Source organism: Echeneis naucrates, chromosome 15 (assembly GCF_900963305.1).
Source record: "Echeneis naucrates chromosome 15, fEcheNa1.1, whole genome shotgun sequence".
In the NCBI taxonomy this organism is placed as follows: Eukaryota; Metazoa; Chordata; class Actinopteri; order Carangiformes; family Echeneidae; genus Echeneis; species Echeneis naucrates.
In genome coordinates this window covers 15,558,759-15,702,937 of record NC_042525.1, presented here as the reverse complement: position 1 = coordinate 15,702,937, position 144,179 = coordinate 15,558,759, and the positions used below count along the sequence as shown (strand labels likewise).

Here is a 144,179-nt window from a genome sequence, read left to right as displayed (position 1 = left end):
GTTGATTTTGAGCAGCTTTCCAGAGCAAGATGAAACGTGCTCAGCCTGGAAAGGACCGTGTCAATCTTTATGTTCAAGTGGAAATATAACAACTATATGTTCCTTTTAACTTTTAACTTCCGAGCCAACATGATTCGTCAGCAACACACACATTTCAAATGACAGATAGGGGGAAAGCAGTTTTTAACAAGCCTTTAGTTGTAGAGGGGAATAAGTGCAAGCAGTCTTCCATCAGCTGCACACATTCCCCTGATGAGGCGATAGCGGCTAAGACGTTTATGCAAAGTTGCCACCTCACGCTTTCAACTTTCCCCAGTCTCATGGACGACAACTTTGATGCCATATTAGACGTGAGGCAACAAACTTGATACGGGTATTTACCAACAAAGCCTTATTCTCAACTTGTGGCTGGTGTCGTGTAAGAGGATTAGTTTTCCTTTTATTTCTGTTGCTGTCAGGGTTTAGGGGAAACACCAACTTTTGAATTTAATTGTTTTTCTGTTGTCTTAAAGCCTTCATGTCATTTGCCCCCGAACATCAAAGATATTGGGAAAGGGTGACTCTCTTGACATTGGTTGACTTTTCTTGCTGTTGCTGAAGTAATACAGAGATATTTTATTTACTTTATCTTAAATATTAAATGCATATTATTCATTACTGAAGGCCTTTTTATTTATTATTTTCAAAGTCAGAGGTATCCAATTAATTTGTAAACTCTGTAGTTTCTGCTTTTTCCCAAATATTTTTAAATTCAAGGTAGGAAAAAAAAACTTAATGATATCAGTGAAATGCTTCATTTTTCAAATGAAGCCAGTTTCAACAGGTTCATCATTGTCTCAGCTCCTTTTAGAAAGTTTTGGGTCTTCAGATCCTGTTTGGCAAGAGCATTTAAAATCTCTTGGACAACTATGAACAAAACGGAGGGGAGAGAAGGGCCGAGGTCGATGAAGAGAAGAGAGAAGAGGAACAAGAGGGAGAAGGAAGCGAAGAGGGTTAGGGTGGGTTGGGCTGGAAGAGGAAGGGAAGGGGAGGGGTTGTGGCAGATTTTTTACCCAAAGGCAAAAGTAGGCAGAGGAACCCTTAGGTTCAGCAGGGAACAGTCGTGCCCGCCCCAGTTCCAGGAAGGCCCTCTCCGCTGTGATCCATTATTCAGCAATGAGCACAATTAGCCTCTGTCAAGCTATTTTTACACGCTCCGATAAGATAGATTCAATGTTCAATGTACAAAAGAATGTGCAACACCCCCCACCCCCCCACCCATGCTCCCGCTCCACCTCCTGCACATCACCACTTATTTATTTATTTGGCACGTTAATGCGTTGGAATGGTATCGATGTAGCTTTTATCCCTTCACTTATTCATCAGGGCTTTGAGAGAGTTTGTTTAGGAATGTTTAGTGAGGCAACGTTGTCAAAGTTGGAGAAATTAGATACGTTAAGTTGACTCATCTATCTCGATGTTATGATGTGTGTATGTATATATATATATACATATATATGTTTCTGTGTTTGAATGCACATGGATTGCATTTGAAAATGAATTGATCTCAAGGACTTTAATGAGCACTTAGCATCGAAGGCAGAAGGTTAATACTTGGCCACACTAAGTGCAGGTTCCCACTTACAGCAGAGGTTGACCTCAGTTTGGGTTTGTTTGACAAGTCGTTTGGAGGCACTTGTGACTGAGACTGGAGTGTTTTGAAAATCATTTACCAACAAAGCAGCGGTATCTTCAAATTTTTCAGCAGTTACCCATAATTCCTCAGCGTTTTGGGAGATAGACCCTTTAGTTGTTGTTGTTTTGTGTTGTTTTGTGCAAGGAATTTGACGAAAAGACTGATACCACTTTCCTATCTCTGTTAAAGATGGAGTCAATGGAAACAGCTAGCTGGGGCTTGTCCAGCAGTTCTAAACTCCGCCTATCAGCTCATGAACGTGCTATATATTCCTGTTTTCCGCACAAAAACTGAACCCCAAAAACATCAATTTGTCATTTTTATCTCCTCCTGTCCAACTCCCTACTGGAAAGCAAATAAGCGTTTTTCCAAAAATGAAATATGCTCACTCGCTTAGCTATTCCTTGAAAGTGTGCCCAGCAACAATGTGTTAAATGTTTTCAGGAAATAGAGCATTTCTTCAGATGAAGTGATTCATAGTTTGTGGAGATAAATTATGCTTATGAGAGAGATTAAGTAGTTAGTATAGACTGCTGCACAGTATTATTATTCATGAGGTTGTATTGTTGTAGAGAATAAATGAATAATAAGGTTAGGCTGAGGAGCAGAAAGTGCCTCTCTCTCCGTTTTTCAGAGCTTTATGTGCATATTCCCCGACCTATATGTGCAACATAATTCAGTCTCAATTGGCTCACCTACCATTTTATAGGGAAAGGGAATTATTTTGGCTGCAATGCTCCTTTACTAAATTACACTGGCTCCTTGTCTTCTCTTTTCCTTTAATTTTCCACAATATGCTACATCACTTCTCTTGAAAACTTTGCATTTGGTCACGGCTTTGAGCCTTGGGGCAGTTTTTCTTTTCTTTCTTGAAGTAAAATGAGGATTTTCTTTGCTCTTGTCACACACTCACATTTTTATCGGGACATCATTTTATCTCAATAAACGTTAATTTGATGAGATAGCAGTTTGGAAGCTTCTCTATCTGTGATCTGCTTTGATATCTTGGGTGTCTTAGAATGGATCTCTTGCATATGTACAGTACATTTACCGAAAGCTGTTTCTAGTTGAGGGAATTGTTTTCAATTAAAAAGTACTCCTAAATATACAGGTAAAGAACTCAAACCAGGATCTTGAGTGAGGAAATCCAAACAGGCGTGAGCTAAATCACTCTGACTTTCTAGGGAAAAGAAGTTGAGTGGCTCCAATCATTGAATTATTAGCACTCAGAGTTTTCATGAGTGTTTTCATGTGCCCACATTTTGCCTTTGCCAATGCAAATGAACCTCACACATGCCTCACTGCATGTCAAATAGTGATTATTATTACTATGCATGTGGTATACATTCAGTCATGTAAGATTGATACCAATGACGTGACTTGTGAAGCCAGCGTCCTGTGCAGCATCACTTTCAAGATGAAAAGATTGCCTGGGCTGTGAATTATCTTTTAAGCTCACATGCCATCCTATTAGCATGAAACTAAATACCCAACATGATAGGCTCTCATTAACATGAGGTATCTCTTAACAAGGTTGTTAACAAATCCCAGACTCGTGCCTTGACCCCTTATTGCAGGTGCTGTCATGCACCATATCAGGTAGGTAATTAAGCTCCCTAAATGTGTGCGTGTGTGTGTGTGTGTGTGTGTGTGAGGGTTAGGTGTGTGGAGATGTTATAAGTGGGGTTCGTTATCCCACCCTCTCACTCATCCTCCCCTTTACCCAAACCCAGTTGATCTTTACAAGACCTCCCTCCCCTTTCATTCTTTGACTCCTCTCTCTTATCTCCAGGCGTGCTACCCCTGACCTCTTTCAGCACTCTTATTCCCCCCAGTGGTAGGGTGGGTGGGGTTAGGGGTGTGTATGGAGGAGGACGGGTGCATCCATTGGGGGCGGCTGATCAAAGCCCCAGGGATCCCCAGGGAGGACATTTTCAGAGGCAGCAGGGAATTTAAACAGTGGTCTGAGCCAGGAGACCAGAGCTGAGGTGAGAGGCAAGGGGGTTATTGTGGCTGTTTCTAACCCAAGAGAGGGGTAGCCTCATCTTTAATCCCCCTAATGAGGGAGGGGATCTCACCAAGGCTGCTTTCACCTGTAAAGGGTCCTAATGTGGTTTGCATGGTGATAACCCTTGAAAGCTATTGGTTCTTTAAAAAAAAAAGGGCATAAGAACTGTGAGATGTGAGAAATCTCTGAAGTGTATTGAGGACGACAGAAGCATCAGAAACAACAAAGTGGTCTCTTGAGGCTGGTAATATCCTGTGTGTGTGTGTGTGTGTGTGTGTGTGCGTGTGTGTGTGTGTGTGTGAGAGAGAGAGAGAGAGCGAGAGTGTGTGATGATGCATGGTGCCTGTCTTCTGAACTGAGCCTCCTTTTGAAAGTGTTTGTGCACAGTGCAGGCTGTAGTGTGGCTCTGTCTGTGCACCCGTACAGTATGTGTCTGTGTGTGGGGGTGTTTTCGGACTCTCGTGCATCGCTGTATGTGTGTGTGTGTGTGTGTTCTATCACGTCAGACACATGACAAGCGCAAACACTGATTCAGTCTGGCGGTGGTAGCATCTGAAAGCGCCAGGGAACCTAGCAGGAGCAAATGATATTCATTGGTCTTAAACGCTCGGGTTGGCCGGTCGGCCTTGTTGCAACCGCCGGTGTCATGTTACATTATGACCTGAAGATGATGAGGGACGACACTGCTCCAAAGAGAGGAGGAGAGCGTGAGGGAGCAGCAAGAGAAGCAGGCATGGAGGGATGACAAGTGGCGGCAGCTCAGCTGAAGTCATTTAAAACTGTAATCCACAGTTTGGTGCACTTTGAAGGGACTGACAGATTCCTAAAATGATGAGTTATGAGAAAACATAAAGAAGCCACTTCACATGCACTACCAGTCAAAAGTTCGGACACACTTTCCTATTCATTTGAATGGGAAAGTGTGTCCAAACTTTTGATCGGTCGTGTATGTGTTTACTACAATTTTCAGTCATTGAAAATACAACCCTTTGTTGTTTGTATTTGAGTAAATTTTCACAATAATGTGTTTTAATCGATAGCGATGAAACGATGCTATAATGGACAATTAAAGATGAATAAAGGGAGAATGTGGGGCGAAAGCTGTCAATAGGGGGTGCTGCAAAGCAGATCAGTGATCTGCCGCTTCAAGAAATTCCTGCAAGTATTTTACATAGTATTTAACATGTGGAAGCACTTTATGTTTAATCTATTTTTATTGTCTTTGTATCTGTTGTGTGCGGCTTTTTCCTCTGGTCTGTCCCTCCCTTTCTCCTGCTCCGTGTGTGCGTGTTTGTGCTGAGCTAAAACATGGGCTTGAGGTCAGTTTGAAGTGTCTGGTATCTCCTGCATCTCTGTCATTCCCTAACCTTGGCTTTTACACCAAAGGATGAAACAGATACATTTTTTTTTTTAAGATTGCCCATTTATTAGGCCTCTGACAGCAGGGTGTGCGCAGAGTCAACAAAGACACTGCCAACATCTGTTTAAAAGGGCTCAATCGTTGGAAGCCTGTGTTATTTCTGTGTTCTGAAAATGAGCATGTCTCTCCTGCAGCCACTTAGTTGTGATGCCACTGGGCACGATTTCAGTAGCTGCCTCAACGAGACTGAACCTCTAGACCCAGAGGCTGTTTGAGTTTTTATAACTTTAATGAGATTATTTAATAGCGGCACTGAAGTAAAAAAAAAAAAAAAAAATGTTCTTATAAAATCCCCAGTAGTTTTAGTTTCTATTTGAAAAAGCATAATTATTTACTGTACACTCATAAACACACATATTCCTTTAAATTTTGAGGGGAGGCATGTGGATCAGGGCACAAGGAAAGAAGGAAATCTCAAAAATGAGTGAGTGTCATTGTTCAAACAAACAGAGAAGAACTACGCATCTCGTTTGGAAAAACAAAACAAAAAAGCATCTGTGCCAAAGAAGAGAAATCTTTATAAAGACAAAACAATGGTGTCAAGCTGAAACAAAGGCAGTGTTTATTTGTCTGAATGGCAGAGGTTTGATTGTGTATGCATGGGAGGGGGAACAGCTGTGTGGCTTTATAAAGACAAGACACTGAGGTCCTCCATTGTCAGTTGATACCTTGGGCATGGATCAGTTTTGACAAAACGCCATTATTTGCTGTCACCTTGCTTGTGTGGACACATAATGAGGATGTTTTCGTAGGAAAACAGAGAAACAGACTGAGAGAGAGTCATCAAATTAAAGCAATGTCATTGTGGAGCCAGTGTTTGGAGTTGCTGTTGTAGGAAGGCAGAATGAATGGATTTGTCTCTATGGTTTGTGTGGTGATACAGTTTTTCTGTGGGTTGTTTGTGCCTCTGCCAATGTTGACAGGCTCACTTTCATTCCTGGCCTTGGCTCAACTTCATGCCAAAGCTTCTGCTGGAGTCTATTAAAGCACTGTACTTCAGGACCTATTGCCCATAACCATTAGCTCAACAGATTCTGACATCTCTGGACTTTTAAGAACCACGTGGGGTTTTTCAGGAGAATGGGGAATCTGTTATATAAATGTTTCAATTTCTCTATAGGAAAAAACAAATAAGACTGACTCCGGTCTTAAATTGTTTTGTGAGTGGATAATGGAGGAGATCATTCAGCTTTTATAGCTGCTCTGGACATATCTGCATGTTTGCAGCTTCCAATGCCAATACAAGAGTTTGGAAAAAAATTCAAAAACATCAGAGAAAGCCAATTTTGCCCTGTGAGCACACAACATTACTCCAGGAAGAAGAGCTGGTTTTACCAGGCAAATGGAGATCCTGATAAAACCTTGAAACCTTGGTATGAAAGTGAAACAAAGGCGACGAAAGAGATAGAAAATATAGTTTATGATCTTAGCTGTAGACAAAATTTTCCTTTTAACACAGTATTTACTTTTAAGTGATCTGATTTGTGATTGACTTGGAGAGGCAACAGTAGAGCTATACAGAACTGTAAGTGAGGAGGATATTGTGAGGGACTAAACATAAAGTTGTATTTAGTGGACGTCCCAATTCAATTTATTTTTCCACTTGATTTCATGTTATCAGCTTCTTAGCATTCACTTTTTTCCATAGTTCTAAAGTTCTCTGATGCTGTTTCCCCTCACTTCAATCTTTGGCAGATTTGACCTCTGTTATGACCTCCAAATCAGCCAGGTGGATGAGCTAGCTGTATAGCTAGCACCCCAGCATCCCTCTCACACAGTCTGTGCACGTCTCGATCTAGCCGTTAACCCGAGCATCTCCCCTGTGTTGCAGCTGCGCCAACATCTGTGCTCTGTGTCTTCTTCGTCCGCCCCATTCCCTCCAATAACCCGATCTCCCTCTGATGGGTATGAATAAAGGAGGGAACAATCTGGATACTCTGTTGCACAACATGCCGCTGGGACCGAACACATCAATAATAGATTCAGCAGAATTCACCTTCTCCTTAGTTTTCTTTTGCATCATATTTGTCACCAGGAACTATATATAGCAAGACCAATAGAGCCGTCCGTACTATTTGCTTCATTTGCGCTTTGCTTATATTTGAAATAGATTCTCATTGAACGGAGGCACCAAAGATATAAAATGTGTGTTAAATTGTGATTTGTTTCTAACCTTAATGTCACAAAGCTGCATTATTGATTTCAAGTTAATTTTTGGGAGAGAGAGTTGATACTAAAAGTGCTTCTGTAGCCTGCAGACGTTTTTGCAGACTTCTTTGCTGCTTGACAGGAAATGATTTCATGATGAAAGAGAATGAGCCTGTAGGGTCACCCAACATCTTCATTACAGAAATGAACCAGGGAGGAACAGGGAAGAATTAGGGCTGAGAATGAGCTCATAGAGTCTGAAGTGTGCTGTAGCACTGAAGATCATGTGGAGTGGTTTAAAGCACCTTTGAGAGTCTATAGCTGACTATTGTGACACATTTCTTCCTAAAGTGACAAAAAAAACATTATATTATCTGTTTGAGGCTAATATGTTGGTAATAAAATGCTCATCATTATGACAGATAATTTATTGTTGGGGTTAGTGTTTTTATTTATTTTACGCACTTTAAATTTTACTTGTGGACTCAGCAGTTTTCTTGTTATGGGATTAACAAATTCAAAATGATTGCCATTGAAAACACGTTTTTTTCTCTCTGCTTTAAGTCTTTACAGCGGCAGAGAACTATATTTACCGATTTGACGTGTGTGTAGGCATGGGAATTATGTAATAGCATAATACGGAATGAACTGCTGAGCTTTTATTGTGAAATGTGGGGAAAAAAACTGCAATTGCTGTTAAATCCTGTTTGGAAAAGTATTATTTGTTTGTTGGGAGCCAAGAAAAGCAGAGTGTTAGACAGCACGATACTGCTCTTGGTAAGGTTACAGCTGAAAAATCCCTTCCAGTTGCATCTTGGCACTGCACAAATTGGCATGTAGGCGGGACCATGTTAATATGGTGTGAGACTGCTAATGGTTTTATGATTGGATAATTAGAGGAAGGTGGGTAATTAGGAGAGTAGTCTGTGCTTGGCTTCACTGTTGGAGTGAGTAGGAACAGGAAGACTCCCTGCTGGCTGTGGAAGGGTGTTTATGTGTGTGAGCCGGTAAGTGTGTGTTTTTGGATGTCATTGCTACCAGCTAATAGTATAAATCCTCTCTGTGCCTGCTTCAGATTCCAGACTTTTAAAGAGGGTGGTAGTGAGATGAAGAAAACTAGGACCTGTGGCTCGTACTGGATGTCATGCAAAAAGCCTCAAAGGTGTAAAATACACCAGGAAACCGTAATGTTAATGCTGCATGAGCAAAGTTCCTGTGCTTCAGTTACCCTTTTTGCCTTCACACAAGGTCTTGTATTTTACGATTTTTATCTTTATTTGTAATATTGCTTTCATTTCTTGATTTTGTCATATAGCATTATTTTATCTATTTTGAAAGCCCGAAGGCTTCCCTCTGGTTGGTTTTGTTTGATACTTGATATTGAACATGGCCAGGTCAAGGGAATGGATAAAAATGCATGCAACTTTTGCATAGATTTTTTTTTTCCAAAATAATAAATCGAACAATCAAAGAACCACTTTGTCAGAATAAAATTACTCTTTCACTCATGAGAGGGATGCGAGGCATGAAAGCCTTCAAATTTTGGAGGAATTTAACATTTTCACTCTTCGTGGTTGCAGCCCGGTTCACTGGTCCACTCTGCTGCTTTAAGAGTGTGTTTTTAATCCTTGAGAAAATGACTGCGACGCTAACAACTTCTCACACCACCCATCCACCATCTCCAGACATCATTAAAGCTAGGCTATAGCCTCAGGCTGCACATGAACCCCTTCTTCAAACTGTGCACTTTATCCATAATTCAGCCATCTTCCCTGAATTATTGAAGCAAATAGTGGGGAAAATAATGGAGTTCACTGAATCTTACTTACACATAAAACTATTTTAATGTTGATTTGAATTTTTGAAGCTTTCTGGAAGGGGTGTAGGAGCGCGGCTTAAGTAGCACATGCGGCCTTCTTCCCCTGATCCTTCCTGATCAGGGGCAGAAGGAAGATGGCTTGGCTCTTAAACACATTAGAATGGCTGTGGGTGGTAAATAAATACGTTTTGAAATATACACACAGCTGCATACGCACAAGCATACACAATTTTACATATACACACGCACACAACTTTACATATAATGCACCAGTTTGAAAGCAAAATGAGGAATCAGTTTGTTCTCGTTGTAGCAGTTTGCTTTTAAAATCATACTTTTCTAACAACGTATATTTTGCGTTTGTTTTCATCTTAGAAAAGGGGATAAAAATATGATTGTTAATATAGGTTGTTCACGAAAAAGTTGCCTTCCCTTCCCCTCCGTGCTACACAAGCTGGCAGACAAAGTTTATATCTAAACATTTACCCCTTATGATGATATGTGGCCTGACACAGCAGAGCTTGTGCGCTCTCTTCCACATATTTAAAGTAGACAGGGGTAAATGCAGCCATGGCCCCGACTTGATACCCTATCAGAAAAGGGCTGAATTAACATTAGTTGCTTACTTACCATACCGTAAACCCCGGTGTTAAATCATTTACTCCCTTTGGAGTGGGTAGGGCCATGCAACTTTTATCGCGGGAAAAGAATCTGAATTTCCCTGGATAGGGGAAGGGTGGCTCATGCATAAATAAAGCATACAGTACATGTTAGCACTATAACCTTGCTCAGGGGTTTTGCTGGAAGCACACAGAGCATTACTGAGAGGTTTTATACAGTATCATTTGGAGGCTCTAAGTCCTTGCTTTATGACAAGGCCTTTGGCGGAGGGGGGCTGAGGTGAAGGAAAATGCATCTCCAACTCAGGGACTTGAGAGGACACAGGGAAATGTCCTTGGGTTATACACACCAACACACTTCTGCATATTCCCACTTGTGTTTACACTCACTCACTGTGTTGACTCTTTTTTTTTTTTCTTCTTTTTGCCTTTGAGAACACACATGTAATGTACACACACTGTAGCCCATCTGGTAGCATTTGATATCAGTACTTAACCCCTTTCACTTTAGCGCTGGTTAAACCTGAAGCCCTTTCTAAAAAATAATGCTTATGTTTCATGTTAATGAGCTCAATCAATGTAGCTATTTTGCAACCCTACTTTGTAAAAATATTTTCCTGAAAAAACTATTCTCCACATATATTTTGCAGGTAAACGTAATTCTGCCTTTGTTCATACTGGCTGGAAGAGAAACTTCTTCTCCAAATCTTTGACTAACCTTGAATTTTGCTAAGGTTTGAAGTTAACATTCATTGTCAGGCACCAAAATACATTGCGTGTATCTACCAATCATGGTAGGTTTTCCTTTTCTTTATAAAATGTTTCTAAAGGACTGTGAAGTTTGAAATGGTATAGGTTAGCTTTCTGGTTGTCTTCTCTGTACCTCTTTTTCCTTTTTTCCTTTGTTTCTTTTCAGTTTACCGTGTTAGTTGACCTGTAAAATCAGTGGAATTGTGTTTTATTATTTTCAAGCGGTATGTGTCTATGGGAACTAAGAAAACAGCATTTACTTTTCTTTTCAACTATATTTAGCAAAGCAGAGTAGTTTTACAGGATACAGGTATATTTTAAAGTGTGTAGATTTGGTCCTTGGTCCATCTTTGGATGAGTTCTGCCATAAACACTAGATGTTTTTTTCTGTAAGAGATACAGTACACACCAACATTTCATATGTGGCTTAATTTTCAATAGAGAAGCAGCACTTGTCCACAGACTGCATTGCATGCATTGACCATCCAGTTATTTCGAGTGCAAGCATCGTTACCACTCTTTGGTAGATATAGTCAGAAATGGACATGTGAACACGGCTAGCATAGTAAAAATCAAACAACTCAGGAGATGGATGATCAAAAATTTACTCCACACCAATTCAAATATAGTCCCAGTAGTTTTGCGTTGAGCAATCAATGAATCCAACCATTTCCTTTTTGTGATTTTTTTTTTTTTTTTTTTTTACTATCTAACCCACTCTCCCTTCTCCACCCATAAGGATGTATTGGAGGGGCGAGAGATGAGGGACAAGGTCACAAGAGGACTGCAGCGATGAATGTGGGAGGAGTGACGGATAGAATGACTGGGGTGTAAAGAGCAGTGTAGAGAAGGGAGCAAAAGATCACAGGAAGGTGGAGAGGAATGAGGCCCAGACGTGAGAACTAATTTGACACATTTGCCCAGAATTCCAGCACCGTCTGCCACTATCAACACATTTACCCTCTTTGTCTTGTTATCGAGGGAGATGAGGCCTCTGAGGTCTGCATAGGTCTGGCAGATCAAAGAAGGTGCTTTTCCAATAGTGGCAGTCATTCAGAGGCACAATCTTCGTGTCTTGCTATTGATATGAAGGAGAAAGAGAGATAAGGCTTAAGATAAGTGAGACCGACAGTCATTTTCCTGTACTGGGTAGGGGGTAAAATGTGAGTACATTGTATTTCACCATATTGGAAGCATATGAGGGTTCCGCCTGCCGTCTGTTTCAATCACATCGTGTCTTTATGTTTCTGATGTATTTTTTTTTTCTCCCCACTCTGAATGCCTGAATTTTACAGTGTTCAAATAACTTAAAAATGTAATTTTAAGGTTACATAATGGTTTTCCTTCATTCTTATCACCTCTACTGTCAGTTTAAGTAAAGTGCTGTAACAATGACGTCCATTTAGAGGTAGTCTTAGGAAAGGTACAGATAAACGTTCAACACACAGACTTGGGTTACGGTCCTCTCTGATAGGAATCCAAACATGGGCATGTTTTTGATTTTTTTTTTTCTTTTGCTATGAGTCAAACGTCTCCTTTTTCCACCCTCTTCTCCCTCACGTGGTCATGTTCCTGCCACATTTGTAGTATACTTCAAGCATGGTTTAAAGCCAAAGAGGACAAAAACCTCCAGAATACCTATGGACTTTAATTGCTTTCATGGGGCTGTGTGGCGAAGTAACCACTGCTAAGTCTGCTGTCCGTGTCTGTTTTCGGATTTTATTGTTGCCCTATTACAATAAAAGACTCACTGAAACTGAGGTTTTGGCCAAAAGCCCTCAGAGAGTGAAGAGCAACTGTGGCTGCAGATTTTTTCCCCAACATCCTTGAAATCAGAAGTATCTTAATGTAAATATTGTCTAGAAATAAAGCCTAAAAGCGAGTATATCATGCAACTTTAGTTGTCAAATCAAATCCTTTCAAGCCATTTTCAAAAAGGAGACTGCGTGTTGCTCTTGCATGGATGTTACACTATTAAACTATTAAGCAATTTACTTGGAGCGCAGGTCTACCCACTCCAGAAATATCTTAGCTGCAAGTGAATTCCATGACTGATTGCATCCAGACTAAAACTGGAGGGGCTTTGTTGCTCCAGCGACATGTTCTCACTAGCTGAGCCTCCTATTAGCAACCCTTGTCTTCCCTAATGAGATATTCACAGTGAAATGTTAATTACTAAACACAGGACCGAGTGGCTTCCAGTACTGACCCCATTTTGATTGATCTTGATAACAATTACTGTAGTTCCCTGTAAAACTGGGTTAGGAGAAAATGAGGTTGTACAAAGACAAGCAACTCAACTACTGAAACAAAGGAAATCCCATTGTACAAGTTGAAGAAATGTGTTGCTTATTCCAACTTAGTTAATATCCATAACTTAATCAAAACAATGTGGCAATCATAAACAGACACATAGCACTGTTTGGTCACGCTGCAGGTTAGGGGCACACTGTGTGGTGTTGGCGTAATTGCCTGAATAGTTGCACAAACATATTAGACTCCTAGTGTTTTTATGAAAGATGGGAATGGAGACTGCGTTTGCACTCTAAATCGACACGAATATCCGCAGCTATGTGTATCTGCATGAATCCAACACTGTGTGTTTTCTTAATGGCAGACGTCTCTGTTGTCTCAGCCATGAATAACAGTAATTGTTCAATGCACTCCCCGTCTATTCCCTTTGTGCCACTGCCAGCTGGCATCTGGTGCCCACTGACAGTAAGATTCACCCTGTGCACCCGCCCCAACACCCACCCACCCACCATGCACACTCACAAACAGTGACACACACCTATACTGTACTTGCAGGGTCAAGAACCTCCAGCAGTTTTCACCATTTCTCACTTACTTTACCGTCAAGTCATATTGTGCTTTTCTCAGATCCTCATGCTTATACAGAACTATAAGACATTTGGTCATGTATATGTAATATATAGTCTACACCTGTTTGTTATTATACAAGGATACCATAGATAAGTCTACTAAAGCTAGTACATATGTCTGAACACCTGTAAATAAGCATACACAGATATTCACTCACACATCACCTTGTGTAGCTGCAGACGACTGTTACTTACTCATGCATGGAGACACACACATCCACACAGTGGATGTGTGTCCTCTCAACCCCCAACCCCCCTGAATCCACCGTTTTCTAAATGTTCTCATCAGATTAGCCCCAGATTGCTACCTATTACAGCCCCGCTACTTATTTAGCAATTTAGCTAGTGGTAAAATTGCCCCAGCTTGATGGCTAATTTTCGGAGGTGACATTTTGCCACATTGGGCCGCAGTGCTGAGGGGCTGCTGTTAGGCAGACAGGGGGTCCAGTTGTAGAAGAGCCATTAGGGTTAAATGATCCTCTCTGACTTGATTTACGGACAGGAGTCTTCACATTGTGGGATGAGATGTCGGGAAGGTGAAAGAGCTGAATGGAGGCGCTGTCATTTCTGAGACTTAACCTGGATCTGAAGCTTCAGGCTAAATGTGACTCCCTTTTCTCGTGGTCCTATGGGTATGGTTAGGGCTGCAGAGCTAAACATTTTTCCCATTAGCTTTCTCAGTCCGAGTGGCAGTACAGGTAGCAGTAAATGCTACCGTATATTTTTAAAATTTCCAAGGCTAGTGTTTTTCTCTGCTTTTCAACTGATACCTGTCCTGTGGATGAAGCTGTAATCAGGACCAAAGTAGTGCAGATTGGCACAATAACAGATTCAAATTTAAATAAAAAAATGCTTTTGGACACCAAAATAAAACGAATGCAGTCCAATACAGCAGTCTTATAATAAACAACTAAAGTTGACTAATTGTTTGTGTTTTGGTAAGGTACTGATTTCACTGTATCGTCTCCATGATTTTGTAAACTGTGGTTTGTGGTGATGTTCAAGTCAATTGCATTACACTGACAGGTGTTTTTATTATTTTGTTCATCCAGTGAATATCAATGCAAGTGGGCTAAATGTGTCTGTATTGTTTTTATTGGTCAGCACTGCTAGTTCAAAAAATCTTTAGCTTTTCACCTTGAGTTCAGGAGGTAACACCTGTAATGCCAGCTTCAGTGGTTTGTTTGCATCTGCAGCCACCCATATTAAAAATATATTTATCCCTGATACTATGAGGTGTGTGGGCTAATGGCATCTGCTTGACCAAATGGGATATGCTATGCTGATGTGAAAGTGCATCAATAATCCCCGGTGAGTTATGAACTGACCATGATTACAGCCCCTGTGACTGCAGGAAATCCGTTAGAAGCTGTAAAATATAATACCCTGACATTATAAATATGCAGGCCATTAAAAACAGCCAGCTGACATTGCCAAAAATAACCCTGACACATTGCCCGTACAAAAATATGGATTATCGCTTCATGCAATACAATTCTCTTTATATCGCTCATGATCTGGAAAACTCCCTCTGCTCTCATTTATAATGAATGGAGAAACCTTATGTACAGTGTCTTATGCTTTCCTGATGATGTCCGTGGAGGGTGGTTTTATTGCTCTGCGTGTGTGTGTGTGTACGTGTGTTTGTCCCAGTTGATTTTGAGATCGCTTGTCAATGGAGATTATATTCATATTTATTTTGTAGATTAACCTGAACAAATGTTATTGTCACCTGGGCCAAGTATTGTCTCATTTTCTGTATCAGCACGACATGGGACATTATAAAATAGACATTTCAATCCTGTGTGAATTAGCAATTATTCTTATTTCTGATGTGAGGGTGAAAGAAAAAACCCTGTGCGAGTTACAATGACTTCACAGAAAATATCTTGTTCTCTTTTTCATCCCTGAAAATGCAGGCAGCAGTGGAACCTATAAAAGTATGTTTTAGCACAGATGTCAAATTCTGGACTGTCAAATCAGATTAAGACGAGAAACATTATTTTTCTAAAGCTTTTCTATCCTGACCCATACGGTGCAGGCAGATGTGCAATATAAAACACTGTCAAAGCAATCTCGCCGCAAAGTTATTCAATAGCTGCTTTGAAGCGTTTGGCTGAAATTAGATTATTTTCCTCAGTGGGTGGAGTTTCCCATCTGAAATTGTAAGCATTTGAATTTCTTTTTGTTGTTGTTGTTGTTGTTGTTGTTGTTGTTTGTTGTTTGAGTCCTCATAACTGAGCACCAAATCACACATTGATGTGCACCTGTAACCCCACCCACCACTGTCGTCATAGACTGGAGCCCACATCCACATCACAGTGAGCAGTCTGTTGGAAATTTAAACTTTTTCAGATTAGAAAAAGCAAGATTTTCAGCGACTGTTAAATTGACTTTAAACCTGTTATAAGCTATCTCACGCTGATTCTCATTCTTGACCTTTCACACACTAGCTTCCAAAACAATTTCACCAAAAAGGCATATTTAGTGTAAAAAAAAAAGAAAAAGAAAAAGAAATGTTATATTCCTTGCTCTTGCATGCATGAAAAATACAGATTTAATCAGGCTTTTTAAATGAGCTTCACAGAATGCAGAGATTGGAGGGTAATTCCTTAATTATCTGAGATCCTCACCTGCTACTTGTCCCTTTGCAAATCAGACTAAAGACAACTAAAGAGAGAAGAACAGAGTTAGTAGCATCCTTTTTGCACACTGATTAGCTGCATGGAGACATTAGTAGAAGCAAAATAGTGGCATTATTGCCCTAATGATCACCAATTTGAGGACCCCTGAGGACCCCAGCTGTGTCCAGGGCCAGACGTATTGGTCCGTGATGAGCTATACCAAGCCTGATTACCCATGCTCTCCGTCCACGGCCTGTAACAGCCATCCGCACACAAACACATATGCATAATGGAGAAATAATGGAATCTTCTAATAATTTGTTTGGGCCAGGGAGGAAAGCAGAGCGACGGAGAGTCGGAGGCTGGCTCTCTAAATGACATGCCCCTGTGGCCTAACACGATTAGAATTTAAACTATGAGAGCACCGAGCCCTTCTTTGGGGTTGAGATGAAAAATTGAGATAGCTGCCATGGCTTTTGCACTCTTCCCACCTTTCTGTGACATTCCCTCACTCTGACACTTGTCTGCCAATCAAAGTGATAGACAGCTAACATGGGCAGAACAAAGCCGAGGTCCGCTGAGCTAGTTTGTTTTAGTCAGTTTGTTGGTGAAGGAGGTTGAGTGACACCTCGACGCTCGGACACAAAGCTCTACTGAAGTGATGTCCTGGACTTTATTAAGGGTTGGAACTGCTGACAAATGTATTTACTGACAGAGAGCAACAAAATATCTATTTAATTGTGTTTTAATTTTAAAATGCCATATCTGCTCTATTCATTTTAATTCTTTTCCATCTCCTACTCTATCCTATTCTCACCAAATACATATTTAAATAATTGATTATGAGAATGTCAAAGTATTTCTGGATTTCTTTTCTTTTCTTTTTATTCTGTTCTATCCAATTCAATCAATTGAGTGAAATCTTTTCAACATATACATTTTGTGCCATAAAAGAATCATAATAATGATAAATAGCTCTGTAGTATTTGTCATTCCTTTATTTATATATATACATATATATATATTCAAGCAGGTAATATATATACATCTCTATCTTTTAACATCATTTTAACAGAGATATATCCGTCTCTCAGTGGTTAGATTCTCGCTCTCTCTCTCTCTTTCTGTCCCTATCTCTCTCGTGCCTTCTTTCTCGCATGTTAGAATATGAACCACAGAAACAGTGTTGGGTGCAGAAGCAGAAGCTCATGATTATTTGAATATTTTCTCCCTCATGAATAATAAAAAGATATTGCTTGCTGGATGGAGTACCGAGTTAGTGTGTGTGTGTGTGTGTGTGTGTGAGTGCATGAGAGTGAGGGAGCATGTTTGTTGGCATGTGACCACACTGAGTGTTTGTGTGTTGTGTGCGCACACCTGTGCTTAGACATGAACTTGCAGCCAGGAGTGTGCGTCTGTGTGCACTTATTGATCTTGTTGTCCTCTCAACGTAAAGTTTGTTTGTTTGTTTTTTTTTGTGCACACGCATAACTTTTATTGTGTATGTGTGAGTATGTGTTCTTGGGTTTCTTGGGTTTCAGGCTGCCAGTGAACATATGTTTGTCTCTGTGATCTCTTGGCCCACCAGACATGCAGGCTCACAGTGTGTGTCCCCTCAGACTCTGCCACTGCCAGGAGAGCAAACATGTTGATGTGGAGTCTGAGTGAAGATGAAGAGCCACATTCGAAGAGGAGCTGGAGACACAACTTAGAGGCTAGATGTTTGAGGTTTAAAGGCCCAGTATGCTTCCGCCCTACAACACCCTAACTACCCACAAATGGTGGGTCGCCTTGAAACTATGGTCCATGTAGTTGAGTGTGTATGATTCAGATCTGATCATGGGTCATGTTGGGTCTAATACATGAACTGCGACTGCAGCACAGACTGCGTTGAATCTGGTGGTTGGACGGAAAAGCTGGTCTACAACAATTTGAAGACCAGAAACTCGGTTGTCTTACACACGGCCTACTTTCTTACACATTCAGAGTTTTTCTGAAATTACTACAAAATGAAGTTGTATTTGAATTATTGTAGATGCTGTTTGTTTTGTCTCTATGTGTTGCTCCTGCAATAGTCTGACATCCTGTCCAGGGTCTACCCTGCTCTCTCCCCCATCAGCCTGCACAGATAAGTGATATAGATAATGGATGGATGGATGGAGTACTTACGTATGTATGTGTATCATGCTGTCTATAACAGCATGGCTGGCCTAAAGAGTGAAACCATTATGATTGTTGCAGCGTGGCGGATACAGATACTGAACCTCGTGGAACATTTTTTTGGAGCTAAAAAGCCAGGCTTGTTCATTGATTCAAAGTGTAGTCAGTCTATACCACGGGTGATCCTTTTCTGACAAAATAAGTGTGCAGATAGATGAAGTATATGTAAGCTGGTCTGCTGCCCAGACATTGTATATTGTATCTTTAATAGGAGAAATTTTGAAATGTCAAGATGATTGGTGATGTGTTTGAGCCACTAAAGTTTTTTGAATCATTGTTCCCACTGCAGCTACAAATTGATGATCATCATGAGTATTGGGAGTTTATATGCTGGCGAATTTGCTTTAACAGACTAACTCCTGTTTTTTCTGACCATCACACTGATCTTGATATTCTGTGGTTGTAGATATCCTTGTAGTTATTTTGATTTGTACAGCAAAACCTCAAGAAGGCTCACTACGGGGTAAGAAATCTGTCTCTGTGTATATTTTGCCACAAGGTGGGGCTAGGATAGTTGCATTTGTTCATGAATTACTAAAAATGAGAGCAAAAAAGAAACTCAGCACTGCTTGAAAGGGAAAATAAAGCCCCCGAGATGTCCTGAACTTTAGCTCAAATGATTATTTTCTTTTCTGTATGACTCACTTTTGTGAGCAGTTTATTTTTCACTTTTGAAGTGTTTAATCAGTGCGGTTATTGTGTTTGAGTTTACTGGTCTCATAGGAGCTCTGATGTGAGTCAGATAAAAGTTTTCTTCTCTCCAGAACTCCAAACTGAGGCTCTTGCCCACTTCAGAGATCTGCTTTGATAGAGACATCCAGCCCGCTTTCAGTAAAAGTCATCTCACATTTGTGCAAACTTGGCCCGAGTGCGGTCAGTGAGGAAGAGGGAGGGAAAATGTAGGGCTGGAGGAGGAAAGAAGTGAAGGGAAGAAAAGGAGCGAGGAATGGCCAGAACACAAGAAAAGGAAAGCGGTGTTTTGTATTCATCTGATTCTAATTTGGATGTAAATTGCAGTCTGATGTCACGGCAGAGCGGTATGTTGCTGGGTAATCACAGAGGAATCCAGGACAACGAAACCAGAAAAAAAAAAACAGAAAACAAAAAAAAAAAAAACAACTGCTGGACAGGTGCACAGCAAAGCCGCTCAGTAGAGCTGCCATTTCATCTGCTCTGTCAAGTCTCGCACGCGACAGAACGTGGACAGCAGTGCACACGGCGGCGTTCATTCATACACGTTGTCATACGGAACAAGCTTCAAGTTCAATCTGAAACTCAGACACTGAGGCCTGAGCAGCTGTTGCTGCCAACAATTAAGTCTTTTCTTTCTCCTTCCTGCACAAACTCACATGCAAACAAATCCCCACCCTCATTCTCCTTCCAGTCTTTAACTTGTTTCTCCGTCCCTCTCCTCTGTTTCTTTTTTCCAAATCCTGCTGCACTACCACCCCTCCACCCACGTCGGCCCACTTCTGGGCCGCGTGCCACTGCCCCAGCCATCACATCTGCTGATGATAAGTTTAATTTCACTCAATTGCTGTTCATTAACAAATAATGATCTGCAGCCCGTTTATTTGCAATACTAAGGCAAAAATTTGACATCTAATTGTTTACCTCTTGTAAATCAGCGTGATGTTGTGCTCCCGATGACACAAGTGCGCGTACACACACACACACACACACACACACTCCTTAGCCATGTCCCCATCTGATGATGTCAGAGGTGGATTGTGGGTTTTTGGTTTGAGGGGAGTGTATGGCTAAGTGACTGCGAGAGCCCCCAGTAATCCCTCTGTTCAGGATGGGGCCCGCTGGGGCCAAATGAAAGATGTAACAGGATCCCTCTGTAGGACTGCTTCCCCTGCAGGGTTAGAGATTAACACTAGTGTCATATTCAGTTCTGTCTGCCAGAGCTGGACCTCTCTGTCACACTCCCTAACAAGCCTGAACATTTCACAAGCTTCAGACTAAATATCAACGCAGTTTATTCCTGCATTTACTGAATGCCCTAATATTCTTCTGGTAAAGCCATTGATTAATACACTATGCTACTTTAAACAGTAAAACACACATTCTAAATATGTGTTTGCAATTCCGTCTTCTTCATATTTGGATTTGCTGCGAATACATCAAAATAAAAGTCAGCATCTGAACAAATGTACTGAACTATGCAATATATGAGGTGGGGCCTGTAACTCTATTTCATGCATTGATAAAAGCAAGCAGCCAAAACAGCAGTCGTCATAACTAAAGGCTTCCCTCCTGTGTCTTACTTATTTTTCCAGGTCTCCATTTTCTGCCAGAGAGCAAAGAGCCCACAGCATCATTTCCTTTTGGCTGATGACGTCTGTGGAAAACAGAACAACAGGAGAAGAGAAGGCGCTGGATGATGGCTGCCAATGCTGTGTCAAACCTGGGAGACGAAATGGTGACTTTCCCCCTGATGTCACATTACAAGGACGGTTTAGTGCGGTGCTCAGTGTGTCAGTCTGTCAGCCAGAGTTCACGTGAGGGCTTACAGTTCCATATTTTAGATGCCATTTATTTGAGTGAATAAAACACATGCACAGTAGCAGGCATGAAGAGGAATAAAAAAATAAGGAGGTACAAGGCTGCCAACATTTGCTGCCAGCAACTCTGGAACTGCTAAAACAGACAGCTTTGACCAGTTTCAGTGGCAGCACTGATAGCGAGAGGGAGAGCTGTGGCTTCTGAGTAGAAACCAAGTCTGCTGCAGTTTGGCAACCTCCTGGACCTCTACAGTGTGAGTGCGTGCTTACTTGCTTGCTTACTTCTGCCTGTATGTGTCTCTACGTGGTATCTCAGATACTGGAGAAGCTTCAGAGAAAAATAAAAATGTGTGTGTGTGTGTGTGTGTTAGCGCATGGCCACAGTAGTCTGGCAAACCAAGTTTGTGTTCGCGCACACATGGACATAGTGGTGGGAAAAACTCCACTTGCACGCGTGCATGAACGCACACACATGCGCACCCTGTCAGGAGTCAGCTGTCTTCCCCTGCTTCTCAGCTCATTAAACCAAATCCCAGGGACTGGACTGAAGAATTTAAATGAGAACGCCCCCAGCCCCCCCAGCCCCCACCCCTTCTCTTTGAAGTTTTGCCCCTTTCACTTTCACTGTGGCCATAGCGGCACTTTTAGCATCTAACAGGTACAACACACCCACTCTGTCATAGCTCCAAGTCCTTTCATTCGGCACTCCATGTGGCCACTGCTGCACCTTTGGGCGTCACACTGGCAGTTTCATACCCTGAAATTGTATATGTGTAAATCCGCCAAAAATCCTCCACCCAACACTCCCACCAGCCCACATTTATCGTGACTTTTAGCTCTTGGTCCCCACGGAAACTGGATAACAGCAGTGTTTAGAAGAGCTAGGAATTCATTTGGGATAACAGGACTTGCCTGATGGGCTGAGGGACAGTCCGGCAACAGTAACCAGACAGAGAGAGAGGGGAAAGGAAAAGCAGATTAGAGACTTTCAATGGAAGGACTCAAAGTAACTGTTTTGCAAAAGAGGCTGATCCTCTTATTTACCTCACTGCCACTCCTAGGTAAAAACACACAGCGGCATTGCTTGATGTTGTGTGTCCAGTGAATTTCACACTGCTCTGGTAACAAAACCTGCTCAAACTCCTTTAAATTCATGGAAGTCCACTGAAAATCCAGTTTCCTAAACTTTTCACAGAGACACAATTAGTTTTTTGTTTAACTTTACTCGCTGTCTAGCGTATGTTAAGGAAGGGATGAGGAATGAGACTTCCTGAAAGTTATTAATGTGCTTTCTGATAGTTTCAACAGCTGTAGAAGTCATTGAAGAAGACATGAGTGAGGAGTTGTCTTCTGCAGAAATGAAAAAAATCGTCTCTGCAATGTGATTTTTGGATTTAGCCATCATAGCTTGATGTCTGCTGTTTTTATTCATTTTGCCCTTTTTCTTGTTTGATTTACAGAAAATTATTGTGGACCCTCTGGATAAAGTTTAAGAGCAGTAAAAAACATGCAAAAGCAGCAGGAAATAAAAGGCCTGCATCTCTGTTTCATTTTTTCCTCTCACTGTCTGATGCCATGAACTGCACAAGACATCCCTTCCCCCTCCCTCATATGTGACCCCTGACACTAACCCCGATGCTTCCTTTTTTCACTTTTTGCCAATTTTTCTTTGGAAGAGACCGTCCCTGGCTGAGTTTCTATGGAACTATGCTACGATGCTACCCCCCCAACAACATCCAGGCATCAGCGGCCTTTGCTCTCTGTATCAGCTTTTTGTCAGGGATTTGCTTCCTCAATCCCACAAATCAACAGAGGATAGATGCCTATTGTGACTAATCAAAGCACTTCCTCCTGGGGTAATCCCTCAATTTGAACAGGAAGAAAAGCCCAGTGAAGGGGGAATGTTCTGGATCAATCCTATGAAGGGCCCATATTATACACTCTCATTTAGATTTCACCAAAGAGACACAGCCAGCCAGCGTTCCTAACCCCCACAACCCTCCCCTCCAACAACCTCCGACTGCACTCCTTTCTGTTTGTGTTTATCTTTATTTTACTCCCCCATTCTTTATTAATCTGTTTTTCCCTTTGGTGCTATTGTCAGGAAGTGTCCTCGTGTGCCGGCTGGTTCGCACGTGGCAGCTCTTTCAGTGCTGCTTGTTTATCCCGGGAAGCCTGAGGATGATTGACTTGTCGCTAGTGAAAGCTTGCGCGTACAGTCGATGTAGGATGACAGGAGCACCAACCTAGATGTTTCAGTCAGCCGGTACACAAAGGCCAAGCTTTCGTCGGGGAGGTGAAGACGCAAAATGCATTTATCAGGTTTGCTTCAGTGGGAACTCGCTGTGTGTCATTTTGGTCATTCATGCTCAGATAAGTAGGAGATGATGTTGGATTGCTTCCATTTTTGTTGCATGTTTACTGCCTTTCTCACCCTATGAAAGCTTAAAGATCTTTTACGGGATTTGTTCCATTTATCATAAACATAATATAAGGAAAATATCATGACCTGAAATCCTTCAATCAATAATTCAAAACCTCTAGATGACGCTTTTCTCATTAACACAGTACTTTGTGAGCAGCAGTCTCAAGATGAGTTAAATGTTGAGGGAATATAGAGGATTGCAGCTAACCAGATCTGTCAGTCAGGTCTGGTGCCAGAGTAGAAAGCTTGCTATAATAACTGCTGCATACACAAAAGTAGAAAATGAGGACATGTCTGAAAGAGAGATGTCTATAGTGTGGAATTAGAGATAAATTCAGTGGGTTAAAAATGGTTTACTGTCTTTAAAGGCTGACTTGACAAACGTAAATTTGTATGGCGTGTCATCAAATTATATCTGAAGGAAGCAGAGGGTGTAGTTGTGGTAATGGCCACACTCGAAGGCAGTGTGATTAAAAGGAGGGCCTGGACGGGATAATGGCAGATGGCTACAGGTATTTGCTATTTAAAGTACTGAAATCAGATGGATTAATGAGAAGTTCAAAGCGATACGGAGAGGCAAGTTGAAATGTGTTGATACGAAGGTCATTTCTGTGAACTTGTTGTTATGGACTGAACAGCCTCTTAAGAGATTAAAATGTCTTCCACTTTTCCTTTATTTGAGACATTGAAATGACATTTTTTAGACTAAATGTCCTTTGTAGGAACTGCTATTTTCATTCTCCAAGTAGGCACTGTGACCTTGTCCTGCTCTCAGGGTTTCTTAATAAGCTTTGTCTAGAAACCAACAGATGTTTCTGTTGTGTCTTTTAGATCTTTAAGTAGTTGGTTGTATTTAGTCTTAAAGACAGCAGCTGTTGGTTTCTGTGCTGCTCTTGGCCATGTCTGTCTGGATAAAGCATCCCTGCTCAGACTAACCAGGATAAATAAAGACACAAAAAGATTTTAAAAATATATATGTAATTATCAATCCACTTCCTCCTATATTCCTTTTCTTTTTACAACCAATATTACTCGTATGACACAAGACTCTCTTTTCCTATTTTGTGCCTTTTTAATGTGGAAGTCTTAAGAATCTCTTTTCTCTGAGGTTTCGCTGATGCCATGTAACCCAAACACGGAGTTTTATCCTCGGGAGTTGCATCGGTGGATGTCACTGAACAAAGCCGACAGAATATGACCTTTACCGGACTTCTGAGGTTACTGTTCTCAAGCGGAAGAAGTCAAAATAGATGAGTGGATTAAGTGAGAGCCAGCGTCCCCGGAGACTCATTAGAATAGGGGAGGAATAAGGAAAGAATGGACCGATCCCAGCTGGACCAACTTCCCTTCACATCTGACAACATCACCAGGAAAGACTTCACAGACGTCCATATGGTCAGGTACTCTGACCAAACAACAAGAGAGGCTTTTCTTGGTGCAGGGAAGTCACAAGTGTTAATTTGAACATGAAGGCATCGCTACGGCAGCCAGGAAAGCAGAAGAGTGAATTTGGCTCTTGATGTACTTAAGTTTCAAACTGTCACTTGGTGGATAAACAACTTCAATCAACACATGTAGTGTAGTGTCTGTCAGTGACATTAGTAGTAAATATGAAAAAATTGTTTTAATGATGAGTTTTTGTTTTCTTTGTTTGATTAATCGGGAAACCTACAATGGCATGATGACAAAAACCTTCCCAGAGATAATTTCTTTAAATAGCTTGCCTAATTAGACCAGCTATCTCAAAATGTAAAAAATATTTCATTCGAAGCAACTGATCCTCACATGTTGAAATGAAAGGTGCTTAACACCCTTTATTTATTGCTAAAAATTGGCCCTTTTGCTGATAATTTCTAATCTAGCTTCCCTAACCCAATGTGTCATGTTCACTGCACAAATTTATGTGACTCAGTAAATTTGTGCAAATTTTTAATGAACAAATGCAGTTTTAATGTGAATATGATCTATCACACATTCACATATAAACTAGACTGTGCAGCCACGGCCATGTGATATCCACTGGGCAGCTCTCTCTCTTTTGGGATGTTGCTCAAAGGAATCTGGGCAGTGAGTGATGGAGAAAATGAAAGAGTTTCTCCTTCATGTTAACCTCCTTATTTTATTCCACACAAAACAAAGATCTGCTGTAATAATACAATTTTCACAACCATTTTCTACTCTAGTAGAAGATGTAGCAGCCTTGAGCTTGAGTATATATATGTATGTATGTATATATGTATATATATATATATATATATATATATATATATATATATATATATATATATATGCCATTGTGTTTCTCTTTGATATAATACATATCACATTACACATAATGTTATTGCATAATAACTATGTAATGAAAGCCACTGTAATGAAATTTAATTTTAAACTAAACGGAATACATAGAAAACATTTTTTTCTACATCTTTAATGTAGTATTATCACATTTATTTTAGTAATTTAGGCTAATAGCATTTCATAGCATTAGTGATTAAAACTGTTCTACTCTGTTGAAAGTGACAACATCATAGAAGGTGGCATAAAGGAAAATTGCTGCAGCTGTAGTTCTGAGTCATCTATATTACTAGTTATCTTTTCTCTTTCTTTTTTTATGTACTTGCGGTGAAAAGACTTCTTTCAGACTCAGAGTAGGTCTGTATCTTTATCTGAGGCTCAGATTGTGATGATGCTATGGATGATGTGAGTAATTCTCATTACTGGGAAATGGCAAGCATTTATTACTTTAGAAAAAAATACGATGACCTGCGTTTGCATTGGAGCATGTACCTTGTGAAAGTGAACACATGGCTGCTTTATTTTACCACTTGCTGGCGTTTGCAGTGAATGCTGTAAAATTTTTGTCCAACTCCTTAGCTCCTCCAATCCTCCAGGTGTTTTTTTTTTTTTTTTTTTAACAACAACAGTATATAAGACTGGGCCCATGTCTGCTTTCCCTCTTTCTGCCTCTGTGCACGGTCCTCTATTTACATGAGTAGAGAGTAGTACTCTCTGTGGCCCACAAATGTTCCAGTCTCTTCCTCTGGCTTTGGTTTCTAACGTAGATCAAATGTTAGGCTTTAAAAAACTAAAGTTTGATGTGGATGAGCAACTGCCTATGAAGCACTTTAATCTTCAGTGCTGTAATGTATTTAATTTCACACCCTCTGATGCTGTTGCCCCTTTTTAGGATTACTCAAGGGATGAAGGGGTGGGGGTGGGGGCACAAGGGCAAGGAGAGTGGTGGGGCAGTATTTGAAGCTGCTCATAGAAGACAACAAGACCCAGGAAAGACAGAGGGCAGAAAGGCAATCAAGAGGTATACCAGGGAAGGAGGGTCATGGGCGTGAAGAACAGGCGAAGATGCAAGATGCAAGGCAGGAGAGAGAGGGGTGAGAGTCCAGAAGATAAAGAGTAAAATAAGCATTTCTAAAACTGGGGAGAAATCTCTCAGCAGAGACTCGCAGCGAAAATGAAGAATGCCACTTTACTATTTGGAATGCTTGTATTCAAATACGAGGTTGGAGCTTTTGAGCCTGAAAGCTGCAGCTATATCTGCATTGTCACCCCCCGCCCCACACACACACACTTGCTTGGATAAAGGGAAAAGACACCCTGGCAAATCCCATTGTAGGGCTTGGGAGCTTCATAAAAGTTACGGAGCGATGGATATAGTCTTGGCCCCCTTATGAGATGAGGATCTATCTGGCCCAGCTTCGGAAGCCCTAGACGCATACGCAGGGATATTGAAGGCAATAATTCCCCGGGACGGGAGCACACACAGGCTCCTTTATATCGCCCCCTAATATCCAATTTACGGGCTCAGGCCCTCCGCCAGAGCAGCCCCCAAGAACTTAGAATGCACAAACGCCAGCGTGAGATGGAATTAGGGCCAAGTTCTCTTTTCTTCTGTTTGCCAAAAGTTTGAGGCTTACAGAAATATGAAACTGCTTTTCTCTCTCCCCATTCCTCCATCCCTTCCTCCTTTTCCCTCCCTTCTCCTCTCCTCCTCTCTAACTCCTCTGTCCGTTAACCCAGTTCATCCATTAAATAGACAAGGAACTGAAAGCAATAAATAATTTGGGCCAGGGATGGAAAATGACTTGATGTTGCGCGGTTCTGGTTAATATATAGCCTTTTCCAACACAGTGAGTAAGAAATATTGTAAACAAGCATCGCTGATTAGGAATAATACGTTAAATATATTTGCTTCTCTTTGAAATCTGTTGGAGGCGGAGGCTGCTGGGGCCATGCCAAAGTCTGTAAATAAGAGGTTTGATAATTTAGAGAAAAAATTGTGGGGTGAGGGGAGTCTATCATGCTTAGATGAGCAGGGATTTATTTAGGTTTTGGGTGAAAAAGTAAAAGTTAGAAAGTGTATACATGCTTAAGAGGCATGATATTCCCTCTCTGCTGATCTCCTTATCCTCTCCTTAGCCTCTCTAAGCGGTATGTGGTACGCACATAAACATGCGCGCACACACGCACACACACGCACACACGCACACAGACTTTTCCTCCGCTATTGCTGGATGAATCTCCCGTGAACCTTGCCAACCTCCCTTGCCTGTGGATGTATTTACTCATAACAAGGGCTTAGGCCAATAAGAATATATGGTGATTTATACTGTGACCAGCAGGGGATTGTGTTGCCCTGATGCTCTAAGTATTTTACACTTTGCTAAACTCTGACACCTCCATGGATAAAATCCCCCATTTGTACCAGCCCCATCTCCTCACAACTCAGCACAAAGCAACAACAACAAAAAAGTTGGGATGGAACAGGGACAACAACTCGATGCAACAGGGAGATGAGGACTGTTCACAAACAGCTTAAACTGATTTGAGTCATACACACAGGAAACGTGTGCCTGTCCCATTATATCCCCAGGCATAAAACTTGACACAACTGTATGCTCCAAAACTATGTTTACCTTAAATCACAGAGGCGATTTGCCAGTATTATTGAGAAACAAAGTCAGTGTGAAGAGATGGTCTGGTTGAAGGAATGGATCTGAAAGAAAAATAAAAAAAATCCAGCAGGGCTTGATATTCTTTCTTCCGTATTTCAAAAAAGCAGGTGAGGTTGGTCTCCTTTATCCATGATCACAATAGTCCCTGAGCCTTCAATGAGTGGGCATTACTGTAGCATGATGATCACTGTCTAATCTCAACTTCATACATTTTATAGTCATTTTAACTGAAACCATGTTTCCTCACCCTAACTATGCTGTTTGTGTGCCTATAGATTGATCCAAACCGTAACCATGGCATTATGAGACTATTATGGCCATCAGATCATAAAAAGCTTGTGTGTCTCATTCTGGAGGACAACAATGATTCAGTCAGATGACTTGTTATGTAAATAGACTGACACACTGACATGTTTAGTCAATTTCTATGAATGTCAAGTCTAGTCAACTTTCTTTTTTGTTATTTCAAGTTGTCTTACTTATGTGCCAGCCGTGAGCAAGCACTTGGCAACAGTAACAAAGAATTGATGCAAAAAGCTCAAACAGAACCAGACTTGGAATGGGCAGCCATCTGCCTGGTTGGGTTGAAAGTGGTGTTAAAAAAAAAAAAAAAAAAAAAAAACAGCCAAAACAGAACATTGATTAATTGTGTATTCCACATGAAAGGAATTTTTGCTTGCTGTATCACGGGAGTCATTCATAAAACAAAAATGTCAAATATTTTTATGTGTAGCTTTTATTTTACTGAATATCTATGCTTTGTACTTTCAAAATGTTAGTTCAGGCTCTGTAAACTTCTTCACTGTTTTATGATATTTCAACAACCAAATGATCCATCAATTATTGGAAAAAGTAAGCGACCGTTTTGCTGATGATCCAATTAATCATTTGCCACCGTCCATGTATGTCCCAACACAACTTTGCTACTTAGATTACATCCTCTCAACAATGTTTTAACTGAGGGGGATTAGACACCCATCTAATACTTTGTAAGTTCCAAATTACATTTTTTTAATTGCTTGAAACTGTGTTGTATCCTCAGACAACCAACCGCTCAAGCTGGCAATTTGTCTCCATTGAATTCTGTCCCTGTCTTAATTTACCAGGTCATTCTGGCACAAGTCTCAAAATGGCAGAACATTCGAGAACCCAGTGCTGATATTATCCATCTACCTTCCCTGAAAAGGTCAAGCAGAGTGTGCCCAAGTCATAAAAATCCCCCATCTCATTATTTGAGCATTTCTCCGGCCGGTGGCAGGGGTGCAGTGCGGTGGAAATGGAATGATATATCGGAGCTGGTCAATAGTCGATCTATAATGACTGTGTTGTTGGGCCTTCACTTTAGAATAATTTATATCCGTACTGATCAATAACTAATCTCGGGCATAGTCAGCACTGAAATAAAGAAGAGAATGATGATGGCAGGGGGATAGGCTCTGCTGGAATGTGTGGGAAACAGATGCCCCCCCCCCCACCCATTGCCCATCTAACACACACACACATCGCTCCACCCTGGCATAAAGAAGTTCATCATAAAACCCTAAAAGTTTGGGCTGGATTGGACTTTTCACAGGTAAAAGGTTGATGGTTTGCGCAACATGACAATAGTTTGGGTTAATTCGTTGAATGCAAAAAGGTACTCATTATGTCTTTATGTGTTTTTTTTTTCCTGTGTGTACGTGCCCCTTTGTGTGCGCATGTACAAGTGCGTGGGTTTGTGCATCTCACGCCTTTTATGCGAGCATTCGTGTCTTTTATGTTTATGTGTATACCTGTGCGTGTCTGTGCGACAGTGTGTGAGTGTGAGTGTTGGCCTGTGGAGCTGAGGGGGCTGAACCCTCTGCCCTCAGATTAGCCCTTGGTTGATAGGATTAGGCTCTAATGACTGGGACTTGGAAGACAAAGAGAGTTTCTGCAAAGAGGCTTAGATATGGAAGAATTAGCAGCAACCTTCCATTGCTCTTTCTTTCTCTCTTTCTTGCCTTTCTCCTGCCTTGTTCACTCCTTCTTTCCCACTCTTTCTGCTTTGTGACCTTTCCTCTCATTGTCTCTTGCATATATATTGTCGCTGGATCTGTTGTAACACTCTAATGCTTTCTTTCAGCTGTCTCCCTTTGGACAAATTTGAGCGCTTTGTGCACCTGACATAATGTTCAAAATTCTGTGATGCAAAAATGCGGTAAAATTCATTTTTCTTCTTGCAAATTTTAGATGACTGTCCAAGTTTAATGCATGACACAAGAGGCGGTGCGTCCTCATGTGACATTTATTTCTGCAGCTGATTCTAAAAAATTCCTCTATCTCCAAAAAAGAAAAATATCCAACTTTTAATATATAAAAATAAATAAATAAATAACAGGAACAGATGACAGTGGTGAAAATTCTTGAGATGTCAGAATTCTTCAGATTCCACAAAAAGGGTCCAAATTTGAGCTCTCTGAGGAAGACTCAAGCATCTTGAAGCTCTTTGATGCAATTGAGCGCCATCAAATCACTGTCAATGCTGAACAACGCTGCATGCCAGTAGGTCTGGGTATAGCCAGCTTTATTAGCCTCCATGCTAAATGGTCTCATGCGCCGAGGCCCAGCTCAGGTTCTAATTGCCCTGGTCTCAGATGCTCTTCGAGAGGGTGTGCTAGACGAAACGCAACACAACAACAGCAAAAGAGAGGGATTTAGGAGATTTTCTGCCAGCTTACATAAGAAGAGAGGAGAGCGGCTCCTCTCGGTGGGACATGAGAGGCTACATGTGTGTTTATGTGTGCAAAGATAAAACCATTGGTGGATGAAACCATTAGAGGAGTATTGTTCAATAAGCCTTTGTATTTTAATTTGGAGCAGAGCATGTGTGTCTGAGTGTGCCTTTGGAGAGGCTGTGTGTGAGTTACTGTGCAGGGCCGTGTTAGTGATGCCTGCAAAGGGGAAAAATATCTCGGAGAGAAAGACGACGGAGCCCAGAAATAAAGGGGGGGTGGGGTGGATGTCAAGATTTGTATGTATGGTGGTGTGAGTCCGAGGACTGAGTGTTGGTTTACTGAGCCCCAGCTGGGCTCTAATCCGGCTGACTTTCATAAACCTGACTGGGCAGAGCAGGCAAAAGCACGGGCATTAGCACGAAGGAAGTACTGTGAGGTTGTCCACAAGCCAATCTCCTGTCAGTCTTAATCCAGTTATTGAACTGTTGATTTGGTTTATTTAGTTTCTTGCCAAAGTCATCACCTTAAGGTCATCATTTAGGAAAATAGAACACCCTGTCTGTTTAAGCCCTACAGTTTTATCAGCCAAAGATATAACTGACCTACTATCCTTTAAAAACAACTGCAGGATGTTTAATTTTATACTTGTAATTATGCTCTACTAGCCTTTTCTTATCTCATTTTACAGTAAAACTGCCCCAAATATTCCTGGAAAAGTAATAAAACACCCTCAATAAGTGACTAATTAGCAGACTAATTTGGCTTGATGTGTTAATACTTCACTTTGATTCTCAGTGAACAGTTCAAAGCCTGGATGTGGAGGTGGGATCTGTGAACCAGCCTCAGTGCACATGAGGCCGCCGTTTGCAGAAATCCTCAAAGCCAAATCAACTGCGTTTACAGTGTAATAACGGTGACATCATGCAGTTTGCCTAACTATCCCCTGAGTTATGTTGAGTCCAATTTGCCCTAAAATACTTACATACATACGCACAGGCACACGCAGTCACACACACACACACACACACACTCATATGAACATGCTCACTGCTCTCCTGTGTTGTACACTCGCAGCTTGTTGGCTTTTATCTTGTGCTGGGAAGTAGATGAGGACCATATGCAGCCCCGGTGCAATTATAGTGTGGTGAATTGGTAGAACAACAAGAGGGCGTTTTAACGGAGCAGTAAATGCAGGTAAGGGTCTTTATTAAGGCAGATCAGGTTGCACCGATGTCGTCAGCTGGAGACTGGCTTGGAGACGGTGTGTGTGTTTGCATGTGGCCATATTTGGTGTGCATTTCATGATAGATAATGTGGTCGTCGGAGTATCAGAAGAGACGTTTAAATGTGTTTCCTTGAGGAGCGTTTCAGGGACTGACACTGTGACGTTCTGTCACATGTGCATGTGTCACGCATGCACACAATTTACCTGTCTGAATGTCCGAGAGGAATTAGCATATGATCTGTAATGGCTTTGGACATCGGACCCCCACCAGACTCTTTTTTTTTTTTTTCACATGCCCAATAGGTGAGAGGTCAATCTCTAAAATGTTTACGTGCGGCTCTGTGATGTTGACTCCCTCGGGAGACCCAGATTAGCCCACACTGCTCCTAAATCACCAGCAGATTTATATTTCCACCGGTAAGAACGGTATGCTTTTATACACAGAAGACAAAAAATACTTGCAAATAATTTTGGAGCTTAGTCTAACAACATTTGTGTCACGAATGGTAGGAGAAGTATTTGTGGAAATTTTGTGCAGAATGGACCCTTTCAAGTGTCCTTTATTCTTAAATATATTACGCTGTTAGATTTAAACTGCTGTATGTGCTTTCAAGTAGTTTAATCTATGTAAATAAATCATGTTCATCTATACAATACTCTCTCTGCAGTTAAGGTCTTCAGTATCATAAAGCTGATGCACTCCATTGCAGTACCAAGTTATTTCCCCTCACTACAGAAAGTTGGAGTTTGCGAGGCTCTTTGCTGTGAAACTGTGACACTTCAGATGTAGATAATGATTGATTTTCGATTGTAATCTGGAGTTTGGGGGAAATAATGAGAACTAGGGATTTAATTCCTATTGCAGAAGGAAGCTATAGCGGTTTGGTGGTTAGGAGCAAATCAGGCACATTGTGATTACTGCAAACATGTTAGCTCAGTCTGATTTACTTAGATGGAAACTGTTCTGGGTTTTTTTTTTTTTCTGTATTTGTTAAATGCAGAAAAATGTAATCTGTTTTCCAGTTCAGTCGTGTTTACTTAAAACCAGCTGCTCTAAACTGAACTGATGTCAAATTGCTTGTTGAGATTAAAAACTTAATTTAGATTTAGATTATGGTATTTATATATTTTCTTCACCTTGAAGTCAAATAAGAAAAAGTGGAAGACCTTTTCACCTCAAGATCAATTTTTAGAAATTTTTTTTTGGTGTCAAAAAATTGCTTGTAAGTAGGTCTTTTTTTTGTAGACTTTTAAAACCAGGTTGATATTATGATTATAATTATAGACAGAGGAAAAAGAAATCCATCAACACTGACAACTGTGTTTGTTATTTATAATTTTAAATAAAAATGAAACACGAAGCATATTCTCTAAACATTACATTACATATGAACGATTTTAATTCCTAAGTCATGTAAACACCAGAAAAGTATAAACATTTTCACAAACAGATTTGAGTAATTTTAAAGATTTCATGTACAGAGTGTCTATAACTCAGAGAATCTTAATGGCGATATGATGACTTCTTCCCACAGTAAATTGCTCTCTGGACTAGAAATCCTAAAATTTACAGATTTTGTCTGCATTTCGAAAATTCAAGGATGAAATTTAAAAAAAGGGTGAGGAAGGAATAATTGTCTGAGGCAGGTGTGGTATAATGTGTGATAAACAAAGGAGGAACGAAAGCGCGACAGAACAAAGAGTATAAAGATAGAAGTGTCAAACATTAGCGAGTGCCAAATCATCTGTTGTTGTCTTTTGATGGTTATGACACTTGTGGTAATTAACAAAATCACACTGCCTTGATTCTTTGACAGTTTGTAGAAGAACTTTCCACAGAAAACAAGTTTGTGTTTAATTGTTTGAAAAGCCTCAGTAGGTTTTTTTTTTTTTTTCATACACACAGGCAGAATAATTGCTTCAATTTAATGCAGCAAAGCCACAGTTAGCGCACAGCAGAAGCAGTCGTCTGCACTTCACCATGTCTCTGACATTTGTTGTTATGACAGGAATTTATGCTTTGAAAGCTTCATTATTAGGGCCCTGCAGAGTCATAGTCCCTCGTATAGTAGACGAGGGATCATAGATGAGATGATGTGACCGCTGACCTCCTCGTGAACTTCGGGGAGAGACTTTGTTTGGGAGAGAGTGCTGTATGTTCACTAGCAACCGCTGCAGTCAATCAGTGTGTTTGGTAATCTGATTCACTGCTGCCAGGATGGACGACTGCCCCACCGCTGAACTGGAGTATCTGAAGTATCTGAGCTGATATGCCAAATATTTGCTCTCGATTTTCATCTCAACATTTTACCAGCTAATTAAAATTTATTTTGAAGTCCACTCTCCAATGATAAACAGATCTGGGGTATATTGTGAAGTTGTCCCACACTGACAGACAAATCTTGACCTCTGCCATGTTTAGATGAACTGCAGATCCAACTACTGATCATCATCTGAATAACCACACACACTTCACAACTTTTCATTGGTTGTCCACTTGTTTTAGAGAAGATTTTTACAAATCTGTTATCGACTTTCAAATCAGTAGCAGCCGCGTGCCTGAAACCATATCAGACATGATATCTCTTGACCTTTGGCACCCATGGGTCAAGATTAAGGCCAGTGAGGAGGCAGCTTTTAGGGTGCGTGGTCCAGAATCTGATGACATATTTATTTATTTATTTATTTTAGCTTTTTACACATATTTTTTTAAACCTTTTGACTGTTGTATGGAGTTAATGTCTATTCTCTTATGCTGCTGCGATTGTGTTTTTTTTTTCCTTTTGTCTAGTTTATTTGACATTGCACAAAGAATGTCAGATCACACATTTGCAAAAAACTTTAAGCCCAACGCTAACGCAATATTTAATTATGCACTACTTTTAAATAGCTGTTATTTAAGTTTTAGACCAGGTTTTCTCACTCTTAATTTGTGTGTGTGTGTGTGTGTTTAATGAAGTATATTATTGTTGAATTCCCTTCTCTATATTTGTGTTGTATCAACCAATCGAAAAATATATTTTTCACAATTATAGATGAAAACCCTTGTATTATAATATTTTTGAAGCCTATCAAAGTTAAAATTGAAAGTGTGTACACTGCACATGTATTGTCAAATAATTAATTAGCTATTCATTTTTCATAAAGTCATTCAGGGATGCAGCTAGAATGCCTGAGCTTTTATCATCTCGATTCCAGTATACAAGCACCGCACAGTGGTTTTGTGGTGTGTGCTTGTGTGTGTGCATGTTACGACTGAACTTTCAGGATGACTATGTGTTTACAGCAGGCTGAGAGATACAGATCAGCCACAAGCCAAACGCTGCTTGTTGTAAAGGTTTTTATATTCTACCAGTCGCACAGGCTAGAAGCCTCCTGTTATGTGGAGCAATGGTTTTATTCAGAAAATGAAAAAAAAAAAAAAAAAAAAAAAAGGGGGTCATGTGGCGCACTTGAGCTGTAAAGCCTGAGGGAAACATCAGTCTGTTTGCTTCATTGTACTTTTCTCCTGGAATTAAATATCTCTCATTTTAAAGACATGTACACAACATCACACAAACACAACACTTAGGAAGCTCTTCACATCCTTGCTTTACCACAAAGACGTATCTTCCCTTATCGAACAGTCCAACTCTGAGTAACAGAGTATATTCCTATTATGAACTAAGAACCTTTAAAAATGCAGAGAGGATACGTCAATGTAACCCCATCCATTGTTAAATTCAAATATTTTGGACTTGCCCTCATAGTTTTGTAACCTTCATTACAAAATCACCTGCATGAAGATGTCACAGCAGACGCTGACTTTTGACAAAGTAACGTGTTGCATGTGAAGGTGCAACAGCTACACTTTTGAATCACTAATCCATGGAGCTCCCCAAACATCTCCAACATGAAGTATTAGATATTGAATCAAAGCCCTCCCCATACTTATAGGTAGCTCCCATGTAGCTGATGTTGCTTGTTTCTCTGCTGGGGTTTGCTGGTTTATTACCACGAGGCTATGCTGTGCTCCCAGGCCACTGTCTGCTCCAGCCTAAACTCACACCCATCCAGGAGAAGATGAGTCTTCACACCTCTTCTGCAGTCTTCCCTCACTCCTCCCCTCCTATCACCCCATGTTTTTCCCCCTCCTGGTTTAATAGCCCCGCTCCCACACCCAGCTCTTTCCACTCCTCATCGTCATCCTTCATCTCCTTTCTTTGTCGCTTTTCTCCCCCCTCCCCTCCCTTCTGTCCCCCTCTCGCTCTCTCTTACTCTCTCTCCAAGGTGCTGATCAATTCACAGTATCTATGGGAGGTGTGATAACCCCCCCCCTTCATACCCATTCAACCACTGCCACCCTTACCCCTCCGCACTGAATGGTGCGAGTGCCCAACCTGTGACCCCCCTTACCCTTCCCTCACCCAAACCATTGACCCCTGGATTTTGTAGGATGAAGACAGTGATGATGATGGTGGTGCTGATGATGATGATAATGGTGACAATACTCCTTTCCTTCTGGTCTTCTTTCTCCCCCCCCCCTTCTCTCTCTCTCAACAAAATGACAAAGTGACACCATTAACACACCTGAAATAATAGCAGTGGTGACAAATGCTGTTGGAAGGGGAGGGCAAGAGACATTGTGAGAAAGTGAGCAGGAGAGAGAGCGGTTAGGATGTGTGTGTGACAGAGTGGTGAGCTCTCTATCTGTCTGTGGGGTTAATTCAGACTCAGCAGCCTTTCAGAGTAAAAGCGGAGCTGCTGACCTGTTGGCCAGTGGCACCACGTGAAAATTGACTGGCAGCGTTCGGCATATCTATTGCTGCAGCCCTGTGTGTGTGTGTGCGCGTGTGTGTGTACATGGTTATAGGTCTATATATACATGCATGCATGCATCTATTTTCACATAGTTCTCACATAAGACTGCAGCTGTTTGTCACATATGGATCTATAGGTGTGATGCAGTGGTGTCGGTGTGGCTGTCACATCCCAGCAGCTCTTAAGGTTCATTGGTTTGCAGTTCTTTATCATGAATCAAGTTCACCTTAGCACACCACCTACATATCAGCTGCTCAGAAAGAAAAAGAGAAAGTAGCAGCAGTGGTTTTTTATTTAGGCTGAATTGACCTTTGGTTGAGCTTTTCTGGTTCCAAAATGTGTCATAGTTTTATCCTAAATGTCTGGAAATTAGGTAATCTGTACAGAGCTGCAGTGGAAAAGTGCATGTCTCTCTTTTTTGTTTTTCTCGAAGAAGCTTCAAATTACACAAACACATAAATATCAAACACACTTGACATTTGCAATAAAAGGCAACACATCAAAAAACAACAGGCAGAACTGTGTATTTTATTAAAATATTTGATCATTTACATAAACAAAGAGTATCTTTTCTATGCAGTCTGCAGAGGAAAACAGAAGTAAATAAGTCGCCACATAGTAAATTTATCTTCCAGTGGTGTTTTTTTTTTTTTTTTTTTTTTAGTTTTTGTTTTAATTTTCTTGCAGAACTCATTCTCTGCATTTCTGCACATGTAATTTCCAGCAGCTCCAGTAGAAGGCGCACATGATTAAGCATTAATGTGTGTGAGAGAGGAGAGCAGCCCAGATTAGCACTTGGGCCATACTGCAGGATTCCGGAGGACTGAACAGTCCCAGAGAGTTACCTATGATTTAAAAAAAATCTTCAAAATTAATGTTGGCAAAAGTTAGAGAGAGATTGCTATTGCCATTATACCGCAGTTTTGATTTTGATAAAGGTAAAGACCATGATGTGTTTGGTGCAATGTAATTGCATATATTAGTGTCAGACTTTAAGATAAAATCACCAAACTTTTGGAAAAATCACACCGAAGCCTTCTGTTACGATAAATACGGACAAACTCAATATTTCAAAAAAAAAATATTTACTGCACCTTCATTGATTAGTAACCATTTGAAAACGATGATGGAGAATGGCGGGGAAGCGCACGTGTGCTTCTCTGGTGGGACACTGAATTTTAACTCACATTTTAGTCGTTACAATCACTTTTCAAATAAATCACCGGGGCGAGATAAATCAATTGCTTGCACAAAGCGGAGCGTCCTTTTTGTTTCTGACTGAATCACTCCAGACCAAAGCCCAAACGCATCCAAATGATTCCTGCTGGACAATCTGACAGACGATAATACACCAGGAGTTTCGTGTAATTAGATAAGCTGTGAAAACTTCGCAGCAGACCTATCTGTCTGCCTGCAGCAGCAGTGACACTAAGCAGAGGATCGGTGGCCTCCCCCCCCCCCTGCAGATCCCAACACGTCAGGGCGCAGAGCCGCGGGGCTGGAAAAAGTTTGACCTCAGTTTGACTCCTCAGGCTGCCAGATTGCTTCTTGCTTCTTCAAACAGCCGCGGACAGGCAGTGATACTTGGCGATCACACAGAGCCGGACACCGACTCACATCTGTGATCCGAGGCCGTTTATTCATTTTTTTTTTTCTTCGTCCATTCATTGTTTTACTCCAAACTGCTCATAATAAAAAACATCAATCAAATGTGCGTGATTTCCAGCAACATTTCTCAGATCTTAAAATAACTGGTGGTGGCTAAAAATGTGCAACATGGTGAGATAAACAGGCTGAATTTCTGCACAATCGGTGTGTTTTGATGAAAGTGTCCCAAAGGCTGAAAAGTGTCTTTGTCTCCGAACAGCGCGGGTCGAGGCGCACAGGCCATGTAAGAACACTTTCGTGGGTTTCTCCAGTCAAACATTCTATCATTTTACATTCAAACATTTTGAAAGTTGTACCTGCTGTTTTTATTTGAAACGACTCAAAACACTGCAGTCAATGCAAAGCGGATTAAACCGAAATGACAGTATTTATCCCCCCCCCCCCTCTCTCTCTCTCTTTCAGGGCTCCAAAATGCGCTGACCCTCACGAAGCAACTCCAGGAGAGAAAGTGAAGTGCCACTTTGCTTTTTTAGACGCTAATTGAAGGAGCCTAATTGCTTTATAACGCCATAGTGGTTATTTTACAGTGATGTGATAGCCTTTCATGTTAATTTAGCCTCACTCCTTCTCAACTACTCACTAAATTTTAGTGTACCTTGTGGTGTAGTGAGCTGTGTTCTCCTGTTTGCGTTACACTAAACACACAAATTTGTCTTGACAGTGAATTAAAACATCCGCTTCTCCTTAAATACTAGCCCTTCTGGAAACAAACAAACAAAAAAAATCTCAGTGGTGATAATAAGTAAGATTTTTAATAATTGAATATGCCGTAAAACGCAAAGTAATGTGAGAAGGAGAGCTTCTACTCACCGAAAAATCTGTGAATTAACAAACTCGATGAGCACATTCACACTGCATTATTATTATTTGATCCGGTATCTGTGCGTAAAAGTCCGTGCGTCCTGCGCGGCTCCCCAGCCCCTCTGCTGTCCGCCCCCGGAGCCTCGCCGGCTGGACTGCGGGAGGCTTTGATAGTCATTTCATGGCTATAAAATTGTCCCATCGGATCCCAGCGAAGGAAGTTTTCTTTTTTTTTTTTGGCCACAGGAATCACCGCGAATGTGTGAAGCCGCATTATCATGTTATGACACCGTTTCTGGCACCGGGGGCAGATGATCGATGACTGGACGAGCTGAACGGGAGAAAGGAGAGTGAGGGTGGGGGTGGGGGGGTGTGTGGCTGTGTGTGTGTGTGTGTGTGTGTGCGGGGGGGGGGGGCTTCAAACAGGCTGTCACCGACCAGCAACACCTCATGAGCATGATCAGGAGATAATGTGGCTCTTTTACACACTCCTCACTCATTCATGTGTGATGAGCTGAAAATTAAATAAATAAATAAGTGTAAAGCTTTCATCGACTAGAAAACAACTATAAAAATCTACCAGAATTTCTTGAAATACTTTATCTGTGCTTCTCCTCTTTGAAAAAAAAAGTCCATATAATCAATCATGTTTTTAAATGACTTCACATCCTTTGAAATATCACACAAATATCTTAAACGTATTCTGAGGTAGGCAAACCTACTTTTCCTAATTTAAACAGAACCCTGGCGCAGTAAATGAAACGAGATTCGCTTTCCTTTAAATTTCAGTGTGGAATCAAACATAACGAGATAACGTAAATTCAAACTATCTTAAATTTACATCCACGCATGATGCTGAGATACCAAGTGGTGTCATTACTTTTTTTTTTTTTTTTTGGAATTACTCGGTTATTCAAGTCTCTCTCCCATAAATTAAAGTTCATCAATATTTGCCGGAATATTTACAACCGCTGCTCTGCACACCAGTGAAAGCTCAAGAGAACTGTTCGTTAGAAAGAAGCAGTAACTGAATTAGTATCAATATCTGCTCAGAGAGAAGAAGGTTGACCACATGTAAAGCCGCGTCTGTTTGCTTTGGAGAAGTTCGGTCAAAGTGTGAGCGCATTTAGAAGTGAGTAATTAAGCTGGTGATCTGGAAATTAGTGTGTGTGTGTGTGTGTGTGTGTGTGTGTGCCTGTGTGTGTGAAAAAGACAGAGAGAGAGAGAGAGGGCGAGAGAGAGAGAAAGAGATATCTTGTACAAATATTGTGTCTTTTTGTGTGGATTTGCAATCTGCAAGCACCGACGGAAAACGCGAAGTGTGTGTTTTTCATTCGCAAATTATGTTTTGTTTTGCGCCTTTCTTGCAAATGTGGCCTATAACTGATCAATCAGCCCGCGGATCGATCAAGTGGAGAGCCAATAGGGGGCTCCCATCTCTGTGCCTCTCTGCCATTGGACAGCCCGGGCAGACTGGAGCGACCCATTCCGAGCTGCTGTGGGGGAGAAGAGGGACAGACGACATGTGAACTGTTGTTCAGACAGACAGGATGCTTTGAGAAGCTCCTGCAACATTGTAATCTTTAAAATCAATTCAGATCCTTTCTCCATGGAAAGAAGATTGCTAATTACAGCTTTTATACAAATAATAATACTGATAATAAATCATTGAATTAAAATCAAACCAGTGCTCCTTGATGTCTTTTAAAAAAAAGTTCATTTATTTATTGTTATACTCTTCTGGAGTGTTTGCAAACTGTTCACGCCGCCTGTTTCGTGTCTTCAGGCTTATTTATATCAGTGCAAACGTTGAAACAAATAGACTAAAGTTGATGGCTAGTGAGCTGCAAGAGGGCCAAAACCTGCAAGACCGGATTTGGCTGCAGTTTACAGTGCGGATTTCATACAGAGGGGATGCTGACAGCTCAGCAGAGCCATGGCAGACTATAAAACCAGTCAAATGACTTGCTCTCAGACCCGTGATCGGGCTTATTTTGATGATACAAGTGAAACGGCTGATCAGAAGTTAGTTCAAATCAGCCCATACTCAATTGAAACTTCAGGCGCCCGACTGCACACCTGACAATACCTCATGTCAAAGTCGAGAGCAAGGTTCTAAAAGCAGTAAAAAAAAAAAAAAAGTACAAATGGATAAATAAATAAATAAATACATGAATAAATAAAATGTTTACAAGCAGAGGAGTGGGTGCCGAGACGTCAGCCTCGACGTCCAAGCCCTCCAAAAAAAGCGAGCCCAGGCTGACGGGTAAACTCAGACTGCGAGGATGAGACCCGGAGCTGGAGTCATAAGTGGATATTGTGTGTTTATCCCCGTGTTGTTCCAGATCACAGTGGCGGCTGGCTGGGCTCAGTGAGTCCTCCCACCACCCCCCTCCTCTCCGCACGACTTGCTGCAGCCCGGTGCGTTGTGTAAGACGCGACCTGTTATGGCCACCACTACTTCCGGGTTTCAGCAGTCTGGTCGAGATCCTCCGCTCCTCCTCAGCTCAACACACACATCCATTGTACACAAACGGGCAGGCGGCTCACTCATACACGCGCGCTCACACACATGCGGACACACACACACACAGACACACACACACATGCACACACAGTCAGACACGGGCACTCACACACGCGCAGCATCGATCGTGGCTCCTTTAAGAAAGCCTAAGCCAGAATTATCACCCCACCTCCTCTTGATCTCTAGACGCTTTTGCATAAGAAAATCAAGCCGGGAGCCGAGAGTGATCAAAGAAAACGAGAGGAGAGCTGCTTCATTTTTTAACTGTGATTGTGACCATTAACATTTAGGTGGTGCCGATCCCGTGGAGACGCGCGTCTGACCATCATTCATCCGGTACTTTTGACAAGCCCTCGCGTTTTGACTGACAGGCGGAGTGGCAAAAAGCCATGAGAGTCGCCAGTTCTGTTTGAGGGGCTATTTTATTTTCACCCTGGTTTTGGAAAAGGAGTCTGGCGCCGCTGCCCCGAGGATAGCCGAGGACCTATTCACCGCGCCTGGGCTAAACTTGCGCAGAGAGCGGGGGCTGGCTTCACCGTACCGCTGGAAAAAAAAGGCATACGGGATTTTGGCTGAAACATCTTCCCATTTATTTGGATTTTCTTTTCTTCATTTCGTCTCCACCCTGGCCTCAGAGGGGATTTATCAAAACTGAAAGGACGACCAGGGAGTAAGGAGGGTTATGGCGCAACGGGTACGTAGGGCTATCCCCCCTAAAAAAGTTTCTCTAAGTCTACTGTGCTTGAATGCAATCCTGCACTGTAACGTGGCTTAATGACACACATACCCGCACGGACATACACTAGCGGCGAAAGTTTCTGCAGTGTCGATGACACATGGAGACACAATTTCACGTTTGTCGTCCTTTTTGGCACGGTATTACGCACGTCCGCACTCACAAACCGGCCCACCGAGGGACATTGGAAGCTTGATCATATCTCACATCGGCTATGTTTTTTAGATTAGTTATGACAGGCCAGTTACTGGAAGCGAAATGGGGGAGGGCAGAGAGGCAAAACAAATCCCTACATTTTCTCCTCCGACTGTTCCGTCAAGATTTCAGGTTGAGTTGGGCTTTTATGAGCTCAAAAAGAAAAAACAAGACGAAAGAAGAAGAAGAAGAAAAAATCACCCTCAGATCTTCTTCACGCTCCGGCTTCCCAAACTAAAGTGTGCCCCAAAAAAAAAAAAAAAACAAACCCAAAAAACAAAAAAACAGGCAATATTAGCATAATGCCAGCTGAGGCAGTTTGTTAGTAATGCGGTGATGACAAACGCTTTGATTCATACAGTCCGGGACCGAGCAGCGGCCGGGGCTTCACACGGACACTAAACAGTGTTCAGCCTGAGATGTTGTGGTCACTCTGGGCACATTTAGCTGCTTAGTCAGGCGCTGGAGCTGCACCACGCTGGGGTTTGCACCTCTCTGCCTTCGGGGTCGAAATGCTGATCTTTATGCGATAATGCTTTTTACTCTTTCCCTGGCACTTGTTTGTCACTTTTAGAGAGCTCTATCAATAATTCAACCCCCAACCCACCCCCCTCACCCCCCACCCCACCCTCCCCCTGAAAAATAAAAATCGGTTAGGGAAGCAGACCTCAATTAAAGATTTTATTTCAGCCTTTGCAGACCTGAATCAACAGCCCTGCGCGAAAAGAAGCCACCATTGTTTAATAACTATCAAACAACTGTGCAAAGACGGCGTTTAATTATTGAAGTCGAAACTGACACGTGAAAAAAGTTTGAATATTCTGTTCGCCGTTAAGACTGTCTGAAAAACACAATACGCGTCCACGCTTTTTGTTGCATGACACTTAGCACAGTGTGCTTGATAGGCAATAACATGCCCGACTATTATTACTATTATTAACACTGCAATTAACAAGTGTTTGGTAATTGTTGTTGTTGTTGTTGTAAACAGTGAACGCCAAGCTTATGTGGCCAAATTTCTTAGTGATGATAATAATGACAATAATAATTTTCACTACTGTGCCAATTTACTGTAGTTATAATATCCTTCCCTCTGGATATTTTTGAACGTATTGTATAATTCATCTTCACTTATTTTTTCCTGGCCACTGTGAAGAAGCTAAGAACAAAAGTAGTTTTCACTTCAGAATGAGTTGCTGTAGTTTTGCCTCAGTAACCAAATGTCCTGTCGAGCAAGTTACCTCTACTCCAGTCTGTAAAACTTGTTTTCTTGAAAACTATAAAAATAAATATATAAATAACTCGGGTGGGGGGGATTAGTTTCTCCCGTTTTACCTGTTTTACAAGTATCAGTAGCTTGAGAGAAAATAAAAAAGGCAGCTCAGTGCACTTGTGTCAGGAAAATGAAGAAAAATGTTGGAACATGTCGACTGCTTTTGGAAATTAATGAAACTGTCTCGCACAGCTGACACATTTCCACCTCATCCCTTTTAAAAAGAAAGAAAGTCTCACTTCTCCAACCTTGGGTGACTTTTCTAATGCTTTCCTGACTTTATTTTTATTTTATTTTATTTTATTTTATTTTTTTACTGCAAAGTTGCATCCAGAGTCTGGTGTCTTGTTGTGCATGTTGTGTTCACTGTGGACCCGCGTGTTTGTTGTGTGCAGTACGAAGACTTGCCCCACTACGCGATGGACGGGGTGGGCATCCCGACCACCATGTACGGAGACCCGCACGGCGCCCGGTCCATGCAGGCGGTGCACCTCAACCACGGGCCCCAGCTGCACTCTCACCAGTACCCGCACACCGCCCACACCAACACCATGCCTCCCAGCATGGGCTCCTCCGTTAACGACGCTCTCAAGAGAGATAAAGACGCTATATACGGGTAGGTGCAAGCCTCCGGTCCGCGGGGAAAGTCGCTCTCTGGCAGGCGGAGGTGTGTACGGGGCCCGGAGGGAGCAGTGGGCCAGTGGGCGCAAAGTTATTCCCGCAACAGTTACAAAAAAATCAAATCAGAACAAAACAAACAAATACAAAAATGAAAAAAAGTACAACCGCAAATGCACAGGGGCCGCTCCTCGCCGTAGGGGTGCTGATCGCGGCACAGCGCCGGCTCACTGCCCGGGACAAGCCGCGCGTCCCGCTCCAGTGCTGGAGCACAGACTGCTGCACGAGCCGCTGGGGAAGCGAGTGGCCACACGGGACTTTTTGTTGTTCTTTAATTTTTGCACAGTTTTGAATTTAATGCATTTAACCTCAGTTATGTTTGCCACGTGTTTCTGCTGAGTAAACTAGTGAGCAAACTCTGGGGGAAGGAAAAAAAGAAACTTGTTGAAGCTGTCTCTTGGATTTCTTACTACTTGGTGTTTTAGTGAAAAATTGAATTTCGCTCTTAATACTGGCGATAAGGAGTCCAAAGGAATTGTAACTCGTCTTTTCTAATTTCTTATTCTTTAAGAATTTAACTTGCTCAGTTTCTTTTCGACGTGTATTCCTTTATTATGACTAGAATAATTCCCTCCTCTCTTTTAACCAATTAAATTATTTGAGTTTACTGCGCCACTTCTCTGCAAATTAAAAATATATAACGTTTAGGGGAAATCTGACATGTGCATGTCATGTATTCATTTACCGGGTTCAATGCAGAAAAAAAAATCTCATCTCTGTTTTTGTGGTAGCTTAACATACAACTAAGAGTTTCATCATCTGACGCCATAATTACACAACTTCAGGGGGCATGTTGTCCTGAAAGCTTTACCAGATACCACCTATTTACTCTGATGACTTCAACGACAGAGAATAGGTCAAATGTGCGCACATCCAGCCACCTACAGCTTCATAGGATTTTACCAAACACAAACACACATGAACACACAAACACAAGAGACCTGCGCAAGAAATTGTTTGACTGACTCTAGAGCTTTTATGCCATTAGGCGCGCCTAGATTTAATCACAGAAGTCTGCCCGCTGTTTGCAGCCCTTCTCCGAGCCTCTGCATAATATAATAGCAGAGGCTGCAGCAGCAGTCCCCATGGGCGAGTTGCTGAGGAGTAGCATGGCTGGCTAAATCTAGCCTGGAGTAGTCTTGACCCCGGCGCTGTTCTCTCTGGTGACATTTGCTATTGTGTGTGTTCCCAGGCACCCCCTGTTCCCTTTGCTTGCACTGATTTTTGAGAAATGTGAATTAGCGACTTGCACCCCCAGAGAGCCCGGGGTGGCGGGAGGAGACGTCTGTTCATCGGAATCTTTCAATGAAGACATAGCAGTGTTTGCAAAACAGGTCAGGAGAGTTTGACTTTTTTTTTTTTCTTTTTTTTTTCTTGCATGCTCGGGCTGGCCGAGCTTCTACCTGCATGTCCTAATCTTGGAGCTCTAGCTTAAAGGCGTAAAGTTAAATCCTAAAATAGAGTGACGCTCACAAATTAAAAGCAAGAAGTTACTTGATATGTTTTAATTCATCTGGCCTGTTTTCTTGTACATAAAGTGAGAATTCATGCTGTTTTTCTGTGCTTGTATGTAATATTTAATCTAGTTTAATATTTGAAACTTTATTACAGTTTATATTCATGTGTTTTATGTAAAATGTGTTATTTATTTATGTTTTTATTTTCTTTTAGATTCGGGCAGAAAAACCTTTATTTTCATCAAATCCAGAATTGGATAATCTGGTAAGATGCATATTATCTGTTTTTTTTTTTTTACACGTCACAAATGTGGTTTTTATTCATATTTGATCAGAGTTTTGAATGCAGCAGCTGTTTCTTCTCCCTGAACTCTGAAAGCCACGTGTGGGGCTGGAAATTGAAAGCACGATTGGAGGTGTTGTTCCTCTTTTTGGGCTGTTTGATATCACCATGGCCCCCGGTCGTATCTGCAGATGAAGGGCCGCTGTTTGGCAGCTGTCACAAACCTTTGAACTCCGCCTGAAACGTTATTCTATTCCTGCTCTTCACTTTGTGCACTTTGCTGCCTTTGACTCTGATATGAGAATAACGTTTTCCTCACGACTAGTTGGTGGCTAATAGATCTCTGACTCTGAGGCTTATTGCAGCACCAGCCTATGCTGTGTGCCTGCTCTCAATATTGCAATAACGTCCAAGTTTTTAATATCAGTTCCACATAAAATCCATTCACATGAATATTTTCCTCATCTGCAGTTACTTGTATTGAGAGAAACGTGCCTGTTTAATATCAAGAGATGTGAGCAGCTCATTTTTTATTGTTATTTTAATTTTTCAGATGATTCAAGCCATTCAAGTTTTACGATTTCATCTTCTGGAGCTGGAGAAGGTAATATTCTCTCGCCATTTCTGTCCAGTGTGCCACTTCAGACCTATGGGCTGTATTTGCATAAATGTATTTTTGCGAGTCGGTTATAATTAGCGTCAAAATCAATCATGGGGCCATTTCTCTTCCGCGTTTAATCACGACGCAAGCTGTTACAACTGGAACGGATATCTCAGTGCCCAAATCTCCCCGAGTGTTTTAATGAAGTTTAATGCTGGCAGAAATTGCATGCAAGGTGAAACATATAGGCGAACTTTTGTGGGTTAAAAAAAACAAAACAAAACAAAACAAAAAACAAACAACCAAAAAAAAAAAAAACAACAACAACATCAACAACTATTCTCTGCGAAGAGCACGAGACTCCCGGCAGCCATCTGTGGAAAGGGGTGGTGGGTGTGAAAGTCTTGATTTGCCTCCGTATCAGATGGACTGCGGTTGTTTCTTCAGACGACTTTCACCTGAACTTTAACGTCGCCGAAGCTGTTAAAAGTTTCTGCTTGGAGAACTCATGCCTGCTGCTGCTGCTGCTCTCAGATCGGTAACTGAGGCCAGAGCCGGAATAAAAGCTGTGGGCGCGCTGTCTGTGCAGCTCAGAAGAAAAGTTTGAAGGAGGATTTCTCTGGACGTGCACCTGACGTTTCAGCCCCCCCCCCCTCAGCAGCAGGACGCGCCGCATTCGCAGTGATAATATAATAACCAAAGCAAACGAAACAGTTTGTCTTAAATTTCAGTCAAGCGGGTCACCGTCCTCTAATGGCCACTACCCAGGGCACCGATGATGAATTTAACACGGGTGTTGAGCGCCTTGTAGCCCCTGAGCCCTCTTGTCACTGTCAATTTTAGACGATATCTCTATTTTGAGAGGAGTGAAAAATAAAAGGATAAATAAGGATACCTAGTATCCCGAACCGGGCGGTGCGCGCTGGCACGGCACGGTATGGAATCTGAACATACCTTAGTCCTCTGCAGGAGTCCGCAGTTTCTGCACAAAGGTACAAGGTTAAACATTTTTGAAAAGCAAATGAAATAAGTGACATTGAAATGTCTGGCTGTAATTAATAGCCACTTTCTCTTTTTAAATTAATCCAACATGTTAGAAGCATATCATCAGCTTTTCGCCCCAAAGGTGCCTCAAAACTCTTCAGGGCTCTTTTACCTGTCAAAGGCGTGTGTGCGTGGTTGTACATGTCACTGTTGTGTGTCAATAGCCCTTTTGGGTGAGCGTGTGATGCCTCTGCCTCCTCTCCCTGTAGGTACACGAGCTGTGCGATAATTTCTGTCACCGGTACATCAGCTGCTTGAAAGGCAAGATGCCCATCGACTTGGTCATAGACGACAGAGAGGGCGGGTCCAAATCAGACAGCGAGGAAATCACAAGATCATCGGTGGCCCTCGATCAGGTACCCCCCCCTCTGTGTGTGTGTGTGTGTGTGTGTGTGTGTGTGTGTTCTCCCTGCTGGCTATTCAGCTATTCTGGGTCACTACTCTGCTGCGCTGTTATTTGCATATGATTAGGGCCGTTTTACATTCCAGCCATCGGAATGAAAAATTTTCTGAATAACGTTGCTATTATTGGCCCATTAAGACTTGAACCCGGAACCGACCTGGGAAGATTAGCTTGAAAAAGCGTCGCCATAAACTTGACCTGTTTCATGTCGATTTTAATTTAGTGCCTCTCTCTCCATTTCTTCCTCCCATTTGTGTGTGTGTGTTTTTTTTCTTTTGAAACAAAACCAAACGTTATCAGCTCCCCCTTGTTGTGAAGCCCAGGATGGGCTGCAAACTGTGGTTTAGGTGCCTTGGTTTCTCCACTGTGAAGTTCACGGTTCATTACGCGTCTTGTCAGTATTTTTCCCTAGACATGAGTGCACATTGCTTATCGAGACCCCCCTTTCCTTACGCTCAGAGCGCACAGATTCAGCGCCAATAAGAGCGTTTATTTTCGAAAGCTGTAGAAGCAGCGGGTATTAAAGGTAGATTAGGGAGTGTTTCCTTTTGTGCAGATATCACACAGATAACCACTGCCTTCATTATGTGCTCCACTGGCTGTTGGCACTCCGGGGACATTGTAGTGAGCGCACAGGCATGACCCTAATGGTCCGCACACTGCCGTTAAATAATGATAACAGCAACCGATGATTAGAATTATGCAAATCTGGATTTTCGGCCATTAATAGTTGGAGCCATTAGAGCAGGAGACGTGCTTGCAGGCTATGAGACCATGTTTCAATAAGTTCAACTTAATTTATCCCAGAGTTTGAAGATATATTTTTTTTAAGGGAGCAGCGGTTATAATCTGTGGATGCCAATGAAAACACACAGAAAAACAAGTGTCCAAATGAAAAGGATTAGTCGGATAGTCTGTCATAAAAATTAATGATGCGATTTGGCAAAAATAATTAAAATTCGCGGACTTCTATGTGGTTGAATCTCTGGTCTGAGGAGGGAGAGACACACAGCCACCGGCTCCTGTATCCTGGGCTCAATGACAGGACTGGGGCCCGACAGGGAGCACCCCTAACCCGCCGAGCATGCACTTCTCCAGCCCATATGTCTGATTATGGAAATGAGAAAGATCACCCGGAAGATAATGCTGCATTTAATCCAGAAACAGAATTAAATAACACAGACGCCACTTGTGCATTTAAGTGTCTCTTTGAACGGCACGTTGTATTCTCTCGGGGATTCTGTTGTCAGAAGTTTTTTTTTCTTCTTCTTCTTTCTTTTATAGACAGGTCAGGACATAGAGTGAAGTCTTATGGTGAATAGATATGGAAATGGAGTGTGTTAAAACCCATGGGTTTCTAGGTATATGAAGAAAATTACGTTGTGCTTGGGGCACTGATCCGATCTTTAATTGACTGTAAGATGAAAACCTGGCCTAATTTAATATAATGATGGTCCTTACATTTAGTCAATTCAGGACAAACCCACATGAGTTTATGTTTACACCGTTAGAACAATATATATGACCTACAGGCATAAACTGCATTAAAATGCAGGGAAAACTTTTTGACAGATGTGTAATATTGAGAGATGGGCTTATGTTCCAGTACAATAACGTAGGGACTGTCCACAGCAGCAGGCTGTGGGTAAATGGGCATATCTAAACAGGGAGAGGTTGCATGCCTATCACTGCTGAATACTTATATTGTCAATGTAATGGCACTGCACTTCATGACTTACTTGCGGCTGAATATATATTTTTTGAATTCTGTGGGCTATTTTTATGTGACATCTTATCTGCAGTTGTTAGGCAGTGACATCCTTAACGAATTTGCGTTGTGTGTGCATTATCTCTTTCCATATGTATTTTTAATATATGCCCTCGGGCATAAAGTTGAAGTGGACTGGAAAAAAATACAGAGAATTTGCACAAAAGAACAATGTTAACAAGACAGAGAAAGCAGGCTCATTTATTCATAAAGCAATTTATTCCAGTGAGGCGACTGTAGCAGAGGAGAAAAAAATGTCAGAGGGAAAAAAAATACTTTGAATTTATTAAACTCAACAATTCAACAACGCTGACTCTCTTGCTGCATAATGCATCTTTGCGTCATAACAGTAATTTTTCTGAATATTCTCTACGTGTCTTTATGTTGTTTTCTGAGTCTGCCTATGGAGGCAAGTATTGAGGGGACGCTGAGCACCCCTTTCAAAAGAAAGCAGAGCATAGCTGAGAGGTGAAAAAGTCAGAGAGGCTCTGCGCCGGCTTGTGAATGCAACCCAGCCAGTTTGGGCTAACCTTCCATGGCTTGTGTGTGTCTTTATGCCTTTGTGTGTGTGTGTGTGTGTGTGTGTGCAAATATTCCTAAGCAGTCTATAAGTGTATGTATGTATGTGTATGTCTGCTTGCTCGTGTGCACGCTGCTGCATGTGCATGTGTGTTCAGACTGGCCTGATAAATGCAACACCCCCCTCAGGTGCTGTGTGAGTGGAGTGACTGGTTAGCACCAGTTGGACTTTGTTAACCCTTTCCCTGCTGCTCCCTCGAGAGCTTCGTACCACGTTCGCCTAATTTTTTCAGTTGAGCAGCACATTTTCTGCCGCTCAGTTAGACCTATAGACCACAGTACCTCAGCTGTACATAAACATTCACACTACAATATTATTAATTGAATGAATTTTGTGGAGGCCTTTCATGTGGAGAGGCTTTTGTCCGCACGGAACACCTCACCCTCAGGCCCGCTGTTATTGTGGATGTGTGGTTGTTCGGTTGATTCCTCCTAGCTGTTTGCCTGCCACACATCTTCACCTCAGCCCAAAGAAGCGGGGAGGCATTTCCACGTCGCTGTACGTCATTTGCACAGTTGCCTTTAATTGCGCAGAGAGCAAGGGGAGGGGCACAGCAATTTGCTAATGAACTCAGAGGGCCCAGGCTCTCCACTGTAGAGCAGAGCACTACTAATAGTGCTGAGGACTCACTCCAAGTCTCAAGAGCTCCTCTACTTGATTGAGCCATGCAGGCTGAAGTGGGGCTGGAAATAATTGAAATTTCCGTTAAAAATATTCTCTGCCTGACTTTTTTGGACATGAGAGAGACTGAAATGATGATGAATACTCAGCAGTTGATCTGATGAGTTAATTTAATGTAGAGGTATTTTTATATTAGAGAGCCTTTGTGGAATTGGTATTTTCAGTGCATGATTTTTCTCAGTTGGCTGTTGTGGAATTACCTACTATCTTAAATAACAGCTATATATGTGGGATCTGCTGCTTTTTTCCGTTTATTCCACACGCTCTTTCCCAAACAAACCCTGTGTGTGCAAGTTTAGTGTTGTGGTCATTGTGTAAGAATTTTTTCTTGATAGTGCTATCGCAGTATCTTTTCCCAACAATTGGCACTGTTATGCCATACAAGTGCTGGTTTCCAGGTCACTGAGACCCAGCAGTGTTGGTTTAGGTAACTCTGGCGGTCAAAGAGTGACCCCTGGCCCCCCCTGCCTCCTAACTCAATGGAAACCCTGACCGCAGGGGTCAGCCACTATTTTCCTAATCAGTACACCACTATCGCTAATCTATCCGCTTCTCGTTGAAGTATGGATCGAGTTACACACGACTTAACAGGCGCCCACTCTCTCTTTTTTTCATTCCCTCTCTCTCCTACAGTGGCACGCTGCTGTTCTTAATACAAACTTTTGAATCATCGTGGTGATTGTTGGTAATAGCAGCTTATGTGGATGAATAGAGGAGAGGTTTGACCCCCACTCACTCACCCCCATCCTCTGCAACCCTTCCTCCCTCCCCTTTCCTGAACTCCCCCCATTTTTCCATTGGGGAGTGAATGTGGGGCGGCTGTTAAGGATTCAACAAGTGATACAAAGAGGCGACCACGTGACTTGTGTGTTTCTTAGCCTCTTTATTATTGTGGTGGAATAGCAAGTAGGGGTGATTCTGATTAAGCAAATCAAGGCCAGAGAGACTTCAAAGAATAGGAACGTCAGGAGCTTCTTATATGCCTTCATATATTTCACCCTGCATTTGTTTCTTCTGCTAGGTTCTAGATTATTTTTCTTGATTTACTGGATGTTTTCAAGTCATGTGTTATTTCAGAAAACGAGTGCTTAGCGCAGCCACACTGTGTCACGGATACGCCATTGATATAGCCACAAGATCCCGATTGCAAATAAAGTTCTTGGCTAGTGTCTCGTGTTACTTATGATGGGAGGCCATGTCTGTCCCTGAGGCCTGCTGTGGTTTCTTTGGCTAAGTAAACAATAACCTGGCTTAACACATGTGTACTTAGCTAATGGAAAGTTCCTCTCCCCCTTAACCTCCCGCAATCCTCTGACAATGGCCACCATCACAAACAGGCCGTCTCCAAGGAATCCACAGAGAACGTCCCAACGCGGAGGCTGTAAGTCAAGCTAGGCTAAGCTAACGAAGAAACCACAAGAAAACATATCATTAAGAAATTACGCCTGCCTTTTCATTCACAACTGAAAAAAATGCTCTGTTTGGGGTTAGATAGCATGGAGGGGAGGGCACTCAAGTTAATGTTTTTGTTTGGATTTCAGCTCTCAGGGAGTAAACAAGGAGTCTTTAGCGAGAGCTGAAGGCGAAGAGGCCGCAGAGAAAGAAAATCTAAAAGAAAATCAGTTTTCGTGAGTGTCATCTAAATGGACGTTGAAAGCTCTGGTAATTATCTCAAACATGTAATTATCTTTGCTTGTCTCTATGAGGTTAACCCACCGGTTTTAAAAAGCCGATTGAAGAGTACCTGACGGCTATTCAGTATAGCATACTTTACTTACTCAAGAGACCAAATCCAGTTTTCTCCCTCACCCCCTTCAGCAATTATAAGGTTATTTCTTCTTTCTTTGTCTATTGTGAAGAGTTAGGGAAGAATGGGAGGGAGGGGTCTTTTGGCTTCTTTCCCCCTTTTCTTTGCACCGTGCATACCATTATCAGCCCCTCTTTTCTGTTTTGGAAGTACTAATATTTCAGGGAGGGGAGGAGAGAGCAGAGGTAGTTGGGCAAGTGCTTGCCTGGCCGATTATCAGAGAGGCAGATCCTGCTTTATCTAGTCACAGTGGAAAGCAAAGTAAACAAGAGTTTACAATAGCTGCCTTTTCAGCCCCCTTTCACTAACAGCTTCCTCACCAGCATTCAGCTGAGTTGGAGAATGTGTCTGGAGTTACGGCAGGCCATCTCATTGCTGCAGCACATAGCATTCCCGCAGATTTCAAACGGAGGAAGCAGTGCTGATGCAAAGGTCAAAAATGTGTTAAAGAAAACGTGTTAAAGGAAAAACACAGCAGAGAACAGATGCACTAAAGCATTTTGGGGGATGGAGTAGCCTGTCATCTTTGATTCAGATGTACCACCACTGAAGAGTGCATATGTGGGGGGTTATTTGGATATTTATGTCTGTGCCGTTATGTATGCACATACGATTATTCCCGCACGCTTGCTGGCACAGAGTGAAAAGTAAATATCCATATCATCACAAAAGATATTTCAGAGTGAGGAAAGAGGAGAGGGTGGGGGGTAAAGCACAACAACCTTAACCATTTTCTTTATTATTGCAAATGAATTGGCAAGGCAACATTTCTTGCATGAGCGCTTGTATGATATGGGGTCTGGCACAGCGAGAAAGGGAAGCCCCCCCTTTGCATCTTAGACGCTGCACAACGAGAATGCATTGGATTGGAATGCCTCACCGATCATAGCAGAATCAGAATTTCCAGCAAGGAAAATCTTTTCATGGTGAATTAGGGTGGTGGAGGGAAGAAAAATGGTAATGAAAAAAAAAAAAAGGTATGCATGGCTCACAAACAGGGTTCCCTCGGCTTGGCGCGGCAGATTTAAGAACTTTAGCTAAAGCTAGGCAGAATAGAATGTGGAAAATTGAATTTACTAAACAATTAAGCTTTGAGTTAATCTATATCCTGCACAGGAGAGAGAGCAAGAGATAGCGAGAGAGAGAGTGAGACAGCGAGAGAGAGAGAGCAGCTCATTAAGGGGACAGAATAAATCAAGTGTGTACTGAGAATGCAGCGGGAAAGCTCTCTCTCTCTCTCCATTTCCTGGAGCTTTCTGTTTATACATCTGTTCACCTTGTGAATTTACATGGCCCATATTTTTAAAGGTGAGTCTCTGCATTGTGAGCTGCAGACTGGTTAGTCGGTTTTTTTGTTTTTTTTTGCTGTGTATCTTGAGGTCAGTGTATGTGTGTTTGTTAAACAGGCACTGTGAGTGAGGCCATTGAGGGATGTTTGCATTAGGTAGATAAAACGTATTTGTGTGAGTGTTTGTGTAATTGTAAGAATTGTAAAAATTTGCGCACATGCTGTCTGACCTGTGTGTGCTGGTATGTGTGTAATAATTGTGTGTCAGATCAGTGCTGGGCCTGCTTTGTCCAAGGGTTGCCTGTGATTATAAATAAACTCCCTGTCCTCGTGGAGATGCCACCAGGCCCTGTCTCAGCCCCGCCCCCTTTCCCATGGGGCCTCAGCGGCCACCTCCCAGCAGGCAAAGCTCTCTTTTGTTCAATTACAGCTAATGCAGCAGTTTGCCATTTCCCCCCTCATCTTTCTAATTATATTTTCAAGTGGAATTTGTTACAGAATTAAAACAAAAAGAAAATGGAAAAAAAAAAAAACGTCCTTTTGCGAGCTGAGGCTTTTGGGTTCGACATCCCTGGGGTGCTCTGCTATTCTTTTTCACAGAGCTCTGGATAAACAAGTTCTACTCATTTTTTTAAAAGCAGCAGTTTTGGAGGAGCTGGCAAAAACCAGTGTTAACTGTTTGCGTGCTGAGCATGTGGTCTGGATTACCTCACTTCTGATGTTCTCTGGAGTTACTCAGTCATGCACGGGTGTTTCATTTTTCAGTGTTCTACCATCTCCACGGTCAGGAAAAAAAAAATTTGTAAGAGTTGAAGAGGAAAAAAAAAATACCCCTTTGGTATCTTATCTCTGTTAAAATCAACATTTATCTACCCAATCATCATCCTAGTCATGCCTTTGTGCAGTGAATTTCCTCTTTATTGCAAAGCCTCAAAGCCTAATTTGGAAAACAACGATTATATCGTCCATGTAAGCACTGGATTATAATTTCATAGCCTAGGAACATCAAATGGGCTCTAATAGACCCCAAATGTGTTGAATATGCTGACTTGTGTTTTCTTTTCTGTTATTTTATTCCCTCTGCATTTTGTTTTAAAACAAACCCCGTGTGATGAATTAATGTCTACTTTTTTATGATGCTAAACTCAGCTCCAAATCCTCCTTCCCAATGGGAAGCCCTGCTCGTGGTATCCCAATTGAAACCAGTTGTTCCCCTGTGTCTCTCTCTCCTCTTCCCTTCTGTGCGGGTTTCTATCACTCATTTCGTTGCATACCCCTAAAAGCGCGATGCAAACACCACATTGCCCGCTGATATCTGCTTCATTTGATTTGACAGAGCAAAGACAGGCTCACGTGGGCGGTAGAGGAGGCTCAAGTAGGTGTTTGGGTGTGTGTATGTTTTGTTCTGCTGCATGTTTGTTTGCGATAGCTGGTCGTGTGTGAAATGGCACAAGATTCCATTACCCCCTATTTTGAAGTCTCTTTTCTTTCCTGTCCTCGGCACTAATGTTGCTTTTCAGAGATAAGAGGTAACATCTGTTTTCATTGCAATATAATGCAGCAGCTTCATATGGGACAGAGTGCGACTTGAGCGTATGCTTATATGTGTTTGTTAGACAGATTATGTGGGGCGTGTGTATCTGTGCATTTAAAGTACAGTAAGTTTACAAATGTGAATTCTGCCTGTCTGTGTGTGCCTGAACTCTGTTTGTGGTGTATATAAAAGTGGTGTGTGTGTGTGTGTGTGTGTGTGTGTGTGTGTGTGTGTGCGTGTGCGCATGTGTGTGTATTCCTTTTTCATCCTGGACCATTTGATCCCTACTGTCCGTTGTGCAGCTGACACTCATCTGGCCCAAGACAGACATTTACACACACCACACACCCACGCACACACACACTCAGCTTACTATATATAAACCCAGATCCCCAGGGTCTCTCTACTCCATTCAGCTGTTTGCGTTTGATGCCACAAACTTGTCTCAGTTTAACATCAGTCAAGTCAGTCATCAGTTATTTTTCTGGAACTCACAGAGAAACAAATGGACGTCCACTCTGTGGTAACGCTCTCTTTTAAAGTTTGGTTCAGCATACAATTTTTTTTTTTTTTTTGTCGCATATTTTGTCAGAGAAAAGATTGTGGGAAAACTTAAGCTTGAGCGTCTTGAGTGTCTCTGTCTTGGCTCAGGTTCTCAAAATGAAATTTATATCTACATGAAGGGGTTTGGACATGCATTTTTTTTTTGGTCATTTGTTAGCAAAACTTAGGATTTATACTTGTGTAGCGGCACTTCAGTTGGTTACTTCTCTCTCCCTCTTTCTCTGGTCGGATCTGCTTGGATGACATCACTCCCTGGCACCCGCTGCAGCCTATCTTAAGTTGTAGCTGTAGCTGTTTTGTATTTTCATCTGCTAGTGGTTTGAGCCAAATGGAGGCAGCCGTGGATTGCATGCCTCAGAAAGCTGGGAACTAATACAACATGTTTGCTTGATATTCGTCTGGGCCCTGCTCTTCATAGAGCCCCAACAGTCCTCATTCCATAAGACTGTTGCAGACGCTCATACACACTGTGCGACTGGGCTGAGAGCTGGCCTGTTGTGAGTGCTATGTGGAGTGTGGGTTTGTGTTTTTGTGCGTGGGCGATATTCCGCACAGTACAGTGTGTTGACAGGAAAAACAAAAAAAACAATTCAATTACAAATAAATTCAATTCAACTAATTATCTTAAAAAAACAACAACAACAACAACAAAAACAAGTAGCTGACATTAATTCAGCTGACTGACATTTCTGTGCTCTTTCACCCTGTTCAACAGACGTCCTGGAACAGAGATCATGACGACACGGCATCCACGCGCTCCGGAGGAACACCGGGACCGTCCAGCGGCGGTCACACATCACACAGCGGCGACAATAGCAGCGAACAGGGTAAGGACTGAATTTGTTTCTCTGCATCTTCTTAATACAATTCAGCTGGAGGAGATAAAGAGGGTCAGAGGTAGCGTGTGAATGTAGCACAACCTGCTGAATATATTATTATGACGGGCACCAAATATACACATGATGGAAAACTTCATTATGCAGTCAGGTGAGGTTTGGGAGGGCTCATTCAGTTTTAGCAACAGCTCACAGTTCCTGGTATTGTCTCTGAGAGAGGTCAGAGGTCAACCATGTACGATCAGCTCTGGATCTGCAAGGTGTTCATTGTTTTGCCCACAGACACCTGGGCAGGACAGGCATGGAGTGGTAGATGGCCTTGTCTTGGTGTGGAGAGTGTTTTCTGTTTTCCTGGTGTCAGACTGGAAGGGTTTTGTTTCAGGCAAGTCTTGGTTGCTTTACTGGTACGTTATCCCAGATTGCACAGGTTATATTATATGTATTATTCAGTGCTATAGTTTGCAATCCTGCTTACCTATAATAGGCTCTTTTGCTACTCTGCTTCTTGTCTTCAGGATTTCAGTATTTTGTGAAGGATTTCATTTACATGTAAAAGGAAAATCAGGCCCGTAAATCCATTATATTCTTCAAAGAATATTATTAAATGTGCAGCTAAAAACTGTGCTGTTTGTTACAGTAAATCAAAAGCTTACTGACTGTAGAGGTTATTCTGACACTGATGATTAGCCGCATCTCATATTACAAACCAGTAGCTTTGAAGCTTTCAGCCTGTGCTCCAGGTTGCTTTGTATGTTTTACATGTATGCACTTTTACCTATTCGAGAAACAATTTTCTGCCACTGTTGATTTTATAAGCAAGATATCAACAGAATTCGATTACAGACATGATTTTTACCATCGAATTTAGAGAATCTAATATTAATCTATTCCTCGTCTCTGACCAGACAACTTGTGTGTGTTTGTGCTAAAGAAAAGCATGGAAAGACAGAAGTAGCAGTTGGAGAAGGGGCTGGTGGTGGTGGTGGTAGTGAGGCGGCGTTGCAAATAAACTGTAGGCAAAAAAGCAACTTCATATATTATTGAAGGCAATGTCAAGGCGAGCAGTTTGCAGGGTTGCCATGGCCAGGAGGCAGAGCCGGCTGGGAGCAGAGAGCACCGCCATGCCTTCCACTCCGACGAGCAGCCATTTATATAGTCAACACACACTCTCTGTCTCTTTGTCTCTCAGTCTGTCTCCCACTGTTTCATCCTCCCGCTTCCTATGTCTTTCACACTCACTCACTCTCTCTCTCCCACACGTCGTGTTTGTCCTTCTCGTTTGCTCTCCACTAATGTTCGACAAAGGAGCCGAGGGACTGAGAGGTGAGACACGCGTTGAGATAAAAATAAAAGATAGGCAGATGACGTGGAAAGGAGAACACACCTATAAAAAAAATAGTGAAATCAGGGGAAGACAAAGCAATGTTGTGTGTGTGTGTGCGTGCGCATGTATGTGCGCGTGTGTGTGCGTGTGTGTGTGCGCGCGCGCAGGCCTCCACCTCTGATGACTATTGGTCTGGGGCAGCCAGGCAAGATGTGATTGGTCGTTCTAATGAGTGTGCTCTGTGCTGAGTTTTGGCTCCTGCTTCTCTGACCTTTGCCCTCTATTGACCAAACTGACACTTCATTTTTCACATCTTTCCAATTATAAGCCCACTCCTTATGTTGACCCACCTCCCCTCACTCTCTCTCTCTGTCGCTCTCTCTCTCTTTCTCTCTCGCTCTCTCTCATCATCATCTCTCTCTGTCTATCCATCTCCTCATATCACTCTCTTCTTCCTCCAACTCTCCCCAGCTATTGTAAGGGTTTGTTTGTTGTTGAAGATCATTAGAGGGTAAAATGGGGGTTAGTGTGTGTGTGTGCATGTGCAGATTCTGCATGTGTGTGTGTTGGTGTGTGTCAGTTTAATGAGAGTGCTTTGATTTTAACATGAGTTGTGCATGTAGGTATCAGAGTATCTATAAGTTCTGAAACATATGAGTTAGATTAGGTGACTTTAAGACTTCAAAAGAATTAAATTGGGCATTTAAATATTTCATTGCCTTGACTCATTCATTCATCTTCAACCGCTTATCTGTTTCCGGCTGGCAGAGCCAACCCCGGCTCCGATAGGTCACCAGTCTATCACAGGGCCAACACACAGAGACAAACAACCACTCGCAATTTAGAGTCACCAATCAACTTAAACATGCATGTCTTTGGCTGATTGGAAAGAAACCAGAGTACCAGGCGGAGAACATGCAAACTCCGCACACACACATGGGAACTGAACCCACGACCTTCTTATTGTGAGGCAACAGTGCTCACCACTATGCCACCATGCTGCCATTGCCATGACTATGTAATTTGCATATGTAGCATGTTTCTCGCTGTGTTACGTATATGTTTATACGTATTCTCACTTTGAGTGACTTATTGAGTCATCATTTCAAGTTGCACAACTTTCATTCCATATTTGCAACAATAAAAAAACCCTCATATTTCCACTTGCAGCCATGCATCTCAAATATGGCTTCTGTCTTGTTGCTGTATGAGCACAACGAAACAATTAAATCAGCATATGAATATCCGTAATTTTAATAATCACACATGAGCATAATGACCAGGCGTCCACATACTTTTGGCATTGTAGTGTTTGTTTGTTGATTCAAATTTTGAGTGCAGGGTTCAAATATGCCTCCTGTTGGCCAATGCAAGTGTGTGTGTGTGTGTGTGTGTGTGTGTGTGTGTGTGTGTGTGTTTTGTGTTTGTGCGTCTGACTGTGAGATTGCTTTGTTTGTGTGGTGTTGATGTGAGTGCGTGCGCACACACACCCACAGTGTAGAGTGTAGAGCATCAGGACACAGTGACAACAGTAAATACCGGAGGACATGTTGGACTGCTTTCAGGTTTATATGGGTTAAGCACTATCACTGCCACGTCATATCGGCTCTGGCAAATTGTGTGTCAGTCACTTGGTAATCCCAGTAAGCTGGTTATTTATCTGTTTGGCACTTTGCTCGCTCCCTCCCCGACAGCTTCACCCCACTGTCTTTCCTCCCTCTCTCTCTCTCTTTTGCTCTTTCATCTTCATATCCTCCCTCTCTTCTCCAGTTTTCCCTTGTCTCCCACCTACTCTTGCGTCTCTCTCTTTCATTTTGCTCTCAGTCGGTTTCTCTCTCCTTGTGTATCTCCGTGCTTTTCTCTCTCTCCTCCCCCTTTTTTCTTCCATGCCTCCCACTCGCTCCTAAACATTACCTTTGTTTATCCTTCTTTCCCTTTCTCTCACCTCTCTTTGTACCTTTCGCACTTTTGTTCTTCCCGATCTCACTCTCTTCCATTTTTCTTAATTGTTCCCTCCTTATGTTATTTTTCATTTCATAATCTTTTTCACTCATCTCCTGTTCACTATTTCTTTCTCACTCCTTTTTTTTGCTTTCCCTTGTTCTTTATCCACCTCGTTCTTCATATTACCTTTACTATTGGTTTCTACTTCTTTCTCCTTGTGATCTCTATAGATATCATCCTCTTCCTCTCTTTCTATCTTTTAACTTTCATTTTTTTTTTGTTGTTGTTTGTAATCTTATTTTCTCCCTACCTATTTTTATCTCTACCTTTAACAGATTGTTTTCTCTGTCTGTCTGTCTTCTGTCTTCATTTTCCTCCCCTCTGCTCGTGAAGCTGCACAGCTAATAGCTACTGTTTTCCAGTGTCCCACTGTTCTCTAATCTATCCATCCTTCAATCAATCCTTTGCTTCTTTCCAACCATGGTCTCTATTTTTACACCTCTTCCATTCAGTCTTTTTCTAATTCCTGCTGGTTTGTCTCTGTCATTTGCTCCTTGTTTTGCCTCTTCTTCTCTCCATCCTGCCCCTTCAGCAGAACAAAACAGCTCAGAGGAAAGATGCTGGATGGTTGAGGACCTTTATCTAGTGAACTCCAACCTTCTCTCTCTCTCTCTCTTTCTATCTCAGTCTCTCTCTTGCTCTCTCTCTTTCAGGCTTTATTCTGAGGCTGTTCCTGAGATAAACACATGCTCTGCTATGCCCCCTTCTCGGAACGGTTCACTGCCCACTGGTATAAAAATCGCCATCTCCATCCGGAAATGTAGCACTCGTGCTGTCAAAAGAATGCGCTGTAGGAGTCATGAGGAGGTTTTCACATTATGCAAGATCATAGGTCTCCATACGCACATGAAATAATGCTTGATTTACAGGAGAAGAAGTAATTGATAATGAAGAATAACATTTGGATCTCTTACTCATTAGCAGATGTTTTGCAGTGCTTCAAGCACATGTGACAATGTGCGTAGTTTAAAAAAAAAAAAAAACTTTTTTAAATCTGCATGTGTTGACAATGCTCACATGCTGAGCTCTTACTTATGTTGTTTATGCTTTGACCACAATGGCTATGGTATTTTTCAGCACTAAATTCCATTGGCAGTTGAAAAAAAAAAAAAAAATGGAGGGAGGATCACATTTGCTTCACACATGTCATTAAAATCAGTCCTGGGTGTCTCATCTCTCCCTAAAGAGCAGACAAAGAAGAAAGATTCTTATTTTTCTCCTCCCTTTCTCTGGGAGATCTTTGTAAACATCCAGCAAGCTTCGACAGGGAGAGTCAGAGTGGCCCTGTAGTTAATTAGTCCCACTCTATTAGCCCAGCTGTTTGTTAGCTAGTTCCTACCAACCAGCCTCTTTGTATAATACCCAGAAGCCCTCTGGACGAGCCTCGTTGTAGCTCTTGTGCCTTGGATCATGCTTTTCTGTGAAGAGCAGAGGAAAAGCTAACAGATCATACATGCATAGGACGAAGGCGGGGTCCCTCACGGACATGAGTGGGCCTTCTCTTTTTCTTGCAGTATAAAGTACTCCTCTTTGCCTGTGTGAATTTGTAAGGACACCCCTTGGCTTCTCCCAGGGCCTGGCGTGCGAGGGAAACAGAATAACATTCAGGCACAGAATTGGGCAGCTGCAGTGATGTGGATGCGAGTGGAGCAGAGGAGCAGAGCAGAGTGTTTGCTCTGTTTTTGAAAGCTACAGGGTTTCCCCCTCTGCTTGTCAGAAACACCCAGGGAGTGAGGCGATGACTGGCGATATTAGATATGTATCACCAATTACCCAGACTGTTTGTAAAGAGTACACTTTAGCTTGCCAAGGCAAATAGCTCCCTGTAAGGCTATGTGTTGGTGTCTGCATACATTTCTGGTGTCTGAGTAGTGGCCTGAGATTTCTGGTTGTTGGTCTGATAGCTAGCTCTGAGGGTTTTTTCTTTGCCTGGTGTAATTGGAGGAATGCTTGACAAAAAATTTATGCTGAGATTTGCCATTTGACACATCTAAACTGACCGTTTCTGTAAGTCTGTCATCTAGTTTTTTTTCCCTGAATATGGTTGACTTCTCTTCCACATGAGGTCCAGTTATCTAAATTTTGCTCAATGAAATTCCTACATTGACGAATGTACTTGATGATTACAGTCAGTTTTAGTTTTAATCGTTGAGTAAAAATGTTCTGCAAAATATGGAAAATACAGGCAAATAAAATCAGCAACCTTCTCTGAGATTTCCCTGAAATGAAGACTGGTAAGTCTTTGCTGGTGAAGTTAGGCTTTTGCCAAAAAACAAAAAAAAAAACAAAACAAAAACAAAAACAAAAACTGCTCAACCAAATTCCAGCTGGGATCATCTTGGTTGAAGTTATGGTGTTTGGCCTCCATGATAGTCACTTTTCCTGGTTTGATGTGTTTAAATGTCATGTGCTGGTCCAGCTTGAATTCATTCATTCTGAATCCCTCTGTATAACCTCCGTTGATTGTGAATCCCCATCAATGAGACTGTAAAATTCTTGATGATGTCATCCTTTCATCTGTCCATCCATCCATCCATCGTCTGACCTCTGTACCTTCCAACAAGGTCAAGTCACAGAAGAGCTGTCGCTTGGCGTCATCTCATTGGCTGCTCTCCAGGGCCGAGGCGGGCAAATGGGGACATGGACAGGGGTGCCAGGCAATCAGCAGCTAGATCCAGCTTGTCCAATCACTCAGCTTCACGTGGCCCCCTCAAAGTCACCGATTAATTGGTCTGATTGTCCAGTAGACTGGAAGAGAGAACTGCGTCTGTCTCTGTGTACTCCCCTCGCTGACTCGCTTCCCAATAGCTGCTGCTCTTGAAAAATTGCTGTTGCAGCTATGAGTTAGAGAGTGATTATTGAAATATTTGAAGCGATTCCCAAATGTATATTGGTGGCAGTGGCACGCAGACCAAGAGGCAGGTTTCGCACAGAAACTGCTTCGTTCTAATGTTAAATTTAAATGTTCGAACCATCAGTTGTTCAGTGATCACAAAGTAACAAGAAACTAGCAAACAAAGTTGATACCAACAATTTATAAATTCTAAACGTTTGCACATATAATGTATAAGCCTACAAATTAAAATGCATAACTTGAGCGATGCAGTGCGTTGTTTTGTGCGTGTTGTCTAGACATTGTCTAGACATTACTGAGGAAGATCCTGAGTCCAGTAATTGTCTTACTGGTGTCCAGCTTTCCCGGTAATCTGTTTAAATGTGAGACTCTGTGGGTAGATAAAAGGTATGTGGTTCCCTTGATTAGTCTGCAGTCTGTATTACTGGAGGTGTGTGTGTGTCAGTACAGTCACTGACAGACACAAACACAAGTCTTTCTTTGATTTCCTTGGAGACTGAACATGGGGGGAAGCGGCAGAGGAAAAAAGTGACAGTGAAAGAAAACAACAAAATGTGAGCATAAGATGAAGCAGGTAGAGCATCTTGAATGCTGAATGCTGTGAAAGCATTTTGATGCTGACTGGAGCTGTGTGTGTGTGTTAGAAAATCTTGCAAGTGAGTAAAAGAGAGAGAGGCAAAACAGTTATCCCAGATGAGTGTGTTAAGTGCTGCTGAGTGTTGTCTAGGAGTCTATTGAAGCATATTCACTGTAAGCAGCAAACAGTGGGATCTTCCCTGCCAGTTCAGAGGTGAAAGGGTTATGGCGAGGCCACCTGGAGCTCAGTCTCTGTCCCTGAAGAGGTTAAGTCAAGTGTATGTAAGCATGTGTCCATGTATTTAATAAAACATTTGACAATCATCATACAGGGTCACGAGAGCAACAGCATCCCTTTCTGTTCATGTGCTCTTTATGAAAGTCGATATCTGAGCGGAATAAAAAGTAAATGCATCTAAAAACTCCTCGAGAAAACATCCCTCAGCAACTCAGTGCTGCCAGTAGCAGTGTTTATTGACCTCCAGCTGGATTTACTGCATCTCAAACATTATTATCTGTGGTTACCTGGGAAAAGAGATGTTTGCCCTTTTCGTGCCCAATCACGACCTCTCTCTGAGATTCAGTGAGATCTTTACGGCCCCCGTTATCACTGCTGCCAATGCGCCATCCAACATAGTAATGACATGCCCCTCAGAAAATTATGGCCCTCGATGACTTTTTATTGCCTCATGGACAATAAGCAAATTTGGAGTGGCCTGAGTTTGCCCCTCTTGAAAAAGAGGAAATTGTATCAGGTTCCCACAGCGAGGGGTCAGTTTGCTTTTAGGATTAGTGCTGGTGTCGCCTGGCTGCTGGGGTCGTGTGGAAGAAAGAGTCAAAAATACACGTAAACAAAGTGACTTCCTCCTCTCCTCTCCTTTCCTTTCCTCTCCATGTGAAACATTTAACTGCTCAGGTTCACTAATCTGCATTTTACTAGCTTGGCTAAAAATGTCATCTGTGAGAGGGTAATAGCCACAAACTGTTTGATAAGGTGTCAGAATCTATTTGACTGTTTGACTTAGGGATTTATGCGCTGTGTGTTACTGAGCATGTTTACATATAATCATGTGAGTGTTATATTTGCACATATTGTCTCTATTTGTCTCCAGCCTCTGTCTCCGTCTCTGTCTCGTCTCTCACAATATGCACTCTGTGGTCCCTTTGCCCTTGTTTCTGACTTTCCCTAATGATATTCAGAAGAATGCCGTGCACATTTTGAAGGTGAATAAAATGTTTCCCCAGCTCTCTCTGTTTCTTTAAATCTTGCTTGCATTCATTCAGTCTTCATTCAGCCCTCTCTGTCTGTTGGTTACATGTGGGCATGTTTGCATGACCAAAGAAATGCAAAGTCTAGCTCAGACCATTACAATATGCCTTGTGTGGACAATTTACATGAAATACATATTCATTCGTGACATGTTTGCACACGAAATATCTTCTCTTCCCCTGTTTCCCTCCTCTCTTATGCCTTCACTCTGTCTTTGTGCTCTCTTAGGATGTGTTTTTCTCAGAAAGTCTTTTTTGTATGTAAGCTATCTGTTACTTCTTACAAAACTGTATATTTTGCCTTTCGTTATCCTTATTTAACCCACAACCGCACTTCGATCCCACCATGCAATGTGGTGTTGCTCCAAAAGAGTACCACAGCCACTCACTTAAGAAAAAAGAGGTTCTACTTCATTTGCTCCAGCAAGCGAGTTCAAGCGGGAGGGAACTGTATCTTTAGCTCCCATGTTATAATTGTGGCACGCTAATGATGTAGACACATTTTCACTGTCTGTTTACAGGAAACGCTCTTCTTTAATTTGCGTCTGGCGTGAATGCCAAATTCCTATATCTAATTACTGGTGTTTGCTAAAAGATACTATTTACACAGTTTTTTTGCCTTGTAGAAGTCTCTTGTGTGTCAGCTGGGGAAATTATGACACGAAAAGTTAATCATGTGTACCCAGTAAAAATCATTTTTTTCAACTACATTACTGTCTGTAAGCAGGAAATTAATATTTGGACTGGAGGACTTATTTTCCCCCATAATTTGTCCATTTAAACCTAAGGATATTTATGTTCTGTACATCTTCGTTCGAGATCTTGTTTGAAGTGTCACCCGAGAACTCTGTTCAGGTTTATTTTGGTATGAAGCACCATAATTTGTGTCATTCTTGTGTAATCGTGACCTAAAAGAAGATGCCACTTTTGTCAAATTACTGGATATCTTCTTTTGGAACAAAACTCTGCAGCTTTGATTTGCAAATGCAAACAAGCTGAAATGTGGTATTGCACTTGTCATGCAAATGAATAGGATATAAAGCTGAAGCATACTCATTCACTTGTGAAATAATTTTTGGGAGCTTGTGCTTGTGTCTGTGTATGTGTGTGTGGAGATTTCTGAGTTCTTCCCATTGGAAGCTTGTAATGTAGATCAATAGAAATCTGACGATTTCTCAATAGTGACCAGTTTGCTCTCTTTATTTTGCCTGTTTCCAATTCAGTTCCAAATTGCCTGGAGTGCAAATACACACACACACACACACGCACTCACAACACACAAACAGACTCTCACAGACAGAAAATGCCCTGGCTCTTAATCATGGCCAGTACAGGTGCATAGGGAATCTAACAGTGAAATCACAGCGACTCATCATTGATGTGTCACAAAATATTACATCAGGCCGATATAAAGTCCTCAGACTCTCTCACTTCTTTCTGTCTTTCCGTTTCTGATACTACTGCCTGTCTCTCCCTCCCTTGAAGAGGAGCTGGGCTCAGGACCCTGGAGGCTTCTGATCAGATAGACGTTTGCTTTCCCCCGATAGCAGGCTTGTTACCCAATGTTGTGAAAAAAGCTACAATTAACAGTTTTTAGATGATTAATTTTTAAATTGATATGAGAGAGGCGTGCTGTAGTTTGGACATTCGCTTGCGTGGTGGGAGGAAAAAGAGAGAAGGGATGGAAGCGGGAGGGGGAGAGCGAAGAGACAGGGTATTAGCACTTTGCTCAGTGGAGAAGCATTGTTTGGCCCCTTGGCACACACAAGAACACACACAAACAAGCAACTCTCGCTCACGCACACACACGCAGAGACACGGACACACACGCATGCACAGAGCACCAACGTTTATTTAAGCTTTTGATAAAGAGATTAGCTCCATCATCCTACGCTCTTAAGCTAGCCAAGGGGGTCCATGTTCAGGAAATCCTGGCTTTCCTGACACATGGGCTTATAGGGAAACCTGACTCAAGCATCAATTATATGATATTGACACGATTCCTAATGGTCAGATGAACATGGTTGGATTTGAAAATGGAGGGTGGCGTGGCCAGAGTTGTGTTTCTGTGGACATGTTAAAAGAGAAGCAGAGGCACAGACGGAGCTGGACAGAAAGTTGCTAAAAGAGTGAAAAGGTTGGAAACAGAATGGTAGAGGAGGTAGAGGAGGCGGAGTAGTTCTGCCAGCTGGGCTGCTTTATTTTTTTTTTTTTCTTTATTATTAGCCCTATCACAGTGGTTGGAGTCCAGCTTAAAGCTACAAACAGCGAAGTGCTAATTTTAGCCTCCAAAGAGGATAAGGATAAATAGCTTGCTGCCAGTGTGCCATATGGTCCCCCGCCGATTATATTGTGTCAGGAATATTTTCACCCCACACGCACCCCTGCCCCAGCGCACAAACATACACACATAAACACACACACGTATGCACAAACACAGGCTCATATCTGTTGTTTCAGGATATATGGTGCTGAAGGATTGTTTTATCTCACCATGTAGATGTGATTTGATAATAACAATAATAATAATTTTGGGTTAAAGCTTGGGAAAAAAAAAATCAGTAATTAGAGTTTTTTGTGCTTCAAATTTATTAAGAAATTTAGGGCACAGTCCTGACACAAGACTAAGAAGATGAATTCAATATCTCTTTAAAGTCACACAATTAGGTTTTAGATGTGTCGTTTATCTCTCTGTAATAATATGACATTGAAAATGTAATTTTCTGACAGGAAATTGTAGTTGCAGTGACGACATCAACCTGCAGGATTGTTTCCATCTATTATAGTTTCAAGCTGCAGCAACACTTGGTCTTTTCTGTAATCTCCTGCAACTTGGGCTATATTCTCATTTGAAAATATGAGCCCCTTAGAAGGATAAAAATGAGTCATTCTGCCTCTCTCTCTATCTATCTCTCTCCGTTTCACCCCCTCCATTAACACACATGCATGTTCACATGTAAATGCAACACACACTCACACAGCAACTCTCCATTATTCTCACTCTTTCTCACTCTCTCTCCCTCAAATTGAAATAATTCAATTTATGGACACAGTTCCAGACCTCCCTGGCTAAGACCATTATGCATGGAGCCCCCCCCTCCCCAACAAAAGAATGGGAGAATTTACCAGCCGGCTCTCCAAACGACACCCACACAAAGCCAATTTCATGCCGGCAAAACACCAGCAGAAGTGTCAGTTTTGGACAAAACCTGCATCCCTGTGGATTTTCTTTATCACTGAATATGGGTCGATGCTACTTTAATTTTTGATAGGGCTTATTTTATAACCCTGATATGTCACATGCAACTCCTTTTGATCAAACATTGAAACCTGGCTGTTACACAGGTGTTCCTTCATTTGAAAGTGAAAGCGAGAACAATGGCATCCAACGTACCAATGGACTGGCAAACTGCATGATTTTAGCCACAGACCTGATCCCTGTGGAAAATTTACAACCGTTTGCAGTGATGCTGAACAGCTACCTGTTCAAATACTTTGTTTCACTTACTGTGTTAACTCCAGTTAAAAAGCACCATGGCTGAGGTGGTGTGGTGTGAGCCTAGGTGACCTGGGATGCAGCAGGTTGGAGGTGATTTAAGTCAACTGGGCCAAAGCTTGACCTGGGGCTGACCCGGACCAAACATGCTGCGCCCTGAGGCCTTCTCCCCTTGGTCCTTTTGACATGGATACTTGCTATAGGGATCTGGCTGGGAGATAAACACCTCAGCAAGCTTCTCTAAAAGTTTAGAGAGAGAAAGAAAGAGGGAAGAGAGGTCTAGATAACAGATACCTGTAGGTAAACACAAAAGTAGGAGCGTGGGCTGCAGGGCAGTATGGGTGTTTACTTTTGTGTGTTTGCAGAGCAACACAATGCATGCCACTTGCGGTACACACTTGTGAACACACACATGCGGATGTAACCCGATCATCCCTTTTCTCTCTGAGCCAGTGAAATTCAAAGAGATGAGCAGGGACTGGGGGCTGAGATTCTCTCTTCTGATAACCTTTAAAGTAAAGGCCTGAGTGGCAGTTAAATACACACACACACACACACACACATACACACATACATATATATATATGCATAGATATATTGTACACACTAGCTCCCCTGGGCAGCACCAGGTCTTTGTTCCACTGAGATTCTCTTAAGTGGCAAAGAGGTCATACTATTACAGGAAGTCACCCCCACAGAGGGCTGCCTTTTTCAGGAAGTGACTTGGTGGGACTGTATGGCGAGAACGCTGGTGTCCACAGGGGGCATATCATTCCAGTCCACATGGACCCATGCTCCACAGGAAGTAGGCCTGCTGTAAACCCACTCACTTCCTCTTCCTCTGCCCCTGTCCCGTAAGTCTTATCAGGTCCGTGTATGGGGAGGCTGATAGGACTACAAATACCCCACATCCATACAACACCATATCCTGTGCCTATCAAAGACCCACTGACAGGGAGGGGGAAGTAGAGTTTCAGCATTACTTTGGAGGAACAAACTATAAGGTTCATTTAAGACTTATGGATATCTTGAAGTAGGAGTCTTTAATAGGGCACCCCATGATAAAATTGCCACACACTTGATCTTCACAACAGCACAACAGTGCCTTTGTCTACTATAATGCTGTGTTTACTCATTAAAAGTCAGCTAAAACCCTAAAATGTAAATGCAACAACTCAAAAACCAAATATATTTCAATGGAGTAGGTTGTTGCTCAGATAATGACTTATCCTGTTTTCCTAACCACCTCCTCAGTAACCTGATCTTGTGGGTGCAGACCATATTATACTGCCTCCTAATACTAAAACCTTCTGTTATTCCAAAAAAACACAGTGGAAGCTAATGCACTATTATTAGCATGTGCCACCACAGGGTTAGCGTGCCTGCATTATCTAACTACATAGTGCATTTTGGCTGGTGCTGATAGGTTAGCATGAGTGGGAAAATCCTTGTGCATTATAAGTGTTTATCAGAGTCTGTGCCATTCAGATAGTTACCATGTGGAAAAACGCACACACAGATGAGAGCTGTACGCGCTGGCTCTGAAACACAAACTGGGAAACTTCACACCCTAAACATGAAGGGGTGATTAAAAGACAGCCCGCAAATATTGTTAGTATTAGGATGATATAGTTCCACAAAATTTGAGTTCATTAAACCAGTGGTTTTGACAGGCTAGTTGAAGTCAAAGGAATTAAAGCTACAAGATATATAAAAGATCACATGAAGTGAAATGTGTCTTCGGTGATTTTGTGTTGGCTAAAAATGCTACCGTCTGTAGTTAAAGTGAGGGTTCCTGAAAGTTAAGAGGGACTCTTCATATGAATTAAAATATTTTTGCAGTCACTGAGTTTAATGAGAAGGATATTTAGGTGGTTATTAAGGGGTTTATGTGAGCATAGCCAGTGTTGTCTAGCTGAAAATATATATTTTAACTGAAGGTTAATCCAGAGCAAAAAAAAAAAAAAAAAAAAAGAACTAAAAAAGGGTGTTTTTACTTTAGTTCAGTTGAAGACTCCTTCTCTTTGTCCCACATCTACACTGGAGGACTTTGGAACGCCTTTCAGCCCATCATCTGACTTTTGGAAAGAACCGCCGTGCCATTGTGCTGTTAAGTGCTCTTAGCTTTTGTTATAGTCCTTGTCCTCTCTAACATCCCTTCCCCCTTCCCCTCGTCTTCCATAGTCCATTTGACTCTCCCTCCCTCCCTCTCTCTCTCTCTCTCTCTCTCTCTCTCTGTGAATTTGTTGCCGAGTTTGACTGAGGTTCAGTGAGTCAAAGGTGTCAAAAGCCATACGAGAAGAAGCGTAGCAGTTGAGAGATTTAGAGTAAAGAGTGAGAATGCTGCCGAAGAGACACAATTTCAGGTGTCTTGCCATAATAACATGAACTATTTTGATTGTGCATGTCTGTGTGTGTCTGTGCGGACTCCCCTTCACTGAGTCGAAGAATCTGTGGGCCCCCTCACAAGTGCTCCCATTTGAACCGAGTCTGGCCTTCTATCTTCAGGTTAGAAAAAAAAGGAAAATGACAACACAAAGGCAAGAGGGGAAAAATCAATAGTTACACAGCAAAAGTGCTCAACATGAAAGGGTGAATTCATCGCCCTACACTTTCATTTTAGCTTGTACCGTCTGTCTCTTTCTCCCTTATTCTTTCTCTCTGGACTGATCTGGAAGTGGGAATAAAAGGCATTGTGTGTGTGTGTGTGTGTGTGTGTGTGTGTGTGTGAGAGAGAGTTTGTGTGCGTAGAGGCATACTGCAGTTTAATGTCGTGTCGGTGCCCCGCGCTTGAGGCAGTTTCCAGCGTGTCAGGCAGCCTGTGGTGATGACCCTTTACGGGGAAAATGGCAAAGAGAGAGCAGTCACATTTACACTGACATTTTTGCCATCACCTATGGCTATGTCAACAGGCCTGATCCTCCCCCTACACACATACACACACACAGCCAACCGTGCATGGGCCTCAGAAATAACACACAGACGCACAGTAGCACTTTCAAAGAGAAAATGACATTAAAAGAGATCTCATATTCAGTGTGTTTATAAAAAGGTTAATCATTTGCGCCATCATTGCACCAGCTCAGTGTGACGTACTGACAACGCTTTTTGTTGGTACAAAACTAAAATATAGTCTTTTTACAACCAGATCAAACAGATGAGAAGCAGTGCACTGGAGTAGCTCGAGACACTGAATATCCAAATTGATTCCTTGATTTCAAAATATATCAAATCGGCAAACCAACGTATCTGACTAACTCGTGTATACATGACCTAGTGTGACCTAAAGCATGCACAAATGTAGACTTGTAGAACAACAATACTCTCAGACCACAGAAATGGTACATACCTGGGGTTTGGATGACACTTTTAATTAACTTAAAGAACAACACACATGTTTTGTTTTTTGTTTTTGTTTTTTTTTTCTGCGAAATGTGAAATGTCTGGCTTCATGATCTTCTACTTATCTGATCACCATGACTGAAATCTCCAAACTTGGCTCTGATTCTCACAACAAGAAGTCTCCAGTGTCCTTTAATTACAAATAACAATTGTAAATGACTCAACAGTTACTGTCATTATTGAATCTGTCAGCGCTGCTCCACAAAACTGTCATCATTCAAAGTAACTGGCTTCGTTATTGCAAAGCACTCGTTATTTACTGTAATTACTTCAATGGAATTGTCTTTGATTACAGGAAGCAATTACTTAGCTCTCCCCTGATTGTTTACCTGGCAACCCATATTTTCTTCTTTTGTAATAATGACAACTTTCTGTGTGTAGCTAATCTACTTACTCATTATGATGTTACCTAGATTACACTATGGTTCAGCATCATATCAGCCAAATGTTGAGCAAAGATCTGAAAATGGAGGGGTGGCTCTCTGGCAGGGGCAGGAAGGGAAGTCTAGACTAGCCATATTGTTTTGTCGACAGCGCATGTCATTATCCAGTAGAACTGTCGTAGGGGATTTCTCTGTGTCTCTCCTCCTCCGCGGGAATAAAAGGACGGCAAAACAGCATTGGTCACAGAGAGTGTTTTGTATTGGAGTAAGTGTGTGTGTGTTGCTTGAGAATATTTTAGTAGTCATGATTGGTAAGCTGCCTTAAAGAAGAGCTTCAGAAATGGCTGCATGTGAGTCTGTGTGTTCAAGTGTGTTGTCAGAGACAGAGACACTTTTGAAAATGTGCCCCTACTTGGGAATTGCATTGCAAGGAATTCCTCCATGTTCAGAATATTTGGAAATGGGAGGTGCCTCCAGAGCCATGCAAAGGGGAACCCCCCACCGCCTGGAACCCTGTTGTACCCCCCTTTTCCAAGTCTAGAGCTTATGAATGGCCTGAATACAATAAACACCACTTTTTTCTTTTCTCCCTCCCTCTTGTGAGCCATTCTTTACCCCTCTCAGGATTTCTGGGAATGTAATGCATGCGTATGTGTGTGCGCGCGTGTGTGTGTGTGAGCATGCATTTGTGTGTGAGTGCAAGACAGAGAAATAGTGAGAAGGGGAGCACTTTAGTGAGTATACTTCAGCACGTGTGTGTGTTTTGTGTATCATGTTTTGAGTGTGTCAATGTGTATGAATTTCTCGCCTGCCAATATGAGATGTGGGTATGCCATGTGGAGCAGGAGAGCAGGCCCCTGAGGCCTGGGTCTTGCCTGGGCAACCAACCCAGGGTCATGTGAGCTTTCTGGGGTGTGAAACTCTAGGAGTGGTCCATGAGGGATCAGCTCCAGGTCACTCGCAGTGAAAGACACCCTCTCTTTCTCTTTCTCTCTCTCTCTTTCGCGATAAATAGCCCTTGGACTAAATGCACAGTCGTAAACTTAAAAGACCTGTCCCCACCTCTTCTCCCTCTTAGTCCATCCATAGCCTATAAAACCTCACAAAAACATCTCACAGTAACCCCCCCCCCCCCTCCAAAACGTTTAGCCATATGTGAATGATTCCTCACACTCACACAGGATCCCACTCGTGACATCTGGCACAAAGCTAATATTCATAACCCCTGTACCTCAACTCAGCAGTACTTCTATGATGAAAAAAAATATTAGAAAGCTAAATGTCATGACTCACTTGCGTTGCGCTAGTAGCAAAGCGTCTGACAAGATCACTATTTGCAGATGACTGACTGGTGAAGCTGTGGTTGTTAATTTGCCAGGCAGCAGAAAAATGGCTGACACCTTGGAATAGCACATGTGCCCTCGCTGAGGGGGCAGGTAATACCAATCTCTGCCTAACACTGAGATGTGGTTCATAATCAGATCATAACAGATTAGCCTAGATACTGCTTGATAATGTCAGGGTATGCCTTGAGACAGAGATGTGGAGAAGTGATAAAGACATAGAAGAGCGAGAGGATGAGACAGAGGAGAGGACGTGTCATTAGTTGAAGAGGTAACCTGAAAACAGCCTACCTTACTACTTTAATTTGCATCAATATTTTATTAGCAAAACACCAGTCCTGTATTTTAAAGAAAGATAATAATGCCTCATTCTGACATCCCTCATGCAACGCAAATATCTCCAACCCCACACCCCAACAGACAGAGGGACAGAGGAGAGGAAAGTAATGAAGTAGCATGGAGGGGGAGGCAAGAATGAAACATGAAGTGGAGGAAAGGCTTAAATAAAAGCCATCCAAGCTGAATGAGCAGAGAAGTGAGTATCTGTTTGGCTAATGCTAACGAAGCTCGTGGTAACGCATACAGAGAGCTAACCTAATTTTTACGTCATCATCTGTTTCCTCACTCTTTGTGTGCAAGTGCGTATTTGTGTATACAGCGTGCAAGGGGACTGATAAAATATTCCTTCCCTTGGTTGGCCCCGGGGCATTTCAACTGCCCCTGGCTCCTTCCAGTCACTGGCCTGCTCCCTAATTGAAACACACACAGACAGACAGACACACACACTCAAGCATCCACACGGCATTTGGGGCTTCTGTGGCTGGCAACACACATGCATTAAGAGAGACAGAGATAGACACACACATACAGACGAATGCACATCCATGCATGCATCCTTCACACATGAACATGCATCACCACCGTCCTGCATTGATTCACCCGCACCACCATCCCCCGCCCCCTTCCAGCCCCTCCTCTAACTAGTTGCAAAGACATTGTCATGGCTGATCAGTGGGCCAGGCCCAGAGTTGTGCCTCTGGCTTTTCCTCATGGAGAGACTGACGCTTGCTAGCCTAGCTCCCCCATGCTGCATGTATGCAGCCCTGGGTTACAGCCTGCCGATGCTCTTAATGAGCCTGGTAGCCTGTGTATGGAGAGTGACTGACTGATTCATTGGCTGACTGGCTTGCTAGCTGCATGGGTAGCGTTCTGACTATCTGGGTGAATGGATTACTGCTTGATTGACAAGGTTGCTTTATGACTGAGTGAGTGAGTGCCCTGGCGGCTTACTGGCATGCTAGATAACCTACTGTATGACTCAGTAATGGCAGAAAACTGCTTAGCTGAGGACAAATAGGCTGATTGGCTAAACGATGTGATAACCGACTGCGATGCTAGCCATTAATGCAGATGAATCTGAAATCACTGCTTACACGTCAGAAGCTTTCTGCCAATTCAAGCAGACTAACAATCCACACTGGGCCACAGAAGAGTGAGAATTCTTTGACACTGGACTATTGGCTATTTATATGATGCTCAGGCCATGCGCTTATAGGGCAACACTCACACATCGAAAAGCTGGCACCCATTTTTTTTATGATAGCCCACAAAGGGACAGTGTGAATCAAGTGAATCAGCAGACGAGCGTCCTATTTCCCAACATTGAACTGCACCAGCTTGTTGTGTTTGTCTACTTGTATAAGGCATGCACTGATAAAATGACAAAACTCTTTCTGAGCTGCCTACGTTTGCCCTTTGCAAAAGATTTTTTTGAGCACTGAGTACACTTCCGGAAGTGACAGCACCATCAAGTGACGAGCCTTTTCTTCTATTGACACTGAGCCATCTCCTCATATGTTCGTGATTCATCAACATTTTCAAGAACTGCCTTGAAAAGCTAAAATAGTAATTTTAAATTTGCTCTAATTACACAGATATGCTACATGTGGCATTACTCATGTGTATTCATTTTGTCAGTGCTTTTCTGAAAAGTTCTGTTGCTGATAGAAAATTCTTTTGCCTGACAAAACCAAAATGGCAAAAAAAACCCAAAACAAAACATTATTTGCATTACAGTGGACATGGCTTGACTGTGTGCCCCATGTCAGAATTTTTTTCATCTGATTAACTCCAGTGTGCTACAATGGAATCTACTCCGTTTCCTATCCATTATTTTCTCCCCCTTCATTGCCTCCTTTAGTGGCATGAGTGTGCTTCCACTTTGCCACTCTCGCTGGATATTCTTCTCCCCTTGCCCTTCCTTCTTACCCTCTATAACTGTCTCTCACTCGTTCTCTTTCCCCGCTTTTCTCTCATTCTGTCTCACATGTTGAGGTAACGCTGTTTACATTTCCCCAACATGGCAGCCAGACACAACTTGGGCACCTTTCCTCCTTCACTCTCACAGCTCACTCCTGCAGTTTTTTCCCTCTCTTTCGTCCCACTCATTTCTCGCTCTGGGGTTGAAGAAAAGCAGAAATTATCCCCAGACCTTGCTGTGGTGATTGGTATTAAATTGCAGTGAAAATGAAAATGCCGATTAAATTAACGGCCTTACTCCAGCCTTCCTTATTCCTTTTCCCCTTCTAGGTAAAGTAAGTGTCAGTAGGTCTGATTTACTAAGAAGAGATAAGGGGGGTATATAAGTTTGACCTAAAAACTGTTTTACTGGGGTCATCATTTCATTTCTCTGGATTCAGTATGTTTTCTCATCACTTCATCTATGTGTGCTGAGAAGATGTATGTCCCTCGCTTCAGTGATATGGGTGTCTAATGCAAGTTTTTTATTTCACATTATGCATTAGGTTTTGTGCTTAATTAGGTCTTTCGGGTTATTTTATATTCTGTAGGCACATGATTATGAGTTTTAAAGATTACAGTTTCAGTTTGCATACCATTTCATTCACCATAAATCAATAGAAATGATGTACTACTTAAGAAATATGGGTAGTATCATCCTGGATGATATTGCACTATTGTACATTAGGCAGTGGCAGCCTCAAGGCTGGCCTCACAAACTTGTGACGAGAAGGTTAGCAGTTTGATTACCGAACTGAAAATAGGCAACAGTGTGTTATATTTCCTGTTTGAATTAAAGTTGAAATAAAAATTTATAAAATCGTGAACAAATTCAATAGTATAGACGATGAAGTGAAGTTAGATGAAGCTTTAATGATCAAAGCAGTTTAAAAGGATCAAAGGAGGAGTATGTGAAAGTACAGACAGCGCTTCTGGTGTTGAAGAAATTCAGCTCTCTCCATTGTTTCTCTCCACCTTGTTTCCTCTTCTCCCCACTTTTGTTACGATTTCTCACCTCTTCCTGAGCGTGCTTGGTCACCCACTCCCTCCAAATCACTTACTTGTACACTCACTCTCTCATTCATTCACCCACTCACTTTCTCCCTCACTCACACACTTACGCACGCTCTGAACTGATCGTCCAGCCGCTTGCTTCTGTTTCCCCAACTCGCATGGGACAAGCCCCCAAGGTTTGTTATTGTAGGCTTTGCTGAACACGAGCCGGTCTTTACAACGGATTGAAAGCATTTGCTTCCAATGAAAATCTGGTCTTAGATTACAGGGCCTCGGCTCGGCTCACCCCTCTTTTCCAGCAGGCTGACAGAGAGACAGAGGGGTCGGTGTATTTTAGCCGTGAAACAGTAGGCAGAAAAAACTCACTTGTTAAATTCAGGCTGTGTTTGTTCCAGGCTAATGATGTAACTGTAGCTTGCAGAGTGGGTGTGTTTTTAGGCAGTGAGAACTCTGGGAGCTGGCTGGGCCTGCTCAATGAATCATTTAATTGATTAATGGATAAGTCATTATATAGGCAAAACCATAATTGAATTGCCAATCAATCAAGGGTAACTTAGGAATAAATGAGTGCATAATTATTCATAGTGTATATCTGCGTGTATTGTAGCATAATGTTCCATTGTCTGTTACAGTAAAGAGGTTACCGACTTCAACCTCCCGCAGCTCTTGCCTAAATAAAAACTTTTGACCTTTTGGCAATGTTATGGTAGCCCAAAACTACCACTAGCCTATAATGGAATATATGCATTGTTAATGTGCAGTGGCGGGTGTTTGCATCAGAATCACACCATCTATGAAAAGCTTGCTCTTGTTTTATCCCTCCCCCACCCTCCATAGCGTCACCTCCACTTCCACACAAGGTTCATTAAAAAGCCTTCAATATGTGTGCATATGTATCTCCTTCTGCCAGAACAGTCAGAGAGAGAGAGAGAGAGAGAGAGAGGGAGAGAGTGAGAGCTAGCCAAGAATGTTGTTTCGTATGGATCGTTGAGAGCCTCTCTCTCCTAATGGTGTATATAATTCAGGTGCCCTCCAGGCATGCTTTCAGGAATTCTTTTGCCTGAGGTAATGGGGAGCAAAGGCCTGGATTTTCGGCCCATGATTATTCCATTGATGTGGCAGGCTGGAAAAAAGTCATCTCCAACCGGATTAGCGCCAACATCCCCATTAATTATCGATGAATCGGGGGCTTAGGGTTTAGCTAGGTGCAGGGTGTCGCCCTCTGCAAGTTAGCAGAGCGCAGGCCTGCTTGAATGCAGTTATCTGCTCTCACCACAGTGAACAGAACTAGAAGCTTTAGAAGTGCTTTGTGTATAATCAATAAATAACTGGATCCAATTCGGTGCGCTGCTTTAGTGTTTATTTTTTTTATTTTATTTTTTTTCTCTCTCTCTCTTTTTTTTTTTTTTTTCTTCTTCTTTCCTTTTCCTCACTTCCATTCAAGAAAACCAGTGACGGTGCCAGTTGTTTATCCCGTCTCATGTTTCTTTTATGGTTATCGCCTTCATTGAGGGTGGCTCACATTTTTGAATAATGATAATAACAATTAGGCTTTTCCTAGCCACAGATGGGAGCTGTATAGAAAGCGTGCAGTAATTGGGTTGTTTTGAATGTGGAAGTGTGTGTGTATGGGTGGATGTTGTTGAGCGTGAATGCAGAGAAAAGGCCCACGGAGCACACCTTTCACTTTTCCTCTCCGTGCTCAAATACTCTATAAGCTGTCTCAGTGCTCCCCTTAGGTGAGGTTAACTGGTCTTAATAGAGCCTTATCGAAGCCCTACAGGTTGCTGTGAGCAGCCATGACGCTATTGTTATGAAAAGCAGCTAGCTTTGTCAGTGCTGTTTGTGCCTCTGACTTTCTTTTTTTTCCACCTATTTTCCTTTTATTTTCTGCCTTCCCCCACCTCGCAACCTCCCCTTTTGTAGTGCCATGTTACTCTTTCCACCTCAGGTAAAATGGCAGAACACGCCGGGGCGACGCTTCAATAACTATTTTCCCCTCAGGATAATAAAGACTAAATCTCTCTGTCATTTTCAATTCTGCGCGGGTTTGGATGGGAGAGTGGGGAAATGCGACCTTACAAGTCCTTTGTGCTCCCCTTCTCCCTCTCTTTCTCGCAGAAAGATGCGAACGCTTGCTGTGTTTTCAAGTGACGGGGGGAGAAAAATGAAAGGCAGGGTTATTTATAAATGTATTAAAAATGAATGCATTTATGAGGTGCTGTTTTCCAGCCATTCTCTGCTTGCCATTGTTGTGTCTCTATACCCCTCCGTCTGTGCATACAAAGCCCTCCAGAATTCCTTCAAAATCGTATTTATTCCCTTTGAACGCCGAAGCGCAGCGAATGCAGGAAGTAAACAAACTGTGAATCTGATTTCCGCTGTCTCTTCCTGTTTCTTGTCATGTGACAGGTGATGGCCTCGACAACAGTGTGGCTTCACCAAGCACAGGGGATGATGATGACCCGGATAAAGAGAAGAAACGTAACAAGAAGAGAGGAATCTTCCCTAAGGTGGCCACCAACATCATGAGAGCATGGCTCTTCCAGCACCTAACGGTGAGTTGAATGAAACAGCAGTTCTTGATTGCTCTCAGTTTCATATCACGTGTACACACTGAACTCCACTTTACAGCCATAGGCTTTCTTAGTATCACACACACACACAGTCACGCAGACATGCATACACATGCACTTTTTGTGTTTTTTGCTTGGCTCCTTCTCATTTGACACAAGCACACTGGCACACAAAGGAGCACATATACGCACACACCGACACACTCATTGACACTCACATACACACCACCAGAGCAGCCTCCTCTTTTTCTCCACAATGTATTTCTGTACGGTGAGCACTTCAAAGACACAGGGCTGTGTAATCTGCCGGCGATCTCGGCAGCCTGCGCTCTCGCTCCTCATCTGCTGAAACTGAATAAGGTTGAAGCCAAGGAGAGATGCCCCTGGCCATAACTGCTGCAGATACATAGATGAACCTTATTAAGAACAAATCTGTCATTATTTAACAGATGCCTGGGATGTTGCGAAGGCTTGTGGTTTGGCCTTATTTTTGCTCAATTTTAGCAGAGAATACCAATGCCGTTAGCACCAGCTGACAACATCACGAACTGTCTGAGAGGAAAATAGTGTGGGAAAAAATGTATTTTGACGCTTGAAAATGTGACCAGTGTGACTGTAAAAATTGAACCAACATTGAACAGAATGCTATCCCCTTCTCTCCACTTCAGATACAATTAACGTACAAGCCACAGTGATTATTGCTAGACACGGAGCCAGCCTCTTTTAATAATAAAAGAAAGAAGAGAATAAATTCAAACTTGTTTCCATAATGAATGAAATAATAAGTAAACTGTAGTTTTGGAGCATGGTCAAAGCAAACTCTGCTTTATAACTAAAATCTTTTAGCAGGTTCTGTGCTAACCCATAAAGCGTAATCTCAATAATGTTATATTTTATTTATCCTTTTATGGAATTTAGGAATTATAAACATCCCTGAGGTAGATAGTGATACTGTTCAAATAAAAAGTGGATGAAATCATGCCAATGAGTTGAAGAGAAAAGGATATAACAAACATTTTTGTTAGGTTTTGAATATACGGTTCACACTGCAGCAGGGTTCTGACCTCTGAGGAGCCCCGCACATCTGTGATTAATGGAAGGATAACACAAATAAATAAATAAATACAGGTTGACATTTGGGCATCTTTACAGATTGAAATCCCTGATAAACGTGTTTCAAAACTGACTTCAGCCAGGTTTGCTTCACACAGATTATGCCTATGTCAGGAGTTTGTGGAGAACATGATACAGTTTGGCTGAGTGGGTGTTGGTTTGAATTGCACAAGCCAGCAGGGAGGAGGCTGGGCAAACTAATTTGGTTGTTGGATTATGGGTATTGCATAGGCTCCACTTTTATTTATTTATTTGTGGCCTGTCTTTGATGTCGATGTTACACATTGCACAGGGTCTTCCTGTGCTTCCAACAGTGCAACATTGTGAGCAACTTTTTATTTTATTGTGGACACTCGCGTGAGGCATCTAGGCAAAGACATACGGTACAGAGTGTATATGTGTACAGTGTGCATATACAGAAACATCTCACAAGCCTTCTTATTCTTTTTGTTTGTCTTTGTACTTTGCTCTTTCCATCTCACCTTCTCCACCTCCTAAACAAACCACCAGCTCTCCCATCACCCTGCACGCACATACCCACTAACCTCTTCTCCAGCTCCCTGATCTCAACTCGTATATCCCCCGAAACCTTCGGGGCCACAGAGGAAAGGTGTTTGAAACATATACACATCATTTCTGTGGAAATACAGTTCAGCACACACATGCCGCTGCACACCTACTGTGTCATATTACACCATGAGTTGGGCTTATGGGAGGCTTCTGCACTGTTAGATCTCAAACAGTGGGAAGGATATAAGTGAGTGCCAGGGGAGTGAGGGAGAAGAGCAAAAGAAGAGGAGGAGAAGGCAAGGAGATGAAGTGGGGGATAAGGAGGATCTGCAACCTTTTCCTTCTCCCAGGCAGGAGGGAAAAAAAGAACTACATACACACATACAGGCACACAATGGAGGAAGAAAAACAGGAGGAAACAGCTTTTTAAACTCTGAAGTAAACTGAAAGGTTGATGGAAAAATCACTTCCAAAATGTTTCTGCTCATCAGTGAAGCCAAAGAGAAATGAAACCCAGGCAGAGAGGAGCAATATATTCTTTGTTTATGGGAAATGTGGTCTTAATTTTGAGAAAATACTGGCATTAACAATACCACTGGTGTCAGATAAATGCTCACCAAGGTCTCATTTGTTTACCCTAATCATTCTTCAGTGTCATGATTAATTTAATCACCATAAGTGCTACACAATGCATTTCTAATGCAAAAACGTTTACAGTATCTCTTACACTGGCGGTGTGTGTGTGTGTGTGTTTGTTTGTCTACAAACACGAGCATGGACAGCTAATCCATGCTCCTCCACAGCATCATCAACTGGCTTGCCTTTGTTTCACAGAAGTTATGGAAGATGTGAGTCTGGCCTCTAAGAGATAGACACAATGCCAATAATGTACACACATGCTTATATACGCATGCACAAGCGTTGTGGCACCAAACAAACTTAAACAAAGGAGTCAGGATCTGTTATTTTTTATCAATATGCTGCATTTTGACACAGAGTAGACTGCAATACAAGAGAATTGACTCAGACAGATTCAGTACCCACCTTATATTTTCGGTAATTCGCCCGCACACTTGGACCCTCAAGGGAGTTCCCATTGTACTGAGGCGGAAGGGGAAGGTGGGTGGCAAAGTGAGGCACTGAGTGCAGCAGCAGGGTAGGTGGTAGGTGGCATTCACATGCCTGTTTTTAGGGTTGTTTTGAAATAGTTTCTGCACTTTTCCATCAATCATGCTAATTTCAAATGTCTTATAGCAGGAAATGGGAAGGCACGACAGCAATGTTTGTTACATGCATCAACACCAACAGCAGAAAAAGTTGGACTGTCCCGGTTTACTGCTAGAACCAGAGCCAAAATCACTGTGCTTTTTAATCAATATTCCCATGTGAAGGGTAAAACGAGGTCTTAAATAAGTAAAGAAATAGGAATTAGAATGAATGGGCTGAGTAGGTTTTCTCCTGTCCTGGACGGGTACAATGACAGAGAGAGCAGTGGTATTGAATTTGTGACAATGACGACAGTTGCAGCTCACTGAGTTTTCTCCAACACGCCCAATGAGCTCATATGTGTTCGACAGTGCTTGTGGGACAAGTTCATCGGAAGAATTTGGCTGCTCCGACTTGGAGCGACTACAAAACATTGGCGTTTACCGCTTGTCACGAATGGTCGCGCTGTGCTGTTCGCTGCCAGCTTGACATGCAGCTGTAATCTTGGTGGGGAACCAAAATAAAGGAGGCGGGGGCGCTGTGTCCTCATCTCATTTTGATGTTTGTTTTGCGCTGACATTCTTAATTAAACATATGTTGTGACAATGGGCAGTCATTTGTCTTTTATGATTGAATAAATTGATTATTTAGTAAGAGAAAGGTGAGCAAAATTATTTTTCTTTTAACTCACCATTTTAATGGCGTAATATCAGGGATGATGTGTTAAATCCTGCATTTTATTGGTGATATATATATCACATTGATATAACTTATGATTTATTTTAATTTATTTAGCCTTTCATTTATGTTTACAATGTATATATTATCAGAAACACAATATTTAACAAAACAATTTAAGTTGAAGGTGTGGCCCTGACCTAATTGTATAACTGGCTGAGCTTCCTCATTGTTTTGTGTTACAATCAAAGAGATTTGAGCTCAAGAAATACCTGGTATTCAATCTCTTTTTCCTTCATCCCTATTGTGCAGTTGGAATCCACCCGCCCCTGCCAGCGCCCTCCTCTCTTCACAAATGGTATTTTCTTGTTTAATTTAACAAGAAATGAGTAGTAAATGAAAGCTCAGGCCTCAAATCCCCAACGCGCCCTGTGCTCTGCTCTCCACTCCCCTATGAAAAGGCAATTTGTGAAATTATGTGATAGAGTAATTAGATGGAATTCACCCCCCACCAGACGCCCCCTACACACCACCCGTATCCCCATTTAGATTGCTGCCTTGCTAAACTGAAGTAGTGTGTGTGTGTGTGTGTGTGTGTGTGTGTTTGTGTGCGTGTGCACGCGCATAAAGAAACGGGGGGGGGTTTGGCATCCATCGTGTTAGCATCGGTATATTAGCCTGGCAGTCTGGGACTCACTCTCATACACATTATCACTAACACTCTCTCATTCTGGCTCTCCTCCCCTCCTATTTGTACACAGACTCAGTGTAACGAGGGGCAGCCGTGATCGCAGCTCATAAAAGAAGCCAACCCGCAAACCCTCAACGAGCTGCTTTTTCACCCTCCTCCTCCTTTCTCCTCCAAAAACGTGTAAAATGCACAGAGAGCAGGAGAGAGTATAAAAAATCCAACTGGAAGGCATAATCCCCTGTTAATATAATTAGAGTCTAATTTAACCACTCGCATACGCAGATGTAGCCGAGCTGGGGGAGAACTGTTCCCCCTGCAGCAGCGTACAGCAGGGGTTTTGAGCAGAAACAGGTGTGAAAAGTGATATAACTCATTTCTGCGCTGGCAGAGGAGGCCAGGAGGCTAGCTGTTGTGGGCCCTGGGTGGTGGAGAAATCTGGACTGGGTGTGCAGGGTGGGTGGGTAGGGGTGAGAAGAGGTGATATATGGACGGACAGATGGATACTGTAGGTGCACCAATCATTGACGAGTAGCATTTTCCATTGTGTCAAACTGGTCTAAATTTGGATTAAGCTGAACATAAGAACACAGACCAGATGATATGCAACCTCATCATCAAGCTGCTTTGGGAAAAAGTTTTTCTACAGTTTGCAAGAGGGTGTTGTTATTTCTGCTGCAGCAGAAAAGACATCATTTTCATAGGATATGCCATATGAATGGTTTCAGTGGTAGAGTGCTCTCTGACGGGGGAATCACTCTGGTGCTTCATCAGATTATGGAATATTGAAATGAATAGTGTTACTGCAGTTCAATGTATAATGTGTGCTCCTGTAAAGTCTCATCTAAAGAAGTTGGGGAGGGGGTGTTTTGCCAGAGGTCATAGTTTGAAATGGCCTGTGATGCCATAAGTCTTCGGTTGTTTATTGCTGGATCCTGGACGTGTCAGCACCCTGGTCACCCGCGGCAACTCTAACCCCGCCTCGGTGAAGCAGACCTGGAGGGGACCGACTGGTCCTGACCTCATGCTTCCCTTTGGCCTTTTTTGTCTTTACTACTCACTTTAAATGATAAGAAGAAAAAAGGGGAAGGGAAAAGGAGATGAAGAGAACGATACAATGCTGAAATTTAATCTGCAACACAGAGACATAACATGCATTTTCTTTTCTTGATTATGAATATGGCTGTCCTGTGATTGCTGTTAGACTTGTTTGTCTTAGTTGTCCGCTGTAAAAATTAAGTTTCTCGTGAAAAATAATTGCAATTGACCTTTCAAGCCACTGGAATGGTTTGTTAATAGTTTTGAGGAGACATCAGGAAGAGGAGCTTAAAAAAGAGAACGTCAGCTGACTGTTTAAGTGTTTTCATTAATTTATTCATAAGCAACAACAAAGGCATGATGTCGGTCTTGATACAGTAAATAATATAGTGGTCCATGTGGCCTGGTGTCTCCGATTAGGTCCTAATTCAATCTAAGTGGCAGTCAGAATCTTAGGCGCCACAGCATTAGGATTTCAAAGAGGCCTTAAGAGACGACAGACAGACGGACAGATCTGCCAAAGGCCTTGCGTGACACTGTGACGAAACAGAATGGCAGGGGAAAACAAGAGAACAACTTAGTCTTATTCTTAGCATTTTTATTTGGTTTCAGATACTTTATCTCGAGGAATGGAATTGGCCTTGGGCTGTGTGTTTGCCTGTGTATATATCTGTTTGAGAGTTTGTGTGAATGTGTGTGTGTGTGTTTGTGTGTGTGTGTGTGTTTGAAAAGGGGCATTTGGAAGCAATGACTTGTCCGTACCAATTGCAGGAATGGTTGGTGTCAAAGAGGAGGCAGCTGAGTCAACCTGCCTGCCCCCCACTACACACATGCACACGCACACGCACTCATGCTCACATGCTCCAACCCCCACATTACCCCACACCTTGTAATGAAAACATCATCAATTATCCCTCTTGACAGGCCCCAGGGACTAAAGACAGACAGCTCTCTTTGGGGGCTTCTCTTTGTGAACTGACCCTCACAGACACACATACTTGCAACTCACACACACTTGTGCTTTGCAAACATATGATATAGTGCTTTTATTCATTCATTCATCCATTCATTCATTTATTTGTGTGCCTGTATTAAAAGCGACCAATAAGCTGTCTTTTCCAGGAATGTAGGGGGTTAGTGGGAGTAGATCTTAGTAAGTAAGACTGGTCCATTTGGTGGAGGTGTGTCTGTGTGTGTTAGTGCACGTTATGTGCTGTTCTGGGGGTGCTAGTGAAGGGAGGGGTAATGTTATGGCCAAGGCAGACTGAAGCCATCAGTCCTGACATGAACTCCTGAAAGGCCATCTGTTTCATGATTGATGGACGATGATGAACGATGGATGGCTGAGAAGATGATAGTGGGATACAGTAGGTCAGTACAACGACTGACGCATAGCAGATGTGCATCGGTTTTCAGACAGATGTTGGTTGAACATATACTGAGATTAATTTCTGTATTGTGACCATTGTTGTTTAGAAAAACCTCGTTTACATTTGCTGTTTATTTGGTTCATCTGAAATCAGTACAGTGGTTTGTAGTTCTTTGTAAGGAAGTGGTTTAATAACCTACCAGCCCACTTTAATGCATTTCATAAGTTTGGTTTTCCATGGGGTTCACTGACAGTTTCAGAGGCATGTCCATCCTGCCAAGAGTCTGTTTCTAGAAAACACTGCATACTTGAAGAAATTACTTTAGAAAATAGAGCTTTTATAAATATCAGATTCTGATATTGAGGATTGGAACACTTCCATTTGAAGCTCTGTGTGGACGTTTCACTTTTGACTTTTGACTGGTAGTGTATATGTGCAGGTCAGGTCTTTTATTGTGTTTCAGATAAGCCCTTCATGTCAGCTTACTCTCCAACTTTCTCCTTTCTTCCTCTTGTATCATTTTACCCCTCTATTTAAAAGCCCTCAAGGGCAGTTAACTTTTAATTCATGTCACCTTTGGACTTTTCCAAAATGGCTGCCACAGAGGTAGAACTTGAGCAAGTGTGCGTGTGTGAATGAGATTCTGTGTGTGTGTGTGTGTGTGTGTGTTGATCTGGCCTTCATCGAGGGGTCGTTGATGTGTTTCCTTCAGAATGTGAGAACTTTACAGACCCTCAAGGTCGGTCAGTAGCACTGGAGGGGATCAGCAGTCACAAGAAATCTAATATGGCTGTCAAAAATACACACACAACAGATCAGCTCATATTCCAGCTTGAGAAGCTTCTTAGGTAGGTTTTTTTTTGGATTGCATTTAATAAACTTAAAAAAAAAATAAAATAAAAAAAAGTATAGATCGCTCTTCCCTAAACTTGTGAGAATTTTTTTTTTGAGAATTTCGTTTTCACTCTATTACACCTCAGTTGTGATTAATGTCTTGATTAAACATAAAGATGAGGGAACATTTAATATCAGTCATGATTTCCAAATGACCATGTTACCATCACCATCTCTTCTTTTCTCTGTCATCCTTCTTTCCCTCTCCTCCCGCCCCTCATATAATTTCATAGTTGGGAAACTATGAAACAGTTCAGTGTGCAGTTTCATTGTTGTATGTCAGAATGATTGATAGCTTCACGCTGAGCCTGTGTTTCACACTAGTTCTATTTTTCATTATCAGCTGTGTGATACGTGCGTGTGTTCGTGTGTGAGTGAATCGTTGTGTCTTTAGAGTGGGACAGAGGCCCATTAACTCAGATCTGCGAAATCACTCTTGGTTTGGTACCCACTAATCAGTTTCCGATGATTTGCAAATCCGAAGAGGCTCAATCGCAGCCCTCAGACGCACACACACTCGGCTGCAGATGTACATACGCAGACACACACATGGACTTTAACATAGGCCCTTAGAAGCGACGTCAGTGGCTGGGTGGGGTGTGGAGTTCCCCACCATCGCTGTGGTATTTATTGGAGAGTGAGTGGCAAGTTGACTTGTAGACGAGTCAGGGAAAAATGTTGTCATAAGTCTGTGGTTAGCTTGATGGAATGTTTCTGTCCAACGCTTTGAGATTATCAACTTTTAGTCTCTCAGTTTCTCTATAAGCTAATGCATAGCCTCCAAAATACTTCCTTTTTGATTAAACCCCTTAAATGAAGCTTTGGCATCAAAATGTTCACCACCTTTCAAAAAACTGAGGTTAGCATAGCTGTGTGTAGCATGATTTTGTTCAGCCAGTGATATATTAACTCTGCTAAGTGTGAAATCACATTAGCGCTAGCTGTTAGCCATTATCCATTAGGGTGTGTTTGGTGATCCAGAGGATTGTGGGATCTTTTCTGGCTGGAGTCAGCAGCTCAATACCTTTTACTTACAGCAACTGCAGCAGTCTGCCCTAGATACATTTGGTGTGTGTGTGTGTGTGTGCGTGCATGTGCGCATCTGTCTATGATTGCATATGCAGTTGCTCTATTATTGGTGCGTGTCAGCTTTATGTCTCTTTTGTAAGTGCTGTGTGTGTGTATGTGCGTGCATGTGCGCGCGTGTGTGCACGCCCCTTATTCCATGCGTGTGCTCGATGGATCCTGTGGCTTCACTGTCGTGGTAATCAGTTTGCGCATTGGCTGAACTAATTTATCAATTCAGTTCCTCCCACTTGTATTCTCTTCCATGCGTGAACTCTCTCTTTCCCCTACATTCTGTCTCTGTCTCTCTCTGACAAAACACTTCTTTTTGTGGAAGGGTTTCCAATCTTTTATGCATGCCTTCTGCCTCTCTGACTTCTCTCTCATTCTCCTCCTTTCTTCCATGACTCTCTCTCATTCCATTTTTCTATAATGCACAGCTGTGTTGCCTTACATTTTATTGGCCTTGAACCATGATATCATAGCAATATTGTAGCACTTCTGCCATTTCAAAGACACCGGGGAGAGAGCTATGGTTTATAGATGAGCTATCCTGTGATCCCGACGCATAAGCCATCATTTACACCTCCAGTTTTCTGGATTGAACACTCAAAGGCTCGTGATCTGCTAGAGGCAGGTGGCATAGAAGGTATGGCCATAGGCTGGTAGTGTGTTCACACTTGGCCAGCTGACACAATGTGCCCCTTTGGAAGATGACGGTCAGGTGTGTGTTGTAAGTGCATCTGTGACACACATACATACACACAGGTATGCAGCGGATATGTGCATGTGTATTTGTCAGTGTTGTGCATACTTGTGTCAGGTTGTGTGTGTATGTGTCCAGTGGGGTGAGAGAAATCATAGCTAGTGAACCAGGTGGTGAATCCAGACAGGAAATAACTCATGGTAGGGGAGTTGGACAGAGCTGAGGACTGAGGGGATGTGGAGGGAACACCCACACCAATCCCCAATTTTATGTTTCTCACTTCTTTGCTGTCCTCTCTTTCTTCTACTTCACATTTACTTTTTTTCAAAAGTATCCATTTGTTCCTATTGTCTATTGTTTCCGTTGTCATGTCTTTTTTCTAGTTCACTGTCCTTAGACATGCGCTCGCAGTTATATATGTGTTTCACATTGCATATTTGTCAGCTTTCCTCTTTCTTCCCTGCTTCTGCTCTCTTTGATGCGTGCTGTTGTACTGTTAGTGATTATGGGGGGAAGTGAACATGGCTGAGGGTGCTGCTCACTTGTTTGTTACGACAGATTAAGTCATTGATTTTTAAAAGCGGTGCACTGATGGAGAAGGCCCTCTGCTGCTGAAGACGAGCAGGGAGAGCGAAGGGAGAGATGGAGATGAAGGGAAAAGAGGCAAGGATATTAAAACTGGGAGCTGATGGTAAAGGGAGGAGTTAAGTGGAGATGGAAGAAGAGAAGGGAGAAAAAGGAGGCAGCATGCGATAGTTAAGGAAAATGCTAAATATAGAACAGAGGGATGGAGGAGGCGGAGACGGGTGCGAAAGATTGGGTGATAAGGGGATGAGAGGAAGGAAGGAAGGAAGGAGGGGTGTAGGTATACTCTGAATGGCAGAGATGCCAGGCGGAGGGAGAGAAGGAGGTAGGGTGAGAAAGCTTCATCTTTCAATGGCATCTGCTGCATCCTTCTTCCCTCTTAATGCTTGCCGCGCCAAAGTGCATAAGGGAGCAATTGTGAAATACCTTTACCCAGTTTCAGCATTCCCCAACCCAGGTTCTTTTCTCTCCCCAAGGGGCCAACGGTGAGTTTCTAATTAAAACGTCGGGAGCAAAAGGGTAATTATGATAATAACATAATAATATCGCCAGGGTTATTAGAATGTTCTGCGGTCCCCAAATTGCTTCCTCTGAGAGATCAGTTTTCAGTGGCATTACGTAAAGTCAAATTTCCTTGAAAGTCAGGTGAAATGAAATGGATTCCCCCATGGTTGAAGTGCAATCTGAGAATCTGATTCCCGTTTGGATGTCGTGGACACTGGTTCTAAAAAAAAGTCAACTCCCTCACCCCCGCTTACTGGTGCAATTTAGTCCAGAGATTAAGAAGTTGACTTGTTTGTTGATAGTTTCTGCTGTGTTGCTTTGAAATCTCCTGTAATTGTGCATTGTTTCTCTGCAGTGCTGTCTAGCGAGCTTCATGAATTGTAGCTGTGTGTAACAAGAGAACATTTGTTTTTAGGTTGAGAGATCACTGCTAGAAAGCTAGCTCCAAGCACTGTTGCTTGAAGATAGCACACGAGTGCTCTGAGGTGCATCCTGCTGTTTTCGCTCCACTTTCAGTGTTACCTGACTGGGATGAGGCTTTGAGGATGTCTCCTACTCCCAATTTACACACCCCCTCCATCCCAGCCAGCCCTGAGGCAGCCCACCTCCAGCTGTGGCTGCCGTTCACTGCACCGTTTGGTGCAAGTACCGATTGCTTTGGAGTGCCTCCCCTCACTCAAATAGGCGGTAATTATGGGCTTAAAGAGGTTTAGTGGTCCAGCAAACTACATAATCACCCCCTGAATTAGCCCCAGCTCATCAGCCTCAGTCCAACGAGCAGCGCTTACCACTACCACTAGCTATCGTGCTGCACCCCCATCCCTTTATTGCACAGAGGGAAGCACAGCAGCAGGTGTTGTGCAACATCCGGCCCCCTTAATAAATTTAGCCTCCCCTGAGCTGGAATAGGGTGGACTAATGAAGCACACCCTTACTCTTAGTGGAAGCAACAGAAGCTACACAATATGAGATAATTTTTTTTTCTTTCACTGTCAACAAACCTTACTCTTCACATTTTGTTGTGCCTAAGACTACAATTGAGCATTTTGTTGGGCTTGGCCATGCTTGGTGCATACACGCTATAAGCTTCAGCATACACATAGACTAAAGACCCTCCCAACTGTCAAGCAAATGGATCATTGTTCACCCCCGTTAGCACTGCATCTCCAGTTACAGGGATGGCTGCTGCCCTGCATTATGCTATGTGCCTGTAGAGTTTTAGAAAAGCCACGAATGATCATCAATTATCATAGTTGAGAAGCTGTTAATGCTGTACATTGCCTAATCCACTTTGTACTAGAGCTTTAATGACATACTTTTCACCCTTTGCCTCTCCAGCTAACTAGATTTATCTCATTCCCATAGGCGGGAGCGCTGTGAGATTTCCCTAAATCAACAAAAGCTGTTTTTTTAGAAGGAAAATGCTCATTAATGAATAAAAAGCACATCAGTTTTTTCTTCATTTTCATTATTTCCAGAAGAGAGTTGGTGGCACTAACAGCTTAGAAGGGGGTTTCTTTGCCACTTTTGGTGCAAATAACAGGGCTTTAAAAAAGAGCTGTGGTGAATTATTCATACTACAAGGTTTAAGTTGGTTTACCAAAGTCCAGCACCGTAGAAAATACTACTTTTCTGCTTTTTTGTGCTTTATAGCTCTAAGACAAAGTGTGTTTATTTTGCAGAGAGTTGAAAGAGGACATTGAAGCGCTCAACCTGTAGTTGGTCGGTCTGCTTTATTTTGCATTGGAGCAGCCTGAATCAGAGGAAATTGGGTTAGGAGTGCTTTGTTTTTTGTTTTTGCTTTTTTTTTTGTTTGTTTTGTTTGCCCTCACTGTCTTTTTCTTTTTTCTTTAATCCCTCATTCTCCCAGAGCCAGCTTTGTTGCCAGGTCCCTGCTCCCTAATGAAGTCAAAGGGATGTCAGTTGATGCCACCTACACAGAAAGGAATTTGAAATGGCATAGCTCTCACTGTGTATTGTGAGCACACGAACAGAGGATGAAACTTCCACTGAAAGAGCAAGAAATTTGGGAAATTGGAAGAAGGCTATCTACAGATACAGCAGGCTTACAGTTTGGAATGCTTGTTTCAAAGTCTGCACATGCTTGGGGTTCTGGGCATTTGTTGTTAGCATAACAATGTGCTTGCCTTCCCAAATATTTAAGGTAATCTCATACACTTGTGGCAGGAGCAGCACTACACTTCCAGTAAACTGTGCTTTTGTATGTGTGTGTGTGTGTGTGTATCTGTGTAAGAAGCCAGTTTGGTATGATGCCCTTCTAGCCAAAAAGGCCCCTGGATTAGCCGTCAGGCATTCCTGATGGGCAGCTCAGTTTCCACAGAGATTTGACCTGGGAGCAGTGAGGGGAGCAGACCTGGCTAAGCCAAGGTTGTTCACATTTACCTCAACAGGCACATGCAAGTCAATAACCTTGAATAATTTGGTTATAGTGGTGTTTGGAGTAACTGTAGGATTTTTTTGAGATTTACAATGATTTACAGTGAGATTGACAAGGGTTGTTAATTCTCTGAGAAGTCAAGTGGGATGTGGTGAGGAAAAAAACAAAACAAAACAATCAAAAGTATGTTATTAATCAGTACACTGCAGCAATGTGTTGCGCATTCATACGTTGTTTACTCTGATTCATTGCATTTGCTGACATCACTGTGCCTTGTGGCGAACTGTTGGTAAAGCAAGATAACTCGAAATACTATTGACCGTTGTCTGTTATCCACAGACTGTGCAGTGTCATGGTCTTTTTTTGTGGGACATCATATGACTGCGACAACATATGATTTTCTTCTCTCTCATGCCTCCCTCCATCCTGTTTCATGGTTGCAGTTTTATAAAGCTAATGTAGCATGTCAAACCCTTTTAATGGGATGCACAAAGGCTTGGGAAGCACAGCCTTAAATAGAAATATATGTAACGATAACACCAAAACATCAATGGCTGAGTATGGAGCTGGACTGAAAGGATTCAGGGTGAAGTGAATTGGTTAACAAGGACGGAGTCACACACATTTAGTTGGAAATGTAACAGTGAAATGCAGGCTTTAATTTAAAATGCACTGCATAGTTTTTAATATGTATACTTAGACAAAATCATATCAAATCATTCTTTTAGCCTGCGATCAATAAAGGGCGGCTGTTGCTTCTGATTCAAATCCAAATCAAATGTAAACAATATTTTGGTGAAGAGAAGGAGAATGAGAGAGGGAACATAATATTTTTTTGCGAAGGAGGAGATATACACTGAGAGCAGCAGCTAGATAAAAGACATATCTGAAGTAACCTTCCCATTGTAGTGAAGTGGAGCATCCCTGACAAAACTGTGACTCAGATTTATTTTTTGTTTTATCCCTCATGTGCCTGTATTGCTACAGAGAGACTAAGGTATGGCTTTCTGTGGTTTACAAGGGGCAAAAGATTAGAGCTGAGCTCATTTTGGTGGGTTGAGTTTGTCCTGCGATGGCAGGGATCTTGAGCATGACAGGACATTGCAGGCCATACAGGCTACTTCAGGTGATGGAATATAAGTGTGACACACACCTCAACTAGTGTATCAGTGGCCTGAGGAGAGTAACTTTCAAAATGTTTGCTTATGTTTTTTTTATATGCACTATAAATATATTAGAGATACACAACTATACTGTAGTTGTTGTTGTTGTTGTAGCATCTTTGCAGCCTAATTGGTAACTGGACTAGTTGACATTTTTTGCTCCACCCAGTCTGAAATAGTTTTCTTCTGGATTAGGGATGGGACAGAGGGAGTAAAGAGGGGTCTTGCAGAATATTTATGCTCTTATCTTTTTGTTGAACCCCTGAGGCTCCAGATATCAATTTCTATGTGTCCTCCCATGTCTCCTCCTTTCCTCGTCCTCTCTTTCGCTCTCTTGTTTTATATCCAAGGGGGTCAGAGAGAAAAACAGTCAGACGAGAAGGAGATGCTACTAATGCTCACCCAGACACACACACAGTCACACAACCATGCACAGCTGAACTTACTCATAGTCCCAGCAAGCTCAGTGCCTCAAACAAGCACACACATAAATACACACTCTTGTGTCCGCGCACAGCGAAACTTACTTATACAGACACACACAAGTAAAAATTTCCCTCAAATGGACACATGTAATGTGCACGCACACACACACACACCCACATACACACACATTGGGATTGATAAGACACGCAGAAGAGAGAGAAGTGAAAACACACCCCCCTCCTGGCACCCACATGCTCAGTGGCGAGCAGGGTGGAAATTCTCATGAAAGGAGTTGTATATTTGGAGAAGACATATCATTAAGATAGGCGGAGGGAAGAGGGAAGGGAGGGAAGGATGCGCAGAAACTTTCCATCTGCTTTTTTAAAGAACATGTTATTGCTTTTCTCAGTAAAGGTCTTTCTCTCTCTTGCTTGGTGCTCTCACTCTCTCTCTCTCACTCTCACAAGCCGCTGAATCACAGCCAAAGGCCGTTAAAAGAGACCAGAATCACTCACAGACAATATTAAAACTGGGCGACTTGCTGCTTAGTGAGAAACTAAATCACAGTGTTTTGACAGATAGGAGCTAATTTGGTGGTTAAAAAAGGAGGGCAAAAACAGAATTGATGTTTAGGATAGCTCTTCTTGGTAACGCTTCTGTTACATGAGAACCCTATGTGTGTGTATCGTTTTAAAGGTTGTCTTAAGAGGAGAATTTTCTTGTCCTTTACTTTGGTAAAATTAAAAATACCACCATGTGAAAATACTCCGTTAAAAGTAATATTGCTGCAGTAATGCAGTATGAAGTAGAAGTGATGCAGCAGGAAGGCTGTTGTATGTTTTATATTCTGAGGTTATTACTGATGCATTCATATAGTTTGTATATACTGTAGGGGAAAGAGCTCTGAAAATCTGTGCTAGATTAAACATGGTTATGTTTGACATCAGGCAGGATGTGTCTTGAGGAGAACATGCTCATGGCAGCAAACACATTTTTCATGCAGCAGTCAAGATTGACATTTTTGTGTGTGCGTGTGTGTGTGTGTGTTACTCGTTGTGTATATCTGGCTGTCTGCGTGTGTGTGCTGAGGACCTAGAGGGACAGAAGCTTTAAAACAGGGTGTATTGTGGCCCCTGGCATGGCTGCAGCACCTATATATCATGAGGTAGACACTTCTGCTCCCACAGATGTACAACATGTAGAATGGACACAGTGATGTTTTCATGTTCCCTGAACTCTGGTTTACAAAGGAAACATTTAAAAGACATGTTATTCACATAATTATCTTTAATATGACAACAGTGTGAGTGTGTAGCGTCTGCATGTAAAGTTTTCAGTGCGTCAACGCATCACATGATGCAAGCCCTAAAGAATGTTTTCTCACTTCCTACAGACACGAGCAGGCAAGTGGCGCCCCAGATTTGCAGGAGTTATTTTAATTCTCAAATTATCTGATCAGTCTGCAGAATGGAAGACACTTGCATCACATGCACAATCTCACACACACACACACACAGTACATGAATGGACAGATCATTCACACTGCATAGACACAGACACAGAAAAATTGTTGTAGAAGCGAAGTGGACACACATTTAGCCAGAGGCAACAATGCAATTATAACTTAGCGCGTGAAATTACCCTCCTTGTCTTCCCATTCCCCACAACCAATCACATGGACAAGGGAAGTCTGGGAAAAAAATGTCTGTCTACCCTCTTTCTCTTTGCTGGGTTGTCCCAATATTAAACACAATCCTGGTCATTATGCACTGAAAAAACTGAAATGAAAAAATGAAAACACTGGCGCCGCATTGATTTTGCTCGTCTGCTTGACTGCAAAGTACTTGTCAGTGCTTGTGCCATCTTGGTCATTATAATATAATAGTAAATAAATACATGTTAGGGTCCTGTCTTGGCTCATCTGTTTCTGTTGTCCAACTATATAAGTTCAAGAATTTGCTTTTACATAATAAAAACAGTGTATCACTGATTTAGAAGTCCAGTCAATCAAAACTCACTGAATATATAAAGATGTATATTTTTTTATTTTCTCTTCGTGCTTCAAAAGATACATGTGCACATAATTTGGAGAATTAAGAAACCTTTTCAGAAATGTTACATTTTATGGCTATAATTCTTTATTCATTATATTTATTATTATGTATTATAATTCACAAAATCTCACAAATGAAAACACTTCAGTTGACTCTGCTCTGTTCAATGATTTCCTTGATCTTTATATCTATTTTTCAATTCCTCCTTCCTTTCCCAAATGTATACATAGCAGTGTGGAATATACAGAGTTATCCAGTTCGTGTTGTCTTTTAAAAATTCTATTCTCTCCATGGCTCCCTTGCTCCTCACTCCTTTTTTATGGCCTGCCTATGGTGTTCAGCACAGTCCATGTCTTGTCTAAGTCATGAACAGCACATTGTCCTCCATGAACGAGGCTCCGTGCATCTGCGACCCCCCAACCCCGCATCACCCCACCTCCCTCCTCACTATAATATAAATCAACACACTCCTCCAAGTTCACATTTATCCAATTTATTCATTCTATATATTTAAACAGGTGGCTTGACTTTAACTGTTCTCAGCTGGCTGCTTGAGGAGGAAGATGGCATCGGTAGTTTCTATTTAAACACTGGGGCAGTTTGATTTGTCTCTCCAACAACTGAACCGTTGTTTTTCAAGTATTCATGTGTCAATATTCATGGTTCTTGGAATAAATAAAAATATTCAGAGAGAAGTTCAACTAAACTATACGTATTAGTGCAAATAGTATTTTGAACCCAATCTTGAGCAAATTTCTAAAACATGACAAACTCTAAAATCAAGCTGTTTTTATTTTAGTTTTATTTTTTTTTTTTTATCTTGGAGAAGAGCAACTCATAGGTCTACCCTCCTCATGGCAGATATTTATGATTTTAAAGATTCAAAATTAGATGAAATAACTTGCTGACACGCAATGTATGATTTTAGGGAAATTCCTGTTTCTATAATAAGCTGGTGGCCCTTTCACAATGGATGAAATCCCAGCTTTCTCTACTTAATGTTTCTTATGATCAGTGCCTGGAGAAATGATTCCAGCAGGGGTTAGTGGCAAACTTAACAGACTCATGTTATTCAACCAACTGCAATAAGGATAAAAGCAACCAGCAGCAATTAAGACAAGATATTTTACATTGTCTTGTCTGTATTCCATCGGGTTAATATTACATATTCCCAGCTCACTGATTACATATGCAGTGGGGTGAAAGGGGGGCCATTGACGCGAATATATTTGTGTAAGAGGCTCTCTAATTACCAGAGCTGGTTCTCCACTTCACTTAACTTTCTAATTGGCTTGCCTTTTTGGCTGCCATTAATTACAAGATTTCATATTCCATTAATGATTGGGGGAGAGAGGCATATTAATGTGCACGCGCTCACACATATTTACACTATACATTCAGATAGACAGACACAGTCACAATGCTGACACCTACGAACCAATGAGCATGAGCACACGCTCTTGTTACTCAATATAGTTTTTGTGTGTGCAACATCTTTTTTTCTCTATTAAAAAGCAAAGCAGACCCCCCTTTTTTTAAAACAAGAGGCTTGATTAAACTATTCACAGTCAGCCTTTTCTCACACGTTATCTTTCTCTCCTACAGCATCCTTACCCGTCAGAAGAACAGAAGAAACAGCTGGCGCAAGACACAGGCCTCACCATCCTACAAGTGAACAACTGGTAAGTCATTTCAGAGTTTACATGTAGTCGATTTCAGGGGTTTGACTCCTCAGGCTATCCCAGTTCTTAATGATTGGAATTAATGCCTCCACTCCACCCCTATTTTCATTTCTCACACACACAGAAACACACACTCACCACTTACCGAGTCATCCTCATATAGATCAATCCATCTAAAGAGATATGGCCTGGAGTGATTTTCCAGACCAACAGCCTAACTCAGCCCAAACATGAGCATCCATGTTAATTAAGAGTCAAACTATATTCTGAAAACATTCAATAAAAACATCCAACATGCACAATTTATACAAGAATGATTACTATAAAAGTGAAAGCTCTGGGACTAATTATAGGTTTTTACTTTGGGTTGTATTATTTGGGTGTTTGTAGCAACTTTTACATTTGTTTTATTCTAATGGTGAACAGCTCGTTCACCTCTTCACCTTTTCTCTTGTGCTTAAAATAATAACAATCAACTTTTATCCTAAAAATTATGTTATACAATGTCATTAAGAATGTAGCTTAGTTTCTTTCACTTTTAACTGAAATCACAACATGAGAATTGCTCAAAAGTGGTATTTGAGCAATGCAGCTGCTTAACGTGACTTTATTAACTGTTGGCTCACCGTAAAACTCCACTGCCTTATTATTTCGTACTTTTTTTATAAACTGTGTGGCATGTGAAGTAGTTGATGTTAGCAAGGAGTCCAAGTTAGACATGCACGGTGTGATTGCTAACCAGCCTTTTCAAATGAATGTTTTTTTAAGTGCCAACTAGCCTGTTAATTGGGCACAAGTATAACTAGCTGAAACCATAAAATAAGGTTCTAACTAGCTATTTTAACCTTAGGTAGTACTGTAAAAGGTAAAAAGGGAACCCTATGTCCTTGCACAGCTAGTCTTATCAGAGAGATGGCTATCAGCACATGCTTAGTGTTATTAGCCATGTCTAATTAAATGGGTTGGAGCCTGGGTAACCAAGGCAGGGCCCAGGCACAGGGTGTTTGATCTGAGCGGCCCTTAAAATAATCTTTGAACGTATCAGTCACTTGGTAGGTACAAGCATGAAAGTGGAGACTACGGAAAGGCAAAGAGCAGCAGGAGGAGAGAGAGAGTTAAAGAGCCAGACATGGTGAAAAAGAGATGAAGAGAAAGAGAGAAAGATAAGGAGAGAGGGAGAGAAAGAGATGAGACACGATAAATCCCCATTACCAGCAGTCTAATGATGTTAACATTATGCCCAGCCATTGTTCAATCTGAGACCTCAGAGACAGACCTTAGATTAGGGTATGGTGTATCAGTCTATGGAGAATTCATTTCATACCAGGCCAAAAACAATGTGCGCGGACACACACACACACAAACACACACACACACACATACAGAAGGCAGTAAAAGGCCTCCTGACCAGAGGGATTCCTGTCGAGGTTATCAAATCACGTGACCTCTCTGAAATCTATGGGGGATCAATTCTTACAGCTGAGATAAAACCAAGCTGTGTGTATTAATATAAGTGTGCTTTGTGTGTGTGTGTGTGTGTGTGTGTGTATGTGTGTGTGAGTCAGACAGACAGTCACATGAACAGTAGCTTGGTCACTTTAGACTGACTGGGTGCTCTCATTCTGTTGTGTTATTGTTATTGGTAGGGGGATAGCAACACACCCTGAAGGTGTGTGTGCATGTGTGTGTTTGTGAAGGACCAACATACACTGTGTAAATCGTGGGAGGTTAATCTTGGTTTGTGGAAGATGTGTGCCTGCGTGTAAGTGTGTATGTGTGACGGAGAAAGAGAGAGAGAGAGAGAGGAACCGGGGGTGGTTAATCTAAGGGGTATTAGCTGTTAAACCCTGCATGCTGGGATCCTGCTGCCCCCTCACATTTTGTCGTGTACAAGTGTGTGTGTGTATGTGTGTTCACTTGTCCACAGGCATATTTCCATGCATGGTTGTTTGAGTGAGCAGTACATTGTAGCACGGAAGAGTGATTGAGAGGAAAAACAATAAAGTGAAAAGATAGGTTGACAGAGAGATAAAGACAAAGCAATGGACAAAAAGGAAGAGCGAAGTGAGGCAGAGGAGGAGAAATGGAAGTAGAGAAGGGAAAGAGACAAAAAGAAAGAGCGAGGAAGACAATCACAGAGCGAGAGCGGGAGAGAGAGAGGTTACGTTAGGGGAACTGCCATTTTGCAGGCGCGTTGTTGTGCTGATTGGGAAGCCCCGTCATTGGGTGTCTCCATAGCAACCCCCGGTGATGTTACCTCCTGACCCACTGATTTGTTGAAGTCAATTTCCCAAGCTGTGATTCTGTTTGTCAGTGCTGTTGAAGAACACACATTCACTCACACACTTAAACACACAAATGTGTGCATTTCTAAATTCTCTCTCGCACACACACACACACACACACTCAAACACATGCACTCATACACTTCTAATCAAGTCTACAACTGTGAACTCAAGCCAAAGAGGACTACAGAAAGTACTAAACACATACTAGGAGTGTGTTACAAAGCCATACACAAACCATCAGAACTGAATTGAATTCATATCTAATGGCCACAGATGAATGACAGCATCCATGTTTGCTGTCCCAACAGGGGAAGACCTAACGATGAACATCATGTAGACATATGAAAGGCACGGTGCTATCCTGTCACGTTACAACACAGGCCATTATGAACACACTCTCCTTTCCTCTCTCTCTTACAATGTCTCTCTATTCACATCTGTGTAATGTTCTTTCACATATATAATCACAACTGTCTCTCTCTCTCGAACACACACACACACGCACGCACACACAACACCATAGATGTGTTAACACACATGTTTGTGTGTATTATTGATGAGCGAGCACACGGTAGGGCTCAGCAGATTAAATAAAAATGCTAAAGGCCAGCAAGGGGCGCAGATCACTCATGAATTATTGGCAGAAACACTCTGCACCAGGGAATCTCAGTTTGAATGGAGAAAAGGTGTGTGTTTGTGTGGTGATACATGTTCACATTTGCACAGCTGAATCGTGTAGAGAATGAACACACAATACTGTACACACCCAAATGTAAATACTCGGGCACATCCCAATAGAGTTGCCTGTATGCAAAGCCACACAATTCCTGGACCCACAATGGTGTGCACACAAAGCAAATGAGTTGATTGTTCCTACACACCCAAAGAGCAGACAATGCATAAAAGTCACCAGATAGCACAAACATAAGCTTACTTATGCACACATACTAATTGACAGTTGAACATGTCACTGTGTGTTCATGAAAAACAGTGGATTCATATCTGTATGACATTCATTAAACAATCACTAAACATTGAGTAATAATACATAAAAGTATTATATTTTTCTGTTTGTATTTCTGACGGATTAAAGACAGATTAAACTGATGACATCTCATTATGTTTTACAGTTGAAGAAATGAAATTAAATTGTCCAGCCAAAAGAGAGGCTATTAAACTTTGTAAAGATTTTGTGCGATCATCTTCACTTGTCACATCAGACGAATCTTAAAGATGTGTATGCACAATGTAACAACATGACTTTAAAAATCTTAATTTAGTAATGTAACCCTGTTTAAATAGAAGAGTCCCATCAAGATAAAAAAAAAAAAAAACTCTTCATAAAGCTGCAGAAAATAAAAGGAAAATTAAGATAGAGCCAAAAATGAAACTGCAAGTGTCTCAGCAGTGTATTCCATCCTGCAGCAGGTAAGGATGCTTTTAAAAGTTGGTGTCTTGTTGTTTGGGAGAGAAATGCAGAAAAAGTTCTGAGAGTGACCAGCAAGGGGCTTTTGGCACTACACAAAGTGAAACTATGACTTCTCTGGACCTTAATGACAAACAAATTTTTGCCAAAGTTGAACCTTATAACTTGAAGCTAAAGAGCATCACATCACAAGTAATAAAAAGTTTTAGTGATAAGACAAGACCATAATTGGTTTTCCCACCATATGTAATGCATACAGCATATAGGCATCAGTAAAGAAAGAAGTCAAGGTGTAATCAGATTATAAATCAGCAGTTGGGAACAAAAGAGAAAAGAAAATAAGTCAGCTTCACGTGCTCACAAACTTAAACCACTCTTAATACAGCAGGAAGCTAAGCGTGACATATAAAAGGTCTTCCTTTCCTTGTCGGCTTTCTCTCTCTTTGGCTACAGTCAGTATCTCTGTGCTAAGTTCTCCTAACGCTCTGGTGATGTAAAAATCGATGGCAGGGTCATCAGGTTTCCCTTGTTGGCTGCCCCTCCCCTTCCTGCCTGCAATTTAATAATGCCCCTTTAAAGGCAGTGTTTAAGCCTTCGCCGAGCGATTGTTTTGTCAATAAGACCTGCTTTTACGAACGTCTTAAAAGCATGGACGGAGAAACAGCAAGGGAGAGGGAAAGAGAGAGAGGTAGTATTCAAGAAGGCATAGTGGATGGATGTCAAGGCTTCTTAGGAAGCAGTGTGGTACATACATACACGTCTCTTATCGGGTTTCTAAAAGGACAAACAGAGGAGAGGGAGATGTGAGAGAAGTGAAGGAGTGCAAGTGATGGATAGAAGAAACGCTTCCTGTTTTTTTTTAAAACAATAATCTTTCGATTAGTTGGTACATCCTGCATGAATGCTGAGAAATCGTACCGAATCGGATGGAAAGGATCATTCGGATTTAACTTGGGTCTCATTTGCTCAGGTTCAGTTAGTGTTTTTTGGCAGTTCAAACAACAGTGTGCTGTGACAAAGCTGCAAAGAGGACAAGAGGATGAGTCACATGATCATTCAGGTTTTAACTTCATAGAAAAGCAAACAAAAGTGTGAGGATTGAACGAATGGACTACTGCAAACTACCCTCCCAGTCTGGTACGGAGCAACTGCTGGTGCACCTAACTGATGTGTTTATTTTAGAATTATTACCAACATTATCACCCCTATTTTATTACTAATTGATGTAATTAAAAGTCTATCTCGACTGTTAGAGTTTATCTGATCTTCTGATTAGATCTGTAAAAGTATTAAGGATTGACTGATTGAGTTAACTGTTGTCAGGAACTTGGAAATCATTAACAAAATGACCTAAATATGACTGAAATGTACTTCTGTGCGTGACAGACAGACAGGTAGTGTGAGATGAGTTCTGTTATTCAGCATGTTGACAAACTAGAGAGAGATGCTTGAACTTGTTCAGAGAAAGTCTTCTTAGGTGCGCGTGTGTGTTTAGGAATTAGCAGGCCCAGTTTCAGTCCTATGCCCTAAAGCCCGGTACAGACACTGCAGTTCTGTCAAGTTGCTTCAGACTGAAACTCCCTGACATTACAGCAAATACCACACACACCTACAAACACTCCAGCACACAAATGAACAAACACTAGACATGACCTCACCCTCAGATTTCAACACTGAGTTAAAAAGTGAGAATGGTGTCTAAAACCATATTTTCTCCCTCAGTTTGAAAGGTGTTGCCTCCAATCGCCTTTAACAGGAATCTTTAGCTTGTGCAGACACGAACCTGTCTTTACTGTATTATGTCAACAAAAATGTGTGCAGATGTGTGGGTGTGCTTACACACATATAGGTGTCCATGTGAAAAGACACGCCGTGAACTGAACACCATCTCTCCTCCCCCTTTCTTCCTCGCACTCTCTCTGCTTCTCTTACATCACAGCACGCTGCCTGAGGCCAAACCTGCATTTCGCTTCATTCTCTCCTCTCTCTCTCTGTCTTTTTTATTCCCTCCTCTTTTCTCCCCACTCCTCTCCCCTGCTTTTCAACCTCCTTTTGTAGTACAGAAGTGTGTGGGGGGAGGTGGGGGGCGGACGAGGCAGAGGAGGGTGGGGTCCAAAACATGAAAGGCCACAGAACGTGAATGCCAGGGTCTGTGTCGAACCACACATGGTTGCTGTCTTACTCGCCACCGTCAGCCAGTTGTACTCACAGCGATGTTTTCTAGTGTTGATCAAACCCTGTTGTGAAAGTGAATCAGCAGGGATGTGGACCAAGTATTTTTTTGCCTAAAATTAAATATCTTGGAGAAATAGGACACCTATACCTACAATTAACAGGCAGAAGAGTGACATTGATTTCATGCAATTAAGAGAAGTGATGGCTCTATGTCAGGGATTTGTAGACAAAGCATAAAACGATGAAGCGGACAGACTGAACCGAAGCTTTCGTGACACTGGTGAAATAGAAAAAAGTATCGACTGGTCACTTTGCATTTTTCAATTATTTATCATTGATTTTCCCCTTGCAATTTATGTGTGACTATAGCAGTATAGCATATATGTGTATGTTCATGTTTTTCTTTAGATAACATGTGAAGGGAAACATCTATGTTCCCTACTTTCCTCACTTGTGCTCCTTCAGTTTTCTCTGCCTGAAAGTGTCTTTGCTCATTTCTGGGCACTCAGAGGGATCCCCATAGTGATGGCTGCTGTGAGCCAGTGGGGGGAAGTGACACGCACAGGGACAGGATATGACACGGGTAGTGTGAGGGGATTTAGGTCAACCACTGTGTTTGCAGCAGTCCCCAGTGCAAGCCCTGTCAGCAATACTGGCTCTGTGTGACACTGTGGTCATTTGTGTGTCTAACTGTGTTTTTTTTTTTTTTTTTTTAGAAAGCTATGCTAGTTAGGTTTTTGGTAAAAACACACACAAATAGTCACCATGTGCCAACTTGCAAATGTATTTGCATACCACTCCTTAAAACACATGAGATGAGTGCTGATAATAGAGTTTCAATATGTGAACATACCCAGAACAGCGCACAATCATTCATGCACACGCTTCGATCCAAGCCCAAAGGCGAAAGGACACAGACTCTGTCCAATGTTATATTTGTGGATTGGGCAGCACAGGACAGCCATGTTGTTTCTGGGTAAAGTCAGGCTTCAAGCCATACCCTCACTCTCTCTGGCATTGATGGATGACTGGCTAGCTGAGTCCAAGAATGTCTGAATGTGTGTGAAGGGAAGCAGGAACAGAGATAAAGAAAGTGACAGATAAACACTCCCCCCGATGTCTTTCTTATTCTGTCTCTTTATTTCTGTGCTCTCTCTTCTTCTTTGTCTCTTGTTTTCAGAACTTTTCTCTCTGTTTCTCACACACCCTCTGTTGATAATTTGCATTTTGCCTAATCCTATTTAGAAGTCAGAGGCTGTTGCAAAGCCAGTCTAGCCAATGAGTTCAGGTATGTTTTTCAAGTGGCCAATATTTCCTCTCTATAATTCTTAAAGACACCTGGTTGTCATGGACACACAAGTACACACTGAACACACATACACAAGGAGATCTCCAGTTTGCGAGTACATGTGTGTGTGCATGGTTACCCAGCCAGTCGCGCCACTCTGTAAAAACCAGCTTTAGTGGTAGATTCATGACTCTCTTAATGGACACTGGGCTCTTAGGTAGTGGAGCAACAGGGTGTGTGTGTGTGCTTACATACTTGTATTTTATGTGTGCGCAGTAATGGGGATTAAGTGACCCCATGGCTGCTCCCACTCTAAAGCTCCTTTTAAATTTCACAGTTTTTCTTATGTTTCCCTCCATATGTGGTTCTGGATCCAACTAATCCACCTCATGTTATTAGGAGCTGGATCAGCAGGCCCGCATATACTCAGCATGCATATGTCAATGGGTGTGTCTGCATTTGGAGATGTTTTCAGGAACTGCTTGCCTGCCAATAAAGACATAATGTATATATTGGTGACTGAAATCACAGGGCCCCTGAATAATGTCTTTTTAGTGTGTGTGCCGGTGCATGAATATCATATTTCATATTGTTTTTATGATTCCATGCATGTGCGAACATGTGAGTATGTTTTTGTCTCTTTGCTCAACGTTAGGTATGGCTTACTCATAGACAGTTGCAGCCTTTTTTTTTTTTTTGCACAATCCACGTCTCAATTCAGAGATAAAAGTGGTCCCAAGATCCCTCCCTAATGTTCATAGCGTTCTGAAACTATTTATTAGAAAGGTTAACAGACCTCAAACACTGGAAACCATGTTTGTTCATCTACTTCATCATCTTAGCAAAGACTGGGAAACATAAATAAAAAAAAAAAAAAAAAGCTATTTTTTTTTCTTATGAATAATGAGTCCTAACATAAACCTAAAAAAATATCACAATTCACACTTTAAGTGTTTTGAATACTGTCTGAGTTGTTTTAACAGTATTACTCCACATCCAAATTGTTCAAACACTATAAATGCCATACAATACAATAACAGCCAATTGGAAGTACTTGCATTTGCATTTCTTTTGAGTTTAGGGTTAGAGATGATTCCCATCTCATAACTGTTTGTGGATTTGTACTGCAAACAGCTGCATTAGTTTATTCAAACTAATCTGAATGATCTTATCCAAGTATCTGACCTGAGAATGACACCGAGGGGAGGGAGGGAGAGGGTGAGGGAAGGATGAAGGGGGGAAGAGAAGGAGGTGATTTATGAGTAACTTGTCAACTGAGCAGAACAAGGGGAGAAACTCATAACTGTAATTCCCTCACACACCCACATTCAGCACTCTCACATACGTATACACACGTTCAATACGCAGGTACATGCACACAAATGCACTTCCACCCCCTGCTGCACATAAGAGAATATGTGAGCTCTATAATAAAATAACTAATTACTTAAGAAGATGGAGATGTGCTGGGACATAGGACAGGATAATAAAGTCTGCCGAGACACAATGTGTGACACAGCAGTGTGTGCGTGTTAGCTTGCTATATGATTGCTTATCTTGAGATTTATGGGTGGTTAACTGTATTTGTGTGGGTGCACAAGTGCAAATCAACTGCTCCTGTGTAATTCTTGTTTTTTTAATGATTATGTTATGCAGCATTAAGTTTTGTTGAAATCACTTTTCTTGAAACAGGTTTGTTAGAAATTCATTCCAAGGAAACAAAGGACTTTAATCTGGAAGCAGAACACACATATTTTTTCTTTAACATTTTATTTTGCGCAAGCGTGCGTGTGTGTTCACCAGTGAGAAGGAAGGATATATGGGCTAGGCGTTAATTGTGGTTGAGCAGCAGACAATCGATGCTGGCCACGCAGTGACAACCTGATGATAAGATACATGATTCTACCCGTCAGGAGCTTGCTTTCTTTTTTAGTGCTTTTAAATCACATTGATTGGCAGCCAGGAGGAGCGTGCGGTTACACAGTTATTTTAAGCGGCCCCTGGATTTGAATATGTATGAAAACATCTGTTGGCATGCACTGACATCCTACGGCCGGTCTTTATAAGTGTGTGTTATACTGGAATATCCAGTTGTCCATGAATTTGTGGTGTGTGTAGGTCTGCGCACGTGTGAGCACACTTTTCTCAGATTGCTAATGTAATATTGGGAGTGAGTGCATAAGACGTCTGTTCATATACAGTATGTGCATGTGCACATTTGTGCAGTGTGTCTCATATTACTAATATAATATCAGTAGTAGGCTCAGGGAGGTGTGCGTGTTTTGTGAGTATGTGTGCCACAGAAACGGAGAACTCCACATGAATTTAAATCAACGAGCTCGCAGGGTAACCTTTTGTATATCCAATCTGCATCTTTCCACTGCTCGTTATTAAATTATCCCCTAATTGGTCACGCATCAAAGGCAGCTGATGAAAAAGACAATTTCTTGCTTTTAATTGGGCATTTCACGTGTGCTCGGTGTACACCTGTGTGCGTCCGCCTCCGCTCAGTGTGCCTATGCATGTGTGTGAGTGTCTCTGGTGTAATGAGAATAGGACATTAGCAAGGGCTTGGCAGGCGCCGTCGCAATCAGTTCCACTCTTTCCTGAGGAGGGAGATGGGCGGGAGAATTAATCCAGACATTAGCAATCTCAGAAGGAGAAATAGATTGGAGGCAAAACAACATAGAATACAATTTAATCAGTCGCCTTACATAACTTTTAAGGACACATCAGTTCTGGTGTAACATATGGCTGACATGTTTTCTGATCCACTTTGCAATGGTTGCATGTGTCAAGCACGTGTGCCCACGGTGGAAATCACACTCGTATCCTTGGCAGAGTTACAGCAGGCTGGGTTGGCCGAATTACACAAGGCAAAATTTTGTTTCAAGTCATTTCCCTTCCTCCCTCTTTCGGTGTCTTTGCCCAACTTTAGGCGTACCACCAGTGGTGTGTCACGCCAAAATAGCCCAGCTATTGTTGCGCTGAGCAGAGCTGAATAGTGCAGCTCATTGTGTTGTGATGGGAGGCAGGGGAATGAACAGGCCATAAACACTGGCCCTATAGCACCCAGGGGTCGTGCAAAGGTGAAGCCTGACTCCCCAACTGGAGGAGATCCGCTTTTCTCTCTGCTCCCGCTCTCGCTCCTTTCTTTCCGTCTATATCTCTGTGAGTCTTCTCCCTTTTTTATTTCCTCTCTTGGTTCCCCTCCTTTTTGCTCCCTCACCCTTGCGTTTCCCTCTCTCACACTCTCTCTCTGTTAGCTTATTAACGGTCACAGTAAGAGTGTCTGGTTTGCAGACCAGAGCCCCTTGCATTTTTTTCCCCCTCGCTCTCTCACTCCTGCTTCTCTCTCATTCTCCCGCTCTCCATCGCTCTGTTCCCCTGGCTGCTATTATGAGAGGCATTTTATCCTTTGTTCCAGCCCCCATGGTGCATCTGGCCTCAGATATGGGGACGAAGGGGACAGGAAACCAGCGGAGTTTTTGCGATGGGGGGGGTTGTGAGTTGGAGAGTGGGTTCATTGCTGGGAGGTGTACTGCCAGTTTCCACCATACAGGGAAGGAATGATAAGGAGGGAGCAAGCAAGAGAAGGAAACAGATAGAGGGGGGACCGAGAGGGAGGAATGAGAGGCAGAGTCACTGTAGTTGTTCTTTTAGGAGTTGTAATAGTAGCAGCACTTGTCGGGCCACTAGCAGCAGTAGCAGCAATGGTAGGATCAGTACTTCACTGGTACACAGCCTATTTAATCCTTCAAGCAAATAAGTGTCGGTGTCATATTTCTGGGAGGTCGTGCAAAATTAGATCTTTCCTTCGGCTCAACTTTACCAGGAACACATGCCTGACTTTCTCATATGTGAACACCTATTGCCGAAACAACCTCCTTTGTTGCATCAGTGTGTTTTTGAAGGCATCAGGAAGAGGTCCTAAGGTTTCGAAGGGGAGAAATAAAGAAGAAAGACAAGGGGGAGAGAGAGGAATAGACTCAAGGAGACCGCAATAAAAGACAAAAAGAAGGAGGTGAGGAGAAGGGGAGGTCAACAGTTAGCCAGCGCTGGCCTTAGGTTGACCTCATCCTTCTATATAGAACCACGAGAGGAGAGAAGAGTTAAAGGAATGCTCAGGCCTCGTCAACCCTCCTTGCCCTCACTCCCTCACTGCTCCTCCCATATCTCCTCCAACAAAACAGGGTAGCGAGGGAGGAAGGGAGGGGGGTGTTGGTGATAAAACTCCAGACGTTCCCTCATTTGATGGTGCTCTGCCATGTCAGTGCATTCTTGCATTCCTCCCTTCCTCTTTCTGTTTCTCTCTCTCCTCCCAAAAAATTTTCGATTCAACATAGTTTATATTATATTATGACAAATCGAAAACAAAATTGTCAAAGCCTTGAACTCAAAGGCTAACAAGATGCCGGTTTCTTTTTTCTTCATTTTATCTCAAGGAAAGCTCCACTTGCGCCCCTGTCAAAACTTAAACATTTTCTAAAAATGAATTCAGGAAAGCAATTAGGCAGCTAATAATTGTCTTGCTATCTGTCTCCACTACGCACCTCATTTCCCTGCAACTCTGTCTTTAGGAAGTGATACAGGAGAGATAGCAGGCAAAGAAAAAAAAGGGTGAACATGAAAAATGTATAATGAGAAAATGTAAAATATAAAAAAAAAAATAAAATAAAAAATACCTGACAAAAAAAGTGTAATTGTTTGATGGACTGAATAGGAGTTAAACTGATTGACCACTGAGTGTCCTCCTGCTGCTGTTTGCCCTTCCTTTCGTTACTAGACCCCTTGAAAGGCTCCCTTTTCCAGCCTCAGAAGTGCAGCAGGGCTATTGTTTCCTTAAACTTTAGCTAATGCTCCCCTTTTAGAGATGAAATAGAAGTGTCCGGTCAGGCAACAGCAGGAACACATAAATCAAGTCAGAAGCCCCAAAAGCCCTCTCTCCTTGGGGTCATTACAGGTCAAAGGGTCATTTCACAAGGGGTTAGACTGAGCAAGGCCAGAGCGCCGCCTGAGCGAGTGTGTGCGAGGGCGTGAATAGACATGGGAGTGGGAGAGAGATTAAGTGTGTGTTTGTGTGTGTGTATTTTGTACCTGTTGAAAATGGGTGAGCAGATTTAAATATGACTGATGATGTGTGTGCACACAATAAATGGTCTGGCCGTGTCCTTTTATTGGAGGTCACGGGGTACAGGGGTTGGTCCAGGGCGATATGTACCAAATCCTGCTTCTGTGAAAACGCACACACATACGTAGACATAAAAAACAAAAAAGCTCTTGCTGTCACAGAGTAACACATGGTCACCTGTCTTACCATAGTATCGCCAAAAACAATGCCTCGCACCAGTGGCAACATGACATGTTTCTGTCAGCAACACTTGCCACACTGCTGCGCACAGAGCCAAGTGTGTTAAACAGTCAGCAATCTCAGCTCCTCGTGAGGTGGAACGTCTCCAACAAAGCGAGATGGGTCGACATGTTTCAAACAGGCAGAGAGAAAATCCTGGTTAAGCCTCACCCCACAAAGACCCCAGTGTTTAGGTCGATGCGACTGTGTATACACTGGGGCTGTGCAAGTTTGCACAAGTTGTGGAGTTTTGCGTTTTTAAAGACAACTGCCTCGGTTGTTAAGGTTATTAAGATGTGACTTTCACTGTGGCTCTACAAGGGCTTTTCCAGAGCTCAGGGTTACTTAGGGGAGAATAATTTCTCCATATCACTGTTATGTTTAGAAAAGGCTGATTTGGCAATGTGCTTGTTTTTCAACTGTGTGCCAAAATTCTCTTTGTAAGCGATTTTGATGGCCTTTTTTTTTTTTTTTCTCTTTTTCTTCCTCGTCCTCACCCCCTTCCTGCTCCTCTTTCATTTCTTCAGGTTCATTAACGCCCGGAGGAGAATAGTCCAGCCCATGATTGACCAGTCAAACCGTGCAGGCAAGTCTCCTATAGTTTCTGTATTCAAGTCGCGCAGGCAAAAATCATCCACACTCCATGCACTCGGAGGCCTCTCAGCTGGTAAATACAGGACTGATCCCCGCTATCCTGGAATGTCCAAAACCTCTGGGGGGTGTCCCCTTCATTATATTAACGTTACAACATTAACAACAACCATTAATCAACTTTGATGTGCCACTATTTATTAATTACGAGTTATAATAATTCGAAAATGAGTTAACGATGACTGGACTTATTTTCCATAGCCTATAAAACAAAACTTGCTGTGTTCTCAGTAAGGTTTGCTCTTAACCCCTTCCTCCCCCTCTTTGCCAACCAGGCAAAGAAAAAAAAAAAAACACTCAGCCCTTCCTCTCTGGCTCAAACCAAAACATAAAGAGGGCTACACCCGTTACTTTTTTTGAGTGACCGTTGTTTGGCTTTTTGGCTCCAGACCTGTTTTTACCCACCCCCCTCGCACTCCTTTAAACTCCCCACCTCAACCCTATTTGAGGCTGTTTCAGGGAGTGAGGGGAGCGAGGGAGCGGTTCCCCTGGCGCATGGCTTGGTTTGGACTGCCGTAAACTTTATTACCTGTAATAGGGGTCAGAGGTCAGGGTGGCATTAGGGGCGCAGTAAAGTTCAAAGGCATTCAGTGGGGCTGAGTTCTTGCTTTTGCTTCACTGACCCCCAAACAGCCTAAATCGAAGGTAAGTGGATTTCTATGAGAGCAGAACAATGGAGGCGAGCAAAAAATAGGAACCCTATCAGGTTTCACTTATCGCTGCTGCTCAGTTATAGGCAGCATTTATTAGATAAAGCATTTAGGTAGGAGCAGATTCTGAGGCCAGTCAGCAAGAATGACTTACTGTTGTCGCAAATGGAGACCAATTAGAGATCTGGCCTGGAGTTCATTCTGCTCTTTTGATCATATATATATGATGGAATATAATCATATCAGTGTTTAGTGCAGAGATTGTTCTAAATAAGAAGTCATGCTAATTATTCATTAGTGGTAGGAATTTGGTTTCAGTACCTTTGGAAACGGTGTTAGGGGTTAGGGTTAGCAAATGAAAATGTGTAAACTCTGAACAGCCAATATTCTTTTGGAGTTTGTTAAAAATGCTGTGCTTTTCCTGAGAGAGAAACAGAGAGAGAGGAAATTAACTGTATCAATGCCACCTCTGAAACCTCGCTCATTGGTAGGCCAGTCGCACCATGCCACCAAACACACAGAACGTGATTTCAAACTCCAGCTGAGATCCATGAGTTTCTAAAGATACGCATATGTCGGTGAAGTGTTTTTGCAATGTGTATGAAATCATGCACAAAACGTCTAGAGCATTTACATTTGATTGAAAGGTGCAGCCACAAAAATCAGTGTAGGGTTTTAATATCTCACGCACCATTTTTACTGTTTCACTGTTGTATCAATGATGCAATGAAACGATTTTAACAGCCTAAATGAAACAAAAACTTTATGGAAAAAAAGTCATTGTGTAAAGACAGAGATCATCTCATCCAGATGGCTCACGTCTCATTTTAAAACAAAGTCCTTGTGTGTCTTAAGTGTACCTTGGTGTGTGTTGAAGTCTCTTAGTCCGATCCCTATTAGAGCATTTAGATGTATTAAAGTCCACCAAGGGCTTACAGTGCAGAGCGGGCTGCAGGGACACGGAGTAGAATGACGTTGAGAGACAACGGCGGCTCCCTGTGCGTGCACTGGCCAACAGATGATCCCGCTTCGGCCACTGAGCCTTAATTAAAAGCACTAATTGACCACTCCATCCCCTCCCTCCAATCCCCCTCCCCCTCACCCCCCACCCCCTCTCTCTTTCTCCTCCTCCATCCACAGTAAGTCAAGGAGCTCCCTACAATCCAGATGGCCAGCCGATGGGGGGCTTCGTCATGGACGGCCAGCAGCACATGGGAATCAGACCACCTGGTAAGGCTTTCTCTGCGTGTCTGTCCCTTTCTTTCCTGCTTCACTCATCCTAATTTGCTCTTGTCTTTGCTCACTGTTGTTTGCTCATTTTCACACCTTTGTCCTCCTTTTTCCACTCTTGCCTGATCAGGCCTCGTGCAGTTTCACTCCTGTCTCATCTCTTCCATCTTTTCCCTCCTGCACTTTTTCTCACCTGTCTCGTCTTTTAACAGTAACCAAGGTCCTGGTCTGTTTCATACTGCTTCTTCCATAAGTACGGCTCATTCTTGTCCTTTCTCACACACAAGTACTTTGTGGAAGCTATATGGTCACTGTGTGGTGATTTAAGTGTAAACTGTGCAGCTTGTGCACCCTCAACACAGCGATAAAGACACAGCATAGGCACATGTAATGTACACACACACGGATAGATACACACATACAACCAGAACAGGTGTGGTCAATCACATTACACACCGTCTCCTTCCTCACTCCCTCACACTCAGTCCCTCTCTCTCACGCCATCAGGTCTAATCCCAGAGTTTGTCCTTAAGCTCCTCTCCTCCTCCTCTATCCCCTGTTTTCTTGGATTCTCTCAAGTCTCTAACCCTATCTCACCCTCCACTCAAAGTCAGCAGGTTTGGATAAACTGCCAGGCGACTAAACCCACCCTGCATCACCCCCTCACCCCTTCTCACTCCTACAAAACTCCTTTTTCCACCAGTCAGTATGCTCTTCTGCAATGCTGTATGACTTATGCTCAGAGTTGCACCATTTCTGGTATTTACCTCAGTGCAAACACTCCTGCTTACCCTTCCCTAGGTTTAAATTTTTTTTTCTCTAATAAATTGCCATTTAAGTAACTGTAGTGGTTACATTGTGGAGACCCACAAAACCTTTTTACTTCAGTTTTGCATTTGAACTCTCTCCCCTCCATGTCTCTCAGGACCGATGGGCGGAATGGGCATGAACATGGGCATGGAAGGTCAGTGGCACTACATGTAGCCCCGCCCACGTCTAACCAATCGCAACACAAAGGGGGATGTAAGTACAAAGTTACACACACTGGTTTGCACTCACACATTTATTTATTTTTCCAGGTGAACAGAGGCACATTTATAACATTTTGTACAGGCGTCTTACACTCTGATTTACTGAACATCAAGTACGGATCTGCTGTTAAATTGCAATTTAGTGTGTTTGTTTAAAAAAACATATATCTTTGGCGTTTTGTACCAATGCACTTTTACAAATGTACGTGTATATGTCTATTCTCCGAACCAGTATGTTCAGGAAATATTCTTTTGTACTTTTTACCTCTGTGTTTTAAAGGAGGATTTTATTGCAGACTTTTGTTCTTGCCAGGCTGATTTTTTTTTTCTCTTACTCTCTCTAACTCTCCCACCCTCTGTGTGGTGATAAGAGCCTTTGATCACAACCTTGTAACTTTGTGTATGAAATGTGTGTGTGTGCAGCTCTCTCACATTTCCAGTAGCTACAGGACTAAACATCCTCCATATCAGTGAGAGAGGAAAGAAGAGAATGTTTTTCAGGATTAAAAAAAAGAAGAGAGAAAGATAGCGGAAAAGGGAGAGGAGAAAACAGACAGTTTAGGCTCAAGTTCACATGCGCATATTCGATATACAAATGATAATCAGTGATATGAAGGCGGTTTGAATGTCTGAGTACGTATAAACTGAAAATTAATTACACACATATTTCTATGGAAGTACACTTGGCTTGTGTGTGTGCCAACAAGAAAGAAGGCGAATGGGGCAAAAAGGGGGGAGAGGAGTGATGAGAAGGAAAGGAGGCAGGGATGGGGTGGAGGGGGGCGAGACCAAGGAAGGGGGGGGGGGCAGGTATGACGTTACCATGGCAACAGACTGATTGGCAAAAATGTAAGCAGTCGTTGCTGGTGCAAGGAGAAGGAGAGAGAGGAGTGAGCGCCCCTTAAGTGTCATAAATCTGCCGGGTTGCTGTTGATGCATGAGCCACATTAATACACACACTAACCAGCTAGAGGAGTCCCCCCGTCCCCTGCCCCCTCCCCCTAACCCCACCTTTTCCCTCTCTCCCTCTCTGTCTACCTCATCCTTACTCTGTGTCTCTCCTTCTTTGTGGTCTCTCTCACTGTCTGTATCTCTTTCACAAATACCTTTTTTTCTGTTTCTCTTTAATTCTCTCCCCCCCCTGCTCTCACCCTCTCTCTCTCTCTCTCTCTCTCTCTTACTCGCTCCCTCCCTCACTCGCCCGAGGGCCAAATAGACTCCCACATAATTCTGGATGTATAGAGGCTTGGTGTTGTCACAGTGAAGAGTGTGTATAAAGTGGCTCAAGGTCCAATCTATCTGAAACATCATTGTTGAGTTTTTTTTGTTGGGTGTTTGTGTGTGCGTGAGTGTGAGCATGTGCATGTCCGTCTCTCTATACCAGAGACAAACATTCATACATGAAATATATGAATTTGTCCATGTGTGGTTGTGTGCACGAGTACAAACGCGTGGGTCTGTATAAGTGCGAATGTGTGTGTGCGTATGCGCACATGTGTGTATGGTAATAGGATTACTCCTGGCACAGGGAGGGGACACAAACTAGTGCAAAATGGAGGACGTAGCCAGCAGGGTATGGAGCTTAGCTGGGCCTAATTGACTAGATCCAAATTAAATATGCCATCACCAGAGGTGTGACCAATGGATTTGACTTATTCGGTTTACAAAAATAGAGACCATTAACCCTCCACAGAATGCGCGTGCATGCATGTTCATGCCATGATGAAAATATGCCGTCCTTGTTTCCGTCACAAATGTCGACCAACGACCAAAACAAAAACAGAAAAATCTCACATCGAATGGCATCTTTCAGGTTTGAAATGCAGGGAGACATGGTAATAGAAAGCCTGCGCTTTCAAAATGAGGCTTGTGTGTGCGTCTGTGTTTATGTGAGGGGGTGTGTAAACATGAGGGCTGGTTCGCCGTGTCCAAGCAGCCTCTTTCCAGCAGCTGCTAGCCTTCCCAGCAGACCTTGCTTTAAACAGCCTCAATTTGCCTGCTGAATCTCGTAATTGGGCCACCAGAGGAATCCTCTGCAAGACGGGCGAAGCGCAGAGAAGACGAGTAGACAGAGGAAGAGAGGAGAGAAAAAAAAAAAAGACAGAGAGGAGTAGATATCAAGAGGGAGGGGTGAATGAAGTGATGGCTAGCGAGAAAAGAGTAAATGACAAAGAGGGAGAAAGAAGGGAGACAGGCCAAAAAAGCTGGGAGAGACACGCTGACAGAAAAATGTGTACTCTTCCTCATAAATAATTGTTTCTCTACAGTTTCATCTGTAAGCCAATGCTAGCTGCTAGCTTGTCTCCGTCAAATTGCTACGTTCCTTTCTAGGTCAATTAAATGTAAGTGATGTGTTATATTCTTTCATGACCAATTAAATTAATAGGTTATTACGGGAGAGGGGAAACGGTTAGCTTATTTGATTAAGAGAGCACAGGTTCATTATATTTTATAAGCAATTTTCATTAGTAGAGTTGAGGTTTTGTTACCGCGGGGCTAAATTGAGCGGTTATTGTGCTGGGGAGTGCTGAGCCTTGATTCAGAAGGTGTGCCTAGCAGTCACACTGCAACATTAGTTAAAACTAAAGCCAATTAGTCCTGCTTAGTGAAGAGCGTTATGCTTTCCACCCAATGATGATTACAGAGCTTATATCCCCTTGCGAAACAATACACCTGTCAGCAGAGATGAAGCCCAGCAAATGAAGCAGAAGTGAGCTGAGCCTTTGATAGAGACGAAAATGACTCTCGGCTGACCCTTACCCCCTTTCTCTTCTTCCTATTCCCTGCTTTCCCTCTTCCACAAAATTAGCCAGGGGTGGCCCATGAATACTGTAATTTTCAGTTTCAGGACAATAGTTTATCACAGGGTGGAAGAATTAATTATGGCACAGAGCGTATGGAATTTTTTCTGGCCCTCTCTGCTCAGAGCTTTCCCCAAAATGTCGGGCAGAACGCTTGAATGAACGCTGTCTGTAACCCCTTTGCTGCCAGCCTCGGCTGGAGACCCTTTGTCCCAGGATTCATTGCTCCAATCATTAAGCACAAATTTGTTAACCTTCTGCTGAGGGGTCAAGATTTCCCCTCACCCCCTACCCACCTCTACTCATCCTCCCGCCAACGCCCCCCACCCTCAACTTCTCTTTCTGGTGGATGAACTTTTACTATTAACGAACATTGGAAAAAATCCCAATGGGGATTTTGTGCCCCTTTGTATTGTCCATGTGAATGTGTGTCCCTGTTGATTTGGTCCCTCTGGAATCCCCCTTGGAGTCTAAGAAAGAGGCCTGCAGCTCAATGTATTGATTGGCTTATTAAGTGAAAAACCATATTAGCAATGTGTGCTCTTTCAAGCGCGCATAGCATTTATTACAACCTTGTCGCTCTTGTCCTCTGCGAGAGCGACAAGTAACTTAGTAACAATTAACAAAATAGCAATTTAACAGATTCTTGATTGACTGTTTTTATTTCGGGATGTCATTATGTTGCTGTAAACTGGGGTAGTCACTGAATAGTCTTCAGAAAAGCTTCTGTAATTTTCAGAAACATCTAAAAACAAAAAAACAGTAAAATTATATGCAAATTTAGTGGATCGTTGCTTCAAACGTAAGCATTGTCTTAAAAGCACATGTAAGCTTAGCTTGTTGCAGTGTCACGGGTTATATTTCACAATATAAAGGCCATAGGTTTGATACTAGCAGGGTCTGAAACCTATGTGACCCCTACCTGTGAAGGCATTGAGAACATGCTAATTGAAGCTAACTTAACTTAGATAATAGCTCTTTTCTGAAACAAGGAGAAGAGGGGAATGACAAACAAGGGTCTTTGCACTCACTCATCCATTGTCTTTCATCCTGCTGCACCTCCTTGTCCTTTTCCCTGCCGTCCTTTGTGTCGTCGGCTTTGGCTCTCTTGTGTGTGGTGAGCACATGGATGGGCCCTGGGCACTCTCAGGTGACAAGCAAATTTTGACCTTCCACCTTCAGAGATGGGTGGAGGCTATTGTTGGGTTTAAAGAGAGGTATACAGGGAAAGAAGAGAGCGATGATAGATTACTTAATTTTTTCATTGAATCAGGAGAGTTGACGGCATGCACAGGTTGCATCGCACAAAACTAGATGGATAAACACAACTTTTAGATTCAAGGTTATCTCATCAGTGCTTCCCTTTGCCCTTAATACTTAGATCCGTACTAATGTAGTCTGTCTGACTGTAAATAATCAAAGGCTAAGTTTAAGTTTCCTTGTAGTCCAGTTAATTAGATTATCCAGGAAATGTTAAGAAGTGGACCTCAGTATCACTTCAAGTTGATCATGTGTGTTTGGTCTCCGAGTCATCTCCTACTGTTAAAGTAGCATTACCGAGGGTGAAGGATTAACTCACTTAACTCTCCATAGCCTTCTCTGTCTCTCAGACATTGACACAGTCTTATTGTAAAGCCAGGTTACAGTTTGCATTTCTTCCTGGATTAACACATTTTCCTTACTACATTGCCCTTATCAGCACGTCCACCAAAGTTCATGCACTGTTGCTCTGAAACTGTAACATGAGAGTCTGCTTTCTTGGGGGTAGTGTGAGCTATTGTTGCATTTAATGAATGATTTATGATATCTAGCTCATTCAATACCTCCCTTTTGCAGTTAAATGTTTTCTGCCCCTGTGCTGGAGACTAGATGCAAACTTACTAAAGCTCAAAAACATTTGCATCACTTTACACAGTTTTGTACAGAAAATGTACATTTTTCGTTACTGTCAGATGAGGCCTTCTCTGCACACCAACTCACATCACTTGACTTCATCAATGAACCATTTCGATCTTTTCTTTCCTCAGAACTGCAGGGCAAACCAGGGGATCACAAGTCTCAGAGAGGCCCTGATGACAACAACAACCAACAGCAACCTCTCTGTCAACCTGCAAAGCCCAACAACATTTTATTCAGCTGATATCTGCACCAGGGAAACCTCCCATGGCTGCCTCCAATCCTTCTCTATGTATGCAGTGATGGTGATGCACAGAAGATCAAACCTCATCTGACCAAGATGTGACCCCCTGTCCGGACAGAACCCTGCCTCTTCTCTGGTGGGCACCAGACTTTACCCCCTTGCTGCCCACAAGTTTCACATGGATTCCTCCATTGAAAGTGATTGCGATTCTGAGAACAGATGACACACGAGAGACACATTGGGTCCTCCGCCTGTACCTTTGACAAATGTGGCACTTGGTGATATTTTCTAGACCCTTTGGCAAAAACAAGAGACTTCCTGTGAAGAGCACTCCACTCTTTGGGACGATTGAATTGGACCAAGGAAAAGCCAATGTCTGTATCTGACAGGACACTGACAAAGCAACAGAGGTGCCCTTTAAAAAATGTAGAGGATTGAAACATGGAACGAGGGAAGGCAAGAGAAAAGAAATTAAAAGTATAACTATATCAAATCCTAGTTTGGGATGCGAGTGGAGAAAGAAAATATACTGTATACTGTTGTAAAATTACGCTGGACTCTCACAAGAACTGGGAATTTAAGTATTGTAAATGCTATTGTATTGTTCTGCATATTATGTTGTTTCTAATAGATTTTTTTAAAAAAAAGGATGTGAACTTTTTTCTGTTTTTTTTTTTTTTTTTTTTTTTTCTCTGGTTTCTTTCCACACTATGTGTGTGCTGTCTCTCCATCGAATTTGACCTCCTGCCCCCTCCCGCCATTAAATCACGATGCATTTTTAAAAGAAAAAAAAAAGTGAATAAACAGACGAGTCGAGCAGTCTGTCATTTCTCGCAAGCCTTTCTTTGGATGGTAAGAAAGAGTGTGATGGCCATACAGATGTCCTGTTTTTCTCTTCTTTTTTTTGTTACATACAGTTCACACAGCCCATCCACATCCACACAGGGTGCAGCTAAGTGTATTACTGTTGTGTCTTCACCTTCTAACTCTAAATCTGGTGATTTAAAAAAAAAAAAAAAATTATATTTTCATATCAGCTGATTATATGTTTGTCTACTGGCGCAGAGTTGAATTCACATAGAAAGTTTTTTGACTACTTGGGGACTAAAAACTCTTACAACTCAGCAGACTAACTCAAAATACAATATAAGTTTTTGAGAAACTAATATTTTGGATGTAAACAGTTTTTAATCCAGTTGCCACCGTCCAATTCATCATTGAATCTATTTTCTACACTTTTCAAATGAGGATAGACACATAATGTAGGTGTCAACGTGGCTAACTTCATGGCAGGCTAACAAACACGATGCCGAAATTAGGTAAATTCTCACAAACAATCTAAAAAAAAAAAAAATCTTTGTGGATGGGAAACTACAAGTGTGTCTCCCACCAGCATGTCATTTCCTGTTTTTCTCTGTGTGTCTATGATTGAGGGCCTCTGAAAGTCTATTCCAGTGTCCTATTGATGTGTTTTATGTCACAAGGCCAAGCCCTCCCAAAGGATTCTCCTCCCTTCAGTGTTTGATGGGGCCTGATAACAGGGAGAAGCAGAGGCTATGGGAAAACACCATTTATACCACAGTCCATTTTGATTTAACCAGATGATGTAATGCTGATCAACAGACAGGAGAGAATGTAAAAGTCACAATGTGTGTGTGTGTGTGCGTATGTATGGCAGTGTGTGTGTGAGGGGGTACGTGTGTGTACATCCTTGTGTGGGTTATCAATGCATCCATTATCCATTGCTTCAAAAACATGTATAACGCACATCTTTAAGATTCCTTTGAAGACAAGTCATGTTTCTTATGCTTTTACTTTGAAGGGTATATATGTGCATCTGTGTTGTAAATAAATACTTTTTGTTCAAGTAACAGAATCAGAACTAGTCTCACATTATCTTCCTATATGCAGACATGAGATATTAAAACAGACACGATACTAGTTGTTAAATAGTTTTAACCCGATGTTGTGCAGGTAATTTTAGGCGCAAACAAGTTTATGTCAACAAATAGCCACTGTGCGAAACAGAGGTCCGTTTCTCCACTTAAAGGAACATGCACTTAAGTCAAACCTTCCTCCCGCTGCTGTGGATAATGTGGAGCTAATGCATGCGTTCTGCAGTAATTTTCTCACACACGGAGAGGGCAGGCGAGGAAAGATGGGCTTGGCCAGAAAGCGAATTATCCTTCGTTTAGCATTAAAATTCATTTAGGTAAAATTGTTAGGAACATGTAAATGGGAAGATTAGTTCTCCCTCACGCCTTGTTGCCCGCAGTCAAAGGGCTCCACTTTGCAGCCCGGCGCTCCGCAGCCTGATGTAGTCTCCGGGATACACCGCTTCTGGAGGCAGCGGCGGAGCCGAGCGAGGGGAGGACGCCGAGCCACTTTTGTTTAATTGATACATTTCGGAGGAGCAGCCCTGAATCCCCAAGTCAGTGTCTTGTTTTTTTTGTTTTTTTTTTGGGGGGGGTGTTTTTTTTTTTTTTTTTTTGGAGGGGCGGGGGGTGTTTTGTGATTTGTTTTGTTTTTACAAAACTGCGAACAAGAGAGTATCTGTTTCATCCATAACAATATGCGCGTATAAATCAATACTCTCCCCTTTCTCCCCCTCTATCTCTCCTCTGCGCAGCTATTGTGTTTTTACTGCCTCTGCCGAATTCAATGATATTTACACTAAAGAAGAAAAAGACGGAATAAAGACACGCTCTTAAAAAACCCAGGCGACGTTTTAATTGCTTCGCCTCTCCACCATGGCTGGAAAATCCGAGGCTGTGAAATGTGAATTCCTGAGCCAGTGGCCGCTGGGAGCTGTGGAGACAGAGGAGAAAGCCCATACTTGACTGCCCTCTTTAGGGAGGCTTGGTAACTGTCCGGGGAAGGGGCGTTTGGAGATGGCGCACAGCCCTCGACCCATCCTTTTACGCACGGACGCAAAGCTCACAAACGCTCGTTGGAAAGTGAAGTGTAAAAATTGGGACGGGATAGCAGGGCTGTGTCGCTGAGCACCACAAATAAATTAAATAAATAAATAAAAACTAAAAGAAAAGTGATTTTTACATCTTCCTTCAGATTTTTCTTAACCGATACGATTTTCTCTAAATTATTAAAACAGATTTATGAGTTCGTTGCTTTTACTATAGTGTCATTTCAGGGAATTTGTTCAGTCAGATGCTAAAAATAAAACGTAAGTCACTTCTGGCCATGAGTCAAAAAAACAAAAAAAAAACAAAAAAAAAAACAAGTAAGCAAACAAAAAAACAACCAACACTGAAGTTAATTAATACCAACCGTTTTAAATTATTAATCCCAACGCAAAGTACTTTCTAATGATGAGCATTGATTATGTGCATTATTTATATTCTAATGCAGCTTTTAATTATGAGCAGCAGTGTACCCAAAACTGTGTTTTGTTTGATCGGGCGTGAAAAATGGCCACATGATTGTTATTTTTCACGTTTAGGTGCATTGTGGTCACAGCTGACCTACATCTCAAACCTCTGAAATAGGGATATAAATCGTTTTGTTTTGTTTTGTTTTCTTTTTAAGGCTGCATGTTTTAAATCTGCCTTTACGCACAAACCTCCATGAAGTCTCACTTGTCCCAATTTCAAAAACTGAAAGTCAAAATGTGATGTGAAGTATGACGCTGGTAGGCCTGTAGCTGCTCAACCCCGTCTTACACACGCACCCTGACCGCGGAGTGAACTGTCAGAATAATGAATGGAGCAGAAATGTGTTCCAGAGCAGTGGAGGTGCCCGGACAGGCCTGTCTTCCTACCACAACAACGCAGATATTTATGCGTCTTTATAGTTGAGGCAGAGATCTTGGACAAGTAACCGTGCGCCTCGTGTTCTCACTACAAACCATGACAAATCTCGTCTGCAATAACGCGTGCGAGCTTATTAATTCAAAGCAGAGATTTGTCACTGGCTGCTGAACGCCGCGGCCTCTTCATCAAACTGTTCCTCTGTGTGTTTTCAGCGGACATTTCAGGTGGAACTCATTTTATTATTATTTTTTTTCATTCCGAAGCGTGTGCGCATTGTTTGTAACCAGCCATTCATCCAGATGTTATATTAAAAAAAAAAGTTATGTTCTGTAGCGACATTAACTACAACATTGTGTGTTTTACTTAAGAGTTTATTATCATCTTTATTATCATTAATAATAATGTTTTATTTGTTGTTGTATTTTACTTTTTGTAAAATCAAATTAAATCACATATGGACTGAAGAGACACAAAACGGAGCTATTGAATTATTTATTTTTCTTTTACTATCCTCCAGAGAGCCAGAAGTGAAATGTGGGTCATAATGTTGGCAGATTATGGAGATGAAATAAACTATTCTCCATCACCTTCAGGCTCCACAAAAAAAAAAAAAAAAATCCAACTTAGTAAACATTTGTCAAGAGTGCAACAAGAAAATATCCAGCCAATCAACTTTCCATAATCTCCAATAGAATATATAATACAGGAATTACACACGCAGCTGAGATGACAAGTCCTTTATGAAATCAATATAGACACAGGCACAAATGAACTGCAGCCTCCAAACGCCTCACAGGAGAAACTTTCCAAACCCGCGAAACAAGCCAACCTACGAAGGTCGCGCGGCAGCTGGTTTAGAAACAAAAGAAAGAGGGGAAAGGGAGGGAGAGAAAAACAAAAATCTGTTAGTGGAGAGAAAGAGGAAGAGGCTAGAGGAGGACTGTTGAGCGGGGGCCATTTTGGATGTCATCTGTCTCCTTGGCGACGGGGCCCCGGCCCTCAAAAGCCCCTTGGGCGCACGGATTGTTTGAGAGGAGCCCGTTATTTTCTGCAGCATCATTTATCACTGTCACCACATAATGATTCCCCTCGCAGCTCCTTATTGATGTTTGTAATTGCATTATCTCATAAGGGGGGATGATCAATGGAGCCGAGAGGAGCATCGAGGGGTCAGGAGATGCCGGATTGCTGTTTGTCCATTTAATGCAACCAGGCTCTCATTATCTGCAGCCTCTCTGCGTTCGGGCTAAGTAACGTTTGGTCTGCTCCCCTCTGAGGTTTCACAGGGAGAAGAGGAAGAAAAGGAGGAGGAGGGGAGCAGCTCGTTTCATTTGTTTAACCCCAAGCCACTGCAGATAAAAAATTACAAATGCAAAGGAGAGAGAAAGAGGGGAGAGTGAAAGTAACGTGATTAAGTGTTATGTTATTAGTTCCATTAAGTCTGAAAAACGAGATTCTGAATTAAAGCGCACAGCTTTGAGCCCGTGGGCATCCGTCTTGTAGTGGTCATATAACCTGCGATGATTTAACATATCTATAACAATATGCCCTCGTGCTTAAAGCTTTTAAATTGAGTTAATGCATACGAAAAAAAAAAAATCTGGAGAATTTGAACGGAAAATGTTTCCAACAATTTCATCCAGGTCCTTTTACTTCGACCCATTGGGCGTTTGGGCTCCACTAAGCTTTGACTTGTGGGATATGGAGCATCGGGGCCACACGAAGCTGCGCGCACAGCATCTTGTTTGGGGATCTGAAGAAGTCATGAGATCCAGTTTCAGAGCTCGACTGAGACACCCAACCCCCCCACCACCACCGCACACCGCCCACCCACACACACACTCACACACACACACACCCTCCCTTTCCGAACCACCATAAGGAATACTGACATAATCACTGTCACTTATGGGTGACTTTAAGTGCCCGGCTCCACCGTCACACACACTAGAAGCAGATCTCCTATCACACGTTTTTCTCTGTCATACTTACTAAAGAAGACGCCCTGGCATCTTTTGGAATAAAACCAAAAATTAAACTGCAATATTAAAGCCATTTTCAATATGAACATAAATTATGTCTGAGCCAAAGTTTTTTTGTTTGTTTGTTGTTGTTGTTTTTTTTTTACCCGAGAAACACAGGTTATAAAAAAGCAAGAAAACAAGATCTTCCATCAGCGGTTTCCGTATTTGGGAAACAAAAAATAAAAAGTTCATTCAAGATGTCAGTGGCGATTTAAAGGTTAAAGGGTATAAACGTCCTCCAAGCACATAACCTCTCCTGTAGGCATAAAAAACTGATCCTGACATTTTAGTTTGTGTGGGAAAAGCTGCGGCCGCTGGACTCGGGTCCTCATGGCGCCCTGACGGGGGCCTGTCAGCAGTTGTGAGTGCGGATATGTGGGCCAAGGACCGGAGACGTGCGTACTCGGTGCGTGCCAGACGCAGGCAGTGGCACAAAGCGGGCAACAGATAAACACCCTGGTGGCTGGCATGTGGAGAGATTAACTTCGGCTCTGGATCCTTTGTGGGCGCCCTGTGAGTTTCTCCTCTATCCAGTTCATGACCAGAGACTGGAGGGAATATTTCTGGCCGTGGTGTTTCCCCCGCTCTCTCCTCCCGCTGCGGGGAGACGCCGCTGGCAGCGCACCTTTCCAGCGGCGAGGAGCAAACCGCGGCTGGTTCATAACCAGAGATGTTCCTGTCAGCACCTCACTGTATATCCGCCACCACCCCCCCAACTCTCTCTCTCTGGAAAGTCACCTTGGCAGGGCCAGGCAGAGAGGGAGAGGCGGAGGAGAGGGGGGTGGGGGTTAGGCTGCTCGGCTCACCTGGTGAGGCTGGATCCAATAATAGTGACCTTCCCCCTCCTCGCACACGCACGCTCACACACCACAGCCTCCCACCTGCTCCTGGATTTTGTAACACCATCTTTAGCACGGAGCGGAACAATCTCGCAGCCCCTTCTTTGCTTATAAACCAACTGTTATTTACAGCCACTTCTCTCCACTTCCGCCTTTCAGTCACTTAACGTATCCCTGAGAGGTCTGATCCACTGAAACTTGACACAATGACTCAGCGGGTCAGACTCGACCTTCTAGTCCCGGAGGAAGAAAATGTGAAGACGAAAGAAAAAAAAAATGTCCACTGTAGCTGCCAAACTATGAGACTAAAGATAATAGGACCATTGTGAGATCTCGACACGAAGCACTGACACTGAAAATCTACAAAAAAAAAAAAAAAGGCCTGTTTACTTTCCATAATATTTTTTGGACATTTAAGAAATGACACTGTTGCTGATCTGCGAGTAGGAATAAAATACCCCTCAACCATCATTTTCATTTTTTTTCTCGGATTCTTCTTTTTTGTTATCTTGCGTGCAGGGACATGGTTAAAATAAGGAGAGCCTGGCTTGTGCGTAAAAGCAGTTTGCGCTTTGGAGAGGAGCTGCCCTCATCAATCAGCTCGTGCATGGCTGAGTTTTAATTTTGTTGTCTAGCGCCTTGACTGCAAGTGCTGCCTTCTCTCTGTGCACAGTCGAGCCATTGAGCGGCTGCAGGGACCGACTGCTTGGCCTCCAAAGGTAAACAGTGAGAAGGCAAGTCGAGACTGGACAGACGGGCTGAATTCCAGCCGCGGCACAATACTGATAAATGATTGGCCCAGAGCCACGTCTGTCATTAGCTCATTTATATGTGGAGGCTACTTCACCATTCATCATGCAAGCCAGTCGGTGCTCTGATCTCACAGTGTGTTTTCGGTGGTGGTGTTTTAGGGACTTGTTGGGCTGTAAAATAGTTGATTCATTTCAAAATGATGGGGCATCTGCTTTAAAGAGAAATATTGATGTCGATTCTAAACAAGCCACCAAATGTAACATTGCTTGCCATAAAATGATGCAATAAGATAATAAAAGAGAGATTTTTCAAGCGCTTCTATCTCAGTCAGAGCTGGAAAAAAAACAACTTACATTTGCAAAAAGAGGTTCAAAAAGATGCTTTTCATAAAAATAAATAAAAATAAATCTTTTGAATTTGGATTTTAGCTATACATTCAAAATGAAGCTGGGAAGCAAAATAGCTGGCGAAAAATCTCCCCTCCACACTTTCACTGGTGTTTGTGAATGTGCTACACATCTCGCATATTCATCAGCTCACAACAGTGATGGGTAAAAGAAAAATGTCAGCTCCACGAGCTCTCACCCTGTCAGACGGTTTCCACCCTCCAACCGTGACAATGTGCGTCTTCATCTCTGCTGCTGCTGCTGCTGTTGTTTCAGTCTGACAGGAATGCAAACTTGAGTGTGTGTGTGTGTGTGTGTGTGGATGTCTGTATGGGCAGGTTCAACTGTAACAATGAAAGCAGTTATGACCTTGTGATTTCAGGCAACCTGACGTGGAGGTGGACAAAATAAGAGGAATAACCTGAGAAGACGTGTGATGTTCCACAGGATGCTATTTTCTGTCCATCCCATGTGGTTTCACTTTCTTTACACCTTTTTCTAATTGAGTCCAAGCTTGATTACAGTGAGTTCCAGCAGGTTCAGACTCTTCTGCTCAAGTTTAAAGATGAAAGTGACACTTAAATTAGATCTTATTAGTTGTTGGGTTTTTGTTTTTTTTTTTATCCACCGACGTCTCTTAAACAATAGACAACAGTGTTTTAAGCCCGCTCCTCTTCTTTGGCGTTTGGTGAGATGTATTTGGTGATATGACTATGATTCATCTCTGTCTAATCAGATCTTGCCTCTGCAACACACAGGCATGTAAACCCAAGTATGACAGCGCTGTCCGCATTCTGATCTTTATGGATTTTACACGTAATTTGCTGCTTGTTTTATTTAAACTGTTCATGGCAGTGTTATTTCTGGAATAGTATTTGTTAATTGCCAAGTCTGCTAAATGTTTTTCTATTTTTAAAAGGGATTCTTGGCCCTGCTGGTCATTACAGGTACTGCAATATGAACTTCAACGTGGCCAATGAAGCTAAAAGTCCTGACGGTTTTTAAGGATAATACTGACAGATATCTGAAATGCGTTTGTGTTACACACCTTGTCAACAATCCGTTCATTTCATAAACCCACCATATTAAATATTTATGCGCTTATATATTTCAAAGGAAGCAGTTTTTCCGATAATCCCCAATTGGTGAAACAATGCTTTTGATGTATTACATTTAATGAGTCGATGCTCAATTGAAACGAGTATTTGATGTTTATACAGATTAGGAACACCACACAACTGACACTTTACTGCATATTCATTTGTAAACTGCTACAAATTTTTGTCTCATTCATTTACAGAGTATTTTTCCATATAAAGAGCAAATACGTATCATCTGCAGGGTTTTTATGATAAGTACATCAGAGAAATGGCACGCTTTCAAACTTTTCTCCACACTAATCTTCTGTCGTCTCTGAACCCGGGGATCTCATCGCACAATTTGCTAAGCAAATCTCAGCCAGGGGAGAGAGAAGAGGCAGGGGCCCTGAATGCGCGTGTCCCTGCAGGCCTACACTGTGCAGTGTTATGCTCGGTGCTGCACAATTTATGGACCATGGACAGTTTATAAAAAGCAATGTAGTCTATCAGAGAGGCAGGCAAAGTGAGGACGGGGGGGGGTCGTCTCCATGCAGGAAGCTGTGTTTTGGAATAATATACGCCATGATAAAGATGTTTCCCCTGTGACGTAAAACAGCGGGGAGCACCAACAGCCACTTACTATTCCAACCAAATATGAAAGAGAGTCTTTGAGTTGCCATACTTTTTTTTCCCCTCTTGTGTGCCTTGTGTGAACTGTTGAGATCGTGGTGCTTGTGGCTACTTCACGGCCCACTTCAGTTTCCAGAAGTGATTGTTGGTTGGGGTTTGAGTCAGGATGAGTCTGCAACATTTACTGCAGTATACTAAGTAAGTTAACTATAACAACACCACAAAAGAATCTCCTTCTACCAAAAAATGAATGAGATTCAGCCAGTACATTTATTTCCTAAAATCATATTTATTTGAGCTTTCTTGGTGCGGCAGTTTTGGTCTTGTGTTTCTTGTTTGAAGACAGACAGACCAAATTCTCTGAAATTGTCGCGAATAACTAGTCCAGTTGGAGATTCTTAGGACTGCATTTTCTAAGACAGAGCTTTACCAAGGAAACACTTTTTTGAGATACAGCCAGCTTTACAGGTGGTAAAAGGAAAATAGTTATTACAGTTCATAACACATATGTCAAATATAATTTATAATACCCCAAATGACTTGTTAGTTGAAACCAAAATAAAACAGTTCTTCCTTTGCAATAAAATCCAGTATGAAACTTTATATGTTCCCCCTGAAAAATGATCCACTTTTATTATGTCCTCACATGATGTTTATGACTGTCAAGTGACTCCTCAAACACTCTGATGACTCCAGCAAAGGCTCCATGAGACGTGACTCACCTCAAAATAACAATGTTTGCTGTAAAAAGAGAAAGGAGCCACAACAGAAAGAGACATAGCATAGCAATAATGCGAGGATGCGACCAACTTCTCTCACAAGCCTGACATCTGTCGAGGCGTTGTGGTGTCAGGGTAGCTTGTTATGCAAATTGGTGATGCATCCCTGTGAGCTTCAGCAATCCACACAGCTAGCTAGCTGGACGTCAATGACGATACTGTGGGTGGCACGTTGCCGTTCACGTAATCCAACGTTCAAATGTCACTTGGTTTTTTTAAGTAAACTAGCACTAATGTCATGAGAGAGAAAAATTAAATATGAGGCCATTTTTCATCAGCTGGTTTTATACTGCTTCATGTAGCGTAGGGGAAAGATTGAGCTATAAAGTGATTGACACAAGAGCACTGAAACAGAACTCCTAAACATCTGAGAGCTTCAACAATGTGTCTCTGTGGGTGCAACCTGCCAGTGGTTCTGGGGTTGTTTATGTATATAAGGGAAATCCTTGGCAGCAGAGTTATCAAACACATCCATCTGATAAGAGGTTTGAAAGAGAGCTGCAGGCCTCAGGACACACACAAACACACACACACACACACACACACACACACACAGCAGGCCTGTAGGTTTCTCCTGAAAAGCTTTTAGCAGTGGAGGAGCAGCTGAAGACATGGCTATTGTTAAGCTTGGTGATGGATGAAGCAGAGGTATGTTAGTGTTAACTGACTAAAACACAGCTGAATTTATTAAGCTCTGGATAAGAAGGGTCATCACCTCCAAATGGAATGCCAATGAGCCACATACAATTTCAAGGTAAATAAAGAGCACTTGTGTAAGAAGGTAATCTGAAGATGAACACAATGTACATTATGGTTTAGCGTTACAGCGGAAAGAAAGAGTGTGCGGAATCTGATTTTCTTAAAAACAGCAAGCTATGGACAGAATCATTCAAACTTTCATAAAAGCCTGTGACAAATGAAATAAACTTCCTGTTTGTTGCATTATACTTCAATTAACTAAATGGATTGTGTAATTTGCGAGGCGTCGCGAAGAGAAGATCTGTTTGTGGTGACACCATAATATCATAATAAAAGTAAAACATCGAAGAAAAGTGAAATATTCCTAATAAAAAAAGTAGACATAAATGTCTCATGGTTTTTGTGGATAAAATTCAACTTCTCTGACATTTTTCATAATGCTTAAATTCATGCTATTTGAGAAGGACGCTGATTCCATGCAGCTAAATAAACATGAAACAGATTATGGTGACAGGAAACACTAACAGTTCATTCCCACACAGGGCAAAATGTAAAACTATTAGCATCATCTTTGTTAATCAAGGAGACCAAATGGTCGGATGGTGCAAGGTGCCTGTGGAATCAGAGAAGTCTTCGATCAAACTGAAGTCCCAGCAAAATCTCAGCACACACAACTTTGTTAACAAGACCTACATTGTATATTCTATCGTATCATCACAGCTCATGACTTCTGATTAAATAATGCTTAATCAAATATGACTTGTCACACTATCGTAATTCAATAATTATTCTGTGGGTGTGTCACAGATCACTCAGCAAGTCATCTCGATCCATCCCAAAGATTGAGGTGACTAATTACAGTCTGCAACCACCACGGCTTTCAAAAGTATCTATTCTGCCATTCCATCTGCACAGTATTGGCTTTAGCAAAATGGAAGTGCTTAACTGATACCTCACAGTTCAATGTCTAATCATGACTCCATTCCAAAGCTTAAATAAACATCAGCCAACATTTGTGTAAGTAAGTGTAAGTATTAACATAGAAAGCATTAGCCATCAGTAACTCTGGCATCATTCATAGATAGTTGGATGAATGTGTACTATTTATAAATTCAGTAATTGATATTAGCTCACCAAATAGTTCACATCTGTATATTCAAAAACTCAATTTAGCCTCTGTGCAACAGTACAGCTGCCATTTAACTCATAGCTGCGATCGTCACCTCTGAAAGAAGATATTCTGGGTTTAGAAAAAATAGGCCCTGAGCTTTCCCTCAGCAGTTACGCTCATTAACGATCCAGGCGCACACAAAGTATACACACAGGCATGTCAACAAAGTCTGGTCTCACACCACAATCAAGAATTTCTACATGCTGATAAAAAGCAGCATCACGAGCCTTACTTTGTCTTTTCTTGACGTCTGTCCCTTCCCACTGCACCCGACTATAGGTTTATCTCAGAAAAGCTGGTGTCATTCATTTCATTGTGTCATTTCATAGCCCTTTCCCAGCATTCTTCTCTTTTGTCGTCTTCATCTGTGACCCTGAGCGCGAGGGGCAGCGGTCGACCTTGGCTTCCCTCCGTTATGGCATCGGGCCTGTTAACAGCGGCCATGAGTTGTGGCCTGGCGTTAAACTGTGCTCGAGCCACAGTCAATGTTTATGTCTACCAATCAAAAACAATGTGTTTATGTTATATGGCATTATGGACAAGGAGCCCCTCTAAAACTCACAGGCTGGAGAAGTGCGGTCCTAGATGAGGGGTTTATGATCTGTTCAGCAGAGGAGAAAAATGAAGCGTCAGTTGGAGACAAAAGGTTGCAGAGAAAAGCTGGTTTGATTTTGTGCTTGGATTTGACAATCTGGACACGACTTCACCAAGGAAATAAAAAGCAAAGACAGCAAAATAAAGCAGATTTTATTTGGGAAATTTTTCCAAGTCGGTCCTGCCGTAGATCACCCACTGAACCAATTAGAGACAGGCCTATTTTGTTAAGGATTCTTTATAGATAAATTATCCGTGTATAGCTCAAGTGTCCTCAGTTGATATCACACAACCTAAGCCCACATCCAAAATTTATGCCACATCTGCACTCAGGCTTCTATTAGAATGGGAAATTATAGGCTCAACCTGAGTCCACTAGTTACTGGTTTGTATTTTTATTTCATCTCTGATAAAATGTATCAAAGTCTGAGACGCATAAAACATGTCAGAGAAAAGTATGCAGCTCTCATATCATCAGAAAAATCTGGGAGATCGTGAATCCATCGCTGTCAGTAGACATGTGCTCAGTATAACACCAATGGGGGCCCTCAAACTCATTTTGTTTCATTAGTGACCGGTGTTGCAATTCACATGTGGCTGGTGATGCTGTTTGGAGGTAAACCAAAAGTTACAGTCCCTGCATAATTTATTGCTTTTGCTACGCTTTTGTTTTTTTAATGAACAATGGTGTCGTGATTAATGTGCCAACATTTAACAGCAAATCAAATATTACGATTTGCCAAAAATGGAAGCACTGACCAATAAATGTCCACACAAAAATGATTTCTAGATTTTCTATTCTAAATGCAAATGATTTGGTAATGATTGTATAATATTTGACTGTACTTTGGCAACAGTAGCTCTGGCTTTGGCTCATTCAGATGTCCTGAAACATGATGTGCGTTTGTGCGTATGCACAGATTAGGTGAAAAGATTAGCCGTCACCTCCCTGTCTGGGCTTAAGCAGTGTGTCTTTGTGAGGACATGTGGGGACTCAAGCTGTTTTGTGCTCACTGCCACGTGTGGATGCAAAGTAAACACACACTTAATCCTCCTAGATACAGAGACTTGACATCAATTTGTCTCTGTAGGGGAGAGGCCCCAGGCCAAGTTCCCTAAACCCTGACTCCTCTGTTTCCTGGCCAAAATCTCTCCTCCTTTCTCCATCTTTCCTCCCTCAAAACATCTGGCTGGAGCAAAATGGAGAGGGCAAGCTGTCTCCTCTCCCTTTAGGACTACCTCTGAGTTGTCCTTGAGCAAGGCACTTAAAACCACAAAATGCAACTGCTAAAAAGGAGTGGAGTAGTACGCAGAAGACTAAAGTTGTACTGAGCAATTTCCCATGAATCAAAATCTACCTACTCTGGAAACATCTCTGTGACACTGTTATTAGAAATGAGCCTTGTGAATTGCCTTGTGATACTCACAAAGATTGTTATGCTTTTATTTTTCTGAGATCCATGGTGATAAAGGGTCACGGACAGTTTTTGTTCTCCTCCCAGTTATATGGAAGTTTATTAATTGTAAAACATTTGACCAAGAACAAAACAAATGTCTGTGCTTACATTAAACACGCACAAAAAAAAAAAAAACACATTTTACACTTGAAACTTGTTTTGTTCTATCTCAGCTCTGCTCATTTGCTCCAGCTGTTTTGTCAGATTTTCACCACTTCAGATAATGAGAGGGCACTTACAACCAGTTTTAGAAAACATCTGGAAGTTAGGGTCAGCTAAGATCTTTTTTTTTACAGCTAAAGGCTGAGGAGTGGATTACTATTACTTAGAAGATTGAATCCAACAGTTTGAAGCTTTGAGGTTAATTCCTGTGGATTTTGTTTTTCTTTAATTTAATGTTTGGATGCAAATGGACAACCTGCAAAAACCAATAACCACCATCAAAGATCACTGTGCTGTACTGTGCCTAATACGCTCTGGCTTTTTTCAACCAAATAGTTCCGGGAGCAAAAAAAAAAAAAAAACGCAAGGTCTGTTTGCGCCCTGTGTGGAGCTTAAGTTAAGAATCTTCGAAGTCTTTTGGTTGCTCTTTGTAAGTTATTGCTATGATTTCATTGACATTTAAATATGCAAGAGGTGCAGAATCAAAGCAGGAGCCTGTTTTTCTGCTCTAGTGTCATCTAATGGGAAAAACATAAACTCATAAAATCCTGAAACAGTCATGTTTAGGTTGACTGTATGTATAAATAACACCAATAAACATTTGAATTAAGTTCCCTTTAGACTCCACTTCTGATACCACCAACAGTGGTAGAGCCTGGAGTAGATCAAGACACCAAATTCTAATGCAGAAAAGGTCCCCAAAACTGTATGAAGGTGGTGATCTTTGTTGTTCATCCTGTTATCATGGCTGACACTGAATATATAGTTCTATAGTTCAATTGTTCAATTGTTCAGCCCAAAAAATGTGTGATTGCAGAAATAAGAAATGCCTCATTTCCTGTTTCCCCAGAAAAGAATTATCAGGCATCTGGTGGTTGGAACAGCAGATGTAAAAACTCTCATGGACCATTTGGGTGAATCACAGTTGCTTCATATCAGCTGGTTGAAAGTAGCAAAGGGGACAAGGGAGATTCTCAGTTTTCTCATCATTCTCTTTCTCGACCATCTGTAAAGTGGAAGCGATAAAACACAACCTATGACTTTTACATTGCTCCCTTGTATACATCTCCCATTCATCAAAAAGATTTGAAAACGTCTGTTTGGAGAAAAAACCCCAAAAGTTCATCAGCTGATATATCTAAAAGACAAAGGATCGATATTGTTCAAAGTTTTATCATTTTGTCAGTGGCATCCAGTTGTTCGTTATCCGTTTAGATAATATCATTACTTTGTTTTCTTTTTTCTATCAGTCTTTTTGTGATGTGTCAGCTTTATCAAAAAGTGACTATCTCATTTTGGAACAAGCCTGCATTTGTTCCGTTTCGTTCATTGCCACAATCCTGCCAATGTCCTTCATTCAGAGGCTTCTTTCTAAGCCCAAAGCAAAATGGATGAATTTTCCTGCTTCCAAATATTCCTCCTCTCAGAGTTGTGTGCCACAGTCATAAATCCACACAAGGTGGTTTCAGACACGGTGCCGTAACTCACGCCACCACACGAGCTAAATCTGAGCACAGCAGACAGCGTGATGCAAGCATGTTGGAGATATACACAGGGGGATTTATTGTGGCATATTTCTTCAGAGACAATGTTGGTCCTGTTCTGATGTCTGTTTTGCACTTGTGAACTGGGATGTCTTGCAGAGAGGCACACAGACGGTAGCTTTTGCTACAGCATGAAAAAGTTAAGAATCCCCCCTAAATCTCCAGCTTTCTCTTAATTCATTTACTTTATCTGTATTGTCTCTATAGACAACACACCAACCAACTGCTGATCTTTACACCTGCTTATTCATGCTAGCGCACAGAACCAAGTAGGCACAGACCAGGAGCTTCAGAGGGGAAAATGTTAGATAAGTGACTTTGACTGACGAAGGACAGGCCAGACGGGCTGAGTGTTTGTGAAACTGCTGATCAGACAATGTTTCTAATCATGCAGTCAGTGCCAGTTGACAAAAACTCCTTGTTGATGAGACAAGCCAGCAGAAAAGGGCCAGAATGGTTGGAACTGACAAAAGCTGTGGCAACATGCAGTTTCTCAGAAGCAACCTTGAAGTGAATTATCTGCAACTGCAGAAGGCCATGTTAGGCTCTGTGAGCAAAAATCTGAGTCTGCAGTGGACAAGGACCGACCAAAACCGGACCACAGAGGACTGGAAAACACAGCTTGGTCTGATGAATCTGGATTTCTGCTGAGGCAGCTGATGGCAAGGTCAGAATTTTGAGCCAGCAGCATAAATCCATGGACCCAACCTGCCTTACGTCAACAGTCCAGACTTGTGGAGGTGGTGTTTTAATGGTGTGGGGAATGTTTTCTTGGCACACTCCTAGCCCCTTAACATCAATCCATCAATGTTTGAAACGGGAGATTCGCAGCATGCACATGCAGCTGACAAATCTTCAGAAATGATGAAGCAATCATGTCAACATGGAGCAGAATCTCAAAGGAACGTTTCCAACATCTTGAGGACTCCAAGCAACAAAGAACTGAAGCTATTTCAGGAGCAAAGGAAGCAACTGTTCTGTATTAGTATGGTGCTCCTAATAAAGTGTTCAGAGAGTGTATTCCCTAATTAAGTATATGGCCTTAATAAATGCTGAATGCATAAAATGTATGAGATACTGCTGGTGCCAAAAGAAAATGAAAAATCAGGTCAAAGGTAAAGCGTATTATATGATACTAAATGAAAAGCTCTGTATGTCATTAAACATGAGACAACTTTTTCACTGGAAACATAGTATTCGCAGGGAAGTTATTTATTCATGTAAGTAATATCATTATGTTTAGACTGATAAATCTGTAAAGCATCACAGGGAGGCAGAAAAATGTTTTCTTTATGCCTTTATTATGGACTTTTGAATTGTACTATAAGAAGACAATAAATAAGCTTGTCGTTAAGCATACAGTGTATATTGATCCTATTATTTTCTCAGATGGCGATCTTTTCAAGTGAAATGAGCTTGACCTCATGCTGTTTGGTTGCATATGCTGATGAAATTTAATCAGTTATCTGTTGCATGAAAGATGAATGAGAGCTTTGTGCTTTTACTGGTCACTGAAACATATGTGGGTGATGTTGAGGAGAAAGAGGGAGAGGTCATGGGGAGGCTATGAACACAGATACACATGGAAAAGCAAAGCCGTTACAGAGAAAACACCCTTTTTTACATTTTCATTTCATTCCCCCGTCAAGACGAGGAGCACGTCAGCTGTTATTTACCTGGGTCTCTGCTGTCCGCACGGTGTAAAATCATTAGCATTGCCGCATTCGTGATGCTAACAGGTGAGAAACGTGACTTCGCAGTGCTGCTTATTTACTGAACCCTGCGGGCGTTCCGTAGGAACATGTGGACCCGTGGAAAGAGATGCAGAAGAATTCTCTGGCTTACCTTTCCCTCGCTGTTTCTGCTTTTTACTTTTTTCTCTCTTCATTCTTTAGAAGACTAAAGAAAAGAAAAAAAAAAAAAAAACTGCAACAGTGAACCCGAGGGGTGAGGCAGAGGACATGGTGTCTTGTAAAACATGTGCACTTAATATTAGGGTCATAAAACTTGTAAAATTAAAAGCTATTTTGGAAAATAGAAAGAGAAATATTTATGCGTCTGGCTCTGAATAGACGCCGTTTTATCTTGGGGCAGCGAGGGCCCGTTGGGGCACAGGTAACGACTGTCAACAGGCAAGGAGGTGAGGGGGAGGGGGAGGGGGGGGGTCGACTGCATGCTCTCTGCGTCCAACCAGCTGCATGATCTCTGTCTCCAACCAGATGTCCATATGTGTGATTGGGTTTCCCCTTTTCAGTTAGCCAGAATGGCCATTGTTGGTGTTTTGGAAGAACGAGAAATGTAGTGGGAGAGAGAGAGAAACAAGGTCTGCTCCTAATTATGAAAAAAGAAAACGGGAGAAGGAACTCTCGGAGCTTTCGATTTTTTGCTTACGTTTGGAGTTGAGTCACAGGTACACAAGGGTAGCTACTGACACACGGAGCAGCCATTCTGACGACAAGGTGGAAAAATGAGAAGTGAAAAAACATAAAAACAATGTCCACTGAGTCGGTCTGATTGAAAAGCTGCAAAAAGCAATTATGATTGTGAGAATGTGCAGACCCTCATCTTAGCAGCCAGCAAACATCGTAAATCGTGTGGTGCTCTGTGTTTACATTGGGTCGACCTCTCTATGCCCTCTGGTCATGGCCGGGCTCTCCATGCCCTCAGCACCGCTGACACACACACGGAGGCTAGTCCATATATACATGAACTGTATGAAACTCCCACGACTTTTGTCACATCTGCTCTAGACTGATTTGATGCCATTTCAGAGTTCCTTTGAAGTCATGTTGCCAATGGGCTCGGTTGTTAAATCGTCTTAGCATTTTCAGTCCTTTGAGTTCAGTTTCTATCTCTCATTAAAGGAAATTAGATATTCAGCACATGTATGCGTTCAGCCAATCAGAGTGAGCCTGAGCCATTCATATAGAACAGTTACATTCTTTGTCCTCTTCGTCGGCATCGTCACAATCACCGTAAACGAACTGACGACCAGGTTTTGTCCTGGTCACTGTCTCATTCACCACCATTGAAGCACGCTTGATGGTCTTGGTTTGGTCAAGGTTGGATTTGGTTGCTGGCTGAATCTAAGACAGGAAGGAGACTCTGTGAGTGCAGGCATTAGTTCAAGCACCAGTAGTGTTCACCAGCTGGAGCTCAGCTGCGATGGATGCGGTGTGGTGTTGATGCTCGCACAAATGGGTAATCAGCTACTTCATTTTGCCTAGCACCTGCATTGAGGTGATTAAAACAAGGTGGTTGATACTTGTTGAACAGCAACTGACTTTTTTTTTTCTTTTTTTTTTTTTTTGCTGCATCCAAATGCCAAACAGGGACAACAGCATCGATACTGAGGAGGGTTTTGGAGAACATATCAAAAATGTGCCATTTCGACGTGGTAGACATCGATGTATGAATCAGTTTATTCCCAATCTCCACACAGATGTTTCCCTGCAGCACATGGACACCAGATTTATACCCTGCTTGGTGGGATCACACAGAGTTACTGTTTATATCCATGCAGCCTTTGCAACTGTTGACTTCAAGGCCAAAGACAAATCCCCTTTCCTCTATTGCATTTGATATTAATGGAGATAAGATCAACCTGGACTTAAAAAAAACAACAAAAAAAAAACAATACAAATATAAGCAAAGCAATGATATGAATAAATAAAGATAGCAAAACGGGACTAAAAACATTTTCACCACTTCTCAACTCTTCAATACTACTGATGTTCAGGGCCTGACCCTGCGGGCAGATCTGACGCCAAGTCATCATTTTTAGTGTCCCAGGGTTCGTTACAGACTGACACACACATTGTGAAATCATTTCAAACGGTCATGAAGAGTATTGAGTGAATAAAAATGTTTGCCAGCCGCGAAACAGCTGGACATGGAGCCGCATGTGAGCAGCAGACATAAAGTTAGACTCATGTTAAAGATACTTATTACCACAAAAAGGAAGATGTTATGAACGAAAAAAAAAAAAAAAAAAAGCTGCTGTTTGAAGACAGCGCTTTAGGGAGGATGGTGGTGGTAGTAATACTACAATTTTAGTGCTCGTTCTGGAAGAGGGACATAAACATTTTAAATGCATCATCAGATCAGAGAGCTCCCTCACTCAGGTTCACCCCAAAGAGCAGTGCATTTATTTTTCTGGAGTAAATGCTGGATATGCTGATCTGAGGCACTGAATTAAAAAGTTGTATAATTAATGAGAACTAGAATAGGATTTAAATGCTTCACATGCAATATGGACATTAAGCATATGTGTCCATCTGTCCTTTTGAAAGCATCTGCTGTGGGTTCACATTTGAATGTGGCAGTAAATTTAACACAGAGTGTCAGGTTTTTATCTTAGCTGGAATATTTTAGCAAAGTCAGGCAAAATGTGCACAGACTGTTTTCTGACCTTTACAAAGCAGCTGTGCTTTTATCTTCCGATCTTCACATTTGTGTCTTGCCACCTCAACGCAACTCTGGAGGACCTGTGTGTTTTTAAAACAATAACTACACACACGGCCTCTTTCTGTGAATCTCAGACACACATACACACCAATGGACGGGCTCTTAACATACACCTCTGCACACCTCAGCAGGGCCAAAATGCACTAAAAATTTACGACCTTAACATTCCTGAAGGGTCAAGCAATTTATCAAATCCTGCACATTCTGGTTTCAATTACACAGCCGATTGTGGAGAGCGGTTATTTTAGCAGGTTCATTTGGCTCAGTAGGGAAGGTTGAGTCTTTTTGTTTAACACCACATCCCCCTTGAACGCAACTGGGCATTACTTTGTGGACAGACGCTCTCCTCTCCTGATGCTACAGATGGCGAGAGAGAAATTGTCAGGCTGCTCGAAAGTGAGCAGATGAGCTGCGGGTGTCATCACACAACTGTCTCTCTCAATTTCATCCCACCTCTTGTCTTCTGACTTTGTCCTCCTTCTGGCCCTTTTTTTCAGCGTCTGTCATCCTGCACGTTGGTTCCTTCAGCCTCCCTCATCTGTCTGAGTCTTTACAATGATGAAGAGTTTTCTACCATTTCCTTTTGCCTCTCTCTTTATCCCTGTGGGTTTCTTTTTCTGCTCTCCTCTATCTTTTTCTCCCCTCACCACCCGTTTTCGTCTGACTTTCTTGATCTCTTCGTCCCTTTCTCCACCTCATACCCACTCCCTCCATCTCTCCTCTCTCTCTGTGGTAGAGTGGTGATAAATCCCTATTTTATTGCTGGAGAATTCCTCTCTCCCTGCAGGGCTGACAGCTCCCCACGTTCTAAGACACTGCTAGGACCAAACCCAATCCTCCCTCCCTCCATCACTCCATCTCTGCCTCCATCTGGCCCTGATTACTGGGAGAGTGGAAGGGAGGTGGGGTGGGGGGAGAAGCTGGAGGGAAGCATCACACCATTACACCCTAAGAGAGGAAAAGGAGAGAGGAAGGAGGACTAGAGGGAGTGAATGATGCACAGCATGTTGGTATGAAGGATAAGGAAGAGGAGGAGAGTGAGGAAGAAAACCAGAGGGAAAAATTGAAAGGCTAAGGATATAATAATAAAAAAAAAGCAACAACAACAAGAAAGGAGAGGCCCTAGCGGTCTGGATGAAGAGGAAGATAAACAGCAGAGAGAACTTAAATGGGGAACAAAGCCACATTTTTGCTTTGGTTCAAGTGAAAATGAACTCAACACAAGTTGCCAAGAGAGAGAAAAATGCTGCTTTTGCTCACTGCAAATAACAAATGGGATGGCCTCTGCCATAATGTTCTCTCTGTGTCTGTAAATCAAGAATTAATTCTCCAAGCGATTTTCTAGTGATATCAGACAGACAGATAGAACAAGGGAAATTAAATAAAAGGACGAGAAAAGAGAGACTTAGAGAATAAGAAACAGGTGACAGCTATAGGCCACAACCATCAAGATGAGGGTTAATTAAATGTCCAAGCAGAGCCAAAACCCACAGTCTGATTACATATTTTCAAGTCTTACACACAGTAGAGCATGCAACTAAAACAACAGATGAGTCCTGCAAATGTCATTGAAAAGTGATAAAGGCCACCATTTCAGTGGAAAGCGGCTAAACGGAGAAGAGGTTTTGCTATCATTTTATGTGTGTGTGTATGTGTGTGAGTGTGTCCTGGCAGGCCAACTCACTGCAGCAGGTGCCAGAGGAGTGTGTAATAAACACAACTGCTTTGGACAAGCTGGCCTCTCACATCAAATAATGTGTTTTGGCGATGTCCACCTCAGCTGTTCACATGATCAACACTCAGCAGCAGTGACAGCTCTCAATGAAAGTCCATTAATTAAAATTACAGTGTTGCACAGTGAAGCAGGGTTTCACTGCAGCATTTAAGTCCCGTTTCCGTTGACTTTTCTCTATTAAAACAAGAGTTACACAATTGGATGCTATGATTTACAAAGATGCTGAAAATGCTTAATTTTAATGTAGCATTAAGCTTTCTTACATATTGCTAACCCTGTGCGCCTGCAGGTGATAACGTTTATGAATTACAGAGACAAATTATTCCACATTACTGGAAATATTTTAAAATTACACATGCACTATAATTAAATGTTGACAAAGGTGTCTGGTTAACTGATTAAACCTCTTTGCAAAATTACAGTAGATAAACATAAACACATGCTATTCTACATTTGAATATAAATATCATTATTAAATCTCTTTGAGTTTGGTATCTGCATTCATTTACTTGTCAGGACGATGCATATGATTCATTTAGCTTTTTAATATTGAGCAATTTAAATACATTGTGGTTTTGAAAATGTAGCATTTAATGCTGGACCCAACATATTCCCCCCTTCAGCATCAAAGAATATCCATAACACACTGTTGACTAAGCTTTAAGCCCCCCGTTAGATTATGATTCACCCCCCCCCCACTTGCTCTCTCACCACCTCCACCAAAATAATCAGGATAATTTCTATTCATTATTACACCTCCATTTATCTGCAAGACGAGACTTGGGGAGGACGGGTATAACTCTGAGGAATAACAATACCATTAAAAAGCCTGTGCGGCAAATATCAATCATTGTTGCCGTTAATGTCCCTCCAGCCTATTCAGATGGCTTCTCTCTTTTCCTAATGTCCACCCATCTGTGTGCGTGCAAGTGTGTGTAAAAGCGTGCAAGTGTGTGTGGCTGTTATATTCAAAGCCCTTTAATCAACAATCGCTGCATCTGGGCCAGATAATGAATGGCATTGTTTATAACCTCACTCCTGTATCTGGTGATAAATGCATACGCGCCTAATGCTATCATTTGAATAAGAAATGAGATTGTGCTTTATTTTAATATCGTGGTGAGATTGTGTTAATATAAATTTCTTGGTAAAGTTGTGATGATTATGCTGAGGATGATGATGTTCCATTTTGTCAAGCAGCCAAAGGATTAAGCCTTGGCAATAAAAATGTGAAGATACAAAATTAAGTTATGAAGCAATTGTTTGTGATTCATGGCCCATGACAATAAGATATAAACAGGAGCGGTTAAAAGCAAAGGGGACTTGCATTCAAGTGAAAAGTGGATTTAGTGAGTCACACATTTACAGAAAATAAAAAGAAAAAACAAATGATCTTTGTGCATTACTCAAACGGAGAAACAGGTTTCCCTAAATCTACTTCAAAGAATTACTCACTCATATGATTAGTGATCTGCGTGCAAAAGTTCTTGTCCTGTTTATTTTTCATTCTCACACATTACACAAAAATGCCTTCCCAGGGAACACAGACACCTTTGTGCTCTTTGCAATTGTAAAGTGATGGAGAAAGCGCAAATCTAGCTCAAACATAAGCACAATAACACGGGAACTGTTATGAAAATAATATCACGCTTCAGTTAGATGAAATATTGCAAGTGTTGATTGCTAAATGGATTCAAAAACTGCATTGTCACTCACCTTAAACTTTGATTTTAAGTAACCACATTTTCTCTTTTTTGGTTAAGAATTAGACACAATAACTGGATAGTCCACCAGAAGAGCCTGAAATGTGATTATTACTTCTGTAATTTTTTTAACAAATGATGAGTAAAAGCGCCAGAAATGTGTGAATAGTCACAGTGTAAGGTGTTTGACAAAATGCTGTAATATATTATTCATCAAATTTACTTTCGCAGCTCAAGATAAAAAAAAAAAAAAACAGTGAGGCCAGTCAATACAGTCCACAGCCAAAGTAGAAAAACAATATGATTTTGATACTGCGGCAGAATGCAGTACCTACAAAACACTTCAGTCACCTCATTACGCTTTAAAAAGGGGACAATAACATTTGTGCTTCTTCACTAATGTTTTGTAATTGTAAATAAAATAAAACAACAACACTAAATCCTGAATATTATGAAGTCGTGAATATATATATATATATATATATAAAAAAAACTGCAGATAATTTCCTGGCAGTGATATTATCCCACTGGAATAGCAGTGGCTCGGTGGTACAGCCCTTCGTGTTGCCACAGTGGAATACAGATAGAGAACAGCTCAGTGCTCGCTACCCAGGTACTTTAGCTGTCCAAATCTCTGACAGTTTCTTAGCAGCTCACAGTCCTTAAACTGTGAAAGATTCCAGTGACAGATAGGAAACCCCCCACCAGCCTTCAACCACCCCTTCAGCCCCCCCCACCCCCACCCCACCTTCCTCCTCTCCTCCATATCAGGCAGAATCATTGATAAAGACAGCCTTTCAGGCATGACACTGATAGCTGCTCCAAAACCATTCGAAAAGTGATTTGCCTGCCATTTTAGCTACTGCTGCCCTCTTTATGATGCACACGTGTCCGGGAAGACAACGAGACTGCTTATAGAGAAGGAATTAGGTGGGACCTTAAAAGGCCACAAATAGGTGCTCAACATTTCCTCCATTTATGTACATGAAATATTAAATGCAATTAATCTTACATTATTAAACCTTCAAATTGACGGAGTGGGGCAATTTAAATTGGTTACATTTTCCCAAAAAAATTATGTCATTTCTATTTTTGATGCAGTCCCTTGAGTTGCTTGAAATGCTTTTCTGGACATTAACATCACCGCACAGAGGAGCCGCTGCGTATTGTTAGCCACTTGAGATTTTCATTGATATTGATTAAATTAGTTATTAAAATA

At 42.0% G+C, this 144,179-nt stretch overlaps 1 protein-coding gene across 3 annotated transcripts; it reads left to right on the top strand.

Annotated features, from left to right (window-relative positions):
• Nucleotides 1–41,755: 41,755 nt before the first annotated feature.
• Nucleotides 41,756–120,557, top strand: meis1b (Meis homeobox 1 b). 3 transcript variants are annotated; one of them, XM_029520575.1, is made up of 14 exons: nucleotides 41,756–42,485; nucleotides 44,391–44,611; nucleotides 45,866–46,007; nucleotides 46,345–46,395; nucleotides 46,967–47,017; nucleotides 48,268–48,414; nucleotides 50,068–50,076; nucleotides 57,399–57,510; nucleotides 79,895–80,040; nucleotides 98,062–98,138; nucleotides 111,193–111,251; nucleotides 113,107–113,196; nucleotides 114,122–114,219; nucleotides 119,056–120,557. In XM_029520575.1, exons 1-13 carry the CDS (start codon nucleotides 42,474–42,476, stop codon nucleotides 114,178–114,180), a joined length of 1,176 nt encoding a protein of 391 aa, XP_029376435.1. In that variant the 5' UTR covers nucleotides 41,756–42,473; the 3' UTR covers nucleotides 114,181–114,219; nucleotides 119,056–120,557. The 3 variants fall into 3 exon arrangements, with proteins under 3 accessions (XP_029376435.1, XP_029376433.1, XP_029376436.1); XM_029520573.1 differs by lacking the exon at nucleotides 50,068–50,076; XM_029520576.1 differs by lacking the exons at nucleotides 41,756–42,485; nucleotides 50,068–50,076 and adding an exon at nucleotides 44,113–44,248.
• The last annotated feature ends 23,622 nt before the right edge of the window (nucleotides 120,558–144,179 follow it).

What these genes read in the sequence shown, in the direction of transcription:
- meis1b (XM_029520575.1), top strand. An exon ending in GGCTCTTCCAGCACCTAACG is followed by an intron (nt 80,041 to 98,061) that starts GTGAGTTGAATG and finishes TCTCTCCTACAG; the next exon opens with CATCCTTACCCGTCAGAAGA. An exon ending in ATCCTACAAGTGAACAACTG is followed by an intron (nt 98,139 to 111,192) that starts GTAAGTCATTTC and finishes TCATTTCTTCAG; the next exon opens with GTTCATTAACGCCCGGAGGA.